This window comes from Scomber japonicus, chromosome 11 (genome assembly GCF_027409825.1).
Source record: "Scomber japonicus isolate fScoJap1 chromosome 11, fScoJap1.pri, whole genome shotgun sequence".
Classification (NCBI taxonomy): Eukaryota; Metazoa; Chordata; class Actinopteri; order Scombriformes; family Scombridae; genus Scomber; species Scomber japonicus.
The window spans coordinates 9,700,570-9,844,748 of record NC_070588.1 but is presented as its reverse complement, the minus strand read 5'-3'; the positions used below and the strand labels follow the sequence as shown (position 1 = coordinate 9,844,748).

General features: G+C 39.6%; 1 protein-coding gene across 1 annotated transcript; it reads left to right on the top strand.

Annotated features, from left to right (window-relative positions):
* The first annotated feature begins 44,247 nt into the window (after nt 1-44,247).
* On the top strand, nt 44,248-140,194 carry LOC128367960 (neuropilin-2-like). The gene is made up of 19 exons (XM_053328670.1): nt 44,248-44,510; nt 57,485-57,665; nt 71,633-71,814; nt 81,893-82,120; nt 84,814-84,969; nt 85,064-85,233; nt 89,498-89,653; nt 97,932-98,076; nt 102,029-102,204; nt 103,455-103,628; nt 105,146-105,290; nt 118,839-118,913; nt 119,766-119,930; nt 124,639-124,907; nt 125,096-125,192; nt 127,169-127,201; nt 129,328-129,330; nt 138,344-138,403; nt 139,866-140,194. The coding sequence occupies exons 1-19, from the start codon at nt 44,435-44,437 to the stop codon at nt 140,192-140,194; spliced, it is 2,820 nt and encodes a 939-aa protein (XP_053184645.1). The 5' UTR covers nt 44,248-44,434.
* Nucleotides 140,195-144,179: the final 3,985 nt, after the last annotated feature.

Below are 144,179 nucleotides of genomic sequence, written 5' to 3'. Positions count from 1 at the left end.
AAAGTTTCCAGGGAAGTCTGAAAAGATTTTATTAGCTCTGTGGTCAGGAAACAAATTTAGCACATAAAAGATGACGTTAAGTTTCGAGAAAAGTTAGAGAAAGAAAACATGGAGTTGTGAGGCTATCACTCAGCTTTGATTACATTGGCAGTGTTTCCATCTTTTATTGTGAATAATATTTAGTTCTCATAAATAACTACAGTTAGCTGGAAAGATACAATAAAACTCACAGAAATGACTAACCTTGCCAATCACATATGTCACCAGTTAAGTAAGTTTATTTTTAGAGCACACTGAAAAACAAATGTATGCCAAGCTACAAAAGATATGAAACAGAATAACCTTGTGTCCAATATGGCACCCTGTACTGTAAAGATGACCTTTTTTAAGGGCAGACCTGATTTAACTCACTATCACACCATATGTTACGTTATCTTTGCACTGATTTGAGTCAAACTTGAATTGGTATAGGTCCTACTGTAGGTCCCCTGTGGTGTCTGATGGCCTCTGAGTTTAAGGTGCCTGACATGAAAACTCAAGTCTAACTGATGACCTTTGTTTTAGGTCATTTTCAATCTCTGGCTCCACTTTGTCATCTACTGTATTGTTTTCTATTGAATAACACATGCTGCATCTTCAGTCAATCAATCAAAATGCAACAAAATCACATATTGTTATTATTATAATAATAATATATATAATAATACTTGCCTGTAACTGATACTAGAAGCAAGTTAGACACATAGACCATAAGATAAAAGTTTCTCCTTCAAACGCTGGTAGGGTTAGGGTTAGGAATGCTGGGCATGGCAAACGCTTTAATGCAAATTTGTTTTATTTTGTGACATTTTTCCATTTTGTCTTTCAGCTACACATCAGGTCCCCACTAAACAAACTCCACCGAGCAGGCTGCCGTCTTTTCCTGAAAAGGCAGAACTCATTGTGATGTTTACATGACATAAACACCTCTGTAATAAACACGTAAAGGTTGTTTAGGCTGTCAGGCTCCTCGTTTTGTAACCACCGTAAATATACACTACAACGTCTGAGTGGTTTATATAAAAAAAGAAAAGTAACTGTGTGTCTTTGAAAAGAGATCAGCTTTCTTAAAGTGTCTTTTTTTTGGTTGGAGGACTAGCTTGCTATGAGTTTAACCTCTAAGGTAGTGCTTACTCTCAGACTGTTTACACACCCCAATATAGTCCACCAAACAAGTGTTTAAATTAAAGGTGGTATAGGGAGTTGTTACCACGCATACCACTTAACTGCAATGTCTGCTTATCCACCACCAGCCATCCATTAAAGGTAAAAAATGCCCAAAAAATAAATGAAAGGTAGTGAAGGTTTACGAATCCTGACAAAGGGGCAGCCTGAGAACCTCAACTCAAGTTTTGCTTCTTTGAAACTATTTGGATGAGGGAACTCCAGGACGAGCGAATATCTGTTTTTTTATTAACTAAATTTAAAGCTCTTCTCTTAAGGTCACCACTGTTTATACAGCCTTGGGGAGCTTTCAGCCTATATATATACACACACACACACACAACCAAATCATACAGTCAGTTACAGGGATGGGACCAGCATGACATGAGCAATTATAATCTTCCAAAAATACATCTCCCTCTTTACACAATCCCTGACCGAGCTAATAGACTCTGCAGTTGAGAGTTTGTGTTCAAATCGCTTCAGGGAAAGAAGGGACAGAGAAAGAGAGAGGGATGGGGAGAAGGTTGGCGGGGAGGTGGGGGGGGGGGGTTTACATGCACCAAAAACATGCCTGTCTAATCCTGAGCCTGTGATTTGCAGTAAACACCAAAACACTCAAACAGCCTCTGTCCCAGATGTATTTCTCTGTTACCCTGTGACAGCCTTTAAATAGAGATTGTTCTGTGCAGGGCAATAAGTTAGAGAGGGACTGGTAGACTAACAGCCATGCTTTGTTTTTCTGAAAGAAACAGACACAGATAAATATGTGTGAAATAGGGGGAATGATTTTTGCCCACACATTTAACTATAACGCTCTCAAGAGAAACAAGAGGAAATTTTATAGGAATTATAATAAGACGGATGGTTAAAGGAGAGACGGTGAAGGGTTGTTTTTTTTCCAGAAGAGGGGCACTTAGCGACAGAGCAGCTCAAAGATGACAAGAGAAATATGAAATATGAAGATAAGTGGCACGAAAAGGATATTGCACACTTGTTTATGTTTCTCTTTGTCATGCAGAAGGACCATTAGTCCATTATCTCCTCAGTTTTTATTAGTTTTATTAAGAAATTCATGGGTTAACAATGATAAATCACAGTCTGGATTTAATTTGATGCCAATTCTGAAATATATAACATATCAGTGCTTATTTAACTGGCACTTAATTTCAGTTGAGCCTTTTTTAAATACATGTTAACTGCAGTAGATTAACTGTACTGAGAATCTGGTGTCACTTGTCAAAAATCTGGTGACATATTTACCTCCAGCAATGACCATGGATATATTAGAGGTATTATATTTATTACATTTTCATGATACTAAATATAATGTCACCTTCATGTAAGTGTCTGTCAATAAGACCTTCAGTAGAGGCAATATTCAATATATAAAATAATATGGAATAATGATAATAACATAGTTTCAGTGGTTTTCATAATCCTGCCATTTCACAAGATACACAATCCCAAAAAGTCTTGAGATTAATGTTATTTCCTGCCACGTAGTTTAAGTTTGACCTGCAAATTATTTATAAGCACCTTTAATTGAAAGTTGTGAACTGTTGCATCTCTGTCAACTAGCTCATTTTGCTTGCTGTGGCTGCACAGTTCATCTGCCTTGTTGGTGAGCAATCTCACATTCCCTGTAGTGATCAATGAACGGGGAGTTTTAAATCTCCAGCGTTTGTCGATACTGTTCTCCTGACCTTCACACAAGCTCTCTGTCTTCTCCAACAGCATCTCCATAGCTCAGCTGCTATGTTTTGCTGCCAGAGCTGTGACTCCTCACCAGCACTCTACAGCAGCTCATTGTCTCAAGGTAATTTACTTATCCTAAAACTTATACTTACCAAAAAGTTTGATTACTTCAGTATGTACTGTTCTCAACTGCTGATGTTTTACAAAACTAGGCAAGATAGAAATCTATAAATAAACTGCAGCGACCAAATGTTTCCACTTGTTTGGCTTTTTTTTGTTAAATACTCCACTGATGGACAATAAGAGCTCCACTTTGTTAATGAGAACATGCTCATGATTAGATAATTAGAGCCAGGTGCTGACCAGCTTTGTGATACCTGTTATCCAGGATAACTAATGTGTTAGACTTTGTGAAGTGAAGTGAATTAGCCCAAACAGAGCCAGAATAAGTTGATCTTTCACCCTGATACAAGCCCCAGACAGGCTCTGGTAAGGAAATATGGTCAAATGTTTTACTTCGGTGTCATTATGAGTTTAAGAGTTGGACTTAATGCCATAGAGGAGGAGTTCCAAATAACTGCATTTTTGGGGGATGTACAGGATTAAATATAGTGCAAAAGTAAAGAACCAAGAGCAAAATGCATTAGGTGTCAGAAAATTAAACACATTTTAATTCCTTCTACACAATTTTGAATTATGCAACAGCTGCAACATGTGTATTGCATATGGGCAAAGCTAATTGCTCATTTGCTGCATACTGCGTCACTTAAAAACAACATGCACATAATTATAGTTCAGTCAAGACATCACACTCAATTAAAAGACATGGGGGAGGAGGTGCATATTGTCAAAACGCCCAGGCGCATAAAGGGGGGTTGCACACAAAAATACATTTGATATTCTCTCGTTATTTTGTTTAAATTCTCCAATACAAACACGTGGCTTGTATTGTCAGTAGCTTCGCACATTCGCCATTCACTCATAGTTAACTGATTCTGATCACCTGTGCATGAACTCTGAAGTTTGCCAACCTGAAGCCATTTAACCCAGAATTCAGGTTTGGGATCAGAGTCCTGCTTCCTGGAACAGACTCCTGGACAGTCACTCCAGTACTCGCAATACTCCAGATGGCCAGTCCGGCTCTGGCTATAAGATTCATTTGATACGAATTTGTTGATAGTGCCATAAGTTGATCTTCTTGTGACTGAGTGCCATGTGCTGGCATGGAGAACTAGTGGACAGATTCTCTCCTAAAGCCCATTTTATCCTCTGGAAGGCTTGAATAGAGCAGGAAGGGCAGAGAAGAGGAGATGGAGAGACTGAGAGTGGGGTGTATTAGGTCAGAACCCTCCAAATGTCACCAACGTTCCTCTCTCCATCTGTCTGTCTGGAGCTGTTTCCTGCCTCTCTGTGTATCACTTCAGGTATTTTTCCATCATGTCATTTTTTGACAGAAAAACACACATTTTGTACAAACAATGCACAAATGGATGGAAAGAGTAAATCTTAGCAGATGAGTAGCAGTTGTGATGGAAACCTGTGTAGTGTTGGAGACACTGGGATGATCTGTGTTATATCCGGCATGTATTGGGGTCATGTGCCTCGATTGTTGTCCTGGAAACGGTTTTGAGAGTGAGTGCAAGATGAAAGGAAGAGTTAAACATGGATAAAGGAGTTAACAAGGATAAAGACTGTGACAGGATGAGGATTAGCTGTTGTTTTCTCCATGGCCGATTTGGTTTGTTCCCAGACTCTGTGCGTGTGTGTGTTTTTGTATGTGTGTGTGTGTGTGTGTGGGTTGGTCTCGCTGGATACTGTAGATGTCTGTAGCTGTTTTAAAAGCCATGAAGGTACAAATAATAGCGGCAATATTTCATGATTTGGCACCAAATGTTCTCCAGCATAATTTTGATGGATATTATAAGCATTTTGTTCCACATTGAGTACTGAAACAGTCGTCACACTAATGAGATGTGGGCAACTTCTGTACTGTTAGTTCAGAGTCCTGCTGCCTCCACTGACTTCATTAACTTGGTTGTCAGATGTGTCTGTTCACACACACACACACACACACACACACACTGTAACACACACCATGCTGTCCTTTTTGGTAGCTTTAATGTCCTCTGTGTTTTTGGTTTTTGTATCATAGAAACTCAAGCATAGATGCAAGCACCTTAAAAGAGATATATGCTTTTTATGTTTTTTTTGTTATTTATAAACTGTATACACAAAATTCCCCTCCCAAGTTTCAACTAATAGCTACTGAGTAAATTCTTGTGAGTGGGATGTAGAAAGAAGTCATAACTGAACCAACACATACTTTATGAACCTGAAAACAAACCTGTTTCAGATAATAATGATCTGTGTCCATGTGAGACATTAAAGGGGACATATGTTTTTTTACTGTTATTACGTCGAATGTCTATGTTAAACTCATTCAAAGGTCCACAACTTTAGGTGAACAGGCAAATAGAGGTCAAATTTAAGGAAAATCTGGCACAGGTCTGAATGGTTGACCCCTATAGTGAGGTGATCTGGTGGCTCTATTATGCAGTAGAGTTCAGAGAATTGTAGAATCAATGCCAAGGAGCACTGAAGCTGTTCTGGCAGCATGTAGGGGCTCAACATCTTAATAAAACATGATATGTTGGTTTTTGCTTTTAAAATGCTGTAAAAATGCTTCCTGCAAGTCTTACTTCTTCTTACTTCTTACTTCCTCCTCATGATGATGACGTGAGATTGTTGACACATACCTACAAAGGGCCATCCATTCTGTAGCCTTTGTTGCTAAGATTGTTCCATGGATGGTTTGCGTTGTCCACTCACATATTTTGGACTGGATTTGGGTTTCATGTACGTATTTGAGACATTTCCATTCCAAGTAAAGAACAAACAAATGAATGGCTCTTAAACAGATAGGTTGAACTGAGGGTCTGCATAAAGGGCATTTACAGGATAAATGATTAATCAAGCAAAGATATTCCAGTAGATGCCCAGGATATAAATATAGAACTGAAAATGTGAATAACAACTCTCATATGGGAAGTTCATAGAGTTCGAAATTTTGAGTGAAAGGAACTGAAAGATAATGTTGCTGACTTTAAGAAGCTTTATGTGGTGCATGCAAAAAATACAGTGTTTCATTTTGTAATAGCCACAGAAAGAGAAAGGCCTACTGGGCTTTTGGCATTCGTGCAGTATCACATATACAATGCCACTTCCCTACACTGTTGTAGAAAAAAGGGGCCAATTGTGTATAGTAACCATGTGCCTGCCTGTTAATTGCGTTTGTTGTATTGATACCAAAGAAAGGACAAGGTGAAGCTCTTATAATTTCAGGGTTTTCGTGGCAGGATGTGCACAGCTCAATTAAAAGGGAAATGAGAGCATGCAAGGTCCTCGTGCTCTTTGTTACTCTGTGCAACGTGGTGAAGAGCATGTTTTGTAAACAGGGATTCATAAATTACCTTGACCTGAAAAAACACGGCTTTCATTATTGTTTCCGCTGTTTTGCCAGTTTTTATATCACATTAAATTAAAAATAAAGTTTCCAAATTTTCATACTGTACCGTAAAAAGTCATCTTTGCTTTAAATCAGTCACACTAGTTGTGAGTTTACAATTCTCCAAATTATAGAGAAAATATCGTTTAGTTAATGTGGATGGTGTGAAATCAATTTTGGTTGATTCTAATCCAATAGACAGAAAACATAGTAACAGTAAGATGCAAGCAGAAAATAAAATGATGTTGTCATAAAAAAGATTTTGGCACATTTCTTCAATTTCAGTGTGTTTGCCCTTTTTAAATAAGGAAGTGAAAGAGAGGTTGGTTGTTGATTGGAACATGTATGTATCATAGCTAGAGCTGAGTCAATTAATCAGTTAGTAAGAATTAATTGGCAACTATTTAGATAACTAATCATTTCTTCAAGTAAAAACATCATTACCCAGTCCCAGCTCCTCAAATGTGAGGATTTGCTGTTTTTATCTGTCATGTGATAGAAAACGGACTATATTAACGCATGTGTGCTGCTTGTCGGATTAAAAAGAATGAGAATGTGAAGAGGCAACCTTTATCTCTGGTTAATTATAATGGGTATTTTTCACAATTTCCTCACATTTTATACACAAATATCGTTGAATAAAATAACTGGGAAATGAATTAAGAATAAATTGTTAGTTACAACCTTTAAAAAAACGAAGGGAAAAAACTGTTAACAAAGTTCCAGAGAAAAGATCAGAGTGTGTTTGGGTTAGGATATGATTTTTTGTTGACATTCTCCATGTGGATCAACTATAAGCTGTGAGGGTGTGCTTTGGTTTCAAAAGACATTGTGATAAGGGGGTTTTGGTGAATTTGGGTAAAACCAGTGACAAAGCCTCACCACTTGTGCCAAACCACGTTTTTGGTGGGTGTTATGATGAAAGGATGCTGGCAGTGGCCATGACTTTTTCTCACGCAAACTGATACAGAACTAATCCATGGAGCTCATAAGCATTTTGAAACTGAGTGCACTCCAGAAAGCTTTTTAATAATATTATTCATCAGTACTCAACTACACACACACACACACACACACACACACATACACACACACACACACTTTCAGCACACTGGCCCCACGAAGAAACGTTTTACACACTGTAGCCACGAGAGAATTAAGAACGCTAGATTTGCAACAAGCACTAAAGAGCACTGATGATACTGAGAGGTATAGTCAATAGGGACTTAATTAATTTTCCAGAATGTGGCGTCCATTGCAGCAGTGCTTTCTGAGCCAATTCTGAAATGCAAATAAGCTAAAAGTGTTTCATTTCTTTTTAAGCTCTGTTGTGATTATGGTTTCTTCATTATTCGCTTGAATGAGTGTTGCAATGTGACAAAGGTTTGAATGACTAAAATCTAGAGAGACATACATCCATTAACTTCTATTTATCCTTATATTTTATTATATATATATAATCAAGTATATACTTTTTAAAGAATGATGTTTTGGATGTGCTTTTTTAAGGGTTTATTTTGTAGTTCCTGTGTTTGATGATCAAATGATGTTGCTCCATTCCTGCTGGTGATTATTCCAAATGTCTATGTAGAGGTTTGGAAGGAATGAAGCTTTCCGCTGTGGTCTAAGTTGCAGACTCATCCCCCTCCTCTTGTATGCAAGTGTGCAAGTTTGTGGGTACACACATGCACACTTGTAAAAGTTCTCACACGCTCTCATCACAAACACTTAGACATGCATTTACACACACGTAGAGCAAAGACAAAGTCCAGAGAGCGAGAGGCAGCAGGGACATAAACAAGCCTGACAGGTACACTAATAACAACTTCTTCAGTAAAGAGTAAATGGCTTTTTACTCCTTCATGTGTCACTCTGTTGTCACTTGTACTTATGTCCACTTGTTTAAAAAAAAAGTGTATCTGTAACTAATATAATTGTTTTCACATTCAAGTAAAGTCAGTTTGTGGCTTGTGGAAACTGAAACATTCACAATTGATGGAGTAAACACAACAAATTTTTCTTTTTTTTTTTTAAGTAAAGCTTGTTGAAACATACAAAAGGCTTTCTGATTTCTGATGTCTGATACAGACTCAAATGCCCTCTCTATCAACTTGCCATAATTTCTGAATCGTGCTCGTGGACAATCATAATGTTTTTCCCAAATTGAAGTGTTTGTTAAACCTCACAAATCATAGATTTTTGGTGGTAGGAAGAAAGTAATCACATTTCCTTGTCCGCAGGTCTGTACAAGAAAGTGCAAATCTTCAATTGATTACATCACAAACTTGAGCCAAACCACCTTTTGACTTACACACATCAAAACTAATTTTTAATATCCATGAATTTGTTCTGTCTGCCTCTATATACTGGCTTTCTGTGGATGAAAGAAAGTATGCCATGTTTCCAATTATGGGGGCTTATTACTCATAGCCTCTTATATTTTGGAGAAGGTGCAGTGATGTATATTTAATGGATCATTTCAACATGGGTTCTGCTCTGTGTTACAACATAAAACATACAGTCTACGTGCTCACAAAGATCCCCTGAGAATGAAGCTTTTATCCAGACACCTAAACTCAGGCATTTTACACACGAAGACACATAAACAGTACACGTGTGCACAAATACACATGCGAACAGACTGGTGCACACACACACACACACACACACAGATATGGGAAAAAATCTGTGTTCATTCACACACATCAAAACACAAAAGCGTGAGAAATGGTTTTCACCTGGCGTGGATAGAGTTTCATTCTCTCAGCCATGAGAGTTTATTAGCTGCTTAAAACATTACCACTGAGGGAGTTTCCCTATGCTCCAAAGTGCTGCATTCCTCACAGTATACACACACACACACACACACACACACACACATATATATACAGGGGAAACCAAACCTTCACTTTCCATCCCTCTGTCTCCATCAAGGCGATCTCTTTCTTTCGCTCTATTACACCAGTATACACACCCCACCTTCTTTCCCTCCCTCTCTCTTTTTTTTTTTTATTCCTCTCTGCTACTTCCACTCCTTCACTCACACTTGCAGACACCCACACACTCCTGTAGGTGTAATGTTACAATGCAGCCTGTTAACATTCCCGTGCCGGCCGCTGAAGCTTTCCAGATTGCGCTGTTTAGACAAACGCTGCCACAGTGGAGCGGTGGAGACAGAGGAGGTGAGGGATATACGACTGAGACCACAAGGCAAAAAAAAAAAAAGAAAAGAAAAAAGAATAAACACACGTGTGCAAGAGTGCATGACATTAACATTCACAGAAACACATGTGCATCTTAAGAATTTGTACCAAAAATGTGTTTTCATGTGCACATTTACATTGATGTTCATCCAGACACACACATAGGCACATAAACACACATAACACTCACCCACGGTTACCATACATCCTGCAGAAGGACACTCAGCTTTCCGTATCTCATTATACTGTTGAAATGTCAGCCTCGTTAAAGTGGCCCATTTGACTTAATTGAGAAGCAGAGTGTAAATAAATGCTTCAGTCCAGTTTGTTTTCACTGGTCTCTCCAACACTCTGCTCTCATTCCAAACCAATTCATCAAAGAACCCTTCACTCTCTCAGGCTTTCTTTCTTTCTTTTTTTCCCCCCTTTCTTCTTTCTTACTTTGTCATTCCTTCCCTTTCTCTTTCTCTCTTTATTTTGCTTTCAGGCCATTTTTAAATTTTCACCTTCTCCTTGCCACTCTCAATTTGCAAAGTCTTCTCTCTTCTTTGCCTTCTCACTGAGGACAAAAATCTGAATATTACAGCACTTAGATGAGCTGTTTCTGAGGCAGCTTCAGGTATAATGTGGCAAATTCCCTAAAAAATTCATTTTGGGAAAGAGTTAGCGCTTCAATCTCAGTTGCAATAACCAACTTCTTTTTAACCTCAAACTTTTGGCTGTGTGGTTAGATCCTGCCTACACAAACTATCCATAAAAAGTCAAAAGTGCAAAGTTATACAACTTGAATTGGCTTTAAAAGCACACACTCACAACTCCATAGCAGGTTTAAGATATTTCTTTGGCACCCCTATTTTTTTGATAACACTGACACTTTTATGTAGAACAAGACAATGTCTCTCTAGTCTTGAATAACCCTGGTTTTTCGCCACTCATAAAACCATTTTTAGGCTTTTTTAGGCTTTTGCATTGATGAATCACAGCTATAAGCCGCGAGACACTTTCCAAAACCCTGCAGGTTGTTTCATAACACTTTCTGCTATTTTGAATGTGGCAGACAGCAAAAAGCCAGGCAAAAATGTATGTTACTTCTTGATTTCAAGAAAAAGTGAGACACCTTGTAAAACCTTAAGAAATACTTACAGTAACTATGCAGTGAACCTAATTCATCCTTTCAAAGCAGCAGTGATGAATTGCTGGACTTAAAAAGTTTGGCTTATATTTATCTCTGAGGATAAAGGAGAATTTGGACCTGATGATGTAGATGAAAAGTCAGTCAATTGCCAAACTACTTAATCCTGAGGAGGACATGAGTGTTTGTGCTCCTGTATGCTATTACAATGCATCCAATAGTCATGACAGTTCATACAAAACCACAAATGTCAAATTCTTCTTCCAAAATCACAGGGGTTCATCCTCTGGGCACCACGAATAACTGTATTAAATTTCATCTCAATACATAAAATAGTTGCTGAGATATTTCAGTCTGCAGCAAAGTCATGGACCAGCTGACATTGCCATCCATGGTGCTAGGCCTCATGTTGAGTATTAAGGATGCTTCTATCCACTCGACTTTCAAGATATGAATGCTTTCAAATGTAAATGATGAGGCCTCTGGACAAAGATGAGGTGATACGGTACCGCTGACTCAGCACACCCGTCTATCCATTCTCCACATCCCCATCTGTACATCTGACATCTATTGCACGTCTGTCTGTCCTGCGAGAGGCATCCCTCCTCTTTTGCTCTTCCTGAGGTTTCTTCCATTTTCCTGAGGGTTTTTTTTTTAGGAAGTCTTTCCTTATTCGAATCAAGTCTCTAAGGATAGAGATATTTCTGTACAGATTGTAAAGCTCCCTGAGGCCAATTTGTGGCTTGTGATATTAGGCTATACCATTAAAAATTGGCTTGACTTCTTTTCACTCAGCTTCCCGTCCCTTTCTTCTTAACTCAATCCACCTTTTCCTTCCTCTTCTCCCCTTCTCTTCCTTCCCTCTCTCCCACCCCATATACATTTCCACTTCCTCTCAGTTTGTTTCACCTACTAGAGTTACTTGGTAGCGCTCTGACATACATTGAACCCTCTCTGTCTGACACAAACACTTGCAGTGAAGCAAACAGACAGGAGTGAATGCTCGATTGCTCGCGCACAGTATACGCAGACCAACTCGTTGACCCATGCAACCTCACAGACTGACGAGCAAATACCGCCTACACTCACACACACACAAACGCAGCCATACACTCTTTTTAGATGCAGGCGCAAATGTCACACTCCAAATCCTCTCATTTCCTCTTTCCTGTAGCTGGTCAGTCAGGCGTGTGTGACACTCTGAGAGTATCGATAGCAGGGGCAGGTTTTGTTGGCCCTCTGAGACTCCTCGCGTGCACACACACACATGCACACGCACACTGACGGCCATGAGGACAAGCAAACACAGCTTGCAAATATATGCACACAAGCCCACAAGCCCACACACCTCACACCCCGAGAGATGTGGTTCAAATCCTGTCCAGTAACCCTTAACCGATACCAGCGCATGGGCCAGGTGTGTGAATGTGTGTGTGTGTGTGTGTGTGTGTGTGTGTGTGTTGTTCCTGGATGGTCAGCGGTGCATTTCAGAGCCAGGTGATAATGAGGTCCTAGTTGACTGCACTGCCATGTCACTGCAGGGTTTTATGTGTGTGTGTGTGTTTGTCCAGACAGGTCACGGACTGTTGCTCTTTACTGAACCCCGGGTGGCTCCCCCGACGGTCGTCATCACCTGTGGAGGGTCTGTCTCCTCTCTCTTGTTTTGCTGTGCTCTCTGCTGTCCGTGTTTGAGCGTGTAATTGTATTTTCTTCCCCCAAATTCCTTTTTGTATTCATAACCTATAAAATTATGTAAAATTGAGTGAGATACTTTCACAGCAGGTGTTGGCTGAAGCGAGGCTGGTATTGAATTCATGACTTTTCAGTTCAGTTCAGTTTATGACTGTGCATTTTTATTCCTTGTGTTCATCGTAATACAACTAACTTCATATCTTTGAGTTACCAATTCACAATTTTAAGTCTCCAATATGATCAATGTAAAATAGTCCAAGCCATCTGTGCTTTTTTTTTTTTTTTTTTTTTTTGCACTCCCTTTGCTGTATCTGTTCCCTTATTTTTAGGTGGGGATGTAAAATGGCTCCTGTTGGACAGAAATACTCAGCACTTTCGAATCTGTAGGCTACAGGACAAACAACAGTTGGGTGAGTAATCCAATAATCGTTCTGTCACTGACCCAAGGTGACTTTCAATTGTTTGTGTTTACATTGAAACTTCTGCACTGCACTGACCTGCTTCATACTTGCTGCCTGCTGGCTAATCATCTTGCTCCCATCATAAAGTCTCATATTTACACATATTTACCCTTACATGAAGACACATATTAATACACACAGTACATTAGCGCACTAAAGAATGAAATGAAGTTGGTTTCTTTCAAAGTTGCAGTATTTTTTTTGTTTTTCTTTTTGCTTCCACAGAGAGCGTTTACTCCCTGAGCTGCAGCAGAGGAATAGGAAGCCAAAGAGCAAATTTGACGCTTTGGAAGATCACTTCATCTGACTTTGCTGCAGCAGCCTCAGGTTAGCTTCAACTAAATTTCAGAATAATTTTGCACATTTTTGTCCTCATCACATACAACAAAATTGCTTTTAGAAGGCAACTCTTTACAATCACGATGAATCATTTTATTGTACACATAGGTAATGTCAGTATTGTTTTAAAATAGACTTGAGCATATTCACAGAGGACTGTACACTCATATACATACACATTGATTACTCTGTATTGTGCTGATTATCATATTGACCAGAATAGCCTTGTTATCTTTCTCACACGCTCACGTACAAATGGAGACATGTTACCTCCAAATACACATACTGCAGGTACACACATGCAACTAAACATTATACATACGGTATATACTTGCTTTCAGGTGCAAGTCTTGTATCTAAAACTGTTCCAAAAAAATCCAATGGAGTAACAAGATTTAATCAAGTTATTTTTAATACTTTTCATTGGTTAAATGTTGGTAACAGATAGATGTAAAGGATAACCAATAGCAAGATTAAAAAATAAAAATATAGAAATACTGGAACTTCTTTATTTTCATAATTGATCTATTCCGTGTTTCACTTGAGATTCTCTTCACATAAAACAACCTAAATGTACAATATGTTTAGATTTTCCTGACAAGCGACCTCTCCTGGTATATTCCAGATCCATGGTTCTCAGAGGACCGAGTTGTTATGTAGAGGCAAACAGATCCAATATAAACCAAACACTACTGAAAGGTACTGCCAGGCGCTGTGTGTGCTCACCTTTCTTGTGTGATATTATGCTCCATATCCCCCAAGAACTTCCTTCTCTTTCTGCTACTTTCTTTCTTTCTGTATCACTTTCTTGATTGAACTCAGTGCCCTCTACAGTATGTTATGGTGATATAGACTTAATGACCCTCTCTTTGGACACCAACTGGAAATGTGTGTGCTAGTTGCTCTGTTTTAATTGGCCAGCTGTGGTACAGACATCTGTGGGAAAGTCAGGTGTTGTTATAACATAAATGATTACATATGGATTTCTTCCTGTTGTTTTGTAGTTGGCAAGGCTTTACATAGTGTACCAATGTTTTAGATGCTCCCAGCCTGTGTGAGCAGTGTGTGGGTGGAGAGGAAGCCACTTACAAAGCCCGCTACTATAAACTGAATGTTAACATGAGCGAGGGCACGAGGGGTTGTGTGTTTGTGTTTGTGTTGCTTGGGTAGATTACCGATTTGTCTGATTTGCGTGTGTTTGTGTTTTTAGGGTCTTGCTTGCATGCATTTCTGTGTGTGTTTAATAAATGAGGAAGGGCAACAAAGGTTGAGCGCAGTGCTTGCTCCCCAGCTGGCTTCGTTGTATCATAGCAACTCCACATGAATAATAATCATAAACACATACACACACACACACACACGCGCGCACACACACACGCATACACAAACACATGTGCACAGTAATGAGCCATTCTTCTCCAGCTACTCTAGTTAATCTCTCTCAGCTGTTTCTACTCTACACTGAGATCCCGTTTACAGTAAGCATTCATTTACTTTTGCTAAATGATGATTTCGATTTTAAATTAGTTTGACATTTTAGCCCCAAGCTGGCTAACATAAAGGTGCCTGTACTGTTTTCACCAAAAAATAATAATTTTGTTGTTTTGTTTTTTCCCCTGTGCTGTTCAGATTTGTTATTATAGTGAATATTATTTGACAATGAATTCCTTTGTCCTGACTACCTGTGCTTGAACTAAGGACACAGTATACATGAGTCAATTTGGTAAATAATACTGATTATGTCAAATACACCCATTTAAAATCTCATTAACATTTGTTGTAATGTAAATAACTAAAAAATGCATTTCCACAGTCCAGAGTATATGTCATGTTCTTCACTCCATATGTTCAGACAACGATGGTAAATTAAAAACAACCGTAATCTAATGTCATTGTTTATTTAATATTTCAGTTTTTTTCACAGCCTTTGATGAATGACATTCCCTATTTTTGACCACCGTGGGTGAAATATCTCAGCTGGACAGACGTGCCGACACCATGGGATGGGTGAGCGGGGGGGTCATGTCAGTTCAGACGTGTCTGTAATAACAGCAGGACAGAGAGGACTGAACAGAGTAGGCGTTTTTAGACAGCAGTGATAACAGCTAAAGAGTTAAGAGCCAAGTTACAATGACGTAAGCACCCACCGGATACATTTTCAAGGGAGCTGTAGTGTTTTTTTATCTACTAATAAATAAAATATTTAACTTTGTTAAAATTGTGAAGGGTTACAACTTCTGAGCATGTGCTGTTGACTCTCTATAACGTCTTCTGGGGCTCTGGAGCTGCTTTGTGAAGGCTGAGAAAATGACCCTGATGATATCATGGTGATGTCAGTAGAGTTATTTCAACTTGGGATTCGAGACTATAAATTCAAACATAAATTTGTGTTACAAATTAATTTATAAACCACAACAGATGCAGAGTTTGAAAGCTGTTTACTCAGACAGGAAGGGTCCAATTAAAAGATATTATTGATTGAATCCAGTGTTTTCCAGACCCTAGGAGCTAAAAGTCAGCATATCTTACAGTTTGTTCTTACTTTTTTTTTTCCTTTTGTTTAATCTGCCCCTAATGAGACCCCAAATGTATTAAAGTGTAATACTAAACATTTTAACAGTAAGTAGAATGCACGGATTTGTGGTTACTATGAAAAAAGGTGAAAATGGTCTTTTTTGGTTGAAGAAAAAAAGGCATGTCAGGGGTAAAGTAACTGCAGACAACAGCCATTGCAATCAGTGCAGGAATCAACAATAGGTTGCACTGAAGCTTAAGATTTGGGAGAATTGTCTTTTTGTGTGCGTGTGTCATTCTTGATACACTACATAGTGTTTGGAGGCAAGAATGGGAAAACTTTTATTTGGTTTTAGTTCTTCTCAACAATGAGGGGAAGATAAAACTGTCCTACAAATCTGCTGCTGTCATTCTTTTATCTGCTTAAAATGTACCTTTGCATTGTACTCGGCTTCCCTTAACAATACTGTAAGACAGCCTTCTTAAACCCTTTTTCTATTTGCTTCTTTTTATATGGGATGTTGAGAAAAGACAGGACCGTTTTTGGGGTATGTAATGCTTACCTAAAACATCATCTTATCTTTTTACAGCACCAATAACAAAAATGACCCAGAAATGTAAGTTACATGACTGTTTTCTGTAACAGTAATAAAACAAAAGTCAATAAAACTCAGTTTGAGTTGAGCAGTACTGACAAAAGCCATTGAAGCAGCGCTCACAATTTACAGTGTTTCAGTTGGTCCAGCACTGATGAAAATAGCCATTTAACTGTGCTCTTAAGAGTGTGTATGTGTGTGCTGGACGGAAAATAGTACTTGAATGAAACATGTTCTTTTATTGACCCTGCTGTCTATCTCTTTGGTCTACTGCCAAACCCTGTAACCACACTTTAAAGTATAGAAAATCTGCTTTTTTCAGCCTTTTCTCCCAAGAAAATCAACACAGTGGGTCATAATGTCAGTTGCCAAGAATGACCTATACTTACAATTGAGTGACAGATGGCATGTAGCAGCTGTAGCAATAATGACCCAAAGAAGTGACTCAGTTCAGATGATGTCTATTTAAGGTTATACATTTCCATATTCAGAGCTTGTGGGTTGGAGACTATTGTTCACATTGAGGTGGACAGTTTTTTAAAAAACGATACGATGATCGTCATGGTGTTTCCTGCTGCTTTGATGACGAAGGCCCTAACCTGAAGTGGTCATTTTAACCCACACCACGGTTTCAAGTGGTCATTTTAACCCAAACCATGATCTTTTCCTGACCTTAACCAAGTTGCTTTTGTGCCAAAACCAAACCAGACCTTAACCACAGTGTTGTCACATCATAAAACATGATTATTTTTAACAGTGATTTGACAAAGTATGTTGTCCTGCTGCTAATTGCTGACAGAGACAACTGATTAGAAAACCATTGTAGGGGTCTTTCTGGAGTGCATGGTCAAATGACCTCTGTGGCTGTTTTTTGGTGGACTTGTTGGCTTTTTCAGATGTTAAACCAGCAGCTGCAGTTGTAAAGTGCAGTTACGGTCTGCTTCTACCAGAGCAAATAGTATCTATTGTTGTTGTTCAGTGTTTTAAATAGCTGATCTTTAAAAATATGTTGAGTACCACAAATATTTAATGGAATGTGCATCGTCCCTCTGTTTTTCCCTACTCTCTTTCTTTTTCTGCTTCCACAGCATCATTAACCATCTCTTCCCCTATAAAACTATTCATTTTTTTAAAAACAAAAAGCCAAGAGTCAATAATTATTTTTAAGCTGATTGTGTGTTTGGCCTGAGCTACTTCCTCCCAAAGCCTTGTTCAACTGCTTGTTGTAATTTGTGTGTGTCTGTGTCTTTCTTTGTCTCTTTCCAAGTCAAATAGAAAGGGTGCAGGGCTGGACGAGCAGAGACGGTTCCTCCAGTCATGACTTAGAAAAGAAAACAAACAGTTTCTCAGATAAGTTGGGAAATAAAGAGAGGGATCTGGTATTGTGTATCACGCACACTTCCTTCTTCTTTTAAATACTTGACCTTTGTTCATCTCTCTTTTCATCTGCTGCTCTCTGTGTTGCTCTCTTCTCTTCCCCTTCCTCTCTTCTGTCATTTTGACACCCAAGTGACTTCAACACCTCCTCTCTCCATCACTCTCTTCTGTTACTCTCATAGAGCTCTGTTTCAGGATGTGACACACTCAAACATGCGCACGCACGGGCATGGGCGCACACACACACACACACACAAAACCACAAACATAAACACCAAAAAATGTTGACCCTTCTTAAAAAACAAGCAACAGAGTGTGTGTGTGAGAGAGTAGGGAAGCTTTTAGTGGCGCCTCATATCTTGCTTCCTCTCAACACACACACACAAGAAAGAACATTGAACTGCCCAAAAGCCTGAATGTCGTCTTTGAGAATCTATACACACACACACACACACACACACACACACACACACACTGCATCTTGTTCATTCCCTCTCAGTTACACACTCCATTCACCAACATGGACCGGCTGTTCTCTGAAATGGCTTAATGAAAGAACCCTCACAGTATTCACCCTTCACATGCACACACACACACACACACACACACACACACACACACACACAAGGCTGTGACTGACATCGTGAATAATTTGGTGTAAAGTAGACATCTTCTTGACCTTCAACTTACTGGGCCGATTTTTCCCTCTTGAATGTGGTCACGGTGTACAAATTGCATTTCCTCCTGGCTGAAATGTGATAACAATGCGTTCTGAGTGCATTTACACCAGGCGTTAACATGCGATTTTACTTACCCAGATAACGTATCCAATTACTTATTATGAGGCCGGTAATTAAGGCCAGGTGCTAATGGGGTATATGTCTATTACTCAAGTGGATCTGAGTGACATCACTACCGGCTCTAATCATGTGGTGCATTGTGATCATCTAGAGTTGCTGATCGGTCAGTTACTGTGATCAGCATTGACAGATCATTAGTCGGTAACCATTTTGATAACTAATGAATAACTTGAGTCACTTTTCATGCACAAATACCAAACAGTTTCTGGTAATAGCTTCTTGAATTTGAATATTTTCTTTTCCAGTGTTTCTATATTGTTGTAAACAGAATATCTTTGAGATCTGGACTCTTGTTTGGACAAAATGAGCAATTTGTCACTCTGGGAAATTGTAATGGGGACTTTTGATAATTTTCTGAAATTGTAAAGACAAAATAATAATTGATTCATCAATAAAATAATTCATAGATTGCTATAGTCAAGGCCTTATAATCATAAAAGGAGAAAAGTGATTTTTGAGGTGTTGCAGAGAGCCTGAACTGTGATCTTGATTCATAGGCTATGTCCTGCTATTCTCTCTGACTGCTGCTCCTTGTTAATTGGAGATGCATCATGCTGCTGACACCAGTGTTGGTGTTTGCCGTGGTAACGCACATATCTGGACACATACTGTACGTACGTGTGAGATCAGACTCGGCAAATCTTGTCGGCATGTTTGCTCCAGTGTTTTACACTTGTTGTCATGGAAATTGCCTCTATTTCTGTGGTTGAGTGTGTGTGTGTGTGTTTATTAAGTTGGTTATAAGTGATTTAGTTGCTTCTGATGCAGACACGTACACCTGAGAAAGACAGGAAGCTGAACACAGAGAACATCACAGTCTAAACAAGGGAAGGATATAGGAATGATGAAAAGAGAAAGCAAGAGAGAAGAGAAATTCATAAAGAAAAAAAACATTTCCTGTTATTCAAATCATGCCATGGATGTGGACAAAGTATAAATGGAAATTAATACTGTAAAGTTTTTTCAGATGATTACAAGTTTGCAGTCAACACAAAAACACCAAAGCAAAAGATGAGACACTTTTATTTTTTTATATTTTTAGCAGTTTTAAACAACATCATCTGGTAAGGTGCAGTTGATTAGACAGACCCTTCTGACAAACATTAGATGTTCTGCTCTACTTGGTTCTCACAGGATATACTGTAAAACCTCAAATACAGCAAAAGTAAGTAATTAAATGGTTGCCAGCATGAACAAATAAAGTCCAGATCTTTTTTTTTGAGTGAGGTGATTGGAATTATCTGTAATTTACAACAACTGCTCACGTAGTAAATTCAGTATAATGTCAATTACCACAGTACCAACTCCATCAGAACAACAACAGAGTCATGTTATACTCATCACTCTTTACTCTTTACTCATCCTCTTTGCCCTGACATGACTCTTGGTGTACTAGTGGAACTGGTGCTGTTGAAATGTTATACAGAAGACAACAGGTCAACATGGAGGACCTTTTGAGTTTGCATGAAGTCCCCGTTCTCTCTGCTACTGAGGTAAATAAATGCCCCAATCACTATTTGAGAATTTACAACAGGTCTTTAGTGTCACTATCATATTCAAACCTACTTCACATGTCTGTCATTGTGTTTGTTTTTTCTGGTCAGGTGACTACACATATATTGTGGGTAGAATAGATAGATTAGAAAAAATTTGAACTTATGCTTTTATCATTCTGTTTTCCTCCCGTGATTCTTCTTTGATTCTTTTTTCCTCCGGCTTTGCTTTTGTTTTCCTTCCATTTCTCTTCTCTTTTGTCTTTTTGTGGTTTCTTATGTTCTTTAGTTTTAAATTTTTATTTACTGTTGTTTTTCTTTTTCTCTCCTTTTAAGGACTCCCTGTGTCTCTACACTCTTTTTTCTTTCTCCCCTTTAGAATAAAAAAGCTAGATGGAGTTCATGAGCAAAGACCTCCGGTGCTCATTTGTTTGTTTATATTCATTTATTGAGATATAAACCACTGGCGGAGTCCAGTCATTCCACTCCTGCTGCCTGTATCGGTGTGTGTGTGCATGCAGGCCTGTATGAACAGTCTCTCTGAGGAAGAGGAAAATTAACTTCAAGCTATTTTTTTTTCTATTTATTTTTTTGGCTGGTGCTCTTTTGCACTGGCTCTGATTATTTTGTACTTCTCTCTGCGTGCCTCTGCTTTCTGTTGTCATACTCACCACATGTACATGTGCATACACACAAATACTGTGTGTACATTCAAAACTTGGCACACCAAAGCTTCTTTCAAAAACCTTAAATCTTTTGTGGCTGCATCATTGATCTTGCATCCTGTTGGGCCAGCAGTCAGCCATGTCTGTTTGTTTCAGCAACATCCCCAATTAGATATTTGCCATGGAAAGTTGTCTTTTTCTGATTCTCACTACACATCTCTATGGAATTTAGGCTAACAAATTTGGTACACCAATTTAAAATTGAATTATATTCCTCATAATTAATTCAGCATAAAAGAAACATATTGTTTAAAAGTATGACGTGAACTGTATATTATTAATCCATTTGTTTCAGGACTAATGAAGTTATAGTATGACTGTTTACAATAAATATTCAAAGTCTGCATGCCTCGCTGTGCATAATTTCATAAGTACTCTGTACTTTAGAAGGGTATCTTAAGTCCTCACTTGAATTCATGTATTTTCGTTGTTTTAATAACACCCCCACATAATATATGGTAGCTCATGTTGCTGAAAGTCTGTAGTTGCCTGGTAATTTACTGTGTTCCAGATATAAACACAAAGGCCATAACACTTGGAAAAGTTATTTGTTCTTATTAGCTGCACATGCTCTGAGGAAGCAGACTAGGTTCGAAGGGTGGCAAGTAAATTTTAAAATGAAGCACACTAAATATCTAGAAAGTTGCATAAGTTCTGAAATCTTCTGACTATATTTTGGTTGGTTTCTCTGCTTTGCCGTGAGAATCACTTACTGAACGTCATATTTTATCTTTTGATTTACCAGTCTGTCTCTCTGAATGTTGACTTTTAGCTTTTTATAGCCGTACAATGCTCATGTACATAGCGTACCAGTGCACAAGTGTGTGTTTTGTGTGCAAGGAGACAAGACAAAAAGACACAAGAATCACAGACATCTTTTCTATATCTACTGTATGTGTTTGAAAGAGAGAGGGGGAGAAGGTTTATTCATCCACATCAAAGTGTAAGAGTGGCATGAATGCAATGTTGTGATTGATTTAATTGATGCATCTATACATCAGTCTTTGCTCTGTGTGTTTGTACGTCTGAGCCTAACACATAAAATCTTATCCATCTAAAAAATGTGTGAGTATATGTGTGTGTGTTGTTTGTAAGTGGGTGTTAATTGATGCATTCTCTCCTTTTGTCTGTTTAATGGAAAAGCACTTCTCATTAAACTGTCACTCACAAATCTGTGTTCATGTGTGCGTGGAGCAAGAGAAAGCCAGAAAGATGGGAGCAGGTCATTATAATACAGTGTGAAAGGAAGAGAGAGAGGTTGTAAAAGGGGAGTGGAGAGAGAGCGAGTGAGCACAGGAGAGGTGCAGAAGAACAGACCATTACAACAATTAGTGTGCCATTTAAAAAGCTTTCCCTCACAGCCGTTTGATATTGAAATGAAACAATGTGTCTCTACAGGAGGCTGTTGGGAAATTAGCCTAACAATGCATTAACTGACACACACAGACACACACACACACACACACTTGCTTTTCATCACCTGTGGAGGGCTTGTTTTCCTCTCTCTCCCAATTCAGTCGTTTCATCTAAATTAATTTAATTTCAATTCTGTTCAAATCAATTAAATTGTGTTAAATACATTTTTAATTTAACCCATGTAAGTGTGCTGTACTGATGGTAAACAGTGTTGCAAAAAATTAGGATAAAAAACATTTTTTAATTTAATAAATTGACCCTGTTGCATGTTGAGGTTTTCTCTACAGGATTGTAAACTGAAATTAAAAGAATAATAATTGATAGTTGATGGCCACAGATGATCTTGTCAGATGTGAATTCCCATAAGGGCTTAGGTTTGGTTTCAACTTTCGTAGTGACATTTTTTGTCGGATGGCCAAAATAAACTGTTGCATATGTACTCTTTGCTCTTTCATATGCACCCACACATATACAGGTGAAGAAGAGCTTGACTATGGCAAAGGTTTACTATATTGACTATTCACATTTAATTATGTCAATAAAAAAATGAAACTAAAAGTATTATTTTTACAATAAATGTTCCAAGAAAATAAATGATCCATTATTCATCATTATTTCTACTACTGCCGTGCAACTAGTACTTACTACTGCCATGCTAGTTGCACGGCAGTAGTAAACGTGACGTGTTAAGCTTGAAGTTGAAGGTTGCCAGATCATCTAGTTGGGTATCCCCCTCTTATCCAACTATTTCAGTCTTCCACTTACAAGACCAAGTTATTTGTACAATATACACAAAATAATTTATTTGGTGTGACTGTTACATGAGGGTCTTGCATGGTGGGATGATGGGAGGAAAGGGTTTAGTGCAAGGAGATGAATGGGGGTCATGATGTGTCTGGAACAATGAGCTTCGGCTTTATCATCCACATGTGGTTCCTGCACTAAGAGAGAAGGCGAATGGGGTTTTGGGGAGGGTCGTTACAACTGAGACAAGTTAAAAGTTCAAATGTTAAAATGACAATATTGTTTGACGTAGGTACAAATATTGGTAGGGACAATTCAGCAACATGGTATCGCCAAGTCCCAAAATCTACACCCATGAACCAGAGGGGGGCGAGGTAAATGAAGATTATGCCCCCAGGAAAACTATATTTTAAGGTTACTATACCATACTAACTTTTTCACATATTTTAAACATGTCTTATTATGGATTTATTCACACATACTGTGCATAGTGGCTGAACACTTACCAAAACCTGCTGTAATAGAGGAACAGTTTTCCTGGGATGGGAACTGTGTAGGCTCATTAGAGCAAGGGTCCACACCTGTGTCTAATGAGAATTTTGTGGCTGATTGGGAGGGTGGTCACAGCTGAGCATCCACACTTCCTTCTGGGGAGAGGGGGCTGTTATACAGTTTGTTTGTTTGTTTGTATATTAAGATCCCCATTAGCAAATGTGCTGGGCAATAGTTACTCTTCCTGGGGTCCACACAGAAAAACAATACAGTTACTGTGCAAAAGTTTTAAGCACTAAAAGTAAAGTTAGGATGCTTCCAAAAATAATGCCATGAATAGTTTTTTAGTTCAATAAATAGAAGAAAAACCTGAATTTGCTTGTATTGGTAATCCCAGATTGACTCGAGGATGTTGAGATCAGGCCTCTGTGGGGGCCTTACCATCTGCTGCAGGACTCCTTGTTCTTCTTTCAGCTGAAGGTACTTCTTTATGACTTATGTTTGGATCATTGCTGTAAAATAAATTTGAGACTGATCAGACGCTTCCCCGATGGCATTGCATAATGGATAAGAATCTAAACATAGAAAGCACTTAACACTTTTGCACAGTACTGTACTATACTACAAGGCTCCTTCCTAGCCAAGCAGACCATTATCATGCACTCATTTCTTAGCAGTGGGTGCTGTTTGCTTGCCAGTGAGGGCTGAAGACAAGGGGCTGATATATAACATTCAAAAGTGTTTGTCAAATGGTCAGATGGTTTGGGGTGGCAGTTTAGAGTCATTTTTGTAACTTTCATGTCCAACCAGAGGGTCAGTTGAGGCCAGTTGACCCATTCAGGTAGACCCCCAACATGTGTTTTATCCATGTAAATTTGTCATTCTCAGTGGGATATAAGATATTATCTCATGCTGCAGGTTGGAGAAAACACTCATAATCACTTCCACTTCCATTTTAAAAGTTGTGATAGAATAAAGAAAATGCACAAGTCTTTATTTTTATCATGAGATTATCTTCACTTTATTGTTGCAGTTGCAGTGTCAAACAAACAAATATGACAATATTGTCAAATGAAGAGATTTATACAATATACTGTAATTATGTGTTTTAGTATTGTTGTGTATGAAATGTACAACTATTTCTGTCTCTCTCTGTCTCATACAGTCATACACACATTGGTGGATCCTACTTCTTCTGGACTCATCAGTGTGTCTTTAACAGTTGCAGCCTGTTATGTGAATAGTGAATAGGGGAATTCAAGTATCTTTGAGTGTTATTCACAGGTGAAGGTAAAAAGGTTAATTTTTCTATTAGATGCAGGACTCTAAGTGCTGTACTGAACTATGTTGATGAAGAAAGAACATAAATATGAATTTTCAATCAGTGATTCCATCGTTGTTCTGATTTTCTCCTTCAGTCACTGGCTGTTTGATTCATCAATCAACATTGTGTCTTATTTTTCTGGTCATGACCTCAAGTGTGAATAATAATGGGGTCATGTATACAAGTTAACAGAAAATGCAGGTTATGTTGTTCATTAGAAAAAGAAGAGCTCAACAAATTAATCTCCTCTATTTTAGAGGCTTAGCAGCACAACCGACAACAAAGCCATGTTAGGGTATAAATGCAGGATGTGGTGTACGGTCTACATCTCCCAGTGCAAACCCCTCTCCTTGAAATTACAGTTTTATAAAACTAAATTGTTTTCTAACATTACATTTGGAAATATAATTATAATATAATCAGGTTTTTTTTGTTGTTGCTTTTTTCCAAATGAATGAAGCACCAAAGTCAGAGGGAGGGAGTAAGGGTGGACTGAGGTTGACATCCTGAGTCCAGTGTGTGCAGAGGTTCAGGCACTTGCAACACTTTAGTTAAGGTTAGTAAAAAATTGTAGTTTCGAATTGTTAATAAATATGGTGTGGTTAGGGTTAGGGTTAGGGTTGCTTCAAATCTCTGTAGGCTCTCTATGGTCTTAAACCACATCCACAAACTTCCCCTAAACGAAACCAAATGCTGCAGGTGCCTCAACATAAAGACAATAAGTTAAATAATGCTGTACTTACTAGCAGCGGATATTGTGCCGCAAAGTCAGATATATTGGAGGGAAAAATACATTTTACTCATATGTTCAGTATCAACATTTTTGAGACATGCCAGATGCAATAATTAACAACATTTCCTCATTATTTTGACAGAAAATATAATTCAGTTGGTATTAAATTTCCTCCAAAACATACAGTATTTGCTTTTAGAATTACATATTATATAAACCTAATTTCTATGAGACAGGCTTTCCGAGCATACCTAGAAGGGTACATGAGATCATTGCCAGGATGTCCTGCTTTGTCAGATTGCCACCGCAAACCTGACATGGACAAATGGCAAGACGGACGATAGACTATGTTTCTCTTTATTTGAGTGCTGGTGTTCCACTGCTTTGACTGGAACTTTGCTCAGCCAAATATAGGGGTAATAGGGGTCACAGAGATTGTTGAGACAGATAGATATGTTTGTAGTGTTCTCGCAGTGCAATGTCATGCTTGTGTGTGTGTGTGTGTGTGTGTGTGTGTGCATGTGTGTCACAACCCATTAGTCTTGATGGAGTGGGGCAGCAGTAGGGGGTCAAACCAAGAGACCAACTGTGTTTGGGAGGAGTTGAGTTCAGCCAATTGTTTTAGCGGGAGAAAAAAGCTCTACATATGGTTGTGTATGTATAAGATTATGTCCTTGCTGTAATGGCAAGGACTGCTGTAATAGTAAAACTCCTCCGCAGGGTCATAAATGTGACAATAAGATCAGATCTTTTGGTAAGGAGGTTTTTATGTATGATGTACAATAATACAAGTTTAATAGCATTAAGCTTTACTGGAATGAGCCTCTCTCTTGTTCTTTATTCCCCCTTTTATGTCTTCATTTTCTAATCTTTTACTCATTTTTTTTATCTCTTTCTGACTGACTGGTTTACTGGCTGCTGACTAACAAACTGGAGAAGTTCTAGATATATGACATGTTATTCAAATTGCACTTTCACTGAGCCGAATTACACTACTGACTGCCTCCACACCTGGTTTGGATACTGACTATATGACTATATGGTCAACTTATTGACTGTATAACTGACCAGCTGAATGACTAAGTGACTGCTAAACGTCCCTTGCAGAGGCAATTCTTCACTGACCATTTGTCTTTTGTCTGTTTTATTACAGCGCCATAAAACTCTGGAGTGGGCGAAGAACCCTAAAAAGAGGGTGCTGGAAATAGAGGTCCTCTGTGTGTGTATGTGTGTGTGTGTGCGTGAGTGTGTATGTGAGATAGAGAAAATGGAATAGAGAGAGATGCTTCATTAAATCCTTTGTATTTCATCCTGTGCCTTGTTTTAAGGCCATCCAGAGCTATAAAGAATAGAGGAAGGCAGATGGAAAAGAAGAAAGCATAAAAGATTGAGTTACAGTGGTCTTTTCTATTCTCATTGACTCCCTCCATCTTCAGCCCTCTGTCACCACCCCTATCTGCTGGCAGGAAAAAAAAGAAGCATTGATTGTTCGACAGAAAAAGTTTAAGGGAAAGAGAGAGGATTGAAAGTGAGAGCGAGAAATTCAGAGAGTTAAGAGACAGTCACTTTACAGCAAAGAAACAATAGAAGTTGACTAAAACCTGCATATGCTGCAGATGCTTTAAAGTTTAAATGATACATTATTCATGTGTAATGCAGTAATTATCATTTCATATATAGACATAGACATCACATTGGCCTTTGCATTGTATATCAACACTGATGCCATATTGGACCAAGCAAGACTGACCTGTAAACACATACAAATAACAGGATGTGTATTTCTGGACATAAAATACTGCAATGCTTACATGTCTCAACTGATTTCAATTACTGTAATTGTTTTTATATTCAAGGGTTTATACATGGAGTAAAAAAAATAAGTTTTTTTCCCCTAAAACTCTACTCCATGTAGATCATAAACCTTTGAAAATGAAGCCAGTAATTCCAGGTCCAGTATTTTGGCAACATTGACATATTACAGCAGTGAGCTGAAGCAGTCAGTGCATCATCTATGTATATGCATATGATTTCAGGCTTTTGAATGTTTGGGAAACCTTTTTTGATGAATATCCATATGCCATCCATTAGTCAAATCAACCAATTCATCCTTCTCATCAAGGCCTTTTTCATAAAACATGTATAGCCTGAAACTCTTAAAATAAAGCATTGCCTTTTTGTGGTTTGACCAAGTATTTTTTTCAAGGGCAGCATCTTTTTTGGTCTCATTCTGGTCCACCACACATTAATGGGCGCATTACTTCCCCTACAATAAGCGGTTTACCTACAGTGACCACATGGGGCATTAATGAGCCAATATCACCTGCACCCAGAAACATGTTTGGACCGTCAGGGCAGGTCACAAAAAGCCGAGATTTATGCTTTAATGGAAGTGTTATCAGAGTGCTTAGCTGTTAGGCTAAAAGGATGAAGCATGAAATATGGGAGATGGTAAAACATGGAGAAATATGGTGCAGAGGTGGTGAAAAAGGAAAAGGTGGATGAAATGAAGAGACACAGAATAGCCATGAGAAGGACCAAGGCTGTAGTTAGGAAGAATATGTATGTGTCTGTGTGTTAATGAAAGAGAAAAAAAAGGGAGAGAGGATGATAACGTATTGAGCAGAAGGCAATGATATATTGTTGTTCTATTTCACAACACACAGACATAACATTATATCATTTGTCCAAAACTAAAATAAATAAATAACTGTACCATCAACATTTCAACTTGAATGAAAAACTTTGTGGTCAAAAGATATTTGTCTTGCTTTTTAATCATGTAGTCATCTTAATAAAGGCTTTTTGAATTTTCTTTTTTTTTGTTGTATTTCATAAAAAAAAAAGTGACTCTTGTGGACAAAGAAATAATATTGTGTCATACTTAATGAAAGACAGTCAATCATTTGGGCAGACAGTTATTGACAACAAGCTTATTTAGCTCTTAGCCTGTCCTTTGGCTCATAAATCTTAAAAAAAAGAAGATTTTAAGAACACCATAGCATTGTTGTTGTTCATATATGCTTTCATTGTTCTTCAATGTCTGTGGCCTGTCAGCAATATTTGATGATCTTTGAGTCTTTGACCCAGATTTCGTCCTGATGGATTAATGATTAGACATGATCACTCATTTCCCTTGTTAGCGATCTAAAGGTGACCTGACACCAGCATGCTACACTCCCACACTGTGTGAGTGTGCATGTGCGTATGTGTGTTTTCCTTTTAGTACGCACTCAAGAGACAGTTCACGTGTTTTCTTCTTAGAATAATGTGTTCAGTCAGGCTTGCATGATAGCATTATAAGAGTGTGTGTGTCTGTATCCGTCTTCCTCTTTCCATGTCATCAAACCATTCAGTGCCACATGACAATATTACACACTATGTGTACTGTGTGTGTGTGTGTGTGTGTGTGTGTGTGTGTGTGTGTGTGTGTGTGTGTGTGTGTGTGTGTGTGTGTGTGTGTGTGTGTGTGTGTGTGTGTGTGTGTGTGTGTGTGTGTGTGTGTTTGGTGTCTGGTAACACACTTTAGTAGGTCTGGGAAATGAAACAGCTGTTGACGACCCCCCCCCCCTCATCTCATCCACACATCTCAGACGCTGTCCATCAGCCGACGCTCCTCAATCAATTAGAGTCCACCAATCAGTGTGTATGTGTGTGTATCGTGGAGAGGGGGGGGGTGGTGGTGGATGCGGTCAACCATCTCAATGAAGTGGCAGCTCCAAATCAAATTTGTGGGCCAGAGTAACAACCCCTCATTTCCCTTTCTCATCTTTCCTTGCTTAGAGCACACACACACACACACACACACACACACACACACACACACACACACACACACACACACACACACACACACACACACACACACACACACACAGTACATTCTGGATGGAGACATACAAAAAGACATGTGCATACACATTTACACACTTACGCAGACTCACAAGTAGACACACATGCAGTCACACACACACACACCCTCAGTCCAGAATCTGGTTATTTCCTCATGGTAGATTATTATGGTAATCTGAGGACTCCAGGTGCTAAATCTACCAGCTGCAGGAAATAGGATTTTACTGGAAGCAATTTTATTTCTCCATCCATCCACTCACCTTTCCCTCCATCCATCCACATCCATCCATCCATCCATCCATACCCAGCAAGCGACTTTCTGTCTTTACGCACCCATTCATCTTACTACACTGGTGGCTTCAGTTTATTTATCTTATTCTGTGTTCATCAACTATACCCATACCACATTTTTATCCATCTATCTATCCATCCCTCCATCTTGCAAGCCAGCCAGTCAGTCAACCAGCCAGCCAGCAATCCATCTGTCTATCCTTCCCTTTCAGAATCTGAATGAGAAAATAGGATTTCCTCCAGAAAGCAACTGTCTATCCCTCCCTTTCCCTCAATCCGCCATCCATTCACATGTTCCTGTATCTCTGCCAGACTGCGAAAATAGAATTTTCCCTGGAAGTAACTCCAATTATTATATCACCCCCCCTCCTCGTTGCCCACTCCTCCCTTCCTATAAATAGATGCACAACTACAACTGTACACTTGTTCTCCAGTAACTCCCTCCTTAATTCACCTCATCAAAGTGCTGATTCTAAACTTTGTCATTTTTTAATTTTGGTTTCTGTAGGTGGGGTTATTTCCAGTGTCTGTAATTACAGCTCATACAAACTTCCCACTTCTAGTTGCATTTATAATTCAAAACAAACACATCACTTACAGTATGCAGAAGCATGAATCACCATTGTGTTATACCACAATGAGAGACGCCATTTGAACATCAAAAAGCCCTCTCCGCTGGGACAACCATCTCGATGCTAGACCGCATTCAAGCTAACGTTACAGTGTCAAACCATGCTTTGAAGATTGTTGTGTTTAAGTCTAACGCTAACCTACATCGTGAACGCCTGTTAGCATTGGAAACAACTTTTGATAGCCAAAATCATTGACATCAAGTCCCATAGCTGTTGTAACAATATCAAAGTCATCGGCATATTGCGGGGCCTCATGTTCTTCTCAGAGTTGTTTGCAGAGCTTTTTGGCGATGGCGTCCTGGATATGCCACCGGAGTGCAACAGAGCTCATCGGACCGATGACCGAGAGACTGAGGCCTGTCACATCCCGCTACCCAAGTATCTACAGAAGGATAAGATCATCCGTGAAGCTCTGACCAGAAGAGACAAGCTACCATAAATGAGGACTACGTGGCGGAGGTAATGGAGCAGGGCTACACATACCTAGAGGTGATGTCAGAGCTCTACAACCCACGCCTTAAGCCAGTCCTGTTGTTTCCTGCCAGGCTTACCATTGTAACAAAGTAGAGAGGTAAGAAAAGATTTTCTTTAGTCATGAAGGCTAAACATTCTTAAGCAACTATTTGTCCTGATACTGACTCACAATTAGCCCCACCAACCATTCATCGGACTATGTTGGCTAGATAGTGACTCATTTTCAATCTCCAAATGACTGTTGCTCACTTCCAGGCACACTAGTTTGCTGTCAAATTAGCTGCCTAGTGAAATACCTGCATGTCCTGGCTGTGTGTGTCCTTTAACTGGACGTGCAATTTTGTTTTATAAATTACTTACCTGAGGTCTGACATTCAACTGTGCCTTGTTCCTAGTTCCTGTCACAGCTTTTTTTTGGTTTGTTTTTCAAATCTAGGTTATCATTAAGGGACAGGGAGGGTGTATTCGGATTATCTTCCATCACTGTTATGACAGTTTGTTTTGTTTTTTTTTTTTGGGGGGGGGGGGGGGTCGGCTCTGGATTGACGCTATACTATACCATAAGTTATGCATTTTAACATTAGGAGCCTTACCCCAAAAATGAACCTTCTTATAGCCTGGGTTTCTCACCATCGACCTAATGTCATCAGTCTTTCTGAAACTTGGTTAAAATGTTTTATTTCTGATGATGAAATCCAAATCGAGGACTACAGTATGTTGTGTTAAGAACTGATAGTGGCAGCAGAGGGGGAGGTGTGGCAACATATGTCACTTCTAGATTGAGGTCAAAAATGGTTAATCCTCAAGTTGACCCTGAATATTTTGAGTGTATTTTTTAAGATATGGTTTCATCATAATAAACATTTGGTGATAGGAAATCTCTACAGACCTCCATCTACACCTTCTGAATCCACAAAATATATATTATCTACAATTGACCCCCTTATTGTACGTCCAAATTGATTATTTTGGGGGAATTTAATGTAAATTGGTTTGAATGTTCCTCTTCAAATGATAAAAAACTTATTTGATGGCATAAATTTAACTCAACTTATTACTGAAGCTACCAGAATTTCTGAAACAACATCATCTCTGCTAAATTTGATATTTGTCTCTCACCCTGATAGGATTATAAAGTCAGACGTGGTTTCTGATTCTGTTATTCTCTGTGTTTGGAAGATTAAAATCCCCCGCCTTCCTCCAAGATATATAAGTATGAGGCAGTGTAAAAACGTAAATATTGATCATTTTATTCATGATTTGCCTGTAACAGACTGGGAAAGGTATCAGTTGATACCTTATATCGAAGACGCATGAAACTTTCTTTGGAGTGAATTTAATTGCTGATAAACGTGCCCGCTGGAAAACAATGAAAGTCAAAGGTAGACATTTATTATCAATTAGGTCAGATTTGTTTTTTCAGTCTTTTTAAACTTCTACCACAAGGAACTATTGTGTTGTAATAAGCAGAAGTCTTGTAGTATTTTATTTGGTACTAGTTATAATCTTAATCATTCACCTGCTGAGTTGGCTATTCATTTTCCTGATGGTTCCCCACTTATTAAAGTTGATACATTTTAAATACTTGGGACTTTTGATTGAATATGAATCTTTTTAGGCCTCATATTGATTTAGTTAGAAATACAATAAATCCTAGTCTCAGAATACTATATTGTTCAATTTATTGTTTTACTCTCCAAGTAAGAAAACTAATTGTCCAACAGTTTTTATTTCCCATTATTGATTACAGTGATATCATATACTGTACCAGAACAGCCTTTAAATGTAATCTACAATAATATTTGTAGATTTCTCCTGAGATGCCCTTAATGCAGACATAATTGTTTCATATATGGCAGACTGAACTGGCTACCAATTCACTTCTGAGATACATTTTGTTTTCAAATGCATTTACTTTAACTAACCTTTATACTTAAAACAGCTTTTAGTCCCATTCCGATCATCATATTCACTTAGACACACTAAGCAACCTTTTTTCTATGGTACCTAGAACCTTAAAGACATTGGGAGAGAAGTTTAAAGCACTATCAGACTGGAATCATTTGCCTAACTCACTCAAATTGATTACTTCTTTCCATTAATTCAAGACTTCTTTGTTTGTTTACCTTGAATCTATTTAGGAGATGGTGCATTTCAAGGGGTTAACTCTAATTAAACTTTGAAATAAAAATTGACGGCATTCAACAGTCCCTCCCCACTGGCCCCTTCAGATTATCTCAAGAACCGTTATCTGCTCTCACTTCTGTTAGACCATGTTACAACTGACACTAGCAAAAAAAAAAAAAAAAGCAGGGAAGTCCAGTAAAACGAGATGAAAAGGGCTCAACATTTTCTGCAAAGCAGTGCAACATTGTTCGGCAATGGACTTCATAAACCAATACAAATACATGCAAAGTAAACACTTCTGATAGATGTCTTTGTGATTTATCTTGTGTTTATCTTGTGACTGTTTAGAAATTTGTTGAAAGATTGCAGCCCCGAAAGGAATTCAGTAACTGTTTTGAGGCCCAAAGCCCTCCAATATTTCACAAAAAACTAAGATGTGTAGCCGAAAAGATAAAGTGAGATTTGTGTAGCAGAACTTTGTTTTTCTTCTTTCTTCTCTCATTAATCATCAAACGATCACCCAGATTTATTGTGTGATCTTTAGCACCTCTAGCTGCTATAACAGTAAAAAAGCAAACACAAATACAACATTATTAATAATCTAATAATGTCCTAGAAATATATGCAATACAATGTCAGTCACAGAGGTCATTTTTCTGTAGTACTTTTCTCTGCATGACCTTTATGTGTAATAAAGTATTTTTATATTGTGATATGAAGTAAATGCTCTGAGTACTTTTTACACCACTGGTTGTTTTCAATCTTAACACAACCCATAGCCAATATCCCTCTAAATGTCCTTCACCTGGGCCATGGTCATTTCGCTCCTTACATTTCTATGTGTAGATATGACGACCAAGCTATTTCTGCATCCCTCCCGTCAACCACCCTACCATTGCCTAGTTCACTCTTCCTGCCATCAATCTTACCTTCCAATCCTATAAGTATGGCTGCATAAAGGTCAAAATATTTTCCATTTCGGTCCCATATAGGAGTGGGAAATGTCACCCATACTGTATGAGCTTTAGAAAAGCTCAGAAATGAGCTGTATGAACACTGCAGGCTCAACGGAAGTCCATAGTGTGAATGTGTGTGTGTCTTTGTGTATGTGTGTTTCTGTCTATCAAGGGGTTGTTGTTAACCCTAACCCAAACATGATCTTTGCAACAACAATTACCTGAGTAAAAAGACAAGCTTCACATTCTAAGTGTTAAATTATTTTCCTTTATTGAAATCCTAATGTGCAGTAAACCTGACTGTGTGAGTGTGAGTGTGAGTGTGAGTGTGTGTGTGTGTGTGTGTGTGTGTGTGTGTGTGTGTGTGTGTGTGTGTTTGTGTGTGTGTTTGTGTGTTTGCTTGTGTGTAATAGCGTATTGTTTCCCCTAATTACAAGCTAAGGCAACAGCCACATCCCTTCAAGGTTTATAGTCAGCATTAGCATACAGAGAGCATTAAGGAAGAGGAACAAAAATTAACAGACAGACTTTCTTTTTCTACCACATAAATGTGAATGAAAGAAGGAAGGGTGGAAAGGATAGCAAAAGACATAAAGCATGGGGAAGGAGAAATAGAGACCATTTTATGAACAATGTATGTTTTTTACAGTATGAGTGGGTGAAGGTGAATCGTAAAGAAGCATGTAGAAGTAATCAATGAACAGAAATTACGTAAGTTGGAAAAGAAATGGATGAAGTAAAGACTGAAAAAGATAGAGAGAGAGAAGCCACAAGCGCAGTTATATGACAGACAGACAGACAGACACACACACACACACGCACACACACGCAGAGACTATGCAATCAGCCCTCTGAGGGTTTAGGGGACACTTTATCAGTGTTAGGTTTCCTGACCCATCTTATCAGTGATCAGAGACCAAACAGTCTCTGCAATGTGTTTGTGTGTATGTTTGTGTGTTTTTGTGTGTGTGTTGGTGTGTGTGTTGGTGTGGTATGTGTTCATGATTAAGCCATTACTGATAATACTATCAGTTTGTGTCATCTAAGACAACAAGGGATTCCCCCACAAAGAAAACCACTGTTATTGTGATTTCCACAGTGCAAGGGATCCACATACACATACTGATACACTTGGACATGTTCCTAATGTTTTTGATAACATCATTAGACAGACAAGGATGTAAAGATGTTCTGCATCCTGTAACTGAAAATGTGTGTGTGTGTGTGTGTGTGTGTGTGTGTGTGTGTGTGTGTGTGTGTGTGTGTGTACTAAATACTAGTGAGCGGTGGACCGTCCCTCTCTGTACTTCCAGTGTTACAGTTGAGTGACTTTTCCCATCAACATTCTGTCTTTTGTTTCTCTTTAACAATACCACCATACATACGTATATGACTGTACTCACTGCAACTGGAAGGTAATGAAGTGTGAAAACATAGTGTGTGCGTGCGTGTGCGTGTCTCTGTCTGTGTCTGTGTGTGTTTCCCACACACTAAAGTACAGTTAGTTCCAATTACTGAAATTCTGCCTTAAATGGAGAAGAATGGGGTGACCAATGAACTGATTTGAAGGTAGAATAATAAAAGAGTGGAGAAAACAATAGAGCGGCAGGAAAAGGAGGACGGGGCTGGATTGAATGGAGAAGAGTAGTGTAACGGGGTTCCTCACCTCCCCCCACACCCCAAATCTCTAGCCCACCACCCCCACTCCCTTTCTTTTCACTGTAAACTATGTTGTCAATTCAGACAGTGACTGATGGTGCTAAACACAGTGCCTCAGCTGTCACACCAATGTGTAAAATGTTAGCTTTAAAGGAGGACAGGGAAAACAAATCTGTGTAATCAGACTGATCCTGCAGTGTATTTTCAAAGTACACAAAGATGTTAGCTGCTTGGGTCATGCAAAACATATAAATATTTAAAAGAGTGACCAGTTTGTGAAAGCTTCTGTGTTTGCAATCAATCCAAAGAACCACATGTTTGGTTAACTTTGTTTTCATCATGCTGACACATGAATTTTCCAAATTTTGAGAATTGTGTTGGGACATAATTTAGTACCGATGACATATTTCAGTGGTCCTCCATAGAAACTCTTCTCTGAAGGGTCACCAAGGCCCCATCTGTAAAACATGGTCATATAATGGGTTTTCATACACTCTATATCAGTTTTTGGTATGGACAGATCTTTTTACACAGTATGACCCCTTCTGAATCCCAAATAAGTCAATTAGAATTTCTGTTATTCTTTGTTTAGTTAGTTCACAAGAGGTCTAACAGGGAGTAAGACATCTCTGAGTTCCAATTTACACCAGAGATAAGTAATGTCACTATGCAGGACACCATATAAAGTGTTTTGTCTGTGAATAACTTTTTGGCAGACAAAAGGAATGCTCATATATTACCAACTTGTAAAACATAAAAACATAACTCTCCTTGGTGTATCATTCCTATATTATCACCTTCATAAAATTTGTAAGCTCAGTTTGCAGCAAAAAGAAGGTTGAATAATTTTCTACATATTGTGTTTTGATAAGGTCAGAGGAAATACAGCTGCTTAGTGGGGCAGAAAATGACAACAAAAAGCAAGGGTTAAGGTGGAGGACACATTATTTTATAGAGCAGGTGCCCTTGAAGGTGGGACAAGGTGCTGGACAAGTAGAAGGACTTTATCAAGTGGAACATCTCTTAGAAGGACAAGATATCAATAAATAGGCTGCAGGAAACAAAAGAGTGTATTTTCTGGCAGCACACATGTACTCGCATCTCCAAGTGTGTGAAATACCAAACATGCCAGTTCAATTCAAAAGCATGGAGATCTCATGGACGATGTAGTCACAATCCCATGTCTCCTCCAGTTCACATAGACAGTAAGGAATTAAATGGAAGTCGATATTTTTTTCTTTTACTTCAGCTTCATTGTGAAAGATTCCATGGAAACATACATAACAGAGTATAGAAACATATGATATTCATTTATAACTAAATTAGAACATTTACCTCATGAGAGATTTTACAGACAGCTCACCCTTCAAACTAACACTGTTCAGCTCTAAGCCCTTTTTATACTGGGCACCACCCATCTTATTCCTGAACGCGTCAAACAAAAGCTGTGAGAAGACATTAAATTTAATATCTAGTCTTGAAAATAACATAACACTTAAATTACAAGGAAGACGCATGCAATCCAAACTCTTCCTACAGTTAAAATTGCAGTTCACTGGAAAAAGACTTAAATGTGAATTTGACACCTACTCCACAAGCATGGTAACATTTCAATTACAAGGGTAGTTACAAAGTCAGTTTGACATCTTCGCAGCGCACGTCATTTCCCCACTGAGGAGGACTAAGCTGCTAACTGCTGCTGCTACACTACCAGCTGAGTCAAACATCCAGGGAGGACATCCTTATCTCCAACCACACAGAGAGAAAGAGAGAGGGAGGGGGGGGGGGGGGCAAGGGGAAATTTACAGTAACAGAGAGTAGCAGTTGTCTGAGAAAGTCAGACAGAGGAGAGACAAGGAGTATACGATGAAAGAGATGAGGAGAGAAAAATGAAGAAGGTGAAGGCAGAAAAAGTGTAAGAGACAGGGAAATAAAGAGGCAGCTGGGGGTAAAATGTAGTTAGATCAATAATAGAGGGAGCAAAAAGACAGAGATAGAAGACACAGAAAGCAAAGAGAGAAAGTTATTAGAAAGAGAGCAGACACTTTTCACAGACTCTGCTCAGCCTACTGTGATCCCTGGATGCTGCTTGTGTCTATGTATGTAAGTGTCAGTGAACGTCTGTGCTAGTTTGTGTGCATGTGTGGTTGATGATATATCTGTCTGTCTCTATCACCTCCATGTCCTTGCTAATCTCTGAGTGGACTCCCTGCAGTCTCCACAGGCTCTACTGTGATTATCACCACTCAGTTGTGTACCCACACAGAAACACACATATGCACCACTATACAGACACATATATACATGCATAATCACACAGAAGGACAATTCACATTATCCCAGATATGTTTAAATATGTTTTAAAGGTAAATGTGTGTATGCATGTTCATCCTTATACTTATCAGCTCCATGTGTGTAATTGCCTTTCGTGTCTGTTCAAGTGTGCATTCTTGGATGAGTGTAAATCTCCACAGATCTGTGTGTCCATATATGTGCTCCCCTATATGTGTGTGTGTGTGTGTGTGTGAGTGTGTGAGTGTGAGTCTGTGTGTGTGTGTTAGCATGTCTCAGCTCTGCCCCGGCAGTAAATGAGTATGTCAGTGCAGCCCATGTTAACTGTTGACACACTAATTTACTGTGGCTTCCCGTAAGACCAGCTCAGTAATATGGCTTATTGATGAGGCCACAGGGAGTGTGTATGTGTATGTGTGTTGGGTCTATTTGCATTACTGAGTGTTTTCAGCGCCTGTGTACCTACACCGGAGATGAAATATCTCCCCCCCACCACAGATAAATGCGGTCAGTCCTTAGGTGATGTATGCATAAATAAATGAAGTATTTACTGTCTGTGATGTGAAACAGTGGGACAGAGAGGGAGGGAGGGAAATAAGTGTTTATTTTATTTTATACATGCTTATTACAGACACGGTATTCAATATACTTATTGTATTATTTTTTTCTCAATAATTACATGTTTCCAATCAGGAGAGGAGACATGGTCTGTGAGCTGGGAGAGATCTTGAACAGGACATTTCATTATGGACGCTGGAGAAAACCTCGACAAAATACAGCCACTGCAGAGTCCTTGAAGGTGCCAACAGGTTGACACTACACATTCACACCCAGGTAAAAAGTTCCAAAACACTCGAGAGAGCTTCCAACTATGCACTCAGACGAACATCTTTTAACTCTCCGACATTCAGACACATACACAAACATTTACTCATAGGCACATATGCACAAAAGTGAGGAGAGCTTGATGGACACTGCAGAGCTGCTGGCCCCGCTGAGATCACAACATTCTCCATGTGCCATTAAACCTCAAAGATGGATGGATGGAGGGAGGGAAGCAATGGCAGAATGGCAATCAGGGGGATCGGGAGCAATCTCAGTGTGCTGGCAACATTTTGGCCTGATTACTCTGGATGCTCTAACATTATCGAGACTCACTGCAGACTGAACTGATAAAGATATGTGTGCACAAACAGACACACATGCACAATCTGTTAAATTTAGATGAGAGCATGCAGGGAGTAAATAAGCTGTCCCTTTATAACGTAGAACAGTCCTAAAACAAAATTTTCTATCATTTCATTTTATCCCTAGCTGGCTGTCGAGCCATCGTTCCATATCAAATTTCAAGACTCTATAGGAATGGATATAGTGATAAACATGGTGTAAGAGACCAACTTATTGTAAAGACTCCATATACTTCAAAAAGAACTGTTTCTATTTGCAAGATTTGATTTAATGGTACTTTATACCCATCCTTGATTTTTTAAGTATGTTTTTCTAGTAAGTAAGCTTTTAAGTGTTTTTCGTGGTTTGCCTTCATTTGCCACAGCTGGCCTTTTTTCTTTGAGAAACATTTTCAGGGTTCCCCCTTACAAAATCACTGACAATACTGATTAAAAATTTGCTTTGGAAATCCAAAACATGCAAGGACAGTCGGGAAAAAAAGGGAAATCGGTCATAAAAGTATGAGTGAACAAAGAAGTAAAATTAAGAAAATGAAAAAGTGTAAAAGGGGAAAAAAGAAAAGAATGAGAAATCAAAACAAAAATAAAAATAAATTAACAAATCAAATCAGGCAACACATCAATTGAACACGAGAGAGTGACAGAGGATGCAGTGTGTTGGCAGGGTGTGGACAGGGCCAGTAGTGCTTGTCGACAGGTCAGCAGACAAGTTCTTCCCCTGACGCAGAGCAAGGATCGCCTTACCTTCCACTGGTTTTTACAGCTCTGTTGAAACACACACACATACATTCACACACCAGAATGATTTTATACTAATGCATTCATGTTTTATTATCCTCTATGGTTGATTGAACCTAATAGAGTCAAGTAAGGCTTAACTGATGAAATAAAATCCACTTTGTAACACAGGAGGGAAGGTGTCAAAAATGTTGAGGTCAGAAATGAGGTATAGAAAAGTGTATGAGTGTATAGAAAAAACAACTCCTCAGTTATGGCTGCACTGTCGAAATAAGCTTTCTTATAATAAAAATAGAAACAGACACTAAATGTTGTCATTTAAGCAAAACTTTTCATTGATTGTTGGATGTCTGGACATACATTTACCTGCTGTATGTGAAGGTTTTGCTTGTAGTGACCTTAGCCTGTAAGAAAGACTTGAGTATCATTTATGAGCAAAATGTCAGCTTGTGACAGTTGAACATTAAGGTGCTTTCAGATGGCAAATATTACTTCCACCACCTCCCTTGTTTCTAAGGTAAATAGGATAGTGGCAAGGAAGCTGCAGCAAAAGTGACAGCAGCAAGGAGAGAAGAGGGAGGCATTAAAACAATAATGACAGTAGTGAAAAAAACATTAATTTCCTTCAATAATGATATTACACAGTCAGCAGTTCCACAAATAAACCCAATTAATTTCTAGCCAGCCTATCTCACTAGTTACAGTGGGTTAGAATGAGCTACATACAGGTTTAAACATGCTTTAAAACCGCTCTTGTAGGTAATCAAGATAGCGTAAAAACAAAGACTAAAGACACTAAAGACATTTTAGTGTTTTTGCACAATGAATTAAGTCTTGCATATTTGGCAGCCGAGTTGTTTGTAGCTCCCTCCTTGATCACATGATATCACAAAGCCAAGTAAAGATTTTTGACAGAAATGGCATCCCAACATGTCATGATTCAAGATCTCTGCAGGTAGTTTTCAGAGAAGTAGAAACCTGAGGGCTGTCTGTGCTGTGAACACACAATCTGCATTTCCATCTATTTTAGGACCTCAACTAATGATTTTTTTCAATATCAATTAGTCATTAAATTATTTTTTTGAACAATTGATTAGTTGTTTGGTCTAAAAATTGTTCATCACTGTTCCCTAAAGCCCAAAGTGGAACCTAAAATGTCTTGTTTTGTCCTGATCAACAGTCCATAAAACAAAGATATTACATTTACCATTATTGAGAAGCTGGAATAATATCATTTGTGTATTTGTTTATTTAAAAATGACTCAAAACAAATACCAAAATAGTTTGCTGATTCATTTTCTGTTGAGTGACTAATCAATCTACTGACTAATCGCTCTACACTATTCCCCTAAAAGTATTCTCAGTGATATCAGTGGTGACTTTCTGGGGAACCCAGCCCACTGCTTTGCAAGCAGAAAAGGTGTCAAGAGATTTAAATATCCTAGTTTCACAACATACTGTTGTAAGTTATACAGAAGAATGTGTGAAGCGAAAGTCCAAACAGCTTGGGTGTGAATTCAGAATGACTCACATAGGTTACTGCTTCCTTTACATGTTCAGAGTGTCCCTGCTAATTTATGAATGTGAATATTTAAGATACTTTGATGCATTTATTATGTACTGGTTCTCCATTTTTTCCTACTATTTTCATTTCCAAATTCAATTGAGTGACTGTTTCTATTTCGCCTGAAAAAAGTAAGAAAGATTAAGTACCACTGTCAAAGGTTAAGTTAAAAAAAACAGCTACTTTTCATTAAATTTCATTATTAAAGGATTGTAACAGCAACTGCAGCTATTTCCTGTTCATCACATCAGCTAGATACAGGGCAGTATATCTACCTGTCCGTTGGTCCAAATAAGAAATTTCCACAAACTTGGGCTCTGACAGCTTATTGGAATGTCACATTGATATTAGCATGTGATTGCTCTGTGCTCTCATCGCTTGACAGATTCCAGTGGCTTTAGTTTCAGTGGAGAGCCACAGGAGGAGGGGAGCAAAAGGGGAGAGAGGGACAGGTTACAGGGGTCGTACGACTAGAGGGACCCAAGGAATGAGTAGAGTGACAGTTATTCTCTCTCTCTCTTACATACACACACACACACACACACACACACACACACACACACACACTCGGACCTGTCATGGAAAAAGAACTTAATACCTTCAGACCTCCAGAGATGTTAGGAAACGTCTGACTGACAGTTTGATGGTGTGTATGTGTCTCTCTGTGTGTGTCTGTTTGTCACATATCACTGTCTTGAGACCATGATTCACCTGTCTACTGTTAATTGTAGGGCTGTTACAGTAAAAGAAGAAAAAAACTGATCAAGAAATGAGAAAATTGTCGATTCACTTTCTTATCTATTTTGCTCAGGACTGCGATCGGTGAAATAAATAATTATATATCCCTTGTTCTCAGAGAGCCTTGTGTCAAAAAAAGTTCATAGGGCTATAAATAATTGTCACATGATGTAAAAGAAAGTATCTCGTGTGATTTTCTGCTCTGTCAGAAGAGGGGTTTTCTTCTCACGAGATAACTTGGTGCACAATGTGATTTAACTGAGTGGTCAATGGTGAGTTCAGCTGTGTCATTATGGTCCAAGTGTGTGTGTGTGTGTGTGTGCATCTGTGTGCGAATGTGTGCAGGGTGTGTCCTGGGAAGCAAGTGCATGAGCCAGATTTAGTTAGATTTACTTCAGACCACAAACCTTGGTGTTGCTACAGGCCCTAAAACACCCCCCCACCATCACCACCACCACCACTGACATCCTCTCTGTATGTGAGAGAGTGAATGCCAGAAAAGAGAGAGAGTGAAACAGTGGCACGCTTTTATACTGCAAACATCTATGCACTAAATGTGTAGAAATTCAATCACCTCTTATATATGTATTTCCCATGATATATCCTCTGGCTATTTACCATTCAAAACACTACTTGTGTGTGTGTCAGTGCATGCCTGTGAACATGTGTGTGTCAGCATCACACTGCTCTCTCTCCTCCTCTCCTTGTTTAGATTCTGTTCACCACTGACCCATGTGCCCTTGGTAAACAGCTTTTTACCCTGGCCTGCAGACAATTGTGTGTGTGTGTGTGTGTGTGTGTGTGTGTGTGTGTGTGTGTGTGTGTGTGTGTGTGTGTGTGTGTGTGTGTGTGTGTGTGTGTATGTGCGTGTGTGTGTTTCGCATCCAGGAGCTCAACCATTATTACTAAATAGGCTGCTGTGCATGACAAGTCAATCTGTCTCTTGCATAGAAAAACTTCATGCTAGTCATTTTGATAGCACTCATAATTTATTAGTGGTACGTTCATGTCTTCTTGATAATAGATTCCTCAGTTATTCATCAGGTTTGTTTCCCTTCTGATTACTTTAACATGCAAAGTGTATGTGTTTCTCCTGTAATGCTGTAAACAAGCAGCATACTGCAAAGCCAATAAAAGTGTGCTGTGGGCCTCCTTTCTCCCTTCTGTTTTCTGCCTTTCTTCTCCCTCTATTCCCTTTAATAGCAGAGAGAGATGGAGGAAGAAAGGAGAGAGATGGGGAGGGAATGAAGAGAGTAAATGAGGGTGTATCTAGATAGAGAGGCAAAGAGGGCAGGGAGAAATGTGGTATAAATGAAAGAGAGGGAGATGGTGGGAAATATAGAAGGTAAGAGAGGGTGAGGCAGAGAGAGAGAGAGAGAGAGAAGGGGGGAGAGATGAAACTGCTCTTTAATCAGCGAGGGGCTATATGGAGGCGGGCCGAGGTGCCTACTGTAATCCGATACACGCGCACGCGTATGGCGTGCACGCACAGCGAGACAGGGGACTGAGTGAGCAGTCCTGCTCGCTGCCACAAACCCGGCAGATATCGGAAGGGAAGGAGCGCACTGCCGGAGCTACCGGAGGAAAGAGTGAGAGAGAGAGCGCAAGAGAGAGAGAGAGAGAGGGAGAGAGAGAGGGCATAGAAGAGAGTGTTTAAGTGAAGAAACGCACAGTTTGTAGGAGGAGAGCTAAGAGGCTGCACGTTTATTTTCTCCCGATCAGTTTTACGCACGCACGCCGGAGCAGCCTCTTCCAGAAGATCCTATGTTTTATTTTGCGCAGGGAACAGACTGTTACCGGGACAATATTTTAAGAGAAAAATCGATGGGAATATATATCTGTATATGTATATTCTGTTAATTACTTGTTATTTTGCTAAGGGAAGGAGAGACAGGGCAAAAGATTTGGGGATATTTTATCGAAACGAGGAGACCAGTCTCTTGTGACTTTTTTGAGGTTTTGTTAAACTTAATGGTTCCTGGCAGATGTTTCTGGTGGTTTCAATCAGTGATTTTTTATTTGTTTTCTGATTGTGTCTATCATCGGTGTTGACGAGGTCTGTATTCCCACGCGCTTTATGACTGACAGGGGGACAGTGCTGCTCTCTATGCGCACCGAAATGGATTTTGCGGTTTTAAAGGTGTTTTTCGAGTAGAAACTGTGCCCATTTCAGTTCCATTTTCACAGATTGTCGCATTCAGTTTCCCCGAAAGAAGAACAGTGGCACACACGGACATAACTCATAGTGAAACCCGGCGTTTTTAGTGGATTTTGGACACTACTCGTGTTGCGCTTGAAAGAAACTGTGGCAAAGAAGAGGGGAAAGGGGACTTTGGACTGCAGCTTTGTCTTAGATAAACATAATAAAGCAAAGAGGAGGAGAAGAGGCGATTTTTCTCCATACCCGAGGGAAAAAGATGGATTTATTCGTGTGGCTTTGTGGATGTTTACTGGCTTTTCCTTTGCCTTCATCAGTCACAGCAGAGGAAGGAGGTAAGTTTGACACATTTGCTGCCCGCTAAAATCCCAGTATCACACGTAGGTGTTACATTGAATTGAGAAAAGTTTTTTCTCACCCTTATTGAAAGCAGTCTATAAAATGACGTGGGGTATATTATTAAGGAAAATTAGTCATATCAAAAGGCATGGAAATGTTAAACATAACCCTTTATCGAAACCAAAATCATTAACAAGCATTGTGAGGCTGCTGGAGCTTATCCATCCTCGATCTCCTTTCAAATAAATCGTTAATTAATACAGTACTGAGGGACATTGATTGAATCAGTTTCAGCACAAATAGAAGGGAGATACCTGCCACAGGATGTCCTGTCTTCTTTTAACTTTGCACCGTCTACCCATTTCACTCTGAGCGGCGTCTGCCCCAGAAGAGGCCAAGTTAAATGGAAATACTCACCAGGCTTAACCTGTAATGAGTGAAAAGTAACCGTCCGCAAACAAACACAAATCAGTTATGTTTTTCTCTAACAAAAAGCCTAAATTCGTTCCCTGTTAGACATTTGCGTAAAATCAGTGCGTCGGTGCTTTTGTGGCAATTTACAAAATCACCTGTTTTTATACGCGGGCAACTTAAACTCGATGATGTTACAGATAAAGTATATTCGTCACCTCAACCCACTGCTGGTTTCACTCCGTTCTAGAAAGACTGAGGGATGTTGGCTTGGTGTCAATATAGATTTTTTTTTTTCGTCTTGAAGAACATTTTAACCACATGCTGTAGCTTCATCAACGATGGTTCTCTGGAGAGCTATTCAGTAATGAAAAATCACTATGATGTTCCCAATATTCCTATCGGGACTCATTTCTGTGTCAATACGCTGCTCAATATAATTAATTGCAACCTTTACGCACTTGTTTTATCCCATAACATGCCAATATAATATATAGTCTTGCTTGACATACTTTTTTTTTACTTAAAGGATGGCAGCTGCATGCGTTTTTGCGTAGGTCTGCGCTTTCAAATGTTACAGCGGTGTGTGTGGTGAGGTGTCGATGAATCTGACCGGGCTACTGTCTCCGTCTACCGGAGGCCAGTACCGGAGCTGCAGACTCACGGAGGTCCGATTTCATTCAGCTTCCAATGACCGAGGGTGCGGAGATCTGCCACCACCAGCCTGCCGGTCCTTGAGTCCTTGTGCGCGCTGGTGTCTGCAAATGCATGTACACCCATCAACAGTTCACCTCAGAGTGTGTGCGCACAGGCTCCTGAAGTGAGAGTCAGTACAAGCCGTGCGCTTTACACTCTTAAATCGGCCAGAATTAAAGCTTGTGTAGCAGGTCTTTTTGTGCGTATTCAAACAGTCAATTTTTACGCATTGACTGAGTGTGCTTGAATAAAACAAACCTATCTGTGGTGATTTCAGGTCAAGACATTAATACTGAAATGATCTGTTATGTGGCAACGGGTGTGCGTTTATGAGTAATGTGCCAGCCAATGAGATCGGAGAACCGCTATTTGTTGTTTTTTAAACCAAACTTTAAAAAAAAAAAAAAAAATGGCAAAGGAGCAGTTTAAATCATGTTTTATTGTAGTGCACAACTTCCTTTCATGATTTGAGAAGCAAATTCGTTCCAAATAGACTACTTGTCACCACAAACAGGAAGACACTCTGTCATGTCTTTAGTGGTTTCTCATGGCAAGTTACTGTGTGGGGATTTGGCTTGGTGTTTTTTTTTTCTCTTTCTTTTAGTATCACCTCACTGTTCAGTCTTCTTTGAAATACGTCACTTAAAATGGAGCAAAAGAGAGAAAGTAGATGTAGATAAGTTGGCTGAATTGATTAAGGGCTTATTCCGGAGACCAGCCATGGCTTTTACAGATCTCATGACTTGGATTGAGTGGCCTGTCTGCCAAATGTTGTTTTGGAGAAACAGTGTACAGAGAGCACAGTGGAGGCATTCTTTACATCAAATAACACCTCTGATGTGAGAAAATATGCACCATGGAAATGAGTGGTGTATATGGAGCTTTGCATGTTGACTTTATTCTCTCCAGAAAAACAACAGCATGGTTATTTACTTGAAATTAAGTCTTTGCATTCAGTGTGGAAGCATCAAGTTTCCTATGAAACAGCAAAATCTCACAGGGAAGTAGTGCGGTTCATGGTGGAGAGACAAAGCCTTTGACTTGGTCTGGGTTTCTGTTCTGTCTAGTAGTCATCGTTTTTTTTAAGCAGTGACCAAACCTTTCCTCAACATTACCAAGTAGTTCTTTTTTTTTTTGCATGACCACAACCAGCTTCCTAAAAATACAAAACATCTGACCACTTGACCACACTGCAATTTTGAAAGGGAACAACAAACAGCCTATTTTGTTCTGATGATATAAGCACTTGTTGACATTCCTTTATTGTCCTGATAACAGAGCATCTTTTGGCAATACGTCAACTTTAATTTTTTTCTGGGAACTCCCTCAGATTTTCCTGGGAAATCTTTCTGCTGGTACAGTGAGAATGACTGGATCACACACGCTCAAACTGTGTGAGGGGGAAGCTTCCTCAGCAGTAAACTTTTACAGATGCTTCTGCTCTGTCGTCTCCAGAGATATGGGCAAGGAGAGCTTAGCGAGACCAAGAAGTGTATACGCATTATATAGTGAGAAACAGGAGGGAGGGATGGAAGTACAGGGGGAGGATGTAACAGAGACAGAGACAGGCCGAGGGAAGCTGCAAAAAGAAGTGAACGAAGCGGAAGAATGATTTTTAGCCTCGCTGTTTTATCCTGTTTCTTCATTCCGTTTGATCACAGCTGTGCCTGGAAGGGAGATAAACGGACATAATTGGCCACTCAAGACTAGCTGTCTGCCTCTATAGAGTCTCTGATGAAATATGCTTGATGATGAAACTCGCTCACTATGATACAGAGTGTGAAAAGTATGCTAGCAGTGGGGGGAAATGCCCACAGGTATGCACTAACTGTTTCTTTTGGTGGCTCCTATCAATCCAATGTTGTTTTCATGAAGGGGGAAACATTTTTTTTCTCCATCTTTGGGGAAAAAAACAATCCCACCCACATATAGCTAAAAAGAATGAGTCAGGCATAGTTTGGTCCACTAATTCTGCAAAATTATGAGTTTTGGATGTTTTGGTTGTTATGTGGTAGTATGAATCAAAGGGTAGCAGTCTGCTTCAACCCAGTATCATGCCAAAGCGTGTAATAGACCCACCAATCCACCATGTCAGTGTCACCTTTTGCCTCGCCCAGGTGTGAAAAGCGTTTAGTTTACGAAGATGCAGTACCAGCGGGGGGCGACAGTTTTATGGTGTGACAATGCAGTGGTTAATGTCTAGTTGGGTTTAGTCACAAAAACCACATGGTTAACGTAAATGAAACAATTGTGATTTGGGTTAAAATGATCACTTGAAACATGGTGTAGGTTAAAGTTACTACTTCTTAAAAGTTAGTCCACATTCATCAGTTAATCTGCCACCTCCAACTATGGAAATGTGTCACCTTACATAGACATCATTTGAAATGCCCCACCTGACAAGCTCTTTGAAAGTTGCATGCTACCTTCTGAATCATACACTTCTTCTTTTTACCTTCAGTACATACTGCAGCTGGCCTTAAAAATGACATACTGTTGCATGCAGTATACAGTCGACAAAATAGTAGAGCTCTGATGCTCTTGCGACGCCTCCATTGCTGTGCTGAGGATTGTGAGTCAGAATCTTCTAAAAACCATGCTGGCTTGCATTATGCAAAATGTGACCGGATGCAGTATCAACATCTTGGTACTTTTGGCATACTGCATTTGACATACTATGTATCTGTACTTTTCACGCCTAGGTGAGGCGAAACATGACACTAACATGGTATCATCTAGTGGTTCGGCAGGTGTATTACACACTTTGAGTTGATACTAGTCAAACTTTTTTATGCTTTTAGTATTATAAGGTTGGAAAGAAGAAGAAGGTTAGATCATTGTATTGCTGACTCAAAAGATTTTTTGCTCTTTAAATTAATACAGACCTTGTGTGAGTGTGACTTGGCTCCTTAATGCATTTGTTATTTTCCAGCCTCGAGCTTTACTGTAGCCCCATGCCTAATATAACCAGGTCCTGTGTTGCCCCATGGGGCCTGCTTGTAAAACTGAAATGTTACATTGGTCTGGGTCAAAATGCTTTATAAGCTTCAATTGGCCATCAGTAAAACAAACCAACCATGTCATTCATTCAAACAATGGGGTTTTTGCTCTCTACAAAATTAATTGACTCACTGTCACTGACACAGTCGTTCTATGTAATTACTTTTGCTTTAGAGAAGATCAATTATAGCCTGAAATATTACAGATATTATATTCTATAAATATGAGTTAAACTGTGTTTGTTCCTGTCTTCCTGTAATTTTGTGTTTCCGTGAATAATTACTCAGTGCATATGGAGATTGACAGGAATACTTCCAAAAGGCTGGAAATACACCAGCATATTATGGTGAGACAACTAACAGTAAAAGAAAGTGGCTGAATGAATAATGCTTAATATTAGCAACAAAATATATTGCAGCTGGCTAAAAAAAGAAGGGGCAATTAGCTCATCTATCCATGTTTGTCTGTGTAATTCCCATACTTTTCTTGTAATTTTCTATGATTGTTTCCCCCCTAATATTAGTCGTCCTTTATTGCTACTGCACTGTTAGATGTGTAAAATGATTCACTGATTCTGAGAGACGGAAATGATAAAGTAAAGTCTATTTGCTACTATTCGATGCTTTACCAAAATGGCTTGTGAAGTTTCATGTTAGTAAAGCACAATGAAACAATGAAGCAATAAAAAGAGAAATATGAGGAAAGAGTGAGTGGAGATGGAGAGCAAGAGAAAGAAATGGAGAGAGCAAGGTTTCCCGAGAGTCCAGAGAGAGAGAGAGAGAGAGAGAGAGAGAGAGAGAGAGAAAGGCAGAGAGAGGGAGCGAGCATGAGAGGGCATTAGTGGAATAAGAGGAAAGCAGCAGAGTGTGAAGCAGTAGTTGAGTGGAGCCACCTGCAGTAAACCAACCCAGATTTATTCCTCTCCTCTCTCTGAAGCATAGGGGGTAAAGGATATTATTCATATATATTATGATTATAACATAGACAAAAGACTTAGTTTTTTTTGTATTTGTTTAGAATTAATTAACATGTAGAGTATTTCAAATCATTTTTCAGTATCCACTGGTTATATAAAGTAGTTTCCACTCATTCTAACATGGCTGAAGGTCTTTGTATTGAAATTACTGGACAAATGTAAAGCTTTTTTTCACAAAGTGCCATCAAGAGTAGTAGCCAACTCAAAAGAGAACATTTCAATCAGTGCCTTTGTTAGATTTAAATGATTGCATGTGACAACCTGACACTAATCTGTAGCAGGTGTCACTTTGGTGGAGACTCTCTTCAAAATTGATTTGATTTTCAGGTAGCAGGTGTTTTCCACCAGGTTTTTGGGATTAAGGAATGTCCTTATTCTTCAAGTGATCCGACTGTTGTTTTTTTTCTTCCCTTTTTTTCTTTTTGAGGCATATCTAAGAAGCAAAAAAATCCCAATAAATGACATATGGATTGGCCATACAATGAAAATTTGGGCATAAGTCTTGGAGTAACTATCATTCAATTAGTCATTGGGGTGCCAGTGGTTTAACAACAGAGGTCCTGGTCCACTGACATCAACAACCTAGTTTTCAGTGAACAAATAAGCATTAAGCTAATTAACATTCGGCACATTATTTTCTCTGTTTCTCTCTCTCTCGTTCGTTGGTAAAAGGGAAAGGACAATTACTGGGTCCAGCAGGATGTTCTAATTACAGTTATCATGTCATTAGTAAACTGTTAGTATTCTAGTGTCTTCATTGGCCATTGGTAATGACTGGAGTAATTAGAGAGGATGGGGAGATCAGTGCGTCTGTGTGTGCGTGTGTGTTCTTGTTTTTGTATACTTGTGAAGAACAAATGTCCTCAGAGGGATACGGAGATCATGGAAATGCTTCAAATGAGGACATTTGCCTGTCCTCGCTTCTTTTAGTGAAGCATTCACACACACACTGAAAAATGTGTGTGTGTTTGTGTACAAGCTAAGCCTTCTGTGTCCTTAGTAGTCCCTCCAGAGCAGCGCCGTGCAAGGCCAGAGGTTGTTTTCCTTTTCTCTCTGTCCCTTCACGCTGAATCATCTTGTTGTTTTCCTCTTTTCATGGCACTTCACCTCTCCTTTAATTGCGCACCCTGTCTCTTTCTCCACACCTCCCTCTGTCAGTGTTTTCCCTCGCTCCGATTAAGAAACCTCCCTCACCTTCTTTTCGGCCCTCTTCGCTACGGTGGGAAATCTCTTTACTGTTTCATGCACTCACTGTCTTTTCTCTTTAACTCTGTCAATCTGTGTTTTCTCATCTTTGTTCTCTCTGCCTGGAAAATAATGAACTTTTACGGTTGGAAATCCATTGATATGGCTTGTTAGAAGACTCCATTCATACACATCTTGACACATAAGTTGATAAATAGCATCAAGTTGACAGCTTTTACTCCTTTTTTTACCATTACTTAAAGTAATACATCAGGTTTAGGGTCCATTGATCAACAAAAAAATCATTTAAATAATCAACGTTTTAGTAATTTTGGATGATTGCATCATAAATCATCTAGAAGGGACCAATAACAAGTCTATGCAGATTTCTTTTGGGTGTAGTTGTTAAACAGTATGTCTCATTATTTTCACATTGAGTATATCTTTTTAATATTTGTGAATAACTGTGTTGTCATAACTTATTATGGCCCAAATTACTTTTTGGGAGGATTTCAGCATCTTACCAGTTAGTTATTAAACTTTTACTTGGCTGAGCACAGTGTGCAGTAACAGTAAGTCCTGGCTTTGTCACCTGTATGACTTTATGCAGGTCTGAATGTAGTTCTTGACCTTATGTTCAATTATATTAAATGTAAACACAGTAATGCACCGTGCCAACAGAATGTCAGCTAAAGTTAAAGGAGCCAGATAGTATCAGCGTACAGGTCTTAATATCCAGACACTGATGTGATGGGCCTTTTAGAGGGTCCTATGATTTTAGCTGTCTCTGCACATAAATGCTGCATAATGTACTAACATTTCTATTTATTCTGGTTACCACAAACCATAGGACACACAGCAACTTGTGGACCCTGGCTGTTAGAAGTACACTTTTTTCTGGGCTTCATTGGAGCATAATTTGTCCCAAACAAATTCATTTAACCTAAAACTCTTTACCTCCAGTCATCCTTGAACATTATATATACCTCACTCCCTTACACTGTGTTTTTTCCGCTTGTATTCCTCTTCCTCATACTGTTCTCCTTCAATCTGTCTTTTAGTTAGTCATTGTTACTCTGTCTTGCTTTTGTTCTTAAATCTTTCTTTCTGTCTTCCTTTGTCCACAGTCCTTTCTCTCTCTCTCTCTCTCTCTCTCTCTCTCTCTCTCTCTCTCTCTCTCTCTCTCTCTCTCTCTCTCTCTCTCTCTCTCTCTCTCTCCTCTCTCTTCTCTCTGAAGCCCCGTAGATCAGGTAGTGTCTTTGCTCTTGAGTTGAGAAGCCTGTTCTTATGTCAGTTTTTTTTCCTGTATCTCGCACTCATCCTTCTTTGTTCATAACTCCTTGTCTCTCTTCTCTCCATTTTCCCATCACTCTGTTTTCATCTCAGATACTTTGTAGTCCTCCGCTATCTTCCCCCTGCTCTCTCGCTTTCCTACGTGCACACACACTCACACGCACACACACTCTCTTCTCTCTGTAGTTTTCCACTGTGGCTTAATGCAGGGCACCTGGAGAAAAGCACAACCCCACCTGTTTGTGTGTGTGTGTGTGTGTGTGTGTGTGTGTGCGTGCTCTTCTCTGTGTAAGTTGTATTTTTTGTCCAGTGAGCTTTTCTGAGCTGCTGACTTTCTCCTTTCAGATGATGAGAGACAGATGTTCTGGCATTGCTCTCTCTCTCTTTCTTTCGTACTGCTCTACCTCCTTCTCCCTTTCTTTCTCTCTCCTCTCTCTTTCTATCCATTCCTGAGGTTTCCCAGGTTCCAATGACTAAAAGCTCCTTGGGTTGGATCCAAAGAAGACATTTCAGCCTGTTATTTTCAGTGTTTCTCATATTCCCAGAGTCACACAAAAGCTTTTTACAACAAACGTATTTGTATTTCTTCCGTTTAAGGTAACAATGCCTGAAGCATTTTTGTGAGAGCTTTGTGAGGCTGGAACTGAGCCAGTCTACTGAAAATGCAGTGTAAATAGTACAAAAAAAAAAAAAAGATGCATACAAATCAATGGGAAAATTTGTATCTTTTCCCCTCAGGCTTTGATGTGGATTTTATCGACTGTTAAATTCAGGGACCTGTTTCCAACAAGGTCACAGTAATGAGAATACTAGACTCAATGCACTGTTTTGAATATTTGGACCAGTGATGGTGGATAATAAGTTGATCTGCCAAATAAAAAGCCTTGCTTTTAATAAGCCCTCTGGATAGCAGGGTCAAATACACACATACACACACACACACACACACACACACACACACACACGCACGCACACACACAAATACTTGTGACAGGCTGAAAAGTGTCTCTTTAGTGTCAAATCTGACTCCATACTCAGAGGGAAAATGAATCTGTAAGAGAGCTTGGAAACAAGGTCACAAAATTTGCATTTGGGGCCAACAAACACAGATCTAGTTGAATTGTGCAAAAAAAGCTCCATGTGGAAGTGTGTGTGTGTGTGTGTTTGTGCATGTTTGGGAGTTAGACGTTAGTTTGTGTGCATGTCCCTGTGTAAGTTTTTATTATATTTCTGTATGTGTGTGTGTGTGTGTGTGTGTGTGTGTGTGTGTGTGTGTGTTGACTTATGCGCATGTGGGGAAAAGTTGCTGAATAGGTGTTATCAGGATGCAATACTAAACGTGGCAGAGAACCATAAATAATGCAGTGACCTGTCTTATATTCCTGCTTGACTGCTTAGCACCATTTACTGCTGCTTATCCTCTGTGTGTGTGTGTGTGTGTGTGTGTGTGTGTGTGTGTGTGTGTGTGTGTGTGTGTGTGTGTGTGTGTGTGTGTGTGTGCATGTGTGGTCTGCATTCAGTGATGTTTAAGCCAGAAGGGGGATAAGCAATGTTCAGTGGTTTGTGTTTGTGCATTTGTTGTGAATATGCGGTCTAAATACAGTCTCTCCCTGAAGATCACACATGCTGATGTGGTTGAGAGAAAAGCTGTCTTGTGTGAAGTCTGGGGTCAAGAGGAGGAGAGTGGTTGTGTTTTCTGTGAGGGACAGACAAATTGAGAGAAAGCTGTTGATGTTTTTTGATGTGGCACTTCTGTTTTAGCTTATGCTGTTGTCTTATAAAAGTAACAGCAGAACCACAGAAGAGGAAGAGCCCAGTATGATGCTTCATAATGTGTTATGATGCTGCAAAGGGCAGTTCTGGTTCACTACAACTTGAATCTCATTTTGTGAGTAAATCTGTAGTCAAAGAAGGTTTGCTGAGACCTGGGAACACAGTGACATTGCTGGAAAGAAGTCCAAAGGGGCAAATTATCATTAAAGAGTCAAAGAACCTGTAACACTCTTTCTTTTCTCTCTTTCTTCCTCAGTCTTCTCATTTTTCCCTTAGGACCCTTCAGTTCCTTTTCTCCCACTAGCTCGTACCTGTTTGATAATTCTTGACATGAACTCAGTCTTTTTCCTAACTCAGCATCTCCTCTGTTCTGAGACGCATGCACACACACACACACACACACACACACACACACACACACACACACACACACACACACACACACACACACACACACACACACACACACACACACACACACATATTGCAGGTCAGAATGCTGTAGTGCAGAATATAAATTAGCATCTCTGTACATTTACTGTTGGAGGATGTATAACTTCCTAAGTTTGGGGTTAGTTGTCCTTCCCAAAACAAAAATGTTTCCCTCACCTGTGTATTTGTATATTACTGCAAGGACTCACACACATTATATGGACTGGTGAGCTGTGTGTGTGTGTGTGTGTATATCTAGCACACAGAATAAACAAACAAGATTAAAATGCACATAAAATATGTTCAGTAGCACCACATGTAGCAGGATAAGATGTCATCCGTGCACTCCTAGTCTCAAACTGTGTCCCGCCCTGTTTGGATCTGACGATCGTTGAATGACTTTGTGTGTGTCCGGAGATCGATAGACCCTTGAAGTAGAGCAGACACAATACTTGGGTTGCACACTGCGTCTGCCTCTCTATCACAACAGCCTTATTCATCAGACACTTGGAGGTGCTGTCTTTATCGGCTGCACGCCAGAGGTGAGGAGAGAAGAAGGAGAGGAGGGGAGTTGTTAGAGTGGAATAAATATATAACAAATGGATAAACAGGCACAGATGTTACCTACAGAAAGTCACATTACATGAAGAGCAAATATGAGAATAATATACAAAGTATTTCTCTGACACAGTCCCAAAAAATGCCCAGGTGTTCATGTTATTGTGCTCATTCCTTTCCTTGGTACTCATTGGTTGGGTGAAGAAGTGGCTGCAAGTCAGTTGAAAGTTGAAGAAAATAAAGAGTAGTGTAGTCAACTTTGAAATAAGAGGAAGCTTTTACAAGACTAATCCATAAGACCTAGACTAAGAGCTATGCATTATGAATCCCAAGCAATCATTCACCGATGAGTCAGATTTCTCTAACAATTTGGATTTTCTCTTCTTCTTGCATCGCCTATGCTTATCCCAGGTATTTCGTTAGATACAGTTAGCCAAGTGGTGTGCTAAAAGTGGTGTTTGGCTGATGCTGCTGTGAGATTCCTGACTGGTTAAACACTAATCCAGGTGGTGCTGAGATGAATACGCCTGGCTGGGTTACATAGGCCTTGTAACTCTACTCCTGTATTACTGTATGTCACCAGGGAGATTGGAAACAGATAGGAGGAGATAGACAAGATTAGTTGGCTCGCAACGTGGGGGAGGAGGGAGAGACAGACAGAGACAGAGAGATAGAGGGAGGCACAGAGAGGTGATCACTAATTGTTTGCAGACAGTAGTGTGAGGTAGACACCAGATATAGATGCCAAAGCGTCAATCACTTAGTGTGCTGCGTGCTGAGATGTGACTTCTACTTTCATACATCAGCTCACATGCATGCATATTTTCAGCCATGAAGAAAATGGTGACATTTTAGATGCTGCTTGTTTCTTTTGCCTTCTGTTTAGCTTCATGTGAATTTATGTTGACGACGGTGTCTGATAAAGTGTTTATGCCGTGCGTGCATGTGTTAATGTTTGCATGTGTGCCTCCTCTCAGAGTAGGTTTACAGTAGCCGGTCTATTAATAGTGTTAAAATATGTTGTATTCTGCTGAGTAGTTTGACTTGGCTATGTCACCCCACTCAGCACAGTGGCAATAACTAAAACGTTATAGCAGAGCGGGCTTGATTGGTGGCCCAGTCCAAGAAGTTACACAACTTGAACACACAGATTTGCACTGTTTTTTCATTTTTTTTTTGAGTTTGCACGTTCCTTGAGGATCATTTAGCCACTATTGAAGCAATAATTCAGCCTGTCAGGAGGTTGATTCTGGGTTTGTTTTCCTTTTTTCTGTGGTAAACAGGAAATTGTTTAAGGGGCTGCTCACTGTCCAAATATGTCCATCATGTTGCCCAAAATATGTGCTCAAAATTAATTTGCTTTGGTCCACTTAATTCATTTGTGTCCTAAACGAATAGCTCTTTGTTTGTTTTGCAATCAGTAAAGTTTTCAATTTTCTCTTGCAACACAAAAACACACAAAATACAAACAAGATAAATGCTAAAATAAGCAATAAGTCATGTTGAAAGTTTAATTACTGGATATTAGATTGGTGGAGTGTTATTTAGAGTTAAAGGTGGTGCACAAAGAAAATAACAACCATGGTTCTTGAGTCTCTTCTAGCAGACTGTGGCTTGGAAGGGCTTGGACTTTACAAAGATTGCACTCATAGTATATCCACGTGGATGACTTGAACTTTTTCGGATGTTAAACAATGATGAAGTTCAGCTCACAGATAGCCTGGACAGTCCATCAAACAGGGCAGACAGTATGGTGCACAATAGATACCATAGATCTAACACAGCAGGGTTGTGTAACAGACGTGTTATGCCGTTGGGTGTCACAGACATATATGAGTTACTCGTCTATGTCAGAGTACATCTGCGGCCGTGAATGAGTGGTATTGTTTATAACACAAAACAGACGTATGACTGCTGACAAGTGGATCCGCTCTGTGACAGTAACTGTGGCATCTGCAGCACTTATTCACCGCACATGTGTGTGTGTGTGTGCGTGTGCTAGTCGTCCCGGGTCAGAATGGAGTCTTTGTACATCATGATGCTGCGTTGACCTTTGACATCACATCCACAGACACATGTACACACACTTCTTTGTTGTGGCATATCCTGTCTCTGCAAACACAACTCTTATCTTCATTTTTGCATTGTTTTTTATATTGTGAAATCTTAATAAACAAATATGCGTTAAATTAATATGTATTGGTGTGTTGACATCCTCCTTGTCAGTCACGATAAGCAAACATTGACCCTGATGGTATTTTTGACTTGCATAGTGCTGCTGTGTGGGACGTACTAAAGGCTTATCTGATCAACTGTCATTTTCTTTTTTCCAGCAAAAAATATTCTTTGTCTTTCAGTAGTAATTTGTTTTCTCACCTTTTTTGATAGTTCACTCAACTCCTGCCTTCTTATCTCTCCCCTTTTTTTGTCTGAGTTGATTTTTAATCACATTTTGTAACACTTATCAGCGACCTCATTCCAATGCACCTATGTATTATCCCATGAAAAACATTTCCATAGCTCATCACACAAGTTTATAAAGTGCATAAAGGCCATGAAACGCATTATGTTACATCATCCCCTTGACTTTCCTCTAACTTTATTTCATCACTAATATTACTTCTGCCTTTGTCTTTCCCCATCCAGCATCTGAACCATGTGGTGGCTTTTTAGACGCCAGCGATGCCGGCTACATCACCACCCCCGGCTACCCCCTTGAGTACCCACCTCATCAGAACTGCCGCTGGGTCATCACAGCCCCCGAACCTTCGCAACGCATCGTCCTCAACTTCAATCCGCACTTTGAGATAGAGAAACTGGACTGCAGGTAAGGATGAATAAGTGGATTTTAAATTCATATCTGGTAAACAAAAGGGTTTGGAGAAAGAGAGGGGATTTAGACGTTAAGATTTAAAGTTGCTAGAGAGGCTTACAACTAAGGGAAAACTTTCTTGTAGTAATGTCTGTCTCCAGCAGTCTCTCTCTCTGTGTAAGAGTCTTCCCACTCTCCTCCTGTTTCTCTGGCTTTAGCTAGCCCATAATAATCACTTTGGGACCTCCCTTGGTCCCTCGTCTCTAATTATAAAAGTCTAATTACGACACATTTACTGTTCCAGGATGGTTTTCACACTTCAAAATAATACAGAATACAGAACACAGATTAGAGGATTTGTTGTCCCATCAACGTTTTTGGCTGTTTGCATTTGTTGCATGGTGAGACTGTAAGAAAAACGCAGGCGGTTCGGCAGCATGAAATTAAAATACAGGACAGAGAGATAAAGGCAGACAGACAGAAATACAGACAGACAGGCATGCTGAAAAATAATGGGAAAATGCTGGCAGACGGATATGAGACTGATTAAGAAGCAAACAAGACATATAAGCTTACTGTACAGAAGGAATGACAAATACATTTGACAACAATTACATTGATATGTACAGCACCTCTTTAAAGCAAGGTAAAGGAATATGAAGGAAAACTGCACACTACAATTAAAGATAAAATGACAACAGCTGGGATGAGAATGTCCATGGTGCAAAAAAACAGAATAATGTATTTTTTCAAGTAATTTAAGTGCAACATTATGGGCCAGCATCAGTAATGGTTTCTGGGCCACTCCAAGCACTGTAAAACAAAAGAAAGCAATGAAAAACCTCTTCCAAAAAACACATCACGCAGTAGGAGCTGCAGCTGGGACAGCTGCAGTTTTACAAAAAGTAACAACTGGATTACAGTAAGGCCAATAATGTTAAAGTAAATAGAAATAGGAAAGATTATGAGACAAGAGAGCTATTTATTAGTCACCTGAACTGACACATATAGACATATAAAAATATGAGTGCTGTTTTTCTATAACAATAAATTCATGGGCTTTAAATGAACCTCCTGGCCTTCCCTCACCTCTGTTGGACTGCAGGAGAGCAGAGACCACTAGCTCTCAGGAGTCTTATGGGTTTTATGTGTGTAAGAGGCTGAAAATACAAACCCACTGACACATTCAAGAGGGTAGACAAATTCAGCAACACACACACTTACACTTTTCCCCCCTTCTTCCGTTATGTCTCTGTTCCGGTTCTTTCCCATTGAGTTATTAACATTTCAGCCATATCAATTATAGATAGGAAAATTTCCCCACTCAGATGTACCAAAATCATTCAGACATTTCTTTGTTGGAATTGAAGCATCAATATTTCACCGGCTTGCTGTTTGTTGAAAGGCTGAAAGGTTGAAAAGGCCTGCTGTGCTTTGCTATTTTGCTCTACTTTCACGCTGTACTGTGAAAATGAAAAACACACTTCTCTGTCTGTCTCCCTGTCCTCGTCATTTTTCAGTTTTACTTTACAGTTCTTATCCTTGGATCACTTTGATGCATTACATGCTCTCTTCCTTTCTGTCTACTTCTCTTTCCCCCCTTGGTTCTTCCTCCCATTCTTTCTCTTTGGATTTTTTACATACACTCTGGCTGAACTGTAAAAACAGCAGACTGATTTATTTATTATGGTGCATACAGCATGTGCCTATGTGTGGTTGACTTATATTCTAAGTGTTCTGTGTCTCAGCATTTTGTAAGTTTTCCTTCCAGGTGCTTCCAGTAATGACAAATTATAGTAATTGTCCAAACCATGCCAGTAAGAGTGAGATATTTGCAGTGTTGGTGGTAACATCTCAAGCCTAATAGGCTGTTATTTACAAGTGTCCTACAGCGCAGAGCTATTTAAATCTACAGGCGCCCAACGCCCGTCGTGTGTGTGCCTGCGTATGTGTGTGTATGCAGGGGCAGGCTGTAATTGATCTGTTAGGTTCAGAGGGCAAAGAGGCCAAGGAGAAGGGGGCAGAGGATGTGTGCGTGTGTCTGTGGGGGGCAGACATACGTAGTCACCCAGTGATTGTCAGCAACAACACACACATACCAGCGTCTGCCACTGTGTCTGTCAAATGTTGTCTTTTCTCTGAAGCACAACCTGTCCCTCCCTCTTTCTGCCTCTAAAAGTCATTTTTAGCATTTGTCTCGCCTCATCAGATTCGTTTAATATTGCCATATATGTTCCTCTTCTTAAACTTGTTGATAACAACACTGGGAAACAGTAAACTGCTGCTAATCTTCAGTTTATGGAAATGATACACACACATTGGGACAAGGGGGTTTCTGTGTTTCTGGACAAAGACCACATTGTGAGTAAGCAATACGGTTCCTCTCTGTCTGTCTTTATCGCATAAAAAAACGCATGATACAGTTGCATCTGTCTCTCACAAAAGCATGCATCATCTCTCACACAGACACACACTCACACACTCACATAAACAGCTTTGTTATGAATATGTCTGCCCCGGTCAGAGAAGGGTTGTTTTATTATGTCACTATGTTGAAGCAATCTAATCTATTATGGTCCTGATTGCAATTTAAGATGGTAATCAGTAATCCATAATGCATCACATTTTGCCGAGCACTTCACTGGCTTTGCAGACAAAATCGATGGAGAGGTGGTCAGAGACGGAGAGAGAGAGAGAGCAATGTTTTCATTAAGATTCATATACAGTAACAAATTAAGGAGTCAGCTGGAGGGAGTGAGAGACACGAACAGCAAGACTGATAAACAAAAAAAAAGCCTGTGCCCTTGCTAAATCAGTATAGCCATAACCAATCATGGCTCAGTGTTACTTCCCTTTTCTAGTCACATGAGGAGCACCACAGTACCACATCCGTCCATCATTGGTGACAGGTTTCAGTTAGCTTCCAACGGCTGTATTTGATAGGGTTTGTGTGAGTTTCATGGAAAAGGTCAAAAGTACATGATGGACTATTACATACAAAAAGGAGACTGTGTGTTAGTGCTGGTTCATACCGTACTTGTGTGCGCAAACATACTTTCTACATACACCTTCATTTACAGTCACAGTTATTTTAAATATGGCGTGCAATCATTTAAGACATTTCTTCCTTAAAAAAAAAAAACTCTTAAGTTTAGTGTCACTTTCAGCCTCAGCTTCTTTGAGCTCTAATAAGAACTACATCAGAGAGAGATATTTGTAGTGCTCACTCTATATAGTCTCTCTTTTAATGTCACATCTCCTTTCTGAAGCTATTTTCAACTTTCGTTTTCACTCCATCACGGTAAACATGAAGTTTAATAAGCAACGTAACCTCTGCCAAAGTCTCTAAGCAACAAGTCCAGCTCTTTGACAGTATTCCTACATGTACTCCTTTTGTTTTATGTTTTTTCCACAGATATACTGCAGAGAAAAGTCACTTCATTTACTTGTATTTGTACTCTTTCTACACTGATATGAATATTCATGATGCAACAGAAAGTGATGCCCTAAGATAGTAAAGGTCAAAGAACTCCTACAAAATCATCATTTATTCTATATTATTGCTTTTCCAGACAGAAGTTGTTGGTTGTCTCCTTCACATTATCCTCTTAGTTCATTGCACTGCTCTGTCTGTGAAAGCAAGATCTCTATTTGGAGTGTTTGGAAGGAATGCGTGTTTGTGCGCACTCACACACACACATGCGCATACACACATATACACATACACATATACACACAGCTGCTTAGGGAAAAATGCTGCGTCAGGGTCCGTTGAGGGCAGGCTCAAATCATCCTGACAGCTTCCCTTCTCTTCTCTCTCCCTCCTCTTCTCTTTCCTCCTCGCTCTCTCTCTTTCACCCCTCCATTCATCCTCACCCCTCCTGCCCCCTCACTGCTGTCCAATGGATCCCATCAATCATCTTTCATCTGCTCTTGCACCTTCCCCTCCATTCTCTTCTCATCCCATCTCCTTCTTTCACCCCTCTTTCCCTCAATCTATTTCCCCCCATTCTCTCCTTCCCTTTACTCCTCCTCCTCCTCCTCATCCTCTTCCCTCTGTAGTGTACCAGTCTTTTATAGGCCAAATAATTATTCAGCATTGCATATGAGCAAAAAACAGGCAGTAGGCCAAATGCCACACACCCCTTCTTTTCTCTCTCTCGCTCTCTTCCTCTTATATTTTCTCATTTCCTTCTGCTTTACCAGTCTCCCTCTTTAAAATGCATCTATTCTTCTCTCTTCATCATCTATAGACTTTTCTTCATCCTATATCCATCTCCTTTCTCTTTCATCCTTCAGATTATGTCTATCCATCTCTTAAGTCCCCTGTCTATATGTCTGTCTCTTTTTCTCATCCTCTCCTCATTCTCCATCCTCCCCAGTCCTCTCTTACCCCAGATCACACCCCAGACGGATGCTGATCTGAGAGAATACATACAGACAAACACACACACACACACTCACAGACTCCCATACAGTACGTCTGCATAAACAAGATTAACAAATGCACACACAGAGGTGCAAACATTTTTGGCCTCTCAAACAGACTCATATCCAGTGTAAGCACAGTAAGCAGACAAGCACACAGGCAGATGCACATTTGTATGGCAGCTTTAAAGCAGTGAGTGAGTTAAGGAGTGATTTATGTAAGAGAGAAGCTGCAGTCAACGCTAATAGTTTTACTAATGATTTAGACCTTGTCATTGTACTCTGCCTCAATCAATCATTTAACTTCACGCTGGGTGTGTTTCTGTGTCTCTTCTCTTCTCTTCTCTTCTCTTCTCTTCTCTTCTCTTCTCTTCTCTTCTCTTCTCTTCTCTTCTCTTCTCTACTCTTCTCTTCTCTCTTCTCTTCTAAGTTATGACCCAATCAACATTACTTTGCACATGTGTCTGAACCTACTGTTACTTTGAAACTACACTTTGGTGAAAATTTAGAAATGTTTGATCTCACCTGACTGGCTGGCAGGCAAAAGTCCTAGGGACACAAGGTGCAAAAAGGTGAATGATTTGATGTGACGCTGTCCTCAGGGCAAAAGGAGAAAAAATAGAAAGGCAGAGTGAGTGCTGAAGAGACTATATGACAGAGAGAGGAAGCCAGAGGAACAGCATTTGATGTGACAGAGGTTGTTCAGTTACCAGCTGTGGGCATTTAGCTGCTGCCCGCATGTTTGAATTAACATCACAGTCACTCTACCAGCAGGAGGATCATGCATCCAGACAAGCATCCCAGCACAAAGCTGAGAGACAGTGTTGTTAGAAAGCTACGGAGATACAAGTCAGGAATAGATGGTGTAATCAGAGAACGCCTCGGAGCCCAGATGTGAGGTACAACACAGTTAGAGGTTTATTTACCAGGCAGTTATCACACTAGATGCCATCCATGCATTCACCTCCCTCTATAGCAAAAACCTGAACCTCTAGCTTTTCTTCCATTTTTGTGATTGATAGTCCAGTCATGTGCTTTTCAACAGCAGAGAAAACGCCTGTGCAGTGTTTATTTTGAGAGAGTCTTGGTTTAAACAATGTGAGGTGCATGCACTCACTCCAGACCTTTCAACCCCTCTGCAAGTCAGAATAAGTTGCCTTTTTAAGCAAGGTGGTAATTTTAAGGAATTCACACACACACACTCCCACACACACACAGGTAATGCAGGTAATAATGATAATATCAGTGCTCTGATATACAGACACTCCCTGAGGCCCTGAAGGTCTGCTTGATCGATGTCTTGTTACTGTAATGACTGCGTGCGTGTGTGTGCATGTGTGTGCGTGTGTGTGCGTGTGTGTGTGTGTGTGCGCCTATCTTTGAAGGACTGACCCTGATCAATGTGTGTTAAAACCATAATGAGGAATCGATTAGTTGTCCTGGAGACTACTGCTGGACACACATGCACACACACACACACACATACACGCACACACACGCACATACACACGCACACACACCCACACACAGACAACTGCACACTCTGTCCATCTGTCTGCAATAATAGGCCTATTACTTGATAACAGTGAAGTCAGTCATCCTCCTCACTCTCTATTAACTGCTTCAGTGACAGACTCACTAAGGCTGCTTTAACGCTTCAGGTATATGGATAGACTGCACACTGTGGGTCTTGCTCATAGACTTGAACTAACGCACACCGAATTAAAATGCACAACTTTAGTGTTGCATGAGACTCAATATCTTATCCACAAGTCTTATCCACTTTTTGATGTGTTGAGTCACTGATAAAATTTGAGAAACCAATCTATAAATTAAGGTAATGGATATAATACATATAGATTGCTGCTTTAACAGGAACCAAATGATAGAAAAATGACATAAAACTGCTTTTAATTGTATCAGAATAATATATATATATATAATTTTTAATAAATAATGTAGCAGTAATCTGTAATTTCCTATACTTTGATTAGGTGTTGTAGCACTGTATGTGCATATGAACATCCACATGGTTGTGTGAGTTTGCATGGTGTAAAGTTTGTCATATACCCAAATGCATGAAGGTCTGCAAGGACCCCTGTGTGGATGTTTGTGCATTGCCCAAAATTTGCGACTGTAAAGACTGTACTGTATGCACTGCAAGTATGTCAACTACACATGACCTAGAAGAGGAAACTGAACACTTGTTTCGGGTCCTGTATTGACGTTCTGTACTGGCCATCCTTAAACTTATTCTCATTTGGCCGAAACACATATTTTCTTTTTTCGACCGTTTCTTACTCTTTAGCCAAATACTACAAAGAGCTCTTCTTCTTGCTGTCATGAGGTTGCCAGCTTGTTTTGCAGTGCACGTGTTGAACGTGGCTGACCCCCAGTTGTAGTATGTGTAGAAGCATGTGTCTGCTGTCCACATGCAAGTAAGAAGCTGTCCATCAAGTATGAACAAAGCTTGAGAATATATGTGCTGAATGTGTAGTGTATCTTTTTTGGGACCTTCAATGATGGACACACATCAGAATAAGAAGCAAGAAAAAAGGAAAGATCAGTAGCAGAGGCTGAACTACTAAATGTTTCAATGTTTGGGTTTTTCACTTGGGTTTTTCACTTGCTCACTTGTGCAGATGAAGTCAGTTTGTGGTTTCACAATTGCAACTTATACTTTGTCCTAACAGAGAGCATTACAGTTCAGTTTAACTTCCTTCTAACTATTCTGAAACTAATTCTTAAGAATTTAGCTCAAAACATGTCATTTCATTCATATGACTAGAGCTGGAAAGTGTGTGTGTGTGTGTGTGTGTGTGTGTGTGTGTGTATGAATCTACTCACAGTTGACTGTTTCTGTTCCTCTAAAAATGTTTGTACGCAGCCACTGATTATTTCACTTCCCTTTGTACAAAATGAACACCAGAAAATGGCAACGTCAAGAGAAAAAAGAGTACATAAACAGCAATAACATTACAACATAATAGTGAGAATCTCCTGTATTTGTTTGGAAAAAAACATGTTGTAACAGTTTATGGAAATATATATTTCATTACCAGTAAGTGGCTTGAACCGCACATTATGTCATGATTAACTTCATAGTGTTTTCTTAGTGAACTGACTCTCAAAGTTCTTAAGTACATAGTCAATTCATTTTAACTTAATTAAGTTTAAATTATGGTTAGATTTTCCCTTTATGGCTGAAAGCAATCAAAAAGCAACATGAAACATAAAAAACAAACAAAAAAGGAGATTGGAGATTGGAAACTTCTGCAATTTTGGCTTGTTTTCTAGCTCTTTTTAGAGTGTGTGTGTGTCCATCTGTGTGTGTCTGGGGTGCAGACGCTCTGTCTACAGCTAAGGGCACCCCTGATGTTAGATGAAAGAAATGTGCAGGTGTAAGAAGACAACTCCTGACCTAAAGAGAGACAGAAAAAATGTGTGAAAGGCAATTAAAACCAAGGCAGAGGGGAGGGGTGGGAGTGCATCTGTAGCCAAACCTTTACTTGGGTTCACGTCAGACAGGCTTTGGAAAGCTTTCTCACCCCTGAATCACCCCTTCCCCCCAAACACACACACACACACAGACACACAAACAAGCACACATAAATCTTGCAAGTCAACAACTCAGTCATCATTTCATTCATGTAAGCAAGTAAAAAGGAAACATCTTGAGCACCCGTTGTCAGCCACCAAATTTTAGGGAAACAAATTCCTACTTCCCTGTGGCAAGTGTCAACAAATCACAGATTGGCTGCAGTGAAAGATATTGGGGGAGACGAGAGAGAGAGAGTGAGGGAGATGATGGGATTAAACAGTTTGTTCAAAGCTATGTACCTCCCACACAGAGACAGATTTTAGGAAACCTCAAACCCATCTATAGATCCATCTGAGAGCATTGCCACAGGCTCTGTGTGCGTATCACTGTGTGTCACTTATGTGTGTGACAGAAAGTGTGTAGGCGTAGGTCTCTTGTGTACGTGTGTGTGCTGACTTAGATGTAGCTGTGTATGTCTTTCTGCTCTCTACTAAAGGCAAAGAGATAAGGGAGGGAGGAAGGGATGTAGGGACACCTGTCTCTGTCTGTCTGACGGGAGGAGTTGGCAGCGTGAATGCAGTGTCATGTTCTCCCTCTGACTGCATCCACACGGTGCCGGCTAAATTTGAAATCTTTTTCTTTCTATTTTGACCCTTCTTCCACACCTGAAAACAGAGCTATTCCTAAATATTCTCCAGAGAAGATTATTTTGAAAATGTTGGCTTTGTGTTTTGTGTTAATGAGGAAAGCAGAACTTTTGAAAACTATGTTTCCCTGCTCAGACATGAGTGCTGGATCTGCAGCTATAAAGTTGAGCAACTCCAGCCCAGTCCGTGATCACTCATTTTAAATGTCAATACACAGTCCAACAGTTGTCATTACTCTGTATTTATGTTTGTTTTGTCGAACATCGCGATCATAAAATAGTGATTTGATTGATGTCTCAGAGCAGAAGCACACGAGTTTTTGGTTTACTGGTTTAAAAAAAGAATTTAGCCACAATCATATCATTGTTTTATACAGAAAAGTAACAATAATAGAAAAGTAACAGAAAAGTATGTAAATGAAAACAACTAAAACATAAGATTAATCAATTAATCATGTCAAAGGTGATGTTTTCAAATGTATTGTTTTGTCTGACCAGCATTCCAAAATCTAAAGATTTTCAGTTTACTATTATAGCTGTATTAAAACTGAGCTGAGAGTAGTGTGTCTGTCCCACTCTTTACCAGTTAATGGCCACGATGCACAATTTTGTTTGCTGACTGAAAGAGGCAGCAGCATATCATCATAATTGTGACCTGCCCAGGGTGAAAATACATTAACTTGCCCCCCAAACACAAAGTGTACACACACAACCACTTCAGACAATTGCTGTGTCACCATGGAGAGGTTCATCATGCAACTCTCATCCTGCACAACAGCCTTTGATCAGCACCAAGGACAGCAGCCAAAAGTGTCAAATTTATCAACGCTAATCTAACAGCTGGACCTGGACTCAAACCACAGCCTGCTTTACCCCACCCATGGGGGGAATCTTCTTCTGGCTGGATGGAGAAGGGGGGTCACGTATGTGCTGATATAGCTATTAGCTAAATGGCAATGGTGAGCGAACGTTAGCCCCCAGCTGCAGGTCAACATTGCATTTAATGAAGCATGGTTATGAGTAAAAAACCTCTAAGTTAAAGTTATCACAAATGACAGGGAGCAATGTCATTGGACAAATTAGCATTTTCTAGCAAGCCTTCTTCTTCTGTGGGTAGAAATAATATTTATTTTGGATAAGACTGCAGATTTGGAACTGCACAAGACAGTCAATGTGGGAGAGAGTCCATGTACAATAGAAAAAGTGGCCCCTGACAGATTCTGGGCCCTGGAGCAGCTGCACCAGTTGCACCATCGATACTTACACCAGTTGAAAAAGGACAAAAAGGAAGGAGGAACATTTCAGTGTGAACTGGGAACTTCCCAAAAACACCCTGAAAACACTGGTTTCAACAGTTTTTTTCTTCCAATTTAGCCTCTCTCTCTCTCTCTCTCTCTCTCTCTCTCTCTCTCTCTCTCTCTCTCTCTCTCTCTCTCTCTCTCTCTCTCTCTCTCTCTCTCGCTCTCTCTCTATCTCTCTCTCTCTGTCTCTATTTCTATCGTTCTTATTCATTCTCTATCTGTTCCATCAGCACTGTTTAACAGGCATTTTTAATTCTAATATTCTTGCTCCCCCATCTCTGCCTCCACTGCGTCTCCCACACATTGGCTCATGGCCACTGGTTTCTGTGCCTAACAGCAAATTAGAGAAAGCTAGAGAAGAAAAGGGGATGGAGAATAGGAAAAAAAACAAAGAAAGATAGAAACAAAAGAAAGTGTCGAAAGGTTAAACATTGAAAAATAATTATGGAAAGAGGGAGCCAAGAAGAGAAAGAAAAAGAGATCTTGTCTGCATACAAATGGAAGAAGAAACTGTTGAGGCGTTTACTTGGGAAAATATGACAAGACCTGTGACACGTACGCACACACACACACACACACACACACACACACACACACACACACACACACACACACACACACACACACACACACACACACACACACATGCAGCTAAGTCCATAGTGACAGCTTGCATCACGATTGTGGTGTTGCACGCAAAGAAGACACAAAGCATGATCAGAGAGTGGGAGGTGTGTGACCCTCATTATGTTGGGAGCTTGCTCACCTGTCAGCAACCCCACACATGCGCGCACACACACAAATGTGAACACACCAACATAGTTTCAGACGTGACTGCAGAGCAAAAAACGCACACTCTTGCAACACATCCCCATAACTAAACTAGCATATAGGTCAATTTCAGCATGATAAATTAATATGCCGCCTCTATCGGTGCGTTCCAAAACCATTACTAATCACTGGTAAAAAAATAATCATATTTTATGGTGTGACAACAATGTGGTTAAGGTCTGATTTAGGTTTAGGCAACAAAAAACACTTTGTTAGGGTCTAGGAAGGCTCGAGGTTTGGGTTAAAATGATCATTTGAAACATGGTGTGGGTTAAAGTTAATACCTCTGTAGAGTTAGGCAACCTTCTCCATTATGGCAACAGTAAATGTCAAAACAATCATGGTTATGGCTTTTAAAAAACTGTCCTGACTCACAGTTGGAAACATGACACTGGCCGCTAGTAACAGGAAGCCAACAGTGGTCTTATATAGCTAGGTCCACTTTTTGCCATCTATCTATCTAGCCATCCACCCACCTGCCACATCTGATAATGGAAATTTGTTAGAATATATTGATGTCATCTGAACTGCGTCACTTCTCTGGGTCAAAAACATTTTTGCCTATTCTGTCTTTTTTTTCTTCTATTCAAGACAGACTGCTTTTGTGTGTCTATTCACACACAGATTCTCCGATATGTACGCTTTGCTATCAGTGTTCTCTGCTCTTGAATCGACTCTCATATCGTCTATGGTTTCATGTCTTATTGTTACCAGAGATGAGGTGGAATAATGATGCATACATGTACGCACCCACACATGCACACTCGTTAATCTTGTCCATGTCAGTTTATGTTATGTAAAATCCAATGTTTTCCATATGTTCCATATCCATATGTTTTGTGTCTGTTTGAGTGTGTGTGTTGCTTGGCTTCCAGTCTTACAAATAACCGTGAATGCATGCTAAAAAATAGTGAAGCACACCGTAAATATTCATTTATCTTTTATGTGTTAGACCAGTAATAACAAAACACTGTATGTGATACTTTTACAGTGAGTGGTAATTGATAAGCACCTTCATCTGCTGAATCAGCAGCTAGTCTTCTGTCACCAGCTTGCAGGTTTAAAAAGTAAATTAATGTCCTGAAAACCTCAGTATGTCCCGCTATTTTCAGCTTGAACAGTATGTTTTATAATTATTCATGATCAGATTGATTAAGTGTGAGGTTCAACTATAGAGATACTTGCTCATCTGGTGCTACGCTACAGCTTCCAAACTCAGGGCTATTCCAATACTTCTATCAATACAGTTCATACTAAATCAACTGATTTCAACATTTTTCTTGACCTCATAACTGCATAATGGCCTAACCATAGAGATACTTTGAGGGTTTCTTTTGAGATTGATTGTAAAGTGTTCATTGCATTACATTAGAGAGATGTAAAATGCTCAGTACAAGAACAATTAGCGTGACTGTGGTCAGAACTGATCAATATAATGGATGGAGATGTGCAAATAGAGATCTGCTGTACTTATGCCTTTATGTTAGAAAGTCTCTAATTGAAAATTGAATTCACTTAATAAGGAATCACACTAAATGTCTTCTGTTGTGACAAGTTGCTCAAGGAATTTCTGTCCAGGAAGCTATTTCTGAGGCTTGGCAGGTGTGTCATTGGTATCCAGACACAGAGGCAGCACTCCTGCTGTGGGTCTTGAGAAACATTTGTGGTCAGAAAACATCAAAGAATTGGGAATAAGAATAGATTCAAAGCCAGCCTTCCTTTTATGGGTGGAAAGGAGTCCCAGGTAGCCTTTCTTCTGACAGCAATAATCAATATACATGTGATTTTTGGGCAAATTCAGATTTTAATGTGCATTTTTCACAGCTTCCTAGATGTACTGCATTTATACTTCTATACAATAAGTACAAATGCAGTACTTCCACCATAAAGTGATAGCATTATACACAAACTATGCACAAACTGTGACGTCATGGACCTAATTCCCTAAGAAACTTGAAAAAAGACACAAAAATCCATAAATAATTCAGAGCACTTGACATGATATGACAGGAAATGTTTACTTTAATGTCAGTTTTTTGTGTCAAATTTGCGTTCAGTACCAACATGATCCGTCATGATTCAACGCGGCCCCTTTATATAACAGTCTGCATGAAGTGTGAGATTTTTCTAAGGAAGGAGCAACTGGAAAATTGCTGAAGCGACCTAAATCCATTCTCAAATGTGGAAAATGTGAATTTCTCTGTGGATGGAAGACCAGCAGGCTGAGTTGCAAACATTATTAAATTAGACCTGGGCAAAGATGTAAACGAGAATCATTTGTTCCACATTAAACCTTTCCTGGCATCAAAGGATATGAAGGTTCATCAATAGTTCAAAGAGCTTGACCAGTACATCCTCTCTTGTCTTTGACCCTAGTCTAATATGAATCAGAAGACATGTGAGGTTGTCGTTTTATGTCTATTTTCTTGCACAATTGAAGACTTGTTTTCAACTTCTTTTGAAAGCACCATATTCCATCGGTTTAAAAATATCATCAAACTTGATATTTACTTTGAGAATAACAAGTAGAAAATGAGGTGAATCAGTTGTGTGAGAGTGGGAATCAGTTTTCTTTTGAATTTTTAAAGTCTGTCGCGCACACATGTGACACCACTGTTTCCCTATACAAGCTGAGAGGGAGCACATCATCTTACATTCACAGTCTCCTTTTTGTTTGTATTATAATGTAGCTATAATCCATAAAATGGTGTTCTCTAGACCATGAAACTCGTGGCAGTTGGAGTATATAATCACTCGATTACAGCGCAGTTATAGAATTTTAAAAAGGTTTCTCTTCCCCATTCGTCTCATGCAGGTGGTTCTTTTCTACTTCCACCATCTGTGAACTACCAATGTCTTCTGCTGCATTCATTTGAATTGTAATGACACCCATGCTTTTAGAAGTCCCTCTAGCCACTGACAGATACAAACAATTTGCTCATTGGTTCCTTTGTAGCCAAATCCAATGTGATTCCTGTTAGATTAAAGGACCAATAGAGAGAAAAAAAGGATGATCTAATAACGGTAGAGTCAAAGCATCTTGGAATGATTCATATTCAGATCCTTACACTTCATCAATATATTCATTAAGTACTTGTTCATCAAGTATGTAGATTCTTAGTATTGTAGTTTGTTATTGTCCCGTTGGTGTTGCATTTCTCTGAAAGTGGCGAATGAATGTTTGCTTTCACTGCACAGGGAAAGGTATTTATAAATATTTGTTTGTCCTCTGCAGGTATGACTATGTAGAAATCCATGATGGGAACTCAGAGACAGCTGACGTATTAGGAAAGCACTGCAGCAACATCGCCCCTGCACCAATCATATCATCAGGTCCCTCACTCCACATCAAGTTTGTATCTGACTACGCTCACCAAGGGGCTGGATTCTCACTGCGCTATGAAATCTTTAAAACTGGTAAGTGGATGCTACTGTTGTAAACTTTTTGTAAACTTTGCATTTTGTCTAAGAAAATTACGTCAAACTTGACCTAGTAGCCAGTCAAAGGTGGAAAACATATTTTACAAATGTAAAGTTTTGGTCAAACCCTAATGATTCTTAAGATACTAAATACCGTACTGGATAACACATTGAACTAAGGGGCAATACACAGTATAGTGTTGTCTTTTAATCATATGTGTTTTTGGCATCTGTGCCTCTTTATTATAAATTGTAGACATGTGGTAGTGGGAAGAGAGAGATAAGCGATGACATGCAACAAAGGTCTCACACCAGTCTTGACTGCTGAGTGTGGTTCGAGTCTGGCAGTGGACCTGTGTTGCATGTCGCCCCCTATCTCTCTCTTGCGAATGTCAACTCTCTCTACTCCCAACAATGTATTTAAAAAGAAAAGAAAGAAATTAAAAGTTCCCACCAGACCTGTTTTATGATTTTAAAAGCCATCTTTTAGTATCAATCACCTCTGCATGAACACCACCCTGCACAATGAAGCTCAAACATTCAACTAAAGGGACATGAGGAAAAACACATTATTGAGTTGAGGGGGGACTTGAAACTCCTGTGTGGCACCATCATTGTTATACAGCTTGGAGAGGTATTCTTCTTTTGAAAGTGCTTAAATTGAAGTCTATATTTTGAGTATTCAATACTCACAAGAGTGACATTATCACTGTGAATGGCCTTCAAACATGTTAACAAAAGATCCAAAAATCCAAGAAGGATTGCACCTTTAGAAAATAGGCTATTAGTAGCTGTATTACAAGCCACTCATAGAGGACTCAACATGGTTCATTAGGTGACCAAGCCTCGTTTATCTCGCTAGTGTCATGGGAGACAGAGAGAAAGAGAGTAGAGACAGCACAGGACCCTTGAGAACCCTTTAGACTGTCCAGGCGAGACATCTCTCCCCCTCATGGCACTTTGTGTGTGAGTTGAGTGTGTGTGTGTGCGTGATATGGCTCCCCTTCACGCTGCCATGGGTCAGCCAAAGCGAGACCAATTGAGATCAAGGGCGAGTGAGACAGAGGGGCACATAGTGTCGGCCCCACAGCCATCTTGTTCCGTTCCCCCTGAAAGCATTCCTCACATGCTTGCTTAATTGAGTCCTGGGTCCTAGGTCCTGAGCTCTGAGACACACACACACATGCACAAACACATACAGACACACACAGAGGGCTGAGGTTACTAACACAACACGTGTGGTTGTCAGTGTTTCTCACTTTCTGGCACCAGCCTGTTGGGATTTCTTCAGTGTGTGTGCCTTTTGCGCTTGAATCTACCCAATGGACTTTAAAACAACAGGGGTGTCGGTGTTCACACCCAAGCACCCGAGAGAGAGAGAGAGAGAGAGAGAGAGAGAGAGATTGTAAAAGGATGATGTGACTTTTTAATTAAAAAAGGTCTCAGACCTACCAAACTTTAAACACACATAGTTTCATGGAAAAAATCAGCATGAAACTCCGTTTTTTTAATCTGCACTATGCTTACAGATGCTATTAAAGGGATTATTTCATTGTCCAGACTTTCACATTACATTGTAAACATATAATAAACATTCAATTTACAATTAACTATATTTCTGCTGTTTGTAATTAATCAGTTAAAGCTTTAACTTTGTACTCGCCAAGTCTGTTGTAGAGATTTGGGAAAACAAGGACTCGTGGATATGACATATAAGAGTGGAAGCTGCATGAGCTTTCTACATTTTTCCAAAGAAACAGGATTTTTACATGAATCATTTAAACTGCTTGCCTCTGAGTCAAGTTAAGTTTATTTGTAGAGCACAGTATCATACAGAAACAATTCAAAGTGCTTTACAGAGTTAGGAAACAGTAAGTCAGTAAAAATTTGGTTTAGACATTCATACAGGCAGACATTATACTTTCACAAATACACAAACACGTGCACACATGCATGCACAAAGACGTAGTTAAAAACTAAACATAACAAAAATGTCTTCAGTTTATTTTCAATGTTGGTACAAACAATGATGGTACAAACTGTACACCAGCTGGCAGACTGTTCAATACTTTAGGAGCATAAGCATCTGAACAAAAGTAGCAGAGTCAGACCGAATGTAAACAGAAACTAGCCACCTGGAACGGGTATTATGGCTGAGGATACGCATCCAAGGCAACATGAATCAGGTTAAAATAAACTGTTATTATCTTATAAGTCCCTTGTAATTTTCTTTTTAAGAATGAAGAAAACGTCTTATTGTTCACTGGAATATGATGCAATTTAAGAGTATGTAACTCATTTAAATTTTTTTTTTTTAAAAATCACAATTTTCTCTATACAAAGATGAGCACTCGGTGAAGAAGTTATAATGATATCACATGCTAATCAATATTTTACAAGTACCGGTACATGTATTACTTACTTACTGGGTGTTAGGTGTGAGCTGAGTAGTGCACGTTAGTATACAAACAATATGAATAAAAATTACAGCCATGGTTACTGCCAAACTACGACAGAGAAGATCACAGTTTTTCATTTGTGCGGCTGCTTCCATAAAATTGATGAGCAATACAATAGCATTTACAGGACTTTCTCTAGTTTGCCCATATGTGTGTGTATGTGTGCATATTTGTGTCCAGTCTCTCCTGGCAGTAATGATGGAGCCATTTGGAACATTCAAGCTGTTGCCATACTGCTAACAAGATCTTGTTATCCTGGAAGGTGCCGCTTAACGTCTGGTTGCGTGGGTGGTTGGATTTTGTGTGTGCGTGTGTGTGTGTGTGTGTGTGTGTGTGTGTGTGTGTGTGTGTGTATGTGTGTGTCAGGATGTATGTGTGTATGATATTCATATGCCGAAAGTTTGGACACATCTTCCTATTCACTTGAATGAGGAAGTGTGTCCAAACTTTTGACTGGTACTGTATCTACTAAGAAAGGGAGTGCTAAAGGATGGTTGGCCGTAGGTTTGGACACACACACACACACACACACACACACACACACACACACACACACACACACACACACACACACACACACACACACACACACACACACACACAAACAAACATACAGCAAAGCAAAAAAAAGGGGGAGAAGAATGCAAATTGTGAAGGAAGTGCAAAAATTACCACCAAACACACAGTTATGAGGGTGTGAAGCACAGGTGCCAAACTCTATCACCAAACCCTCACCTTCTGGACAGCCATGCGCATTGGTCCTGGAGCACTTGTGCAAAAGTAGAGAACACATTTTAAATCCACATCATTAGCACCATGTGACAGCTACAATGATCTATATTATTAACTTCTTGGGGAAAAACAATGTGCACCACAAAAAGCTGGCATAAAATGTAACCAAAGAAACTAACTGACCCAACAGGAAACCGCCTAAAAGCTAAATTATCCGAGAATGAGAATGATGAGAATAGAAGAGAAATAAAGCAGAAACAAAGCAACTCTATCAACAACAGTACAAAACAAAACAGCAGTTGCCGCCAATGCCTACTCAAACAGAATAAATGAAGTCACACACAGCAAAACGAATGCATAATATGAACAATATAACATCAGCATTTACCTCTCCTCCCTGATTATACCCATACAGAGGGCTCAACACATGCAGGTGTCACTATCAAACAGAGGGTAAAACACAAAGCATCTATGACTCAGTTTAAATGCTAAAATTAACATCTACCCAAACATTGCATGCAACAGTCATAACCTGTGACACCAGGGACCAGACAGAGAGGAACAGCAGCATACCAAGGGCTCGGCGGTACATCTTATATAATAAACCAAGCAAATTGTAAACAGGGAAGCAGAAGGTGCTAAGGCCCTATGGTAGCCAATAAGGGACATTGCATTACTGGTTACACATGCAAGGCCTTGACTTTTACATGTTTGCAGAACATGTAATGCAAATATGGGAACATAAGACAAATTGATATACATACACAAGAACAAAGACTCATGTATGCATACTAGAAACACATCGAGATTTTTAGAGATTGCACAAACACAAAAGTGACTTTAAGACAAAAACAAATACACATGCTACACTTGTTTTGTTTGCTCTGTTACTATGGATACTGTAGTAGAAATGTGAACACTACTACAGTGTGGCAGCCAATCAAATCTCACTGTCTAGGCAGAGTGCCCCCAGCTGTTATTGTGACCCAGAAATCAGCAGACACACATACACACACACACACACACACACATATATATATATATATATGAATGCACTAATGCAGGCTTGACGGTTACTCACAAATGCAGGACAGCCTGCATGTCTGCACGGAAATGTTAACTGTCTAACTGTCTCGCGCCCACACACACACACACACACACACACACACACACACACACACACACACACACACACAGTGACAATTTTTGTCACTTAGGATGACATTGCATTGACTTACATTCTTTCCCTGGAGATGTATTCTAACCTTAACCAAAACCACTTCATGTTGTGCCCTAAATCTTAACTCAAAACCAAGTCATGTCCCAGCTTTTGACCTTTGTAAATGGGAAGTGAGTCCTCGTAGAATGACTGTTTGGACAATTTTCTGTGAATATAAGTCGACACACACACACACACACTCCTCAGGCGTTGTTGTGTCAAAGCTATCGTGACAATCTAACTGTAAAGGAAGGAGTCCCTGTCTGTATGTGTATTTGCGTGACTGTTCTTTACTTTTCTTGACAACAGTTCATCCTATCTATTTCACACATGGCAGGTGTATTGCTGGAGACCCAAGGAAGTGCAGAGTAAAGCTGTTTGGATAAGAAATGTTAAAGATATTGTAAAAAGAAAACATTTAGTGACCTCTTCTGTAGGCGGTTGCAAATATCAGCATAAATACCAGCACTGCAATTTTTCTTTATTTATAGAACTTTTATTGAAATGTGTGAAAAGTTTTAATTTAAGTAGTTTAATGTATTCAGTTATTAACTTATATATCTGAACTCTGCGTAAGTGCTTCTGTCACATCTCCAAGAGACGTCGACTGAGCTCCTGTCACCTTTTACTCAAATAAAATGACATATGAGCGACAGACTTTCAACATTAACGTCATAATAACTCCTTAATGGCATTCTTATTAGCTGAATTTTCATGATTTAATTTAGTAAGTTTTTTGAATCGATCCAACTTATAAACAATAAGACATTTGCATACAGTTGGTACGCTCCAAGAATCGATTTTCTCAACAACCATTCATCCGACCGACTTCACACTTGGCGGGTGTATAATGAGGATCCAAGGAAGTGCAGTGTTGAGTGTGAAGTCATTTGAATGAGTAGTTCTTGAGAAAGCTGCTAGCAGCAACACCAGAGCTGTTGCCTCCATGAGCAAGCGTGTCATGAACGGGCACTGCACTACTCTTTCTAATAACTGCTGTTGTTTACATTCTATCCAATGCCTTTAGGCACTTCCTCTCTTACTCTGCCTGACTACCCATCAAGTTGGTTTATTACACCATCTAACCAATCACATTGCTCACTCCTCCCTCCTCTCTGGCTTTCATTGAGGAAAGTGGATCCAGATCTGACCCAGTGAAGAGTTCACTCATGTAGGGCTTTTGCTTACTTTTATAGGACTGAAAGTTATTTTGCACTCTGCTACCTATATACCATGGAGATTTTATAAAGGAATTTTGAGATTTTTTTTTAGGTGGAATACAATTTCTTATATTTGTTTGTTTATAAATATGAGAATAAAGCAGACAATGTTGTGACAGACTGAGACATTTTCCAAGATGCCTTCTCTTCTACATGTCAAACCCAAAGAATAAACATGAATTACGTTATTAAAGTAATGTTTGATTGCAGCTTTTAGCAAATTGCACTAGCTAACAGGGTGGTTGTCTTGTGACAGTTTGATTTGATATGCCATTGGTAATTTGGTTAAATAGCAAGTTTATTATAGAGGGAAATCCTTGCTGAGATTCAGTGACAGAGGCTGAAATTTAGTTTTAGAGGAGTTTGAGCACCAGGAGCCTTAAAGTTTAATGAGAAATGAGTCGGAATTGAACCTTGCACGTGGAAAACCCGAGCTGTGGTTTTGCAGGAACTGTTGAGCTGTGTGCGTGTGCGTGTGTGTGTGTGTGTGGGCTTGCGGTTTGTGTCTGTCGCTGTATGTTCAGTCTCCTCTGCATGTGTACTGTGTGTGTGTGTGCGTATGTGTGTCTATGTTAGAGATTGGTGGAGGGAGGAGGGAAAGTGGAGAATAATTGTGGGTTTGATCCGACTAATAGCCCATTGGCATGAAAGGCAGTTAGAATAAAAGTAGACGTCTGCATACCAGCTTACCAGACACGCAAGCAAACACATAAACATGCTTATATAGAAATATATGTTCATAATTTAGATGAATGAAAGTCTACAAACAAATACCCTAAGAGAAACTCCTAGAGATCAGTGAGCCATAAGCTCAAGCCCCAGATCTACCCAGCAACACACACGCAGACACACACACACACACAAACACACACTCCTCTAACCTCACCCCAATGGTAAGACATGCTCCTAACACGTGTTTCTTTCGCAGGGTTTGTTTCCTCCACAAACGGATGGGAATTGGGGAGAAAAGAATAAGAAATGTGACAATGGAAGTGAAGGGAATAATAGAGCTGTGGGAGGTAAAGAAGAAACAGCAGGAGAAAGGAGAGTATAAAAGATCAGAAAAGAAAAGGAGAGGAGTGAGGGATACATGTTTTTTTAAAGGAAGGAAAAGAGAATGAAGAGACAATAAGGCAGCCCAAAAACCGATAGTTAAAGTAGGAAGAAAGATAACAAAGACAGTTCAGTATATCTAGAAGATGAACAAGATTTTACATTTAGTTTTCTTGTTTGTGTTTCATATTAAGTAACATATATGAAAGGAGAGGGACAAGGTGGAGACAAGCGTTACAGGGGGAAAGAGTGTATGGAGAAGGGACAGGCCAAAGGAGAAAGGAGGGCACAAGTGTTTTTGCAATGTTCATAAACATGAAGTAATGAGAAGGGAATAAAATCGCTGCCGGCAACAGAACTGGTCAGGCGTTCACTTCGCTCACACACACACACACACACACACACACACACATGCTCATAGTCACGCAGACCCACGTTATCCAGCGACGGACTCTGCAGGGGGGCCAGACGCAAGGGGGACGAGAGAGAGAGAGAGAGAGAGAGAGAGAGAGAGAGAGAGAGAGACTGTCTGTGTGTGTTTGTATGTGTGTGTGTGTGTCGGGGTGTGTGTGGGTGTGTGCTTGCTTGCGTCCGATGTCGTTACATGAGAGCGGGTCACGATAACAAGTTAATCAGATTGAAAAGTGGGACAGAAAAACAGACAAACAGGCGTATATCAAGACAAACAGAAAATCTCTATCACATTGAAAAAAGATGCTGTAGTGGAAAATAGATGATTGCATATGTTAATAGGGAAATAGCATTTGGTGTATTTGTATGCAGTTGCTGCCATGTGTTCAAGCTCTATTGTTACAGATCTGCCAGAGAGGTCAGTCAAATGAGCAGCCAGATTTTGACACAGATTTTGACAAACTGCTGCTGTGCAGGATCTGTGACATTTCAGAATTAACTTAAGGTGATTTAAAATGAAAGTAAGAGAAGGAAAAAGCTGGAGAACATCAATATTCCTGATCACGCTTACAGAAGTTTGTCTGATTATGCCAAAAACTTAACAGAAATAAATTGTTCAACATCTCACACAGATATATGTCGTCATTCTATTTGCCTTGGACAGTGTCTGGCAGTCTGCTAACTGACAGATGTCCAGTCATCCTGGGGCCAGTTGCATTAAATTAGTTTTAGACTGGTCTTAAATTGTCAGATTAGAGTAATCTAATCAATTGTTGCATAAATATTACGACTGACTTAATTTGAGGTAGGAAAGTAAACCACATCTTCCCTTGACTAAGTGGATTTATTTGTTTCCAGATTTCTTTTTTGCATTATTTTTCCACATCTTTGTTCTAACCACCATTGGATTTATGCTCTTTTCAAGTTATTTCCTTGCATACTTGATGTGGCTTCAGATTTCTTTTAAATTGATTAACAATATTGAATAACACACTTTTTCAGCATTGTATTCCTCTAGCAGACATGGGTTTTCAGCAGGTGTAAAATGTATCGATCCTCCACTGCTAAATGAGCCTGTTACATCCATCCATTTTTCCTCCTCTATGAAGGGTCTTATTTCCCTCATAATGCATTGAGTGACAGGCTATCTAAGTCAGTCTTATATTGGTCATTCATAGGGAAGTTTTATGCAATAGGTCACTTTAAGTGATTAGAGCAAGTCTGACTTAAAATGACATTTACGTCAAAGATTATGTCTACTTTTATGCAACGGGACCCTGGTGCCAATTTTGTTATTAAAGTTTGGACCTGACTCTGAGTTATACCTTGTCTACAATAGCCAAAGCTGCACATTAGCAGCAGCTACAGCCTTCCATCAGCCACAATTACTGCTGTGCAAGTGTCTTGATAATGCTCACAGCCCAATACATAATCAATATAGCTTTGTGTGTAAGTCAAAAGAAAATAGACTTGAGGCCTAAAAAGACACTACAGGTCGCAGTCACAAACATAAAGCATGAGCTGTTAAGCAGTCGATGTCGGCAGTTGCATTGATTTAATACGGATGACTGGAAAACAGGTCCGATTTACAGGTTGTTAGAAACACAAATAACTGCACATGGACACACACACACAACCACGCACGCACACACACGCACACACACGCACACACACGCACACACACACACACACACGCACACACACACACACACACTCTGAATGCACTCTACATGCCACAATACACTCTCTCTTAATGTGTTCTTACTTTCTCTTCATTTACTCATCCAAGCATGCAACCAGAATTGCAGACACCCAAACAGACTGGAGAGAAATGGGTTACCATAAGAGGCTTAGACAGCACGTGCGTGTGTGTGTGTGTGTGTGTGTGTGTGTGTGGTTGGTCATACATCACACACATACTGTCTGGACTGGAATAATGGTCCAGTTGGTGTAACCACATTCATTCCATAATGTGTCTGAGTATTATTAGAGATGGTATTATGGTTATTCAGAAACGGAGAGCCTCAGATTACCCCCAGATCAGTGTGTGTGTGTGTGTGTGTGTGTGTCCATGATGATATGATGATAGTCAAAGCTCCTCATAGACCACCCAACTATGATACTGTCAACAAATTCTGCGCCTCTCCTTCTCTCTTCTATTTTTTCAGTCCCTCTCATCTCTCTCTCACCTATGTTTCTTTATTTTTCTCCCTGATTTGAGATTACAGTGGGGTTAAGGTTGCCCCCACATTTTTGTCCAGATATGGGAAATGATGCAGTATCTTGCTCAAGAGCACTTTCAACACAAAAGTGGATGTTTTTTTCTGTTGCAGACTCTCAAACACTGACTTTCTGCTTCACTGTCCCTCTCTCTCACATACTCTGCTGTATTTTTGCTTTTACTGATGGTGTGAAAGGTTTACTGATTTACCACTTCAAAGGTCTGCTGGTTAAAATGTATTTTTCTAAGTTGAAACCACCTGAATTAAATGAATATCCATTTTTCTTATTACCCTCATGACCATCTTGAATCACTCTAGGATTGGAGGCCTTTTAACAAAATGTGCAGAACTAACTGTACTCCTAATACTGCATACTCACCTTCTTGATATTTCTCACAAACCACATTAACTGCATTTGAAGTACATAATGTAGAGTCAGAGTTAATTGCATAAAGCCAGACATAACAACACTGGGGATTATGAAAATGTGAGGCAGGTCTTCTTTTGGCTGTTTTGTTTGAAAGCACTCTCCTCTCTGGACACAGCACCTCTGGGTGTCTTCTCAGAATTATTTCATTAGTTTTTCAGTATAATGACTGTCTACAGTGTCTCTACTCTGTCTTCTAAAGAAATTGTGTTCTTACATTTTCCAGACCTCAATAAATTTGATGCAAAGGATGTCAACAAAAGCTATTAATGTCTATTTACAGCAATACACATGTCTTTATACATGCTTTTCTCTCTGTGTCTTCATCCCAGGTTCGGACTGTTCCCGTAACTTCACAAGTCCCTCAGGTCTTATTGAGTCCCCAGGCTTCCCTGACAAATACCCTCCCAACCTGGAGTGCTTCTTCATCATCATCGTCCCTCCCAGCATGGACGTAACCCTTACCTTCCTCACCTTTGACCTCGAGAACGACCCCCTGCCGGGCGGAGAGGGTGACTGCAAATATGACTGGGTGGAAGTGTGGGACGGGCTTCCAGGAGGTATGGCACTGATCACATTGTTTGGTTTTGGTTTAGGATCATGTAGTTTTCGGAAGATGGCAGTGATGTTTGTTTAGTTATTGTGAAAGTGTGTTAATTTTGATGATCTTGATGGAGATGTTAAACAATAATTCAACTATTCCATGAGGCGATGTACCAAGCAAAGTGAAAATGGTGTATACTCTGCCCTGCCTACATCATTATTGACTGAGGTGGAGTAGCAACTATTTTGGTAGCTATGCGTTGGTAGATGAAAGCTATGCTTACAGGCAGAATGTTGGCGCCTACTGTGGAGAACAACTTTTCATGGGGAAAATAAAATAGGAATTGCTGAGAGGAGGGAGAAAAGAGGGGAGGTGAGAGTGTTAGGATATTTCTGGTCTAGTTGCTAGAAGGATTGGAAGAGTTTAGAAAGACAAATCTAAGGCACACAGACCTTGGATCCAGTTTCAAGGGATGGAAGAGCTGGAGAGAGAAAGGACTATGAAGAGTCCTGCACTGCTGGGAAGATTGAACACAGGAAGGAGATAAATAAAAAAAGGCCAGAAGACCTATGGTCTGCCTTCAAGAACAGAGTTGGGAGAGAAGAGAAAAAGAAGGATTTAAAAAGAGTTCAGCAAGTGGGATTGAAAGACGAGAGAGTGGATCGGAAGCTATTTTTTTTGGAAAATAGATATTTGCTGTTGTATTACATGTTAGTTTAGTTTAGTTTTTGATAGTCTGCTCGATACATTTTTTCTTCCTTTTCTACTGCCACCTATAAAAAATCATTCATTTTTCACTTTTACAGACTGATGTTTTCCATGCTTAATTCTCAAATTCTGTAAGGTACTTATAAATTACCCAGTGATTACTGAATAGCATCATTTAAAGAAGAGTGTAAACAATGGTCCTTTTCTTCCAATGAATAACTTTACTGTAGCTTTGAATTTAGTCCCCAGGGGAAGGAAAAGTCAGATCAGGACATCTTCACTTCTTTTTTTCTTGGGATTTAATATAAGACAGCAGAGGTTAAGCAAAGTTGAAAGTGGAAAATGAAAATGACCAGAAAGGCAAAAATAGAGAGGTGGATAAGAAAGAGAGGATGAAAGGCTTGTGCTCTGAGTGACGGGGCGAGACTACAAGAAGGATAGCAGGATGAAAGGAAAGGAAAGTGAAATGAAGTGGGAGGTTTAAAGGGAAGGAAATATACAGGATGAGATACAGGGGTGAAGGACTTTTAGTTAAGTCTTACCCTTTGCAGGAGTGCAGGGTCATAAGCAGGAAGAGTGGACAAAAAAAGACAAGCAGGAAAAGGAAGCAAACAGTCAGATATCTCAGTTCGGACTTGATGAGAGTGACAGCAAGACATCAATTAAGCAGAGAATGATAAAAACGAGAATAGTAAGACCTTTTTGTGTTTACCTTTTCTCTTCTTTACCAGAAAGGGGTTAAATCCTTTTGTTGTGTCCCAGCCTATTTTTAGCCTTGCTGATAAAAGGACAACTTAATTGCTTGCTTTCAATCCCATTCATCCAAATGGGAGTTCACTCATCCACATACCACATTATGAAACTATTAAGGGTGGGGGAGTAATGGCATTGATATCATTGTGTGTCCATGTGTTACTACACATGTGTTTGCAGGGGTCAGAGAAGGGACAAATGTGCCTTCTGTCTGCTTCATATGCTACTGAAATTATATTCATAAACACAGAGGGAAGCAGTGCAATGAGATAATGTTGGCCTGTAAACCAGACATATTTAATATTAAATCCTAGAAAGAAAAAAAAGATTAAATTTGTTTAACCAGAATTGTGTGCAAACACGGTTCATTTGTTTATAGAAATCATTTCTGTGGATTTTGGATCTTCTCCTCTCTTCTTTTCTCTTCTCTTTCCACCGCCAGCAAGAAAAAAAAAGTGATTACTGTTATTTGCTCAAGAGCCCTATTTCAAATATCCACCCATTCCAAAAGGGAAGAAAAAAGAAATCAATAGCGCTGATCGATTGCTGGCTTTTTTTCTCATCTTCCACCTCCTCGTCCTCCTCCACAGGCCTCCTCATGTGTATATCTGTGTGTGTGTGTGTGTGTGTGTGTGTGTGTGTGTGTAAGAGAGGATTCAGGGAGTAGCAGGATGAATCTACTGTCTTTACTCCCACCCCTTCTCTCTCCCCCCTCTCTCTAAACACACACATACACACACACACACACACACACACACACACACACACACACACCCTAAGGCTCTAGATCACACTCATCTGTTTGTGTTGACATATACAAGTTGTTGTATTAGAGGAATCACTTAGATCCTTGGATTTATACACACACACACACACACACATACACCCACGCGCTCACTGTAAAACCATGTCCAGTAAAGAGATAGCATTGATACATGGTGGTGATGACACGAGAAGGTGGGGTCATGAGCAGATGTCAGCAAAGATGGGAATAATAGAGATAAACGAAGAGAGGGAGAAAAAAAATTTAAGTAGCAAAGATATGGACAAACATGGGAGGATTAAGGGATGAAGGGAATGATAAAGGAGTGAAAATGCCTCTTGACACCTCTAAATTGTTGTGTGCAGTTAAAACATTGTGTAATGAGGTTTAAAAAAAAAAAAAACCTGCAAATGATGACATATACTGTATGATCCTGGTAGGATTTTAACTGACGGCTAGTCCATCACGTCTTGTCTATTTGACAGTGGGCCCTCTAATTGGTCGATACTGTGGGACAAGGGTGCCTCCTGAGATCCAGTCATCTACCGGGATTCTCTCTCTAGCTTTCCACACTGACATGGCTGTGGCTAAAGACGGCTTCTCAGCTCGGTACAACATGACACACAAGGAAGTCAGTGAAAGTAAGTATAAGTTAAACCTGCCTGTTTTCTTTTAAGTAAAAATATGGTAGAATAATGCTAGAATAAATCTTTTCTTTTCCTCTTTTTCTTGTAGCTTTCCATTGTAGTAATGCGTTCGGTATGGAGTCAGGAAAGATCACAGATGACCAGATCACAGCTTCATCGACTTTCTATGATGCACGCTGGCAGCCGCGCCAGGCCAGACTTAACAACAATGACAATGCATGGACGCCCAATGAAGACAGCAACAAGGAGTACATACAGGTAAGAGCTTGTTGTAAAGTGTTGGGGGTGTGAATAATTCTAATGATCATATCTCATGAACCCACACCTCCTTATGAACATGTCACAATTGTCACAATAAGTTCAGGCAGTTAAGAAAGTCTGTTGAATCTCACATAGGATTTTCACATTTTCCTCTTGCTTTGTGCAGGAAGAATATAAGATAAAAATAAGATAACATTCATGCATGAAGCCAATTGCTGCTTCATTTCTTTCTCAAATGCACCAAACTAACATCCCCTACTCAAGAGGTGAGGTACACACAGTGCAACAGTAAAGGCTTATTTTAGTCTGTTTTGAGTTTTTTCCACAAATGCAAACACATAATCCCAAAATACAGAATCTTACTCATAAAGAAAAAAAGGGAACTCTGCCTAACCTAAAAACAGATTGCACTGTTATTTTAACAGCATCTTTTTCCTTGTGTTGACATGTCGCACATAATAACTCTACCACAGCTATATTTGTGTCAGTGTATGTGTGGCACACGCAGAGACAGTAAGAGAAAGAGAGTGAGTGGGTGGTGTAGTGATTTCAAGGTTTAGCAGCTAGATGCCTGGGTAAGGCATTGTTTCCTGTATTCTATCACTGTGCCAACTTTGTGCCATCCCCTTGCCAAGCGTGAGTTATGAGGTTGTCTGGGTAAGGGGGGGAAAGGGAGTGTGAGGTTTATGCGCCTCTCAGGCAGAAATGGTTTCAAAGCAGCCGGCAATAGACTTCTCAGTGAGACACCTTCTGTAAACAACAGCTTATGTTGTTGGGTGTCAACGTCTCGTAGAATCACAGAGTGAGCCTACAGTATAATTTAGATTTGCTCATAATAAATAAGTGCTTTCCTTTATTTAGACATTAACTGTAAACCTTCCCATATATAACAACATTTCATTTGTCTTTCTAATTTTTGTAAATTACTGACCAAAATAGTAACCAACTGTGATTATATTTTGAGAAAATACACAATTCAGATATCATTTTACAGAGTTTCAAGAGCTAGGCAACTTCATCAGTTTGCTGACTGGTCTGGCTGCAAGGTGATTGATTCTGATCAAAATCTCTCTCTAGGCAATCACATCATAAAAAAAACGGAGCTTGCAAAATTTATGCTTGCTGAGGCTAGTCTAATAAGCCGAACGTCTTCCATCCTCTTTAAAGGCTGTATTTTAGATAGCGCCAGATATAATTTCATTTCTAATATTCAGTTTACAGTGATGGGATCAGTGTTTTGCTCAGAGAAACAAGAACCAGCCAAGTTACTTTGTTGATGTCTGCACCTGACTGTCCGCTTTTGGACAGCTTCTCTTATTATAATTTGGGCATTGAGAGCACCTCTTCCATAAATGTGTAAAAGCAATATCACATTGGAAGATAGCCTGAGACAGATGTGTATTAGAAGCAGTAGTTATGATTGTCAGAGCTCCATTGTGGACAAATTGTTGGCGAGCAAACACAGGAAGGGACTGCAGCCATGAGGCAGCACGAGGCCAAGGTCCCATCAGTCTTGTACTTCCTTCCTGTCTTTCCTCCTCTGCAGCTGACAGCTCGCTCTCTCCGGCCCACTCACAAAATTAGCTGACATTTAATAATTTGTTTATTATGAATAAATTCTTGAAGGATTCCTTCCATGTATTCAATAAATGTTTTTTTGCATTCAAATTGCCCATATAATCCTCTCAATCCATGGAAGGACCCTCGATTTGGATTTTATTGTTTGTGACACAACAGATGTTTGCACAAAATTGGCTTAGCAGTTGGCTGGAAACGCAGCTTCTACTGTACCTCTTTCATGTTGTCTCTCTGTCTCTATCTGGTCACCGGTGTTGTGGTTGGGTCCCTGCGTTCCACAGAGGCTCTCAGCTGTTCCCCAGCGTTAACACCTAACAGAGAGCGAGGCCTCTGCGTGTGTGTGTGTGTATTTGTATTTGTGTGTGTCTGTGTGTGTGTGTGTGTGTTTGTGAAACAGCTCCTGTCTTGACAAGCAGCTGTCATAAATGCCAACGTGCCTCTCCTTCTTGCATTTTGCACCCTGTGGTCTCTCTCCCTCTCTCTCTCTCTTATATCTGAGGGTGTACGTGTGTGTTCATGCATTTGTTTTTGAGTGTGTGTGGTTGGGTGCACTTGTGTGTGTGGGTGTGGATATGTGTGCCCATGCAGCTCAGGCATCTGTGTGTTGCCATGTTGGCTCAAGGGCCATGTGTGTGGTTTAAATCTCTCTCTAGGGTGCCTTCACTGATGTGGGTTATGCCATTCTATTCTATTCTACTCTATTCTATTCTATTCTATTCTATTCTATTCTATTCCATGCTGGCGTGGTCCAGTGAGGTGTGGTGCAGATTGATGATGTGAAGGCTGGTGGCTCCATTATTCTAACAGCTCTGTGATTGATGAGGAACCTTCCCGAGGAAGGCTCACTTAGCATCTCTCTCTCTCTCTCTTTCTTCCCCCCTCTCTCTCTCTCTGTCTCTCTCTCTCTCTCTCTCTCTCTCTCTCTCTCTCTCTCTCTCTCTCTCTCTCTCTCTCTCTCTCTCTCGCGCTCTCTCCGTGTCTCTCTCTCTCATTTGTTCTTCACCTCCTTCTCTCCGTTCTCTTTCTTGTTCTCCTCTTTACTTTTCACCCCTCCGTTTCTTCTCATCTGTTCCTCTCCTCGGTTCCGGACTATTGATTAGTTGTCTAGGTGGATCTGTGTCTGGCCCTAAGCGTACAGGCATATGTATGTGTGTGTGTGTGTGTGTGTGTGTGTGTATGTGTGTGTGTTTGTGTGTGTGTTGGAAGTAATCTAAAACACCTGTCTCCTTGACAGATAACAAACGCAGCATTTTACCTCCCCCAGTGTTTTGTACTATACCCCTGTGGGACACACACACACACACACACACACACACACACACAGTGCACACACAACCAGTTCTGATTAATCTACAGGTATCAACAGCTCCAATAGAGGAGAATAAATGTCATTACATACACTAGAAACTTTTTCATCTTCTGGTCTTTATTTGTCTGCATTTCTTATTCTCTTCCATCTAAATCCTGTTTTGTAAAGTACAGGTTTGGGTCAGTCATCACAGGCTTGGGCTTCAGGCTTAAAATGCAAAATACTCATGTTAAACAGTTGCTGGTGTGTTATGTTCCCAGTACTGAACTGTAAATGTAATTACTATTACTCAACAAACTCATGTTAAACTTGAGATGAAAGTAGGCTACATATAGTGACAAACTATGTCAAGTTTTCATCAATGTAGAGTCCACTTTGTAGTGTTAAAAATAAGTTTCACATCAGCAGAAAGTTCAAGAAAATTGATATGCTGATTACAATCCCCAATGTAGCTTAATACTTTTAGCAGTGGTATTTTCAAACCTGAAGTTTCCAACATTTGATCCATTGAAGCCTAGTGGTTCTTGTTGCCAACTATTCCGAATTAGTGGTGTCGAAACATATTCCCCTTACAAATTGAGATAATCCACTACAGTATTTTTTTTTTGTTACCTTCTGTTGTGTTTTAGACAGTTACACCGTCCTACTTGTTCCTTTAATTTTGGCAACTTTGGAGCAAAACAAATGTGTATCTACTTGAGGGACCTTGGAATGAGGGATTTTGAAGCCTGCATCCAGCACACAATGCTATCCACGTATAATGCAACACAGCTAGCAGTAGGCCAAACACGTAGTGCAGCATCCACAATCAGGACGGGGAGGTGATTATAGCTATTGTATGGGAGGAAATTAAAATGAGCCCCGGGTCATTACTATCGATCTGCCAGGAGGGAGATGCACAGAGAGCAGAGAGAGAGAGAGTAGAGGGAGGAAAAGACAGAGATGAAAAGGAGCAGAAAGGAAAGGGGTTGAAGGTGAGAGATAGATGCTTATAAGTTGCATATTTGTGTGTGTACTGTATGTCTGTTTTTGCCAGTTTAAGGTTTTAGACCCTCATCATAAGGACATTTTGGCAGGTTTAGGTAGGGTTAGAATTTTTTAAAATGTATTTAAAGTTAGAAAATCTCATTGATATTTTCAACTTTCACACATTCACATTCTATAATGTTTTTGTATGTTAATGTTTGATGATTTTGTTTTTTGGTCAACCAATTTTTTTTTTGCATGATAGCAAACGTTGTAGTAGAATGGGTCCTTGAATGTTTGTATGACAACAGAAATGACCATGTGTTTGTATGCAACTGTCTATGGATGTGGGTGTGTGATTATTTTAATGCTTGCATTAAAACTTTCTTTGTCTTTCCCTGCCAACAGGTTGACCTCCATACTCTGAAGGTGCTCACAGGCATCGCTACACAGGGTGCCATTTCAAAGGAAACACAAAAGTCTTACTATGTCACTGCGTTCAAACTGGAGGTCAGCACTAATGGAGAGGACTGGATGGTCTACAGACATGTCAGAAATCATAAGGTAAGCTCAGGCATATGCACAAACACACACACTTAGAGTGCTTGCACATGCACACATATTCCTGCCATGGGAAGGGCCACAAAGTCGTTAGGGCAACTGGAGAAAGCCTGGATGTTCTTAGGTGACACAGATGTCTCGACATGCACACACATGGAAGAGCCAGAGGGAAATATGAGACGGAATATATGCAGCAAGAGTTGACCACAAGCCCAAAATTCAACCCGTGTCTGCAATTACAGCCGTTCCACCGCCGTACAGTTGGCTTCATTTAAGGGGTTTACGACCAAGCCAGAATCAGCACACGTCCCCAAGCTCCAAGTGATACCTTACATCATTGCATGCAACTACATTTACACTTCGCAGTCTGCTTTTCACATCGCATCTGGTTTCTGTTATTTACCGGTCAAAGTTTTGCCTGCTGTCGACCTGATTGGACAGGTTTCTAAGCTATTTCTCTCAGAGGTGTAAAGGCATGATGTGTCATCAGTGAGTGTGCCACAGTCTGAGGTTGATGTATAGAATTATAGCAGATGGTAGTGAAGGTCTTTAAAATGGTTGCAACTGCAATTAAAGCTGATGAGCGTTCCAGTGGTTGTGGCTGGTTTTTCCATCACAGCCGTTCTTACCCTGCTAGCGGTCACACATGTTAGTCCTGCGGTCTAACGCCACGTCTAGCTTTATACTATAAATCCTTACTCCTTCATGAACACTAACGCATGTACACTTACTCACAAATGCATACATACAAACGCTTCTCAAAACTCTGAGAGGGAAACAGGAGATCTTGTCTAACCATCTGGGATTCCTCTGTGAACTTGCAGGTCCCACAAGGCTTATGCTTCTCGCAGCTAACGCCACGAGAAGTGATTGATGGATAAAACACAGGAAGATGTGAAGAAAGGCAGTTAGGGAGAAGAAGACTTATTGAGGGATGATAAAGGAAGGAGAAACAGAAAGTGTATCTGGAACATTAATACATTTTAGAGTGTCATTTTAATGGTGCACTATGCGTGAATCTATCAACACATTTTGCTGTTATTAGAAAGAATTATGATTTAAAGAAAGAGAAATTGCTCAGCTAATCAATCATTCAGTTCACCATTCAATCAGTTGTGTTGTCACGCAAATAGCAATATTCTGCTGTCAGCAGGCTAAACAATAAAAATCCAATATGCAAAACGGATTAATGATGATGTTTTGAGGTTAGCTGTTGGTGTCATTACCCATAATCCCCCTTGACTCCCTCATAACCCTGGAAAGACGCTTCATGCTGAGACACAGAGGGGGTGTGTGTGCGTGCGTGTGCATTATGCATGGCTCTGTCTTTGAGGAGGATTGGTTTAGATTAAATCAGCTGCAGCTTCTAGTAGAATATCCCTCTCTTGTCTGCACACACATAAATACACGTGCACAGTCTCAAACCAACTGGCAAGGGTCTTTTAAGCCGTTGGGCCCCCTGGTGAGTCAGTCTGTACTGTAATTTGATGGTTCAGCTCTGGGTCATCAGCTGTGTCATTTGATTGGCTGCTGTATATCATTGTGTCATCGGTTTATTATGGAAATTAGCTGCATACTGCATTATAAATTCTCCTTTATGTTATGTTATGGTGCTTCTATTTCTGATGAAGAGGAAAGAAAGAAGAAGGGTTAAGTTTCTTCAGACAGAGTTACAAAAAAAAAACATACATAGAAAGTGATGGTCATTTATCTGATGATGAAATGATGGTGTCAGCATCCTGGTGCCTGATGTCCCTTCTCAGCTGACATGCCTCAGACGGCGAGTCAGCATCGGCCTTGCCACACCGACTGTCTGTGTTACCATTCCGGGTGTAAGCGAGAGTGTGTGTTTTATGATAGAAAGATGAATAAATCACTCAACAGCAGTGACCAAGAAGATCTTTTGGCAGACTGTTTTATCGTTAGAGTGTGTGAAAAAACGCTGCGTCGGCATTCACAGGATAATTCAAGGAAATCGTTTTTATAATTGAGAGCAGAGCCCGAATCACTTAATGCAGGGATCAAGTGTAAGCATGTCATACTTTTCTTTCTCTGAACTTAAAAGTTACTTCAGAATTATTTATTTGTTACATACTTTTCAGATTTTCTACTGACACAGGCGACATAAAAACGTGCCCCCCACTCCTTTCCGTTTAACTTGTTGAACCTGCTCAGGGACCCTCCATCTATCCATTCATCTCTCACTTGACATTTTCATTCACTCACCCCCTTCGATAGTTCTCTCAAAATCTCTTCATCCATCAAATCCCCCCTTCTTGTCTACTCTCTTGCTCTCTTCACATCTTCATTCACCTCATCCTTCCACTCTTTTCCACCTCTCCTCTTTTCCCCTCTCTTGGCACTCCATCATTCTCTCTGTTTTCCCTCCCCCCATATGTTTCTGAGAAAGTCATCATGGAATACATAGTTTAATGCTGCTCGAAAAAATGACTTTTTGGTCGGGTACAGTGATGGTCGTCTGTGTGTGTGTGTGTGTGTGTGTGTGTGTGTGTGTGTGTGTGTGTGTGTGTGTGTGTTAATCTGGAAGAATTATTGAATTAGTGCTTTATGAGCAAGAGGCATTGAAGGAGGACAAAATCTAATGGGAGCCACATGGACAGAAAGAAATACACACTCATGCACAGCACATGTATGGGTATAAAAGGAAAGACACACAAAACCATGCATGCATGTGGACAGATGTATGTTTACAACTCTTTTTTTAAGTCATTTGCTAACATTTGTCTCAGATCAGTAACTTCTAATAATAAAGTGCACACACACAGAGGGGCACATTCACCAAACACTCTACTTTCTAACATCTGGGAGTTGGCCCATAGGGGCGGTGCAACTGTCACACGACATTATGATGATTTGTGTGATCTGTAATGTATTTGATAATGTCATTAAAGCCCTGTTGTGAACCAGATGGGACATATGGAATACATGTTAACTTTTTTTTTTTGGAGAAACGGAAAAAGTCATATTCTTACAGCATTTGTTCCTACATTATACTGACAGGTTCACAAATGACAGATACTGACATGCACAAGACAAAGAAGTGGAAGGAAACAGATAGATGGGCAGAGTAAAAGACACAGAGAGACACACAAGAAAAAATGAGATGATATTACAAATCATTACTGCTGAGGAAATATGTTGAATAGTTTTTTTATTGGAAAGAAAATTCGATTTTCTTTTTATGAAAATGTTTCTGTTTTGTCCTCTGTTCCTCCTTTTTGATGATCAGGTCACGTCAGCTCATTTAACTGCCTATGTAAACTTGCATTATATAGGAGAGATTAAAATGATGACACTATCTGTATAGTTTGAATGACTGTATGATTCAGTGAAAAAAAATGGCCATGGGCTTGGTTATGGGAAGTTGCCCACATGGAAATGCAGTGATTTTCCGTGACCTGAGGTCTCAATTTGAGAAATGATGTTGTCTCAGTTTGAGTCTTTGTCGAGAAGACTTTGAGACATTCTGCTGTAGAGGTGCATTTAAGCTCAACGTGGTACATGTGTCATTACATAGGCCCACTGAATTACTGCAGGCAGATCTGTCTGTGGCCATTACAACACTGGACCTCTGCCAAGACCTCCTATTCCCACCTTAATCTGTGGGAGGGAGGATGGATGGAGAGAGAGAGAGGTGGAGGAGGGAGACGTTGGTGGAATGAGAGGGAGGGAGGGATATGTGATGAATGGAAAGAGTGGGAAAGTTGAAAGAAATTAGCAAAGAAAGAAAGACACAAGCAAAAGGTCAAACAGTCTCGTATTGAACTGTTGAGAAAGAGGAGAAACTGAGTGATGCAGAGGGAGGAAGAGGGCTGTAAACCAGAGGGAGAAAAGTGAGGTTCATAGGGGAACAAATGAGTGAAGGAAATAGGCAGAAGGGGGGAAAGAAGTGTACACAAGGGAACCAGGGAGCAAGAGAAAGAGGTATGGACAGATGAACAGAGGCAGGGAGGAGAGGAGGAATAATGAGAATAGCAGACAAGGGTGTTGACCACAAGTCCCTCTGGATAGATCAGAGGTCTCAGCAACGCAGCCTGGGAGGATGTCAGAAGAAGGAAAAGAAAATAAAACGACAGAGTTGAGGGAGGAAGGCTGTGAGGTGAGGGAAAGGCAGGAGGGAGAGGGAGGTCAAAGGAGAGAGGAAGAAAAGAGTTTGTGACAAATGAAGAAAGAAAAGCTGAGAGAAAAAGAGAAGGAAGGGACACCAGGGCATATTATAGGGGTGCCATGTGTCATTTGGTTTGTAAGATTTGTGGACTGTACTGTCACACAGCAGCACATAGGATTCAGCTGTCGAAGACAGGTTACCTCCCCGAAGTCTTTGTGTGTATGCGTATATGTCCTTGTGTGATGAAATGAGAGGAGATGGGGGTTGTATTACTATTTTATAACTCTATCCACACAGACTAGATTCACAACACACACACACAGCACGGACATTTGAATAATTCAGCGTGTCTGCGCTGGTCCTTGCTGGCTGACTGACTGTGGCCCTGCAGGCTCACGACACGGCCACACACACACACCTGTTCTTTACTTTCCCGTGAGGTGAACATATTCCTCGTCATGCTCTTTTTCCATCCCGTAGTGCTGGGCTATCCCCGGTTAGTGGCCTTTTGACTACAAACTAGTGTAGAAACAGCCACTAAACTTTGTGTCCTTCTGCCCTGCACACATTTGTTATTCAGTAGAGTAGGATAGTGTAAATAAAGGAGAAGACAATATTTATTCCACATCTGTCTCCTTTGACCTTCAATGAGAGATGAGAGTACTATTCGAAATAGGGAAGAATTCTTTTGCATGGAGGTTTTCTTGTTGGACTGTTGTTAAATCACATTTCTGCTTGTTTGAGCTGGACTATTTGGGTGTGAGAAAGAGAGAGAGAGGAAGTGTAAAGGCTGTTCACCCCACAGCGCTCCTGGTGTCAGCTTGCTTCATCTCTTAACATCAGACCATTAACACGAAACACACACACAGTCCATTAGCTGATTGTTATTGAAGCCTTTTAAAGATTAACAGTGAATTTAGGAGTTTAAGACCTCAGGGATGCTACATATCCCCTTACACCTCCTCACTGTGGATTCTCACTGCAGAACCAAAACTTGTAGGGGACGGCCTTTGTTTTTAAGAATATATTTATTGTGTCGATAAACCCGCAGTTACACCAGAATAACATATTGTTAGCAGTAGTGTACTTGAGTTGTATACTCACCTCTAGTCAGCTCATTACTCTAATAAATTAGTATCCATTCAAAGTAACAGGTTGACATTAGTGTGACTCTACTTCCTGTCTTGTCCTCCTGACCTAATAAGGTGGGAGAACAATCTAAAAAAAATGATTTTCCTTTTTATAACGCAAAAACAATTAAGTTACACACTTTACACATTATTTAAGTGAAGACATCATCATGGATTTATAAACTAAACAGAGTGTTAACAGCTCAATATTTAGTCACACGGTAGAAAAGACTTTAATTATTTTTAAAGTGGTGTCAGCTTAGCATTGATTCTGAATATCTTAAAAGACTACTCATCAGTCATTATAAAGATATTCTGTGTCTGCGGTGCTGCTGTGGTATCATTTTATTTATTCAAAGTGACCAAAATTACAGCATGTAAATCTAAATGTGCAATGTTTTTAACAGTGGAAAGGTTGTTTTTGGCAGCAGTTGAAACAGAGTTGCAGCTCTGTTTGGTGACCCTGAACAAAACCGATCAGACATCAGACTAAAGTCCATAGAGCGCTTTGATACATCTTTATATGATGATGATCCAGTTTGAGTTTGAAACGTTGTACTGTTCCCGTAATATAATAAAGGGGGAAAAAAAGGTTAATTTTATAGGAGGGATTCACACACTATTGACACATTTAAGAGGTGCTAGAGGACAGTAACAAACAAACATCTGCACAGAAACTCAAAGAGTCAATGTACAGTTTTATGTACACATGTTCCAGACTCTGTGTGTGTGTGTGTTTTGTGTGTTTGTGTGTGTGCACAAGCTAAGGAAATGTTTCAGTGAACACCAAGGGAAATCAGAAAGCACCCACCAGTCCCAAATCCTTAGAGTGAGACTTTATAATTACACTTTTACACAGTGACACACTCACTTACACACATGCACGCACAGACAGACACACACACATACACACACACATACACACACACACACACACTCTTGTAATTACAGTCAGCTACCACAATCCCATTAACTCTTTGGGGGCCTTTTGGCATTTTTCCATCATTTAACTGGTCACAGTTTCTGGTGTTGAGGCCATTGAAAGGGCATGAGTTCACTGGGTCTGACTTTGTATCGTATACCCAGTGGGTCGTGGGTTCAATTCCCAACTCCCCAAGTACCCTACTCCTATTCCTGTAAGTCAAAAACCCCCTTCATCCAAACTTTGCCACCCCTAAAGGGTCCTGTGGTTTAATGGATTGAGAACAGGAGAAAACTAGTGAATGTACACACACACACACACACACACACACACACACACACACACACACACACACACACACCTAAAACAAAGCAAACGTCTATAAATGAGTACCCAACCAAGTAATTGCAAGGCCTTTAACTCTGTTGAATGAGGTCTCCTGCTCTCTGTAATAAACACACCATGTTGTGTTTTCAGCACTGATGTAACATAATAGAAAGAGTGTTAGAGGCACAGAGGGAAAACAGTCTTTGAGGTTCTGTAATGAAACAACAGGAAGGATGTTTCTTTTCTTCTTAAATTTACAGCAATATATTAACATGGCAGCGCAATGAGTGAGAAATATGTGAAAAAGAAATGCAGAAAAAAAAGAAGAGAAAGTGAAATGATAGGGCGGACGAATCGAAGCCCAGCTGTGTTTTCCTGTGGTGAGCCCAACAGAGATGACAGTCGTAAACAGAGAAATAGACATGACACTCTGTCAGATAGACAAAGATATAAAATATTGGAGTCAAGAGACAAAAAGAATGCTTCCGGCCATGTGTGCCTGCATTCAATTTCCCTATTTTATCTGAATTTGTGCATGTTTCGAGAGGAAATCAGTTTTTTGTGTGTGTGTGCACATGGTAGGGAGTGTGGGAGCTCGGAGGGCACAGTGGAAACACAATGTGTTCTGCAGGGTGTCTTAGTGAGATAGTTGTGTCTAGAAGCAGTGTATTTGTGAATATCATGTTGAGTATGTCTGTGCGTTGAGGGGTGACTGTGTGTGTTTTCCTTTGCTCTCTGTGTCTGGAGCAGTTTCCGTGTGTGTGTGTGTGGATAAGTCAAGAGGACGTGAGAGAAGGATGCTCTCCCACATACTTACACCCTTGATTTATTACACACTACATGCCCTCAGACTGTGTGTGTGTGTGTGTGTGTGTGTTTGTGTGTCTCTGTGTGAGTATTTAAGTAAGCCTAAGAGAGATTAGTTTGTTTTCAGTTTAACTAATGGTTAACTTACCATGAACCATTAATGTGTGTTGCTACGGTTACCTGTTGTTTAATAGCCTTTATCGTATGCATTGATTTAGAATAGTGTTAAAACTCTTGGCTGCTAAGTTATGTTTGAGTTGTTCAGACACCATTTTCACACTTATGCAATAGTTAAATAAACAAGACATATATGTGTAATAAATCCGATTTAGAGTCGTTGGAAGGTGTTTCTTTAACTGTGTACAGAGCCATGGTTTCCATATCCCTCTGTCCCACATCTTAACTCCAGTTCTGTGCTTCAGACATCTATATTTCTAGTCTTGAGTCTAGAGACCCTTTTCAGCATCTTTCAACTTGGTTTTCTGGCTCACACTTTTTCGGTTTTGCCTCACCCTCAACAGTATTGTTTTCACTTAAAACCTTACTGGAAGCTGCCACTCCAGCATCAAGTGGCAGAAAGACAAAGTCAACAATGAGCTGGACAACCCAGTGGAACTTTTAGAAGCTAAAGGGCCAAAGGAGCTACTGTAGATTAAATCCAGAGCCAAAGGAGAATGAATATTGAATGTATATTCATCAGGTGGCCTACCGAATGGTTTCAGGTTTGTTTGGGGGAGCTGCTAAAACATCTACCACAACCAACACAATATGTGGGTTTATGTGCAGTATTTTAAGCAAATCAGATCATTTGTGACTCAGCAATATCAGGTTTGATCTGTTGACCTTTAAGATCCTTAAACAGACATTGACCTCCTAAGTTACTCACTCATGCCCCCTGCTTTCCTGTAGAGATAATAATTATAAATATAGTTTTATTAAATTTCTTCTTTTCCTGTCACTCTGTAGGTTTTTGTTGCCAATGCTGACCCCACAGAGGTGGTTCTCAATCGGATCCCCCAGCCGGTCCTGGCCCGCTTCGTACGAATCAGACCCCAGACGTGGAAGAATGGCATTGCACTCCGGTTTGAGCTCTACGGTTGTCAGATTACGGGTAAGTCTTTTACTTTGCAAATTCTCTGACTTTTTCTGGCCAACCTCCACATGGGATTTTCTCCTGTGAAAACATGGTAGCGGACCTGCCAAGTTTTATACCAGTGATATACTGGCTTTTGCACTGGGTCAGAAGATGGGTCAGAGCAAAAATAACTCCCTTAGAATTCATTTCCTGGAAAAGCACAGGCAAATGTGAGAGAAAAGTTTGTTCTTTGCTCCGCATTTATATAACCTAAATAATTCAGTAATTTGTCCATCCATCAATCCATCCAAACCTTCTATTCATACTTTCCTGTCCTATCATCTACTGCACGCAACACACCCACTCTCATGTGCTCTCAAACTCTTGCCCCTGCTCTTTCATATACATATCCTCCCTCTCTGTCTCCCACTAAACACACTGCACATACACACATACACACACAGATACAAAAAGAAACACACTCAGTCCTAATAGAATAATACTAGAGTGTGATGTGTGGGTGATAACATCAGAGAGTAACAGGCTCTCAGCTTTCATCTGCAGCCCTGGCAAACAAACACGATTTCAACCAGCATAATCAGCTCAATACTATAAATAGATAAAACTTAATTAGACTGTCTGTGTTTGTGTGTCTCTGTGTGTGTTATAGAAATGGTAAAAGAGAGAGTTTCAATCCATACGAGTGTGTGTGTGTATGCACTTGTGTGTGTGTGTGTGTGTGTGTGTGTGTGTCCGTGTCCCTCTGCTTCACTGTATCATTATTAGGTTAGGGCCTCTCTCTGCTGCCATTGTAGTGGCCATTGAGAGGGACAGATATGCTCTTATCTAGGAGGGCTATTTCAGCACCCACACAAATCACAATCACACCAAAACAATATGATACTGCTTGTATGTGCATGCCTGTGTGTGTGTGTGTGTGTGTATGGCAAAGAGAGAGGGAGAAGGAGAGAGAAAGAGAGAAAGCAGGCAAAAAAGATAGGGACGTGGCATATATTACATATTTGCCTATGTTCTTGTCTTCAAATCGCCTATTTTTCACCCTATTTTAACACCTCCAATTGCATTATATATCATCCTACTTTTCTTACCACTCTCAGCAGTGAGAACCCATTCAACACATCTTTCGGCCGTTTCTGTATTACCCATCTCTGCTCCTTTCTAATGTCCGCAATCCATCATGAACCTGAGGGAAACACTGAATCTATAAACAGTGATATGTAAAAACAGTGACAGCTTCCTTTTGTTGAGAAGGATGACAGAGTTTGTTACTTTAGAGGTAAGCAGTGGTAAAACAAACTGGGCTGTCGCACTTGGAGTAAAATATGTCTCTAACCTGCTGAAAAAGCTTAGATACCTGCTAATAGCTATGCACTATCTTTTCTGTTTCTTTCCCCACACAGACATATTGACAAACGCACACACACGAACACAGTGCCAGGGGGGATGCGATAATGCCCTACACAGGCCTATAAAGCCAGACATAAAGCAGTCAGTCAGTGACATGTCATTAACTTAAATCACACTTTTATGTCTCTGGCTCTACTTTTTTTCTCACTTTCTACCAATCCCTCCTCAGTGCTGCTCTGTTTTTCTTCCTTCTCATTCTGCTTTTGCTCTGTCCTTCTGTTGCCTTTGCTGACAGCTTCCATTACCCGCGCTTCCTGCTCTCATCTCTTTTTCTTTCTTTCTCCCTCACTCATTTTCTTTCACTCTGCCTCCCCTTTAAATCTTCCCCATCGTTGCCTCATACAAGTGTTGGTTCCCTTATCCTTCTTCCTCTCCTTGCTTTAATCTCATTCTATTTCAGCCCTGCAGCATCTATCAATCATTAATTTTTTTTTGCAATTTTGTCATTTTTCTTTGCATGTTTGTAAATGCATACGTGTGTGTGTGTGTGTGTGTGTGTGTGTGTGTGTGTGTGTGTGTGTGTGTGTGTGTGTGTGTGTGTGTGTGTGTGTGTGCGTGCGTGTGTGCATGACTGCAGCTGTGTTGCATTTGTGGTTAGTTTAGGTGCAACCCCAGTGCCATACTTTACAAGCTTTTATAAGACCCCGTTATCAGGAAAAACACAGTGGGAGTGTGTGAGCGGCCATTTGTGGACCAAACATGAGAACATGTGTGAGTGGAAGTGTGTTTCAACCTTTGTGAGAGACCTTGACTATTCAGCTTCTATGTGTTGGCACATGTATCCCTTTGTGTGTGTGTGTGTGTGTGTGTGTGTGTGTGTGTGTGTGTGTGTGAGTGTGTGTGTGTGTATATATAGGTGCGTGTGAGTTTTAAGTGCTCTCATGCTGGTGTGTGTTATCTAGCTATTTTTGTCACTGTGATCTCTTGAGATGATATTCTCATCGACTCATCGACTCCAACTTTCAGTATTACAGTAAAAAACCCTGCTGGAGTGCGGTAGCTGCTAAAATAGATAGATGTAAAAATAGGAAACATAGAATCAACAATACAATAATATATTTTTCTTCTGGTTAATCACTTTCCATGTCTGTTTATAGAGAGAGAGCTCATCCACCATGGCTCATCCACCATGGCTGTATAGCTGTTGTTGTTTGTTGTTGATTCATTATTTAATGTAGTGAGGCGCAGTTGCTAACGTCACAACATTAAACATTCATCTCCACAAAGACCCAGAGAATGTCACCGTCAATCATCGTCACCCTTCACTGTCAGTCTGCACTCCCTCGCTTTCTTTTTTTCTTTTCCCCATCCCTCTTTATCCTTCTCACCCTTTTCTATTCACTTGCCTCCGCTCCTCTCCTCTTCTACCTTCCTCCACTCCCTCCCTTCATCTTTTTGTTTGACCTTTTTGACTATCTCTTTATCTTCCCCCCTTGTCCTTTTAACTCCTCTTCTACCATGCTCCTCACCTCTTGTCTCTTCTTGCCTTCATTACTTCTCTTCTTCTCTTCCCTCACATCTTCTGTTTTCCGTCTTCTTTTTGTCATATTTTCACCAGATTCATTTCCAAATACAAATGGTCACTTTGTTTTATTCTCGTCGTTTTCTGTCATTATTCATAACAATAACATATTCTGATTCTTGTTAGACTAAGAAATGTTTGTCAGTCTAATAAACAGCATCCCTTTGATGTGCAACATGATTTAATTTAGTTCTACCACGTGGGAGTTCCTTGGCCCAATTCCCCATGAAGAATCCCCTTCGGTAGCTTGGTTAAAGTTTTACATCAACTTTGCTGCAGCAAGAAGGAAAAATAATGAAACGATTTGACGGAAAGCGGTTCAATAGGGCTGCCGAGTAGTTGTTTTAACGATTTATGTCGCAATCGCACAAGAGCTTTACTCCAAGATGAGATCAAACAGTCACACGGAATTACTCCTGACCTAAAAGTCACATTCATTCATGAGTAGTTTTTAAATTATACAATGTTTTAGCAATGCAGCATCTACTCAATACCCTGACTGGATTTAGGAAACAGAAAGACATTTTGTACCGTGTCCTCACGTGTTGTGAAAATCAAATGGTTTACTAAAGGACAATAACGACATGTTTAGGTTCAATATCTGCCTCCCCACCTCTGTAATTTAAGTTTACATAATCATTGTTCATGCTTGAAAAAGGAAATCAATCACATGAAAAAAATCATATTATTCTTCCCACAGCAATCAGAATTTCTCATTGTTTGTGCTTTGTGTTTTTCTGACAACGTGACTCATGACTTTTTGGTAGATGACTGTCAAATCTTAGACACTGTAGTGATCATGGAAGCACCAACAGAGAGGAGAATAAGGTTTCCAAACAGCCTCAGCTTGGACATGTATTACTATGCAATGCAATAATAATAAAAACCTAAAGGCATCAACCAGTGTAAAATGAACCAAAAATCACATTTTCAACCTGCAGCTTATGAAAACAATGGAAAATTTTATTACATGCTTTAGAAAATGCCCAGCTGTATTATAAAGCATCTCATTACTTTCTCTCTGTGTCTGCTGTCCAGATGCTCCCTGCTCAGAGCTGCAAGGCATGTTGTCTGGGCTGCTGCCCGACTCCCAGATTTCTGCGTCCTCGATGAGGGACATCCACGGCTCCATGGGGGCAGCCAGGCTGGTGGCCAGTCGGTCGGGCTGGTTTCCCAACCCAACACAACCCATAGCTGGAGAGGAGTGGCTGCAGGTACGTCACTGTATGACTCAACTTGTTTTTAATAGCATGGTTGGTTGTAATGTTCCCATTACAGCAGACTGTTGCTGGAGAATAGGGACCCTCTACATTTCTCAATCCATTGTCATTCTGCTTTTATTTCTATTAGTCCTGGAATTACGTTTCATCCCCTAGCTGTGCCATGATTGATCAAACAAATGTGTCATTGCTTCTACTTCAAACCAGAGAGATCAAACTCAAAAAACGAACCATTTACTCCAGCATCTGGCATACCAACGATCATTAAACCAACAAAATAATTGGAAAGTGAATGCTGGCAAAATGAGGACATCCAAGTCCTGATAAGCATTTGGGAGGGGAATGGGGGCTGGAATCAAATCAACAAGGTCTAACAGAGGGTATCCCAGTTTTTAGAAGAATTTAGAATTTACCACATGATAAAACTAGTTGCAAATCACTTTTCTGATTTGAATTGTTTGAATTGTTTGAATTGTTTCATGCACTTAATTTCAAAGAGTTATTGTCACTGGATATGTAGTTAGTTCTTTATTGTCTAGGTTAAGTGATCACATCATTGTTCTGATGCACTTCAGTACATAACAGCGGTGTAGGCGAATTCATAACTCTTTGACATTTGCCGGTGATTCTGAATGTCTTCATCTCAGTTCTATGTTTAGTCTTTTGCCGGTTAAGACTGTTTTTCTCAGGTTAGAACTATAGGCCTTGCAAAAAGTTTTTTCTATTCACAGTCTTTCAATAAGCTTTTAAAAAGCTGTTAACAAGGCTGAGATGACAAAAGAGCTTTCAGTCTAAAAGCGACTGATTCAAGTGGTCATTCAGAGTAGTCAGTTCAGTTTGAAGATTCAGTGTTAAAGGTTAATTTACATAAATCCTGAGCCCCTCTACAACACAATGATTTACAAAATGAAACAAAATCATAGATCACAATGCATCCAATGGAGTAAACTGCAAAACTACAAAGTGATTCACACACTGGAAACTAGAGCCCGACTGATAAATCAACCAGACCAATATATTGGCTGATATTAACTCAATACAGATATATGAGTATCGGTGTACTGTATGTAGCCAATAAATGACAAGAAATTGAAGTATAGAAATGCTACCAATTTATAATTTGTCCACCAAAGATTGTAAAATGTTCATATGTGTAAAGTAACCCGATTACAGACACAGAAAAGTCACTAGCCTCGGCAGTGAGAGGGAGCTGACAGTTATAATAATGTTTGTTTGTGTTGCAGGTGGACCTTGGTGTGCCCAAGATGGTGCGTGGGATCATAACACAGGGTGCGAGAGGGCTGGAGGGCAGCACCAGCGCTGAGAACAGAGCGTTTGTCAGGAAGTACAAACTGGCGCACAGCTTGACTGGCAAAGACTGGACCTACATCCTTGACAGCAAGACTGGGTTTGCTAAGGTAAAAGGAGGGCACACACACACACACATAATGTTTCTCTGTCTGACATACACATATGTACACTACGCTCTCTGATTGTCACTGTCAATTCTCTCTTATTTGTAGTTTATTTATAGCTGTCTTTCAACTCAATCCCTCTTCGCTCTCCCTTTCTTTCCTTCCCTGTTTGCCTCTGTCTTTCGCTCAGCCTTGTCATTTTCAGAGGGGGGAAAGCCATTTTATTACAGTCTCAGCTCTGATAATAATTCAATTTAATCACCTCACTCCTCATTCTCTCTTCTTCTGTCTTTGCTTCTCTCTAAATCCTCTGTACTCTCTCTCTCTCTCTCTCTCTCTCTCTCTCTCTCTCTGTGCTTTTCTCTGTCCCTCATCCTCTCATTCACTCATCTCCTATTTGTCTCTCATGGGTGTTAATTAAAATGTCTTTCCTGCATCACCACTCAACACTGCTGGCAGTCTAACACACTGTCAGACAGGGCACTTTAAACTCTAGTCTTCTTTCTGAGGCTATGTCTTAAAACGCTTTAATAGTACTGAGTGCCTGGCTTTTCTCCTGATGCTAAAATCCTGTTCCTCTCTCATCTGCCTGTCTTTTTAAATGAGTATCCTGGGAAATTGCTCATACGTTTTTAAATTCCAGAAATGGAGAAGATAGGAGATACAATTCAATTAATGAAACCAATATTAAAGCTTTCACAGCCAATATTTTGAAAGGATTGGTACAGTCTAGTTATGTTTAAGCTCGTAATAAATCTTTTGTTTTTGCCAGAGGCTGGCAAGCCTCCTCAAAAAATTATTTGAAAATCAAAGGAAACATACTTTCTGTTGTTATTTGTATGACACTTCATACTGTGCTAGGAAACAGTGCTGATTAGTGGTATTGTATGACTTTGGAAAGATTGGCTAAACATGTTGCTTTTGTTTTCCAATGAGACTTGAATGGTAAAGTGGTGAAATGACAAAATTTGACTTCCTCTGCTGCGTTCACATCTACATTGTTTCAGAAAACTCTTATCAGTGCTGTTTTCTCCACAAAATAATTTATCAGCACAAGACTCTGACAGATGTCACAAAAGTCAAATGAACAAGGAGTAAAGCTTATTGCACACTGTTTCTTTGGCGTTCAAATGGCTTTGAATCAAAGCAAACAAAGCAGCATGGTCTTACTGTAACAGACTACAGTCAAAAAGCAGCTGTCCTGCAGTGGAGCAGGCAATGTTGTGCCATAACTAGATTTTCCTGTTAAGTTCATGAACTGAATGGAATGTCAAAATTGGCTGAATAACATCCTTTATACAGGAGAGGAAATGTTTTATTCTTCCTGTTTTTCTTATTACTAAATTTAAAACACCATTCACACCTATTAACTTCACTATTAGCAATCATATAAGATTTTGTAATCAGTACAGACACCATATTTTCATATATAAATATAAATATAAAGTGTTATCTTTTGGTGTTTAAATACATTACATCTTGTTTACCTCTCATTTATGTTTTTGCCTCTGTGTTGTCAGATTTTCGAGGGGAACAGCCACTATGACACTCCAGAGGTGCGGAGGTTTGATGAGATAGTGACCCAGTACATCCGAGTCTTTCCAGAGAGGTGGTCGCCCGCTGGCATTGGCATGAGGATGGAGGTCCTCGGCTGTGACCTGCCTGGTAAGAACAGACATGTGATTATGTGTGATAACAGAGGTCACATACACTCCTATATAGAAACATATAGACACACCCTCAGATGTACTAACATACTTAAAGGAATACACACTTGGCACACACATATAAGATAAAGATAAACATACTAATTCACAGTGTCAGTAACCTCCTTTGTTTATGACACATAAAAAGTATAATAGCTTTGAAAAAGCACAATTAACACAAATTATCCACCAATCAAAGCATAATTATTATCTGCATATATGTGTATGATATGATCTATAATTAACATCAACATAACTCAATTACAAACAAGACATTAGTGTGTGAAATGTGCTGTGAATATCACATCATTAATTTCTTTGACATTCTGTAATGAATGTGTATATGTATGCATATTTAAATATTTGTGTGTGAGCATATAGAGCGTGTGTGTGTGTCTATGTGTGGTGTGTGTGTATGTCTGTGTGTGTATGTGTTTGCATGAGTGTGTTGTGTGTGTGTATTCTTTCTTTTGTACTTCCATCTGTCACTTTGTGTGCAGTAGCCTATATCTCCTTCTTGTATGTACAGTATATATGTGCATTTAAATATGTGTTTGTGCAGATGTAATAGTGGCTGAAGTTAATCATCTTGCTCTATAGGAGGTATTGGAACATGTCTGGACAGGGATTAACATGTCTAGGTCATGGGACTTTTACTAATAGTGGCCAGCTGTGTAATTTCACTGTGTTGTGTTCACAGACAGTTATGTTAATAACATGTAGCTAAGTAGGTAGTGAAGGATTAGGTGCAGTACATTGTCTGTTGAATTTTGGTTTCAATTATCTATTTCAGTTATGTACTTATGTTACATTTGATGTATTTTCTACTTCAGGACTGATGTAAACAGATAGTTATAAAAGAGATGATTTAGTGTAAAGAATGACAAATGTAGACCATTAGTCAGTATGTTTCTTTATTGAGCAGTGTAAGTACCATTTATTACAATATATTACTGATGTATGCAGCTTGTTAGTTGTGGCCAGCAAATTATTCTCAGCTGCACAATAATTTCAATAATAAAGCAGGCCATTGTGCACATTTTCCCACATTTATTACTTAACTTGAGCAATAATGATGTTGCTGCATAAATTCACAGACAATAGACACCTTGTCACAGAGGTTGTGATATTTGTTTTTCTTCAAAATGTATCCGATATTATAAAATATTCAGAGCACAAATACAATCTCAATCATGCATTCATCCACCATAATTACACCTAAGAATAGTAACTGTGCAGTGCTTAAATTATGTTGGGATTTTTTAAGTAGAAGTCTATACTTAGTTGCAAATGGCCTGTTAAAATGCGACTGTGTTTTGGCCAATCTCCTCTCTCCTCCCCTTCATGTGTCATAAGATCTTACTGCTTTAGTCAGATTGTGACAGGTGAAGACAAGAACAGGAAATGACACATACCTGTTCCCAGTGGACATGGAGTGGGCTGTTCACTGCGACTGATGGCCTGCCACTTGAATTTTGTATTTCTGTATGTGTGTGTGTGTGTGTGTGTGTGTGGGTGTGTGTAAGAGAGAGAGAGAGAGAGAGAGAGAGAGAGAGAGAGGGTGTGAGAGAGAGATAGCCCAAAGGGAACAATATATCCTAGATGTGTCAGGACTAGCCAGGAGGTTGGTGGTGATGGGGAGAGAAGGGACATCCTCTCCTGTTAACACTTTTTAAGAGGTTACTGTGGCTGTGTTAAAAATAAAATCAGACATGGCACAGATGTTGTATATCTGTAGCAAAAGCTGAATGAAACTGACTTTAATCAACAGTTTACTTCAAGACAAGATTTTAATTTGTATGACAAGACAGTTCTGTGATTAATTTGGAGATAACATGGATACTCTATCATAACCCATTAAACAGAAAGATAAAGAACAGAAAAAAACTGGAAACCTAGTGAACATTTTAGTGGTATGCTTCATCCATTATAAATTATGGTTTTATTTTAAAGGAGAATAGTACTATTATTCTTATTTGCAATTACAGCTCATTTAGTTTGCTCTTTCCAATTAAAATGTGTGGTTTCAAAGCTAGCTTTATCTTAACAACCCCCCCAGTAAACAGCATCCTTGCAAAGAGGATATGAAAAGTGGCATGTTCATAAGTTTTGGTCCTGATGGAAATGTAGTTTTTTTTGTTGTTGTTGTTTTTTTATTCATTTTGACTTTCAGGAGACAGGCAATAAACAGAGTATAAAATATGCATGCTGATATAAAAGATGATGTGATATAAAAATCTCCAGGCACAATAACATAAAAGTGAAACATAGGCCTTGAAATAGAAACAGTTTGGACTTTTTACTATGCTGATTATCTAGCTTGCACACAAGTTTTAAATTATAATGAATGATAGCAATAGATTTCTGTCTAATGGATATATTTATTCTATGTCCAACCGATCTAACTGACTATTAGCATTCAAACATGTGTGATAGGCACAACCTTATAAAAATACTGCTATTATAGAAGATAATTGCCCATAACCATGAGGCTCAAACAGTTAATGTAGCCATTTCTGTAATTTTTGAAATGGCAATGTTTCATTTTGTCCTTACACTCTGCTTGTTATTTCACCTAATGACACCATGCACATCTTATCTGCAGCCATCATCTCCATGACCACAGTGCAGATCAACCTCTTGGCTATTGCAGTTGCTATGATGTCTGCTGGTCGGGCTTTCTAGGTCTGCATGCCAGATGTTTGCCTTCTGGATGTAATCCGTGCATTAGAGAAGATAACAGTTCACTCCCGCTTTACATGAAAACCACGGCAACAACTACTCTTATTGCTACCACCCTAAATGCCACACACAACCACACGCTGAGATAATTTTATATCCAAGTGGCTTAGAGCAAGTAAAGTTTATTAAATGTGTCTGTTTTTCTAATTGTCACCATGCTCAGTGACGTTAGGATAATAACCCAGGAAAAAAAAAACACATGGTCTCACCCTCCATGCAGTAACAATCATTTTTGCTTGTGCTGCACAGTGAATTAAAGCAAAACATAAAAGAACATCTGACTGAAGACATAAGGGACTGTGTTTCTCTTCTTGCTCTTGTGCATGATTGTGTGTGCTAGCATGTGTGGAGATAAAATATTCAACAGAGTGCATCAACTTCAGTCCACTGAACACAGCTGTTTACACATGGACAACAAGCATACAAAAAAACCGACACACGTTCAACTCTAGTGGGGTTCTCCTATAAATTCAGACACACACACAGGGCTACAGAAAGGATGAAGCATACAGGAAAAGACCTAACAGCCCCTTTCCATCTCCATTCAGGTTAAATCCTATGAGGTTGTCTTAGTTCCGCTTTAAAATAATTTCCTTTCCTCCACACAGGCAGCCTCAAAAAATGGATCAAACCCTGTTTTTATTCACCAAACAGGACATCTATGAGGTTACCTTATTTTGTAAAAGGAACACCCTTTCTCTGTCTTGAAATGTGTACAATCTAGCCTCAACTGTGCACATTTCAGGCTGCTCAGAAGGAGAGGATAAGTAAAGGAGTATATTAATGAATTGATGAATAAATAAAAACAGACATCAGTAATGTAAGGCAATCACATGCTCGCTGACACACTCACAAACACACACCGGCCAGTCTGCAGTGGATGCAGCAATCAGAGTGGCCCTTCTATTATTCAGTGGTTTGTTTCAGATCTATGTTCTCTGTCTCTCTCCTTTTCTGTGGACCTTGGAAAAACATGGACCTCTACTGGTGGCAGCTACATTCATGCTTAGCTGTTGAATTTTATTGATCGTAGAACTATTAGAGATGTGAAACAAATCAGTTTACCTCCTGCTGTTGACATAAATAACTGCCTTGGACTCTTGTCAAATGTTGAACATCACCCCTCCAAAATACTTACCTGTAGTCATAAATTATTTACTGAGGATGAGAACACAAACAAACTTGTCAGCTCATCCTCACTTTGCAGAAAAAGTGTTAAATGTACATGTGTAGAACAGCATGTTTTATTGCAATAAAAACAAGATTATTCATTGCTCAAAATAGGCAAAGACAATATGATATGATGTCAATCACAAACCCCACATCCACTAAACATTGGCTTTAACAAACTCAGAAAGAAATTGCTTTTCCATTACTGCCCCTGTATTGTTTTCATGTTTTACAATGAAGCGCTTTGACCTGGACTTGGGCTGTAAAACAATTTCCTCTCATGGGGAAGACAATTTCAGCACACAATTACAATGAAGAAATCTGAAATTACAGATACCAGGTTCTTAGGGGGCACACAATAATGTAGTTTAGCATCTCATTACGGTGCCAAACCCTTGGTGCGAAAACAGAAACATAAGCCAGAATATTATTGCAGGACTCATTCTAATCATTCACGCTAGCTATGGAGGCAACATGTAATTTAGCCTTGTAGCCTTGACTATTGGAAGTAAACTGAGAGCCACCAAGCTGCCAGTTTTGTTCATGTTTTAAATGACTGAGCTATCAAAACATCTGCTAGCTCTCATCTCTTTCACTCCACACCTAGTTGTTGGCAGGCAGGAAGGCACATATGTACACACACAGACATGCACACACATTCACACGCATACACAGACACACCACCTGTTTGGCATGAAGACGAGGGTTTGTTCTTAGTTGTGTAAATACATCCTTAGTTTCTCATTTCCACTGAAAACTGCAGTGTTATGGGTGGGGTACTCGAGGAAAATAACAGGGTGATGCTGAAAAAATAGGCAGAGAGAGAAAGTGGCTTTGTGTCTGGAGTCTCCGAGTGGCTGTAACAGCTCTGTCTTCATTCACTTGCTGCTGCTTCTCTTTGTATCATTGATCTTCACCTGTCATGTAATATCAGACACTGCCAAATGTGGACAAATCCAAGTGATATTATGCCTCTTATGTCTGTGCTTCCAACAAAACCAACATGATTGGCTCAACAGGGGCATTTGCAATTGGGAGACTACATAGTTAATGGATGATGGCTTGTTTCTGATGCCTTTCACTTAAAGAACTGGGCCTTGTTTTCCATAAATGATTGATCTGGTAGTTAAGAGTGTTTCCTAGAAGCACTTCTCTTAAATTTCTACACATGTTCTCCAAAGCGGTATTTAAGAGCAAGTTGCAAGCACTCACCATTAAGAGCTTCTTAACTTCAACTGTCCGTGGTGCTTAAGAAAATGCTGTATACATTAAAAATTGCACAATTAAATGTCTTTCAGTCACACTATAACTTCATAATAATAAATCAGAAAGTATAAATGTTGTAATCTATATCGTAAATCATTGTTTTATACTTGAAATTCAGTATTGAAAACAAAGCTAAATGCGCAGTAAACGAAGTCCAAATGAACTGATTTTTCATATTCAGGAGTCACTCATTTAACTATGATAATTTCCAAAATCTCCTTCAGCTACCATACTGCTTTCTCCTTTCTCGATGTCTGCACACTGGAGGCTCCAAGTTTCCACATTGCACTTGTGTATGTCAAATATGATAACTTGTCCTTAAATAATAACTTAATAATAACTTAAATCTTCAGTGAGCACAGAGAAAACTAAACTTTCCCCTTTCAGCAGATGAATGTCAAAACAGCTTTGTAGTGTCAAAGTCTGCACATACATCATTCTAAACAGCGAAGCTCAAACATTCAACTGTTGGAACAAGAAGAAAAGCCTTTATTTGACGAGAGGGGAACGTCAAGCATAAGAAAGTTTGGAAGATGGGTTTTACAATCAACTTAGCCTTTTGGGAAACAAGGCCATGGTTTGGGAAGCAAGGGCGATGAAAGCACAGACACTGACCCTGTAGCTGGCAGGGCATCATCAGGGAAAATACCTCTATAAATACTGTCAGTGAGTCTTTGAACAAAACAGTCAGTGGTTTGTTATGGAAAGAGATTGTTATATTGCAAAACCCCAGTGAGAATGCAGACTTCTATGAATGTGAAGCATGATGTTGTTTGCGAAAGCATCATGGATCAAATTTCAATGCAGTTAGTTTTAAAGGAGGCTGAAATAACAGTTTATGACTTATGTTGCAATATGCAATGGCAGCCAAGCGCCTTCGTTGGCTGTGTCTGTCAGTCTCATGTTGATGATGTTGGAACCCTGGAAAATACACACACACAAGCACGTATGCACGCATCCACACATGCACAGACAGACACACATACACACATACACTTCTGTAGTTGCAGTCTCTGTTGTTTTGTGCTCTTGCTCTAGAACATTTTAGGTGTTCAAGCCAATCATTCAGGTTTAGCCAAGTGTGTGTGTTCGTGTGTGTGTGTGTGTGTGAGAGAGAGTGTGTGTGTGTATGCGTGTGTGTGTGCACCAGCCATCGTTGATAGCTTTCACATGTGAGCCGTGGCTTCATTCCAGATACTGTCATGTGATTGGTGGGTTGTGGCCTCAGTTACACCCACTCATCTCTCTCCTCTGCTCCTCCTTCCCCCGTCTTTTCTCAGAGATCACAGTAGCAAAGTGATTATAAATGCACTACATTTACTAATAACGACAACAACTATATTTTTGTAGAAAAAGTAATGAATACTATTATTTACTATTTACTACTTACTATAATCACTCAGAGCTATGTTTCACAGAAAGCATTATACTCTATATCCAAGCATAACACATCCTGAAACATTCAGGTGTCAGGAAGTTCTAATGATATTCATAGAGAGACATTATTGAAATATTATCTTTAATTAAAGTTTAAATTCAATTTTGATGAATGTAGTCATTTAAAAATAAATTAAAAACATCATAATAAATTGCCAGGTAGCAGCAGGGAGGCTTGGTTAAATAGATATGTAAATAAGTATGTAATAAGCTGCATGCTGATCCACAGGTATAAGTAAAGGTACATGAGAAGGAATGGAAAATAATGTTAGTGAGGGAGGTTGAATGTGTAAATGTTTATGGCTTCTGCAGTATTCGCTCCGTCTTCACCCTTTTGACTCCCTCCCCATCAGAAGACTGTAATCATTCCTGTCTCCTGCCAAGGCTCCTGTAACACCCACCCACCACCACACAGACATCATTGCTAACTCCTCACCTACCCTTCACTCCTGACCTCATTACCCTTATGGACTCTTTGCCCTCTTTTCTTCACACACTCACACTTTCTTTTTACAGACCAATTTTTCTTGTAGATTTTACCAGTCATTTATATGTTTAAGCCTTTCAAACTTGGGTCAAAACAACTGTGCAACCACTACTGATTTTACTTTCATAGTTTTTAACCTTAATCCTTGTAGAACCAAGCCAAACCACAGATCAGGAATTGTACAATCTCCAAGCACAAGCTGTTTTTAAAATCTTGAAGGGAAAACATTTTGGTATTTTTACAGGACCCTGACAGTATGCTCCCAAGTGTCTGACAAAGTAAAGTACTGGTGCGCCTGAGCGGTGAAAAAAAAATCACTTGGCCACTACTTCAGAGGGCATGATAACGCTGCTTCTGGCTTGCTTGTACATTTAGGCCAGCACAATATGTTTGAAGGTAGGAAACCAGCGAGGCTTTGTTTATTTAAAACCTTATGGAATACAAAGACTCTCCTGAAAATCAAACACACACCCAAAACCACTCTGAAGTTATTTTAAACCATATACAACTACACTACCGGTCAAAAGTTTTAGAACACCCCAATTCTTCCAGTTTTTTATTGAAATTCAAGCAGTTCAAGTCCAATGAATAGCTTGAAATGGAACTACCAGAGGTTAAAAAAAAAGGTAAGGTTACCCAAAACTGAAAATTATACAAAAAGACTTAAAAATGTAGGTCTTTCCTACAGAGAAATTGCGAAGAAAGTCAAGGTGTCAGTGAGTACAGTTTCCTTCAACATCAAAAAGCACTCAGAAACTGGGGGAAACTCGGAAAGGCAGAGGTCTGGCAGACCCAAAGCCACAACAGAGTCAGAAGACAAGTTTCTGAGAGTCAACAGCTTGCCTGATAGGTGGCTCACAGGACAACAGCTTCAAGCACAGCTTCATAGTGGTCGTAGTAAGCAAGTCTCAGTTTCAACTGTGAAGAGAAGACTTGGAGTTGCAGGTTTGACAGGTTGAGTTGCAGCAAGAAAGCCAGTGCTAAGACGTTAGAATAAGAAGAAGAGGCTTGCCTGGGCCATGAAACACCGCCAATGGACTACTGAAGACTGGAAGAAGGTGTTATGGACTGATCAATCAAAATTTTAAATATTCTGTTCATCACGCAGGAGTTTTGTATACCGTTGAGTAGGCGAAAGGATGGTTCCTCAGTGTGTGACATTTACTGTCAAATATAGAGGAGGAAGCATGATGGTCCGGGCTGTTTTCTGGATCCCGGGTCAGCTACCACAGCATTCTGCAGCGCCATGCAGTACCCTCTGGTATGCACGTAGTTGGTCAGGGGTTCATCCTACGGCAAGATAATGACCCAAAACGTAAGTCTAAGCTATGCCAGAACTACATTTAGGAAAAAAGACCAAGATTTTAAGCTTGAAAACATTTTTTCAATAAAAAACTGGAAAAATTGGGGTGCTCTAAAACTTTTGACCGGTAGTGTATGTTCTTCTTGAAATTTCACACATGGAAACACTTCGAAATGGGTACAGGTTTATTGGGTGTCCGCACATGTGTGTGTGTGTGTGCAAGAAAACTTGTGATTTTCCAATATAAATATTTAGGCTTGGCTCCTCACTTCACCTCTCTGTGTCTCCAAGATTTTTACTTTTTCTCTGCTTTTTCTGTTTCCCTTTCTATCTCTTTCTCAGAGTTCATGATGTTTGAAACCACAGGCTAATAAGAGAACCACACAATATGACAATTGTGTGCAATTTGTCAATTTGCATGTGTGCATGTATGGCAAAAAAGTACAGATTTGGCTGTGGCAGTTACACGCTTGTTAAAATATTACTGCTTGGTGATCTAGAAAGTGGTCCTTCTCTTCTCCAGAGCAATAAATGGCATATTAACTTAATGGATTTTGCCACACTTAAACTCATTTCCTTTGTAGCTGACTACAGTTCACTGATGTAGTTAGCCATTCATTGCCAGAAGCTTCTTTTTATCATCTCAGTTGTTGTTGCACTTAGCTTGCGTTTACCCTTAAGGCAACAATTACAATCACATACCTTGTGGTGTTTTGTTGCACATTGGGCTAATGAGCCATTCACTGTCAGTAGTTTCCTGACGCAAAGAACATTTTTAGTATCTCAACTGTGCAGTGCTTGGCCGTGCACATTTAGCCACATGTTAAACTCTATCATTGGTGGCTTTTTAACTGCAGTCATGTGCTTATATTACACCAATACTTTTTCATGGGTTACAGAAACTCGGGCTTCCCCATCTCACTAGACATTAAAATTTGCGGTCCAGCGTAGCACTTAGTGTAAAACCAGATATTGGTAGCTCGCTGTACAATAGTCTAATTAGGCATTCAGTCTCAAAAGAGTTTCCTGCTGTAAAAGACTCATTTTCCCGCCCGCTCATCTTCAGAAAAGGGAGTCGTAATTAGTCTGGCACTTTAAGCTACATACAAATCAAACCTGCATTTTTGGTTCTTAAGTACAGATGTCTGATTTGCCTTTCAGAGCTCTGGCAATGATTTTCATCCAGAACCACTCATACTTCATACTTGAGTGTGTAACACTTAACAGCCCCATTCTTGGTAGTGCCATATCTAAAATCAGTTTTCTCACTAGTTTCCTTACAAAAACACACTCATTTATTTCTTACTATTTTTTATATCCATAGTTTACAATTTTAGCAAAGTATATATGAGCATGTATCTTTCCATACATATTGGTGTCCTGCAGAGTTGCTGAGTATAGTTTTAGCAACAGGTAAGGAGCTTTTATGTTAATAGTATTGGAAAAAATTGGGGGGAAAATGTATACATATGGTAGACAGGTTAGCCAGTAGATACATTGCTAACTAACTTTAATTGACAATTAGAAGATAGATGTCCCTCTTATCAAGAAGACACATGCCCAGCTACAAATGAACACACACCCACACACACACACACACACACACATACACAGAGCAATAGTCTGCCATTCAGTCTGTCAGTCAATCACATAGTCATTAAGTAAAGCAAATCTCCAACCCACACACATGCACCATTTTACCAATAATTTGAGTTGCAATGACATTCCCTAGTTTCTCCAACACACACACACTCACATATTGTGTCAGTAGTCATTATTTAGGCTGACAGAGGTAGATTTATACCCAGAGCTCTTTCCATAATTGAACAGTTTTCGTCTCTCTCTTTCCACTTCGCTCTGCTCAGTCAGCAGCTTTACAATGAGCCCTGGGGCCTAAGACTATGTGTGTGTGTGTGTGAGTGTGTATGTGTGTATATGCATGTGTGTGTGTGGTTAACCAAACTGAACACCTTCTGTTTCTCAGTTTGAGGCAGTCATGGCAGGTTGCTGTAACTCAGTGGTGTTCAAAATGACCCATCCACAGAATACAGACATCAAGATTGGTGTTTCCATTACATCCATTTTTGAATCCTCGTGTTTAAAACATGACTGACCGACTTCCTCTCTATTCCCACATAAGTGATTGAAAACTCTGCTGTCTTGCACCTGTTTCTCAGTCAAGTAAAGTCAAGCAAGTAAACCATAACACACTGCAAACACATGTTGTTTATTGTTATATGACAGCAATAATTATCTTAAAATACATTTCTGATTAATAAAATAATTTAGATTATTTCAGTGACAGTGATGAACCTGATGGATGGAAAGATAAGGGAGGAAGAGGATGATGATGGAGGAAATTGAGAAAGAACAAGAGAGGAGAGGACAGGCAGGGAGCAAAATTGGATTAGACGGGTTGAGTTAGAAATGGGAGGATGACAGGAGCTGTGTGTGGTCACTAATTAGGAAAATAGTGCTGAGAGGTGGAAAGGGTTATGGTCCCTTCTCCATATCTGTCTGTCTCTCTCTCCCTGTGTCTCTCATCTCAATACCTCCCTCTCTAATTACAATGCTAAAGGGCACTGTAATTACAGTGCTAAAGGGCACCAAATTAAAACAGCTTAATGTCAGCAGCTGGGAGCTACTTATCCAATGTGTGAGTGTGTGTGTGTGTGTGTGTGTGTGTGTGCGAATGGCAATATGAGGCCACCACATTTGGACTTACATAATAACCCTACATACTTTGACTGTGAGCAGACTGTGTAAACAACTCAATAAAGTTATGCACACACACATTAGAGTAATGGTTGAACCTGGACACATTAGTAAAGGCTATTAGCAAAGGTTGGCAAAGGTTAAAAGTTCACTCTAAACACGACACACACAAACACACACACACACACATCAGATCATGGTCACTTTTGGGGACATTACATATACTTATATTTATTTCAAACTGTAACTGTAACCACTGTCCCAAAAATGAGCTTTTTCCCCAAGTAGGGACATGGCTTTTGTCCCCAACTGGACAAGCTGTCCTCAATTAACTGGTCCTAATTTTGAAATTTGTCCCCAAAAGTAGCCTATAACAGACCACAAACACACACACAAACACACACAAATCACTGAGTGAGTTGTGGAAACATCTAGAACAACCAAACAAGCAGTAAATCAACAGTGGTCTCAGATTTACTGAGTCGGTGGTTAGAACAGACATAAAATAACACCAGACACTGGAGTTTCAGCACAGAGAGGAGCGCTGAAAGGAAGAACGAGTGAGAGATCGCTGGAAAAGAGCAAAAGAGAGAGACGCAATCTTAACAAAGAGAGAGGGAGGGAAAGAGCTGTGGACAGACAAAAGCAAAAGGACAAGTGGAAATGAAAATATGCCTTAGGGAGAGATGACAGAAAGAGTACGTAAGAGAGAGAGAGAGAGAGAGAGAGAGAGAGAGAGAGAGAGAGAGAGATAGTTATGGAGAAGAAAACTGTGGTTGTGGTAAAACAGAAACAACACAAGATAGGGTTTCACTTCAATATCGGAAAGGCAGAGAAAAAGAAAGATCAACTCTGTGTGTGTGTTTGTGTTTGTGTGTGTGTGTGTGTGTGTGTGTGTGTGTGTGTGTGTACGTCAGTGTGTAAGCCAGTGTGTAAGCCAGTGTGTAGAAAGGACTTCTTGTGGTGTTGATGGTGGTTTTTCCAAAGCAGAACTGAGAGTGGTCAGATTTATTGTGACAAATGACAGAGAGAAGATACAATGACATGGGGGAGAGAGAGATAAATGGATAAGGGAAAGAAAGAAAGAAGGCAAGCCTGTGAAATGAATGGCATGAAAATAAGAGAGAGAAAGAAGTAGCTTCTGAAAATAATTTGGTGCGAGGTTTGTGGTCTCGGCCTTGTTCCACAAAAGCCAGACAATCTTCTGTTCCCTTACGTCAACATATAGACACATAGTTATACCAGTGTGTGTGTGTGTGTGTGTGTGTGTGTGTGTGTGTGTGTGTGTGTGTGTGTGTGTGTGTGTGTGTGTGAGCTGGTAAAGCATTCAGGGCTGTTTAAAGAACTTTAACCAACAGTAGAAAACTGCTTATTAAGACCAGAAGGTCTTGAGGTTGCACTGACATACCTCACTGCTGACGCGTGTGTGTGTATGTGAGAGTGAGTGTTTGTGTGCCTCTGTTTGATCTATCATACACTGGTTGCATGCTGCTGTGCACCAAGGTCAGTGTGAGTGCAGCATCTATCATCTTAGCGTTGTGTGTGTATATATATGTGTGTGTGTTTATGTGTGTGTGTGTATGCCAACCTTCAGTAGGTAAAACGAGTTGTGTGGCACAGTCTTCAGCTAAGTGCCAGCTCACTGCCACAGCTCACTCTGTCACTGCCCAGATCGCGACAACCATCAACCTTACAGTAACACACAGTCCTGGAAAACAGCAGTGAACTCTTTACAAACAGCAATAGTTAACTCAACATTTAAATCTGGCTTTTCTCCTCAAATATCTCTGCTGCACTAGTTGGAACAATACCTTTTTTTACTATGTGGTGCAGCAGCTGTAGAACAAAATGTGAATATTTTAGAGGTTTAAGTACAGTATTGTCTCTTCTTAATAGACAGTGGGAATGTGTGGACATTAAGCATCATTAAAGCAGATTAACTTATTTCAATGCTTGTTCTAAATATAGAGTAAAGTGTAATACATGTGCTAGTCTACTCTCTGCCTTGGCTTCTCATTCTGAATTCTCATCTTTTAAATAGCACTAATTTGAGTCACTATATTAATCTTAAAGATATCATTGGTTACTATGACAATATACTGTAAGTAACAAATGTGGTTGACTGAGTTTAATTCACTGCTTAATTCTCTTGTTCTTACAATCAATTAAAAAAAGCAAAAGGTTTTTAAAATATTAGAGAAATATAAACATAAAAACAACCCCTCAGATAAAAATGAATTGGTCTTTTGTCATGTTTCTCCATTCATTTATGTTATCGACACTCCTGTATTGTGTTATATTCTTGTTTTGTGCCTGAATAAAATGTTATGTCTCATTCTATTATATACTATAATATTCACCTATTATATTATTTTCCCTGTTAACAGAAACTACCACTGTACCTGACACAGCTACCCCCACCATGCCCAGAGTGGAACAAACCACTGCAGCAATGAGACCCGGTAAATACACACACACACACTCACACACATCTAGTTGAAGTACTTTCACACACATGCAGATTTCTTGCAAGCACACAGCATTTTTTTCCCATCTCAGTCTCTTCTCCACACACATACACATACACACACACTTCCACACAAACTCTTAAGGTCAAACTCATGATGTCATTGTGCACCATGGGGGCCTCTGGGCTTTGAAGTCTGTTAGATTCAAGAGTCCCACAGGAAGCTCTGTTTGAGTGAAAATAAGCTCTCGCAGCCAAAGGATCACACCTCACCTCACACACATATTGGGAATATGATATCACAGCTATAGGTCAGCATCTGTCAGTTGATGTAATAGGATGTCGTTTGTTGACCCATTTTGTTGCTACATAGCCGAATGCAAACTAAATACAGTATCAATAATACCAAGCACATTTTTATCATGCAGTATTTTCTCCCCCTTTGGTGTACCTTTCTGTCCATTTTCGGTCTGTTTGCTTTATTTTATCCCCTCCACTGTTTACTGTATCTCACTCTTGCTCTCTTTTACTGTAATATTTGTATTCAGCATGATTTATTGAGATGTCATATTACACGAATGCTGTTGCCAAAACATCTAAAAACAATGGAGATCTCTCTCTCTCTCTCTCTCAAGGCTCCATAGCCAGACTATTCATCAAGTCCCATAAACGCATGATAAGAAATTGACAAAAAACATTTGACATGGTCTTAAAAGCATTCTTAAAGTGCAATAAAAAGAGAAGTTCATGATGTATTTAAGTCACAATATCGGACATCTTTATTCATCATCCGTGTCTTTCTCTCTCTCTCTCTCTCTCTCTCTGTCTCTCTCTCTTTCTCTCTCAGCCACCACTCCATCCCTGTCGGCTGTATGTGACTTTGAGCAGAGCTTGTGCGGCTGGTCGGCTGATCCCCAATCAGGTGTTAGCTGGTCCCTGCACACCGCCAGCAGCAGTTCAAGCGGACACGGCACACATGGAACAAGGCTGGATCTGGCGCTGGGATCAGACAGTGAGTGTATGCTTATTCATACAATTCATACAGATACACGTATAAAAACACACAGTTTGTTACAGGGCTGACTCCACAAACTCAAGTAATTCAAGTGGTTAAAGTCTTTATTTAAATCTCTGCCTCAAAACCTTGCAACATCACAGCTGACCATATTGATTGAAGCGATAAAGAGAAAATGGGGAAGAGCAAGAAGAAGAGACTAAAAGCGGTAGAAAAGATGAAAGGTTTTGAATATTTTACTATACTGTTAGGCCCCACACAACCTTTTCCAACACTTGATTTTGACCTTGATAAAAAAATAATACAACCAGCACTTTTTTCTGACATCACGCCAAGCAAAAAATAGCATCTCATAATCAGACCAGTACTCTCCTGAGCATAATGTTATGCCAGTGGGACAGAAGACACAAAGTCTCATTCAAACTTTGTAAAAAAAAACTTTATGCTCTTTCTCTCATCTTTCTGGGCATTTTTTTTGATTTCAAGACGTTTCTCATTTTTCAAACACAGACGGGAAAAAAAAGCATCATCATGCAGAGATATTTGACCTTCCTCAGCACAAAGCCTTCTGTAGCTAATTAAGAGCAAAGTGGTTGTCCTTTGGTGGAATATTACAGTTCCCAGTGCTGGGAGGAACTACTGACAGCAACTATGATGCAAGGATTTCACTCTGATCTGCTAAAACTGTGTACAAAGACTTAATTGGAGTTTTTTAAGAAAGTATTAGGTTTCATTTTCTCTAACCTAGTTTGTTACTTTAGTGTTTCTTCTCTGTTCTTTTCTTGTTTTTCTCTTTTTCCCCCATTTTAATCTTTAACTTCTTAAAGTTCTTCTCCATATTTTGTATCTTTTTCACTATACCTGTGTAGTTTGTTCAGTCTTGTAGTATATTTTACTTGCTTTTCTAATATAATGTAATTGCTTCACCTCAGCCTACCTTTCTTCTATACTACATTTTAATATGTCGTATTACAGTAACTTTTAAATTCATAATGCAGTATTTTATTTATCCTCATGTCCCTTTCCACTTCCATCTTCTCACTCCATCACAACAATCTCTCCACAAAAACTTCACTTCCGTTTCCCTCAGTGGTACTTGCCTTTTTCCACATCTGTCCATCTTTAATAAGACAGCCAGAGGAAAACCCAGGACTGTTTTATCCATCACATCCATACTTACTGTACTTACACACTCATAAGGCGCACACACACACACACACACACACACACATACACACATACACACTCACACACCCACAGCCCAGAGCGGTACGATAAGTCGGATGATGGGTTTGACAGAAGTGCTGCCTTAGCTCTCAAGCTCTCCCTGAGGCTCCACACACAAACGAACACACACATTTAACCACTCAAGGTGGGACTGTCCATGTATTAAACACTCAAGGTGTGTGGGTTTGTTTCACACATACACGCACATGCACACACACACACACACACACACACACACACACACACGACCTTGCCATACTGTATACCAAGGTTCTCTCTGTATCTGTTGAAGCTATCCCGTTCATGGTTGACTGAGCAGCTCCTTCATAAACAGACAGGGCCATGGCATAAGGCGAGGCTCTACATCTCACTAGGCTGTGATGGGTGTGTGTGTGTGTGTGTGTGTGTGTGTGTGTGTGTGTGTGTGTGTGTGTGTGTGTGTGTGTGTGTGTGTGTGTGTGTGTGTGTGTGTGTGTGTCTGCAAACCTTTTCTGTGTGCGCAAGTCTAAAATAAAGTATATGTATGCGCCGCTATGAGTGTGTGTCTGTGCTTGTGTGTGTAACTGACTTGGCAGCGTCCCTGTCTCAGTGTTAGACAGCAACATGACATTAAGTCTTGTTCTACAGCAACATTAGCGCGGCACCCTGTCTGGAAGCTGTCTCAATATGCAGATCAAATCCCCAGCCCTTGTCATTGAAAGCACTTTTAGGGGTTTTAAAAGAGAAAATCCGACCCGAACAGAGCTCATAAGTTATTCTTTTGAACTCAGATAGGGCAAGACTGAAATTCTTTACCCTGTGGAGATTTTCATCGAAAGAAACTCACACCAGACGTTGTTGGAAGTGGTTTAGTTATTGATAAGTAGGGGAAGTGGGGATAAGGACGTGTTGAAAGAAGGAAAAAAGACACTTAAACTGACTTCATAATATCAGTTCCTAACACCTGATGCTGTGCTTTGAATGGTCTTGATGTGAAAATATGTCAGCTTTCTCTGAGAGCCTGTTTCAAAATCTTTTCTTGTCTTTTTTTTACCAAAGCTTTTACCCAATTTTCAAATTCCTTATGCCGTAACTGGTGTGATGAAATATAATGATCCAAAAGTTGACATTTAACTGTGTAAGCTGTATTAATTCTGACATAATTTAAGGGTTTTTCCACTCCTAACTAGTTTTTCCGTCACCTTTGCCGATTTGGATTACTCACAGTGCTTGAAGAAGTCTCTTAACAAGCAAACTTTGTGATATGCAGGAAATTCTGACCAATTAGGACGTTCTGACAGTAGATATTGGATTTCAAAAGTTAAACTTCTATGAAATGTATTTGATTCACTAAATTTTGATACTGAATATATTTGCAAAACTTCAACTGACAACATATTTTTTTCTTTCTTTCTGTTCTGCTGTTAAAGCATGATTAGCATCTTCATGGTTATGTTTAGAGAAGTCAAAGCAGTTGAACCCAAACTATGATCTCTCCCTTACTTTATACCTAGGCTTTAACCTAATCTGTTGTTGTAGTCTAAACCTTCCACATTCAGTACTTGTGATGCAAAACTCGGTCTACAATTTCAACATCTGATGCAACATACATAATTCAGGCTGCATTTATGTTTCCTTCCTTTCCTTAGACATTGTTTCTAGGATACATGTTTAATTTCATCTTTCAGGAATGGTACATTTTCATAATGTCATTCAGATGAATGCAACATAACCATGAAGGCTACTGAGCACAAGTAGATAGTTTCATTGAAACTACTGGATGCTATTTGCTTGTGGTTTGAATGAAGAATGTTAGGAATCAATGTGACGCATATTATATTCACAGTAATAACTTTGTTGAATTCCCCTATTTTGTACATGCTCACTTCTTATGTGAGAACTGAGGATACATAAACACACATACAGACACATAACAAACCCAAACACTTAAATTAAATTATTTAAGAAATAGAGAAGATTCAAACTCATGGATACTGCATACATATATGCAAAATGATGCACTCATACACACATAATGAGTGACAGATGAACTCTCACACTCTCTCTCTCACACACACACACACACAGATATAAACATAAGCATATACCAACAAATGAACTAGCACACACACACATACACACATTTCCCTCCCTCCCTCAGAGCCAATTCTACATCCCTGCCTATCCCTCCCATGGAGAGTTGTTAATTAATTCCCTCCCTTTGTACGTTCGCCAAGATCAAACGCAGGGAGACAGAAAAACACTGCAACTTTCTCTAACTGTACTTAATGAGCAACGGTAATTTAGGTCCCCCTTTTTCATTGCCTCCAAGTGAAGAAACAGAGTTACCTCAACCCAAATCCATTATTCATTAAGCGTGATGTGCAGCAAAATCTGAAGAGTGTTTTCTTTTTTTCTGTGTAAGCCGAGGGAGGGTAAACTGAGATGAAAAGAGGATAGGTAGATAGATAGATAGATAGATAGATAGATAGATAGATAGATAGATAGATAGATAGATAGATACATACATAGATAGATACATAGATAGATACATAGATACATAGATGTTTCTTTTGTCTTTTCTCTTCTCCCCTTTCTTCTCTTCCTCTCTCTCCTTACAAGGTGTCAACCACAGTGTGTGTCTGTCGATAAAAAGACATATCTGCAGCTCCAGCAAAGCTTTTACACTCCGGCCATAATAGACAAAACAGACAAACAGCCAAACACAGCAGGAAGCTAATGATTATGGTCCTGTTTGGGTTGGATAAAACCCTGTAGCACTACCCCTCTCTCTCTTTCTTCTCTCTCCTTCTCTTATATGTCATGTTTGTTCACTCTTTCTCTCAGTCACCCCTTCCTTCCTCGAGCTGAGAGGAGAGAAAGGAAGTTGATTAGATTAAAAAAAATTGATAGAGTGAGTGTAGGTAGAGAGAGCACGTACACACAGATACACTTCAAGTGCACAAGCATTATTGGTATGATGGCGTTGCTGACTAAGTAGCAAAAATGGGGAGAGCAACAGAACGAGGTGTCAGCATTCAGAATGATTAGGGCTGTTTGGCAGTGTTTTGTGTGTCTGTGTGTGTGTGTGTGTGTGTGTGTGTGCGTGTGTGTGTTCATTTGTTTCCATAGCCATTAGCAGCCATGATAAAATGGCAGTCTCATTCGCGGTTAAGCCTCATACCACAGAATGATGGTGGTAATGCCTTAAGCTCTAAACAACCACATCCTGCCGCAATACTACATCATACTGTACGCAGGGCCTTTTTCACTGGTAAGACGGGAATCTGCTTTCTGCGGCAGCGCTTTCACAAATCATAAAATTCATTAAAATGGAATCCATTAAACGAATGAAATGCAAATAAGAGAGAGAAAAACATATACGTTATGTCATATTTAATGTGTGATAATGTGTCAGTTTACAGGCCAGTATAAACCTCATTAATCTGAAATGTATCACACAATAATATAATAATGTCTGTCTCGTCCTTTCCTCTAGACTTCTCAGGGAACTACCTCCACCTTGACGCAGGCGCCCACACCCAGCGTAAGCGAGCCCGACTGCTGAGCCCCGAGGTGGGGCCGGAGCGAGGCCCACTCTGCCTCATCTTCTACTACCAGCTGCAGGGGGAGGCGCAAGGGAGCCTGAGGGTCCTGCTGAGGGATAGTGACCAGGAGGAGACGTTGCTATGGGCACTAAAAGGAGACCAGGGGCCTCATTGGAGAGAGGGCCGCACCATTCTGCCTCAAAGCCCCAAAGAGTATCAGGTAAGGGTAGTTTCTGCAGAGAAACTGTCAATATTCTAAACTAGTTTTAGTCTATTTGGTGGTTGCAACAGTTCATCATTACCTACCCACTTTTTATTGACCACTATATCACCCACAGATGTTTTCTTTGTCAGAAAGAAGCTTTTGTAATATTTCTGTGCCTCTATGCCTTTACTTCTCTTGTCTAGGTGGTGTTTGAAGGGTTTTTTGATCACCCGACCAGAGGCCACATCAGAATAGATAACATCCATATGAGCAACAGCATGGAGCTGGAGCAGTGTACACGTAAGTCTCATAATCTGTCTGCCTACCTGTCTGCCCCATTTATTAGTCTGTCTGTTTTTCCGTCTGACTCTGTCCCTCTTACATACCAAAGCGTTTATGCCACGTTCTCAACAGAGACTGGATGAGAGAGAGAAAAAACGCACATTCACACACGTACACACATAGAAAAAAAAGTAAAAAATATATATAAATGAAAGAAAGTAGGCCACAAATGGCCTTTGGGCATGGATTCTAATCTATCTTTCATTGTATCCCCCTCTCTCTCTATCTCCGTCAGTGTTTTCCAATATCACCACCCTCCCCGCTATTCCATGATTCTTCGCATTTCTCCTCCTCAGTCTCTCACCTACTCTTTCCATTCAGTCTGAGAGCAACATGTAGTTATTCTGCAGTTATATTTGTGAGATAGTTTGTCTGTCTGTCCACTCTCAGACAGTCACACTCATAAACACACACACACATGCATACCCACAAGACCACTAATAAAAATGGAGGATTACAGCTTAAGTCCTTCGCATTTCCTTGTCTGACTAGCATCATTCCTTCCCACCTACCCACACAGACAAGGGCATATTTTTCTTCTCTGTGGGTCAAATGGAAAATCTCAGATCTCAAAGTTTTTGTTCACTAAACTCAGACCTCTGTGTACGGCTACATTTAGGGTCAAAAAAAGGTGCATATGATCCACTCTTACCTCTTCCATCAATCTCATCAATCTGCTTTCACTACACTATTTTCATTATTTTTCTTAGTTTTACATTCCTCACTCCTTCTTTCCTACCATTATGTTTTCCTCACACTATCTTTCCTCTCTCAACTCTTTCACACTGCTGCATCCTGTCTTTCTTTCGCTGCCATTTTCTCCCTCTGTCTATTTTCTTTGTTTTTTTCCTCATCTTTCTCCCTCTCACTTTCATAATAGATGTCACATCCCCCCAGCAAATAATAAACAGCAGTAAATTTCACTCTCTGTTCCCATGACCCTTTAACTTACCTCCACCCCTCCTTCCCATTTCTCCATTTCCCTTCTGTACTTGTCCAATACTTCCCTTACTCATCTCACCCGTGTTTTCCATCCATTCCCTTGTTTCTTCTTCTTCTGCTTACGTCTATTGCTATTAACACCTTGTGTCTCGCCTTGACAGATAAGAGAAAGAGGATGAGGATAGAGAGGCAAAAAAAATAAAGAGCACAGCAGGAGAGAGCAAAAAGATGAAAGTGAGAGCTATTGAGAAATGACAGGCACACATAGAGAGAGACACATGTTTAGGGAGGACGCACTTCCTCTCTTTCTACCCTGTCAGCTCACTCTTTTGTCTTTCCCTATTTGCTTTCTTTCCATTTTGTAAAAATAACTGTCATCCTGGAAGATTTATGGCCCTTTGGACTCCATCTGCCATCTTGGAAGTCAACAAATCTTTATTGATTTTCTCAAACATGACTAACAAGTGCCTTTTCAAAAAGTGCAGCATGCTGCAGTTTCACAATTCAGTTGTATTAAAATGTATTTCTGATAACAATCATTGGAACTATTAGGTTGCTCACTGTCATTTTGTGTACTATATAATGATGTAAGCACTATTTAGAAACACTTATGATGAAAGTTATTTTAAAATAGCATAATATCACTTATTAATAAACATATATCACTGTATTAACCTGGGTGTTAAGCCCAGAAAACTTAAACTATATTTAATGATGAAAATCCCATCCTGGAGCAGCTCCAGTGAAAATGGGACTTAAATTGTAAACTCATCTGAGTGAATGATCTAAACATTGATCACCAAATGAGATTTATATTATGATGGTTCGATCAGTGCTCCAAATATTATCTCTTAATATTCAGTCCGCAAGCATGACAACCCTTGCACTTCTTACTAATATGATGACTCATCGGTTATTCATCACTTTTCATTGGACATACTGTATCAGTCACTTACCATCTCCAGTAACATCCCTTTTTTTCTCTTTTCCAGAGCCTTTCCCTGCCTTAACTCCTGGCATAACCAGTAAGTTCTACTTCCCGTTTCATGTGTACTTCCTGTGCCAAATGTCCTTGCTTCCTGCTCGTTGCTAAGCTCAGCTTTCAGCACTGCACCGGCCCTGAGTAACCTTGTTTATGTATAACACACGTATGTTGTCGTACAATCCTGTGCAATACTTACTTAAAATTACAAGAACTTATTCTGATGAGCTGTTACATCATTTCCAGACAAATCTAAGTATGGTTTCTTACATACATACAGTAATAATTATGACATGATCAGGGTATATACAGTATTCTAATGATAGATTTTGGTATATATAGATTTTAAATCATATTAAAATATTTGATATTAAATATCCACTGCATTGTTCCAGCATGACTCCCTGCATGCTGGGCTGATACTCTTGGTTATGTAGTTTGATCTTATGTGTTCCTCAGTGAGGAAAAAAAAATTCACTTCAGAATCAAAAAGTAACACAACATTATTCATTAGCACTGAGTCTGTAGACTGGTATGGTTTCAGGTTTTTAATGGTGTGTATTATTTGTGTTACTGGCATACATATATATGCAACACATCCCATGTATGAGTGTGTCTGTAGCGCACACAGACCCACTGTGATTAATTGTTTATTATTTTATTGCTTTTTAATATGGTAAAATGCATATAGGGTGACATAGTACTGTAGGAGCAAAGGTTGAAATCATGAGTTCATTGTTGCCATGATGTGAGGAAGGTCTCTTCTTGACCTTCACTCTGTATATCAGTCCATCCCCCACTACTTCCTTACTGTAGCAAGCAGAAAAATTGCTTATCATCCATTCTTCCATCCTGATTTGGTGTCACCTTATAAGCTCTCCCTCTCTGCATTCAACACCATACAAGGAGCCTTTTTTCTTCTCCTTCTTCCCTTCATTTTTTTCTTGTTCCCCTTTCTGCCCCCTTCTATATTTTGCATTCTCTCATCTCTGCTTTCATCGCAACATCTCTCTCTCTTTTGCCACTTCTCTCCTTCTTACCTAGGCTTTCCTTTTAATTTTTTCTTTCTTTTCTTCATCGCCTCTCTTTCTCCTCCATTCCTCACCCCATTACCCTGCTCAGCAAGCTGCTGATCCCACCTGAATGAAATGCAGAGCTGATCACCATCCAACTTCCCTTTTCTCTTTTTCCTTTCTTTCCTTCATCCTCAAATAGGCCAGTCTGAAGCAGATAAAAGGGCTTAGACAGATTATGCTATTGGATCTCTTGTTTTTAAACTCCGGGTTGGGACCTAATACACTGGCTGTAGGACTGATTTTGTTTAGAAGCCCACAAAATACCAATACTGGTATTTATAAAGAGGCTGAATATACACATTGAATTGTGTCTAACTTGGGCCGCAACACATTTGACCAATCTTAGAATGTGTATGTCAACATGTTGTTGAGGGGTTTTATTTTGGTGATTTGTGTTCTCATGAATGTAGATCACAGTTCATGGGTGGTCGAGCACACATTGAAACCGGAGTTTTTTTCATTAATGATTTTTTTAAAGCATTACTTATGTGTATGAGTATGATTACTGCACTTTCATTCATCTTGCATCCATATAACTGAGATTACTATGAGATTACTATAAACTGTGTGTGTGTGTGTGTGTGTGTGTGTGTGTGTGTGTGTGTGTGTGTGTGTGTGTGTGTGTGTGTGTGTGTGTGCGTGTGTGTATGTGTGAATAGATCAAAAACATTCTTTGAATACTGTCAGATACTCGAGCAGCACGCGAATTTGTTCGCATAAAATGCCATTACCTAAAATAGTAAAAGCCAAGAGCCAAACTCAGTCAGAAAACTCCAGTCACCTGACTCATACCCTAATTTACCTCAAGTATTTGACCTAACGCTGATTAGACTGTGGCTCAGGGCCTTAAACAGGTATCATGTGACTGCCAGAATGACAGCAGTGTCGGTTCTAACATACATCTCATTTTCATGAGTCTAAGCCCCCGGATAAAGGATTAAAGATTTGAGACTAGAAAACAACTGAAGTCTTTCTTTTTGGATAAGTGGATGTAGTTGCTCTTCGGCTTTTATTAAATGTGTCTTAATGCAGAGAATTGGAGTATGAATGAGTGTGTGTGGGAGGAGAATGTGATATTTGTGGTTTTGGAGAGCAGGTTTTATTGAAAATGTTAAAATCCACCATAGTCTATGATTAAGTGGAGAATTAGCACTTCATCACTGGTTATTTAACTGAAAGGGGATTTTGAAAACAGGATTTTGAGAGATAAAAATATGTACTTTAAATTAATTAACAGATAAACTAAATAATGTTTGAATGGAAAAAAATGGAATTGACATCTTAAATAAGGAGTAGAGTAGCTGAATTGGACATGACTGAGTTAATAATGTCTCAGCTGATCCCTTTGCATTTTTTATTTTAATTATAGCCTATTTAATACCTTCTTTTAGCATGACACAATGAAGACATAATAATAAAACTATACTGAATGAGTTTGATGACAATTGGAGATAAAATGTATCGTGTCTCTCCTTAATAAGAACACGATAACTTGATCCATATGAAACACATTGTGACGTGAGCCAGTGTGCCACACTGTTGGGTTTTTGTATCCATGGCAACCAATGAGGCATTTGGCTTTTGGCAAGAGATGACTGGCTGCATGCTGGCCAACCTTGCTACACACATACACACACACACACGCACACACACACACACGTACACACGTACACACACACAGAGGCAAACTTCTGCTTTTAATTTGACTGCAGAGAAGGTTGTTGATGTGTGATTTGAGGGAAGGAGAATGAGAAAGATAGCTGAGCTAATTCAGGAACTAGTAGCCAGCTTCCTTGAAAGCCACACTCATTAGCTCATTTTAGGAATGGTGCTCTTGAGAAACGTTTTTTTTCTTTCTTTCTTTTTTTCATTTTCTTCTCCTTAGATCCCAAAAAAAGCAAAGTAATGTCAATTTTTGCAGCCCTGGAAATCATCTGTGTCTTAATCCACTGGTGGGAAGACTCTCTGTGCAGGCAGCATAGAGAGCAGCTTTACAATCAAAGCCTATTTTAAACCCTTAAAGAGTATGTCTGAACTTAAAAAAAGAAAATATTAAGCTCACTTGTTTCCTTGAGGTTCTGTATATCTCTCTCTTCCTCCACATCTACCCCTCCTATGTCCTTTCATTATATTTTCTCTTCTCTCTCGTGTCCATTCAGTTCTTGCTTGCCCTCACTTTTCTTTCTTTCCCTTTCTTGCCCCCCACCCCTCTCGCTCTCCCTCTCTCTTTCCTTCTCTCTCTCTCTTTTCTACAACCTCTCTCTTAGCAGGTTTCTTTCACAGTGAGTTGACAGAGTATTGAAGTTTCAGACAAACCCTTTAATGCAGGATTAAAGATATCATGGCAGGATTAACTCTCTCCCGTCCCTTCCCCTCTCTCCCACCTCTCACTTTCACCCTCTCTATTTCACTTCATTCTTTCTTCTAATAATGCCTCCTCTCTTGTCCTCTTTCTACTCCTGTAATTCATCCCTCTTTTCCTCTCCATTTCTTTCTTTCTCTCAATCTCTCTCTCTCGCTCTCTGCCCCCCCCCCCCCCCCCCAATTCCCTTCAATGTGATCTTGCCCCGATAAAAGCGGCGTCCTTTCAAATACAACCACTTAACACCCCGCTACCCTTTGTCCAAATCAGCGAGTCACTGCATAATCAAGGCTTTGCATTCTGTGATCGAATCTGAACGCATGGCATGAGCCTTCGCGTGTCAATGTGCAGCTAATGCTTGTGATGTTTGCATCAACCAAAAGTACTTTGATGAGCAAAATCAACATAATCAAAAGAATATATGTATCAGCATCTTTATATTTTGTGGAATGAAGACTTTAAGTGATTTAGAATATGCACCTGCATATTGTTGTTTATATATTGAGACAGTGAGCTTGCGTGCTGTGGATCTTTGATTTTATGTTTAGTTGAATACCAGCAATACGCAATAATTTAAGCTCACTGCTCCAGTAATTGACCATTTGCTAACCCCCTTGCCTCTTAGTTACTGTTGCTATGTCTGTCAAGCTCTCTACTCTAGCAACATGAAGTTTACAGTGATAACAGGGACAGATTTATCACTCAAATGTCCTAGTTATTTGTGAAATAATGGGTCCTTAAAGTGGACAAAAGCAGGCCTTTGAGTCAGCTACAATTGATTTATCAACTTTAGCTGAATAAGAACATTTTAACTCCATGAGTTGATTGAAAAGTGTTTCCTGCTGACACAATTTATAACTTAAATATGCACTTAATGGCAGTTTAGTTTAGTTTGGGACATGGTTGGATACATGCTGAGGTTAATACTGAATTCCTAGTAGTAAGTATGATATGACTAAATATAAGATCAGGCTGTTACTGTACACAGGCTACTTAATATTTTCTGGTTGTAGGTTATGTTTTCACTTTAACAAGACATGACAAAAAGCTTTTCAGGATGAGAACTAACCAATTTGTTTGGCTAATGTAAGGTAACATTTGCACACATTGTTGATAGTTAATTTCCGAGGTCTTGGAAATAACTTTTGGAACTATTGTAGGTAGTAAGCTAGGCTGGTCAGCCTGACATGCGATCAATTACAGCTAATGTTAGAGCAGATAAGCAGAGTTTAATACATTCCTTACAGTTTTGATTTTAGTTTTTAGTTTTGGAATAACAAAAAAAGCACAAACAATGTCTCTTACTTTAACCCAATGCACACAGCTTCAACATGTTGAGAAATGCAAAGCTTGACAGACTAGTTACGTTTCCTAAACTATGATATGACAACTCATGAGGGCTTAGCAAACAGTCAATTTGACAATTAATAGCTTTTAACTCTGCAGTGCAGTCTGCATGCCTGCCTCCTTCGTCCACTGAGACAACTAGTAATGTGTCATCCTGCCCTCCAGGGGACGCCATGTCTGGAGTGGAGCCCACAGTAGACACAGTGGCAGTGAAGCCCGTCCCTGCATATTGGTTCTATCTATTGGCGGGAGGAGGTGCCCTCTTGCTGCTGGTTACTGTAACTGTGGTGGTGATACTGTGCTGCCATCGTTACCACGGGGCGACCAAGAAGACCAGCGTTAGCCATCAATCAGTGATGTACCACAACAGCCAACACCCAAATCAGCAAAGTCACCAAAACTCCTGCCACAACCAAAACGCCAGCTATAATCTGATCCACAGCCCCAACCAAAACCCCCTGATCCCAGCTAGCAGGCCAAGCCCTGAGCCCATGCTCACCATCAGACTGGAGAAAGATGACTTTGATTCCCAGTGTTGAAACCTGGACTACGTGTGAATTATATAATTTCATTTGAATACTTTGTCCAGATGAAGTGATCAAAGGGTGTGAAAACTCCTTGAAATAAAGGAGATGTATTCAGCATAATCACCACTCTTCACTGATGAGAATCTACATGGGCAAGACACTGCAGTTCCTGTTGCTGATGACTGATCTAATTGACTGATCAGTATGCACCTTCACTAAACTTCCTTGTTGGCTGGAACTGGCAGATTAAATGAGAGAAGTACAATTCCTGGAGTTAAACTTTACCAACATCCCCCTCTGATGAGAGCAAATGTCAGACCTTCAGCTGCTAATTCTGACAGTTGATGAAAGGTCTGATAACAAGTTTTTTTGGATGCTCTTAAAAGCATACTGACTTCTACAGCTGCACCACAACCTGAAAATTAGATGGATTGTAGATACTGGTAGACATAATGCAACTGTCAAACAAATGAGACACCTGTGTTGTTACAGCATATTTTCTTCTTCACTAAATGTCAGAGCAGGATCTGTCTGTCTGCCCCACTCTGAGCTGCAGCTTGGACACTGCCCGCCTCCGACAGGGAAGGAATTTACACAGCCCACAGTGTGTTCGTGTGCTACATAAAGATAGAAGGCTATTTCTTTGGGACTGAGCGAAGCTGGTATTTATTTGTCCGCTAGCTTTTGAGAGACTGAGAGTGAGTGAAAGAGACAGATAAAGAAAAGGGAGAGGTATAGGAGGAATTAGTGCTGCCTGTCCAGCCGTGAAAGATAGACAGCTACACATCCACCGTGTGTTGCTCCTTTGGTCTGTGAACGAGGAATCATTGTTGTGCTGTTCTCTACCCGGTTTACACAAGGGAAACATGGGATGAGACAGCTTATGTCTCATCCTGCACACAAACACTTGCCATAAAAATACACAAACACATACGTATGCACGGACACATCAAGACTTCTTACTGGCTCATGATTGAGTCTCATGTGTGTATTTGCCCTGAGTGCACTTGTCATTTGCAGTACACAACTAAATACATTCTGGGTATGCCTTTTTTTTTTAATCCTCTTCACCTCCAGAATGAGGTACAGTGCCTCAGTGTCAAATTAGAGTATAATGGACTCTATACAGTTTTGCCTGGATCTCATGGATGACTTAATGCCTGTGTCTGTTAATGTTCAAACTAAGCATCTTTGTATGTTCTGCACACATTAGACTGGGTGAATGAAACAAAACAGAAAACCAAAATCATATATGTATCAAGCATCTGAACCTGCATTTACATCTTTCTCCGTTGCCTGTGCAAGTCAAAATCTTTCTGTCTTTTAAATCTATTTGTGTGTTATCCTAGATGACACATTCAGAATTGCTGAGATTGAAAATCTTTGGCATATTGGCTTGGTAACCTGAAACTATGACTACAAAAATTGTCCGTTGATTTGCTTCTATTCATCAGGTGAAACCAAGCATATGCTGTGACAAAAAGCTATTTACTTATAAAGCCTTCAAGTAAAGCACTGATCGAGGACCATTGGTCAGTTCTTTTTTTAAGTAATTTCATTTCACCCTAATCTGTCAAGTAAGACTGATTCCAGTGCAGCACTACTGTTACACACCTCACACAAGTTGTTTTGTAAATGTATTTTTATTGAATCACCTTTTAAAAAAGTGGATATGTTGGCATCTAGTTTTGCACATTTCCCTTCAGTTGATACAGAGTACAAAACTCAACAAGTGTTACATGATGCATTTCTGATCCTTTCTGTTACATCTTATAGTAACCTCAGCACTTTTTTTGCTCCTTAAAAATCATTTATTGAAGATTTTGTTGATTTATGATCATTTCTTACTTTTACTGTGAATCTTAAGATATAAATTAAAATCCAAATTTGACATGGTTATTAATCAAATGCCTTTTTTTTCTTTGTTATTAAGTGTTGGAGTGTGCCTATGCTGTATAATAGTTCTACAATGTTTATTTTTTTATACTGACTATGTTTATTGTGCTCACTGAGATGATCTTAACAAGAAGTGCTTAACTTTTCTTGACTTTGACATGAAAACAGCAAACGTTTGTCCCTCATTGAAAGCATCCAGTTTTTTTCAGATAGTGACGTAAAACTGAGGCAAATCTTTGTGCTATGTGTAAAAACTGATGATGTTAAAACACAGAATTAATTTACCTGGCATTTTACTTTGATTTAGAACTACATTCTTAATCTCTATTCTTATCTGCAACCTGTGAAATTGGGCGCACTTGTTTTCTGAACTTTTCAGCTGCCCACCATCTTGTGTTGTCTGCGCCCCCTACATCATTTTGTTCATGCCCAAATCCCCCAGCCCTTTTATCAAAACCCGCTTGTTCCTATTGTACTCCTTCCCTTCATCGCAAATCCTTCCAGTAAAAAAACACAGGAGAGAAAATGAGAGGCAGAGATGGAGGAGAGCAAAATCTCTCAGAGGAGAAGGGCCCATTAAGCGAGCCCCTTTTTCCTCCAAAGAATGTGCCCAGAGATGGAGGGAGATGAAAGAAGTAAAAGAGAAAAAAAACCCATGCTCTCTATACTTTCTAAAGATAGATTTCTTCTTTTACTCTAAGAGGAAGGCTAACAGGGAGGCAGGTTGGGGTTTGGATTGAAAGAGGGAGAGAATTGAAGGAGGTGGGCAGGTTGTTTCAAACACAAAAGCAGATGAAAGAAGTCTTTTGGCAGAATAGACAGCATGATGGAGGCACACATTATTCACTGCACACATACACACACACACACATACACACACACACCAGCTAAGAAATGCAGACCTGTGTTAACAAATAATCGAGATTTCCACTAAGCTATTAAAACTTGGTCAGTTAAATCATTGTTTCATGCATTTTCAAATTGTCTATTCACTCTGCAGATGCCCATATTGACCAATTTCATCATGTTGTATCTCATAAAATGCTGTTTTGTGCTGTAGTCAACACGTATTTTACTTATTTTGTGCTTGCATATCCATTTTCTACATTGCTAGCCCCTCTCTCCCTTCCATTTCAATCGACTTGTGTATGATTTACACATTATATGACTCATTCTAGGAGCCGTGTGCCATAACCCAATCAATGTAGGTCCAAAAATCAAATAGAGGAATGATATAGGACTGTATTTATGTTGTGCTACCCATGCAGTTTTCTCCAACATCTCTCTCTCTCCCTCCCTCTCTCTCTCTATCAAACTTTTTGCAAGATTTGGAAAATGTGTTGGCGTCTTTTCAGTGCTTTTAAATCAACCTTCCCTCACTTTGCTCTCCTGTCTCCATCACAAACTGCTTTGAAGCCCTTTAATATTTCTAATTAGTTAATGGAGCTGATTGCATTCATAAAATCATGCAGTAAGCATTTCTAGCCCTCAGGCCATCTCTATTTTCTTCTCTCTCTTCCTCCTCCTCCTCTTCTTCCTCTATTTCCTGGAGAAATATTACGGGTGAAAGCACTCTAACAGGTCCTCGGGCCCCCACTGGAACTGTGTATGGTGCCAAAGAGCCATCTATGTCTTTGCCTGAATAAAAAAGCTGCCTTTTTATTCTTCTCTTTACTAATTGGAGAGTAGAGATAAAATGGGGCTACAGGGAGTTTTAATCTCCCCTTAGATCCGCGTGATGATTCTTCTCAGGCTCCTAGCCTGAGGGCTTTAAGCCAGGATCATTAGAAAGTGTTCAACAGTCGTCAAAAGAGTGTCTGGGCATCTTTCTGTTTTATCCTGCTTCTTTTAGTGTCTCTCCGTTAGTGATTTAATGTTTTGTCAAGGCCTGCAGTGATTTCAGTTAACTGTGAGAATGGAGCCTGGAGGGTCTGTTGTGAAACTACATTTACATTATCAAGACTGATTGGATGCTTTCATGGTCGTGTACTAAGTTGAGTATTACATTAAAAGTAGATTTTAGTGAGATGAAATCAACCATGTTTAGCTTAGCAGGTATCGGTTTATTCTGGATAAACCTTCTGATGCAGAATAACTAAGATTGTTTCTTCTTTTTTTTCTTTTTGCACTGAATAACATGAACATATTATTTTATTTAGTAGGATGGTTAAGACAACTGCCAACATTATTTGAAGTCATGTTCACAATCTGCAGGCCACTTTGAGTTTTCTGAGCTTGCATGCTTGGAGATGTCTTGTTGGTCAGATATTTTTGATCTCCTGTATTTCACTCCTTTCTTACTTTTTCTTTTAGCCTTTGATTTCTGTGATTTTAAATCATAGATTTAAGGAAAAAAGTACAACTACATGTTGAGAAAATCTACCTTGATGATGTCATTTTGATCAAATAGGTGATGTTATTTTTCTTTGGTTTCTTGTTTTAATAATAGAGGTTTTTTTATTAATCAGAGAGGTTTTTGTTGAACTGTTGAAAGTAGAAAAAGATTGATCATTCTGAAACCTGGCCTCAGCAAGGGATGAACTTAAATTAGCTCTCATTGAAACTATGATTAGTTTTGGACTCACCCAGACTGAATAAAACCAACCTTGGGATCATCCCTAGCTTCAGGCACAGCACTGTTATATTTACTCCTGTGCACTTTTCTCTGCCTCTGTGAAGGAAACGCCTCAACTTTATGATTGTTTTTTTGACTTCTTGCTCGATGTTTGGACTTGAAGCAAATCAAATAATGGAATATATCAAGAAATATTAAGCCAATAAAGGCACTCAAACTCACAATCAAATAATTAAATGGAGAAATTCTTAACCAAACTCTTGAAAATAAATACACTTCAATTAGCATAGGATTTGTTGTTTGCGCTAATATTTGAATTGAATGAAACTTCTGAGTCTTTTGTTTATGCACCAATTCGGTTTGGAAGTCAATTTTGGGTCAATTCAAACAATTAAAGATGTGAGTTATTCACCTTGAGCATATTTTTTAATTTGTATTTAACATATAACAGGTATCATTTGACAGTATTCTTACTATTATTTAGAGATTGATATAGTGCAGAGTAGTGGAAGTTTGTAAAGTAGAAGGTTTAATCTGGGCATGCCTCACATTAAAATTGTCTTATTGAAAAATGACCTTATCTTACTGAGGAAATGAGGCTCTCTATCTTCTTTTCATATCTGCATAAGTTTCACCTCTCATTCTTTGAATACCAATTACGATTTCACTTCATAATGTGCTTTTGGTTCCCTTCCCCCAGCAATAAATGATTATCAGCTGCATAGATATTGCTCTATTTTTTTTTCTGTAGGATTTGTAATATCAATTTCTCTAATAAAACTGAATTGAAGCAGAATTGAGCTTTCCAAACCATTCAAAGCCTTGGACTTTGGCCTGCCTCAGAAATATGAAGTGGTATTTTAGCTTGTTGAATTTCACGGTCTTGGAGTAAAAAGAAAATATATTGCAGGGAATGTAAAGGTAATAAAAGTAATATTTTTCTATGAGACAGTTTTTTGTGTCTTTTTTTCAGCCTCCCCTTCTCTCCCCCTCTCTCTCTCTCTCCTCTATCTTTTAAGTCATCATCTAAATCTCCTGACTCTGTTTTCATTTCTAAACAAATGAAGAAAAAGAGTAATGATGCTCTGGGTGTAATGAAACTTTCTGGCTTCATGCATTTAGTCTCTGGGAAATATTTAGTAACCCTGGATGTTGTTTTCCTTTGATAACAGAGCACAGAACAGAACGGTTTAAAGGAGATCTCTTGCCTGATCTCTTCAGAAAGTTTAAACAAGATCACTCACTATTTGAGCTGTTTATGTAGCTTGATTTCTATCCACACATGTAGCTTATGTGCTGATGACATAATGAATGTGATGATATCACAACATGATGTGGACTGATGTGGTTTGACTGGATGATTGAGATTAATACTGTTTTTCTTTCTGTCTTTTTTAAACAGATCCTAGACCTATGGATTTTGGAAAGGATCCTGTTTTCAACAAGCCCTCTCTCAATGAAGGTGAGGTTTGGTGTTATATCCTCTCTTCTCCTTCTCCTTCCCCTCTCTTCCTCCTCTCCACCTTGGGCTATACCGGCTGTTTTACAAGTTTCACCCGAAGAACAGCAAAATTGCATGCACAGGCATGCCCGTGGCTTTTCTTTTTACTTGTGATTCCTCAAGAAAAAGCCTGTGGCAACAATGACTGACAACCTCTGGTGTACGTGTGAGTGTTTGAGAGTGTGAGTGTGTGAGAGAGCATTGAGAAGTTGTTTTTTCTGTGCCTTCATGCAGGCATGTTGGTGTGCATTTCCTCTCCTCCTCTTTCATGTTCTGTGGCAGGCAAAGTGAGACAGACAGCTTCCTCCTGGGCAACCAGAACAACATCTGTCTGTAACAATCATAGTTTACCTCCCTGTGTATGTGTGTGTGTGTATGTGTGCGTGCCCACATGCGTTACTGTTACTATCCCTTGTTTCTCCCAGCCCCTTGGCAAATACAAGAAGAGCACTCAGCTTCTTACCTCACTAAACACGTCTGTTTACTGCTTCTCTGTGTCTCTGTGTGTGTTTGTGTGTCTGTTTCACTGTCTGTTTCCTCTATAAAACACTCTAAATGCAGTGCTTAATTGCGGATTGGCTTGTTCATGTGTATACATTAATTAAGTGGATTAGCACGACTGCTTATACCAAGTAGATGTGCACCCTTCAATACACACAAGACATACAACAGAGCAATTAATTTCATTATGTTTCTCCATTTATTGGAGTCAGTAACAACAGGGGTTGCTTGTAAGGTAATTAGCTGTTCTGGAAGATGTCAGCGATTATGTGGGGCATTTGCCTCTGACCAACCCTGTCTCTTAGGAGTTATGTCTATTAGCTACTCAATTTCAACAGTAAACATGTTTTGCAGTATATGAAATTATTCTCAAGTTACATTTTCTTGTAACATAATTTGAAAATGTTGTTAATTATTTTAGCTGGCAAGCTTAAAAAGATGTGATCCTGAGTGTATTGCATTGACAACATATCGTACTCCTTTTCTCCCAAACTATCCAATCTTGCAGTACAACATCCAATTGTAGTTACAACAGCAATATTACACTTTTTTATGGTCATGTTTAAGCACTGCCTTTCCTTCTTTAAGGTTCGAGAAAGATTATTGATTGACTCTGATTATTGCAGATGTATTGTTTTCTGTTGTTCTACTTTCATTTGTCTAAATTACTAGATTCTATAATCTAGAAACATACAAAGATGCTTAGATTAACAGATTACTAGATTCTTTAAACTTGTTGAGCATCAAGGTGAACATTGCATTGCAGACTTTATGTTCACTGTAAGAAATTCCTCAACTCAAACACATCAGCGTGGTTTGATGTGGTGTATATGTGTTTCTAGTAAATATGCTAAGATATTCAAAACTACTGTCAGTGTATGTTCCTTTAACTTTTAGATTAATCATCCTCTTTTCCCTCCAGAATATGTTTTCCCGGGATGGCCGTCCTCCTTCTCCACCCCTTCCTCCTCTGACATGGACCCCCCTTCTGTCACCCTAGTGTCAGAGAAAGACAAGGACAATGCCTGGCTGTACTCTCTGGACCCCATCCTTCTCACCATCATCGTGATGAGCTCCCTCGGCGTCCTGCTGGGTGCGGTTTGTGCTGGACTGCTCCTCTACTGCACGTGCTCTTACAGCGGGCTCTCCTCGCGCTCCTCTACGACGCTGGAGAACTACAACTTTGAGTTGTACGACGGGATCAAACATAAAGTGAAGATAAATCAACAGAGGTGCTGCTCGGAGGCATGAAAAGGAGGAGGGGGAGAACCATGGGGAAAGACATGTCCTGTGATCCCCTTCTAAAGTAATTTTGTTCTCACTTTGGACAAAGAAAACAGGAAAAAGAAGCACTATCTGTTGTTCAATGCCCAGTATCCCCTACCTAGTATCCTACTACTCCTTTTCTCTGATGTCTAAAGGGGTAACATTCAACCCAGAGTTCCCCGGCTATTCATGTGCCAGTAGGAACTTGTGACCTTGATCTACCCTACGTGCTATGAGGCCTAAACTGGGGGAACACCTGATCCTTATCTCCCCTACCCACAGTACAATATCTCCTCCGCCTGCAGGAGAGAACCTGCTTGATTATAAAAGCCTGTGAATGAATGAAGGAATGAATAAATGAATATGAATGACAGATCTACCATAGAATATAACCCACCAGCCACTGGAATGAAGCTAGGAAGGTGATGGACTAGAGCACCCGTGACAATCTGGACATTTGGACCACAAATGACAGCGCTTGTCTGGGATGTTTGGTTAAAATGTTGTATAATGGAATTCCTCATGTAGATGAGAAGTTCATTAACATGTACCCATGACTGGTACTTTGAATGTGGCCAATAGAGACGGCATGCGGAAATGTTGTGAAGACTTCATCACCAGTGGACCATTTAATGTGGGTTACTTCTGACTGAAATCAACACATATCAAGCGAATGCCTACCCCCCCCCCCCCCCCCCCTAAAGAAGTTTAAAAGATATCAAACCACGCAACTCAAATGAATCTAGATTTCTAAAGGCGAAGAAAGAAAGGAGAATGAAAAAGGACATTTTCTTTTTTTGTTTGTTTCTGAGAGTTTTTGATATGAGTTCTGTGAGTTTCAAACATCCATTAGCCTGCCATATGGCACTCGCTCGCTCCTTTGTCCGCCCTCGGTCTGCGCTTTGTGAAACCAGTGGCATAGAAGAGTAATGGTGACTGTTTTTGTTCTGTTTTAGACTTGTGTCTGTTGGGAAAAAAAGGTAAAGAAAAGCCAGCTTCAGTTTGTAGACGCCCTGTAGAGCTCTTACGCCATTTTTAGACTTTCTTTAGCGTTGTGTTGGACTCCATGGTCTTAACTGTTATTTCAGTCCTCTTCTATTTTGGCACATTTTCCATTACAGATTAACAAGAGTTAAAAAAAAGAGTAGAAGAAAGGTAAAGGAAGATGGAAGACAGAAAATCAGAGGTTTATCTAAATCTAACATGCTGTTATGGAGTCGTGCTTTAGATTCAGTATTCTAGAGTTTGTCTTTGGTATATATATATATTTTTTTGCTTTTCAGACTGTATGATGCCCAAATGATGGACAGACACTGTGTGAACAAAATGTCAGTGATTGTTTTATTGCAACCTATGGATTGCCAAAGAGCTGTGTCTGTGCACAGGGGGGGAGGGGGTCTGAACAAGTGTTAAAAGAGTTCGAGTGGAAAAAACAGACTGAGAGTGATGGATCATCCTGCCTTTTATCCACCGCTCTTAACTTCACCCCCTGAATGAAGGACACTCAAAAATGGAAGGAGAAGGAATGACTAAAGAGGAGAATGGAAATCGTACCGTCGACTTTCTTGGACACACAATCGAGCCTTAAGCTAACTTACAGTATACGTCGTATCGGAGGACAGCCATCGAGGAGGGCCAGTGCTGCTGAAGAGACTGATGAACAGGAGGACACACACATATACTGTACACACAAAGATAGATAGACAGACAAGGAGGAAGAGAGAGAGAGATGATGATGATGATGATGATGATGATGATGATGATGGTTATGTTTACATGCAGGAGAAGTGCCATTAGGAGTCCAGTTATACAAACAACCCTGAGCATACTCACAACTCAAAAATCTGGTGAGGATACTGGACCTACTCAAACATTTGAACATTTTTGGCTAACATTATGCAACTATTTCTCCAAAGAATTACATTTCATATGCCACTATTTGGCTTTAGCTAAATACATTTTGGTGGCAAATTAAATGTACCCTGTGGAGTTCTTGGCCAATAGTAGCGCTAAAATATGAAGCAATGTTTTTACAAGTGGGTTCCCATGTTGTTTGTATCTCGTGCACTTGCATGAGCATGTGGCAACGTGTTGATTGACAATTAGCCGAAGTAATGGGCTAAGAAATATAGTAACGTTGCAGCAAAAGCAAGGACGAAATGAAGATGTAAACAATGTGCAATTGGTTTTTTTAAAGGCTTTGCAAATGTTTTATAAAAAAAATTCAATCAATGATATGATGACTTTTGGTGAGAAATGCTGACTGTTGTTATAACTGTGTTTACAAGAAAACTCCACAGGGTACCTTTAATGCCTCCTACAATACCTTTTTTTTATTAACATATCAATGAAAGGCTTATGTTAATCATATCTTCACATTTCTCATGTTTTCTTGGTTAAAAAAACCCAAAAAGTCTGACTTGACTGACTTCAGATTGTGCCTCTTGTACTTTCTACGCTTGGCATCCAAACACCATTAGTTTGCCTGCTTTTTATTAATATCACACTACTGTACTGTACCTCCTGATTGCAAGCAGATGAAGGTAATAACATTTTTGTTGCACTATGGGTACATTTTAATGGCAGCATAAAACATGGCAGTAAGCAGTGAATGCATTGAACAATATTTAATTTCCATGCATTTTAAGCAAACCATCTGCGGTTTAAAACAATTCGATGAATGGTTCACATGTAAAGGTGAATCTAAACAATCTGAGTATGGCTAATAGGTGATTCTGTGCATGTAAACATATCCAATAAGATAAAGATAGACAGACAGTCAGGTGGAGGGTGAGAGAGAGAGACAATCAACATCATGCAAAGAGACAACAAAACAAAAGACATATATTGGGAGGGGGCAGGGGGGACAGTGAACCAGACCGAAATCTTTTTTTTAAATGACATTGGAGGATGAGCCACTGACCTGTCCCTGTCCTCATGTATTTTTATTTTTTATTCTGCCCTGCTGCGGCAGATAAAGGTCAATCCCAGAAAGTCTTCTCTTGGTTTTGTGAATCTGTGAAATATTCAGGTTGAGTTGTTGTCCTCTAGTGGATAAACTGAAAGAGAAAAAAAGAGGGAAACCAGAGTCAGACATGTCACACTTGTTGCATCTTTGTCTGGAACCTGAAGTTGCTCTTTTTGTCTTTCTCTCTCATTTCTCCTCTTTAAATCACATATAGCCAGAAGGCCTAATATGATGAAGTAAACAAAGAAAATAAGGGGATTATGAAAAGGTGTTGAAAGATGGAAAGAGGGAATAATGGAGAGAGAGATGGAGGGTTTTCTGTCCATCTAACTGTGTTTTCATTGGACTGTTTTCCAAGTGCCTTGGAGCTCTCTTATTATTTCTCTCGATCTCTCTCTCTCTTTCTCACTCTTTTCCCTCTCTTTCTCACACCTATTTTTTCCTCTGACTCTCGCTCTCTCACACACACAAAACACTAAGCACTGATGACTGAAAATGTACATTGTGAGAATACACAAACACACACATGTATGTCTTTCTCTCTCTCTCTCTTATATCTCTTTCTTTCTGGAAGTCCAGATAGTATTACCTCTTCTATCTCGATGGATACAAACATACATGCACACATGCACACTACATTAAGACATATACACACACACCTACGGCACTGGCCAGATAACTCAAACTGTTGTTTGTAGACTTTGTACAGAAAAATTTCTTTTTTAATGTTATTATTATTATTTAATAAAGGCTAAATAACAAGTGATTTTGTTGCAAGTGTTTGTGTCTTCAATGTGTATTTGTCTGAAGTGATCAGTCAGAGCCATGACTAACAACTAATAATTAACCTCAATAATCCCAAAGTACATCAAAAATCCTCCAAAGCATTTGAGGGACTTTATTAAAGGTTAATCACTCTAAGTTTTCAACTGGTTTTGAGTGAACAATACTTTCTAAAAAGGAGAAGGATAAAGACAGGATTAACTGGGTTTTTACCTGGAT

What these genes read in the sequence shown, in the direction of transcription:
- LOC128367960 (XM_053328670.1), top strand. Translation starts at nt 44,435, where the DNA reads ATGGATTTATTCGTGTGGCTTTGTGGATGTTTACTGGCTTTTCCTTTG. An exon ending in ACACAAGGAAGTCAGTGAAA is followed by an intron (nt 84,970 to 85,063) that starts GTAAGTATAAGT and finishes TTTTTCTTGTAG; the next exon opens with CTTTCCATTGTAGTAATGCG. An exon ending in CCTCGGCTGTGACCTGCCTG is followed by an intron (nt 105,291 to 118,838) that starts GTAAGAACAGAC and finishes CCCTGTTAACAG; the next exon opens with AAACTACCACTGTACCTGAC.